The following is a 144,179-nucleotide window of genomic DNA, read 5'->3' on the forward strand; positions in this document are numbered from 1 at the left end:
TCCATTTGCTGTCACTTTTACCTCAGTAAACAGAGCGCTAATGCTAATCAAAAGAGAGAGGCGAAGATTAAAACAGTTCTTTTTTTGTTGAAACAACTGCGAAGAAAAAACAACCACCAAAGACTTTGACAGATTGATTGATCATGGTTTGAGACCGTTGAGACGGCAAAGAAAAGGAAGTTTGTCAAAAGTGACCTTTCTTTTGGTTTGAGTACCTATTAGCGATTGAGATTCTGAGTGGTCGGTTTCAATGGCTGTCTTTGAGATATTTCGCATTGACTGGTACGTGTTCTTTAAGAGATTAGAAAAGATGTGCGCTCCATTTTGTTTCATTACCTGGCTTTCGACAAATTGTGAAACTGATAAAGATCTTTATTCCAAACACTGGGTGACACAGACGGCTCTGTTTGCGTCTGTATGTCCACACACAGCAACAGATGAATGACCTTTCTCACAAACAAACAGGATCCTTGACCTGCTTGGTAAACCGGGTTTAAAAGTGGCTTTTTTATGGTTTTCTTATCTATTCCAGTCCACCCCCTCTAGAGCCGCCGAACACACTTCATTACTGAGCGCTCGCATGCCAACAGTGGTGGGTACGTTGAGCCCTATAGTCAGCATGAATACATCCATTGATAACAAAACACAGGCGGATCTTGTTCAAAGCGCCCTGCCGCAAAGAAAAAGACTAACGGCACACATGTTTGGCAGTGGGTCCTTCAAGTGTGGTATGAAAAAAGTATTTTACTGCTAGCTTTGGCTTCTGTCGCAAATAGCGTGCACTGTTTCCCACTTCGTGCTTTGGGTCAAGATAAGTGCGGAGAGAGGGCGTGCTCGTTTCACGCAAGGACGCAACAGTCTAATTCTGACAAATTGGGAGATTTGTCTTTCGCCCTTCAGACACATATTCCTTTTGGACTGTGTTGTTTTTAATTTAGTAGTTTCACGATGCATGGACTTCATAAAATAACACATCAGGATAGCAATAACAGCGAGAGTTGTTTGTGAGATCCTCTTCCCCATCTCTCCATTGATGTGTCTACACGGTATGAGATGTTTAAGTTGGTTTGTGTGTTGGGATTCTGCAGTCGCTAAGCTTCTTAAAGGTGTGTGTTGGTTCTTGGTTGTATCTCTTGTCGGAGGGAGTGTGTCAGCGCTTTAATATTCCAGGGTAATTCTCCTCAAATATCTCCTCTCGTACCTTCCACTCAGCCAACCACCGAAATCTTATTAACGGTAAATTCGGTCACGTCTATTCTCCCGTTTATTTCTTTCCATCTTCCCCTTCTCCTTTTGTCCAGAAAAGAAAGAGTTTGTGCAGTGAGTATTCTCTCTCTAAATTGTTTGTTTGTGTTTGTTTACCGAGATGCGGTTGTTTAGCCGCAGATCAATTGCGCAACGTTGTGGCAACGCGTTCGTTGCATTTCCTCAGAGAGATAGCTGTGTCTCTTGCTCTCTGGTGACTCTCCGACAGATCAGCTGAATGTCAAGTGCATATTGATGTGCCGCGGTTTACCTTTAGGTCTGGAACAACCGCCGCCATGACATTTTCTCACGCAGGACTATAATTGACTTGTTAGAGTTGCTGTCAGTCACACAGGTGCTCACCTGGCGAGGTCATGTAGGGAGGTCTCCGCCATCCGTCCAGGATTATCTCGTCTGAACTTGTGGTTTGCTGTGAACATGCACACGCACACTTTCAGTTTGAATATAAATAAAACAAACCCTTCAGACGGAAACACAAACGAAGCTTTGCATCTGTTGCAGATGCAAAGCAGAAAACTACAGTGAGACAGTCCGTCCAATCAAAACTCTCCGTAGGATCAGGTACGGGGGGGCGCAAATTAAATCTGTAAATTCCCATCATTTAAAATCGGACAGATTCCCAAGCACATCCGTTTAAACTTCATGAATGATTAATGCATGAACACTTTGTAAATATGAACATCAATACCCAACACACGTGCACACGCTCTGCTTGTCAGCATGATAAAATGAGGCTTTTGAGGGCGCCCATTTTGTTTGTTTATAGCGGGGTGGATGCACTCTGTGCTCACAATGGCACAATAATGAAGGAGGCTCTTAAATTATGAAACAAAAGACAGCGTGCGTCAATTAACAGCCATCTACACACACACGCAAACAGCCTCGCCACGAGTCTTGTCAAAGAAAGGATTTGTCTGTTTGTTGACTGTGTTTACGCCTGCGTGTTATTTGGTTCATGAGCGTTACTGTTTCGTTAAGTTCGTCTTAGCAACTACAAACAAAAGAGACGCTCGATCAATCTCTCAGTGTTGATACAGTGGGTGTTGTTGCTTCGTCCACTGTGAGGGTGTGTTTGGAGGTGGTTCTGATCACTGATAAGGGAAGGTGGTCTGTTTATTTTTTTGACCCTGCTCCCTAGGTGCTCAGGGTGGGTCTCATGAAGCCCCAACATGCTTAAACCTAGAAACGCAGTACCTAGATCTTTGGGGAACGAGTCTTGGAGGCTGTGTCGAAGCTTAACATTTTTGTTATTAACTGTAATATTTAAGTGAGATTTTGTATAAAAGAGTATTACAAGAGGCATTACGGGCCCACACAAAGATTTGACCTCACTGGGATGATCTAATCCCGCACATCGCATATTAGGAAAATGTCCTGCATCTTCGGCATCAAATTAAGAAAACATGCATACATTCTTTTACCCGACCATGACCTGCTTTTTACATCATACTATTAAAGTCGGCATGAAATAAAAGTAGCAATTGTCTTTTTTGAAGAGTGAAACGACTTCTGAAATGAGAAAAACAATTTAGGGCGGGACTCGACTTCATCCACCGACAACTGACAACTGATTGGATTGTTAAAAGGTGAAAGATTTGAACGCCTGTTTGCAATCTGTCAGTCATTGCAGCCCCGCCCTCGAGCCATTCCTCGTGACCAGAAGTGAAGAGAGGTCGTTTCGAGAGGGGTAGGAGGTTAACATTTTTAATTAAAAATTACAAGTGCAAATGAATTTTTAAAAAATGATGTGCACGGATAAAAAATGTATAGTAAATACTTCACCACTGTGTAAAACAATTACAATTTTCATTTTTTATTTAATGCCGACTTTACTATTTAACAGCAACAACCTAGCTTTAACAAACGCAAAATCCAACATCTCCAATGTCAAACCAACTTGCCCTTAAAGTAAAAGCTCATTCAAAATTTCAATCAAGAAATATAAATACAGAACAGCTACAAGGTTACAATATAGAATCAAATTTTGTGGGCTTTCAGTGTGATTTTAATAAAGTAAAATATATGCTTATTAGTTTGATTTGCATAATGATAATATGCTTTTGGTTTGATATAAAGTCTGGCATCGGGGACGGGTCTGTGGGGTCTCCTAAATGTCCAGTTGATAATAAAAAAAGAAAATGTATGAATTATAAAAATAAACATGAAGATTATGAATGCAATGCACAATAATTATTACTAGAAAAAATGTTGCCAGTCCAAAAAAACTAGCTTTTGTTATATATGAAATTATATTTGTGCCTTATCTATGTTGTAGTTGAAATGAATTAAATGGCAAACTGTTAAATAACAAAAACAAAAGACAATAGAGAGACACAGTTTTATGTTACCTTTCAGTAGTGTTTCACATTGTCCCACACCTCCCCAACATAACCCATTGAGAACTTTGGCAACATCTTGAAGATGCTTAGAAACAATCTAAGCTTAATCTTAGAAACTGTGTGCATTTAATGCGCCTAGGTCTTTCTGAACAGACCTCAACAAGGTCTCAGCTGTGCCACAATCCCAAAGTCTGCAATTGGACGTCATTTAATTGAATAATAACTCATCAAATGGAAACCATTTTCAAATGTCTGTTATTACTGAAACCGAGGTGTAGCTTTCCAAGTGAGGACTATTAAATGTGCTCTTGGCAGAGCTTGGGACAGGAGCAGTACAAATGTTGAAGTCCAACATGGAATCCATAGCGCTATTTCACACTCTGATAACTCTTTTAGAAAAGTACTGGAGATGCCATTCCGCTCGGTTCTGCCCTGATGAGAGCTCAAAGAGAAAGATGGGAATAGAAAGCGGTGTTTGAGCAAGCAACCGAAAGCGTGCTTTGCCAGCCAATCTGGACGCATTAAAGCTGATGGAATAGGAAAGCCATGTGTGTTTTTGGGAATGAAGAGTGGTCCACTGTCATGTTCTTCTTGGTGGGTTCTGGCAACCACCCCCCTCCCCCCGAACTCACTTTACCGTTCCCGGTTTCAGCCCAGAGAGCTTCAGTAATTTACCGACGGCCATTTGTCTTTTGTCTGCCTTTTACAGCAGCGTTATAAAACTTGTGGTGTTGCTTCTGTCATAAAAGAATTGAGTTAGAGTGCGCAGAGGTGCTTCATTAAATCTATTGTGTCATTTTGGGAAGCTTGTTCGGACGCTGCGGTAAAAGACAAAGACGCTGTGGAATTACTGTCTGCTGTTGGTTTCCTGAGCTCATCAAGCCCTCATTCCCTCTTTCAGATAAATCAGACCTCTTTCACTCCATGTATCATCTACCTGTCAGGCTCCTCCCTCTGGGCTGCAATCTTTTCTTATGGAAAATGAGCTTTACTTTCACTTCTGGGGCAAACAATACTGCTGTTCCTGCATCTGCAGACACAGTTTGGGGGAGATAATAGGGAGGCTCAGAGATGACGTATTTTTGTATGCAAAACCCGGAAGCGAGTTAGCATTTTAGGACTTCTGGTTCCATCGCTCCAATGTCTATGGGTTTTTTGAATGGGTTTTTAGTAAATCTGCCTGTAAACAAAACCTCTGAAAATGTGCATGTTTTATTCTATGACATAAAACACACCAATAACCCGCTTGTGATTTTTTTTAAAGCCTTATTGTGTCTTAAAAACGGCGGTTGCTAACAAGTTGCTAAAAGTGACTACCTTTGGAGGGGACGTTAGACGTCATCGCGCATATAAAGCTCACAAATAATGCGAAATGGGCACAAAGCTCTTAAAACATAGATGTGGATCATTCACGGAGAAATTACTCACCAGGGAACACATTTTTAATAAAGTTTGAAAGAGTTGTCGGAGGCTTGGTGGTGGTGACGTTGATTTAGAGCGACCTTAAGTGTAGTCTGCTGATAGCATTGTGTTAGCATTTTACTTTTGCCAATTATATTTCGGCTTCAAACGTGGTGTCAACTTGTAAAGATTATTTTGATAGACAAAACATGTAATGGCTGGAATACGCTACAAGACTTTTGCTCAGATTTTTGCCCAGATTTTCAGTCTGGAGTTGTTGCAGAAAGTCTTGGCCAGTCTGCAGATTTGATCATGTGTTGTTTTCTATGCAAACGTTCAAAAAGTCTGCAAGTGTATGATGTCTAGTTTTTATTCATCTGTTCAGATTTTAAAAGTCTTGTAGTGTAATCCAGCTTTAAGTGTCATAACCCTTTGTTAAACACAGAACTTATTTTTAGCGATTTTCCAAGTCTATGAGAAAAATGCATAGGCTTTCGATCGAGGGAACCCGTGCGCCGCTTCCTTCCGGATTGGCATACAAAAACACGTCATCTCATTCTCCCTATTGTGGTCTGGTTTAGATGTGACTGCAAAAACTGGGATTGTCATTCATTTTATGATTTGCATAAGGAATTTGATTTTGGTCATTTTTTCTAAAGCTGAACATTAAAAAATCAATTGTTGGGAAGATTTAGAGGTGAACTGTTTCATTTCTGCACCACTTATTAAATAGAAGAGGATGTTCTTCTGGACCAGCGTTGTTTACGTCATCCGAAGAGGTCTATAGCTGTCTCTGCTTATTATTATAAGATGCTGTAAGAAAAAGTATCAAGTACACTTCACCTTTAACAATGATCTTCTCTGTCACACATACCAGTGCCTCAACATCACCATTACTATGGAAACCACTATTACCCCCCCCCTCCTGTACTAATAGAGGGACATCAAAGCATGTATTCAGAACCTCCCCAGGTTCCCTCCTCACCACACTGATTGTTCCTGAATCTATTCACTGAGCCCTCCGTCCACACATCAAAGATCCTTTAGCCAATAATGTGACTATTATGCTTTCTTGTAAAAGAGCACAAAAGCAATGAGGATTTAAATGGAATTATATTGGGATCGGTGTGTGTGTGTATGCGTCTCTTTATGTGAACCTGTTTGTGAAACTGTGTCTGCGAGTGTGAGTGGAATGCAAAGGCTGTATTTCTCCTTAATTCAAAAATCCTCCAAGCTTGTTTGAAGAGTGACAGGTGAATAGTTCTTGGTTGTGGGTTATGATTGTGTAAAGATTTTAGTCCCGTGTGAGCAAAGGTTGTGTGCGTGCGTGTGCGCGTGCGCGTGTGTGTGTGATATTTGATTGCATGCATGGGTTTGTGTGCAATAGGTATCAGAACCCTGGTGTAAAATTAATGTCTTTTATGGGGTATTTAGTAACCCTGGACAGTCTTGTGACAGGTATGAATGACATTCAAGATAACAAAATATTAAACCTAGTCGATTAAAAAAAAAAAAAGATAATTATAATATATATAATAATAATATAAGATAATTACAATAATAACTAACATGGTTCTGCGAAAAAAGGCCTGGCATATAATGTGTTTGCAATTCATTTGCTTGCATTTGTTTGTTTTATCTGGTTTAAATATAAAGCCATGTAATGTATACAATTTAGTGTATCTTCAGTATTTATAATCTTTTTGTAACCACTGTACTGTATGTCTTTCCTACTCCTACAGTATGTTGAGTTTTCGTTGGATATACTGGCGTGGGTGATTCTCACGAAATCTTTGTCTCAAGATGTCAATTATGATTTTGTTAAAAACACTTGCATCAACAAATTTTCTTTATATTAATTTAAAACAAGGCATGACATGTTTAAAGGCATTAAGTTGAAAACTTTTACTGACAGTTTAACACAATTTTGAACGTTATTTATAAAAAAGGCCTTAAAAATTCTCATTACCATAGCCATTTAAAACGGTCAATCCCCCACAGCATGTTTTGCTAAAAACAAGCAAAGCCGTGATGCCTAAACAAGTTTTTATTAATCATAAAAATAATAGGACATTAATGAATTATATTTTAATAGAAAATTTTACATTTAACATTTTTTAAATGCGGAAAACTACCTGTATCGGTAATGAGAATGGTAAAAGTTGTGTACACAGCGTGACAAGAGAATAAAAATGTAAAGAAATCTATTAACTTTGTTAGCCATTTGAAAGATAGTAGATGTGTTTATTCCCATAAAATCAAACTTAATGTAAATATACTTGTGTGTGTTTAAACAGGACACTACTTTTTTTCACTATTTCTTCATTTTTATTATACACAAATATTCTGTCAATCATTTTTGTCATTTTTTGTCATTTGAGAACATCTAGTAGAACATCCAATTTTTTATTTTACTCGGTTTAAATTAACATATAATGCACTCAGACAAACCAGGAAGCGTTATGGTCTGAACATTTCAGCAGAAAAAGCAATAAATACACAGCTAATTCATTTATCGTTTTGTCCAAGGAAGAGAACACCATTATCTTTATTATGATCATTTTTGTGTTACCAAATTGTACGTTTTTTAATTCAATCTTGAATACTAAAATTTGAAACGAATATAAAAACATTCAAACAAAAATTCTAAAAATGTTAGGGTAATTATAGGCCCAAACATTGCTTCATTTTGCGCAATCATATTATAACCCTCCCCAACCATGATATTTTTTCCAACCTGATCTCACTAGAATTTGTATTTACAAAATGACGTATGAATTCAAAAATGTACAATTATTAGAAAACCGCAATACCCCACCGGCCAAACATACTGTCACTGGCGCACAAGCAAATCGTACCTGAATGCACAAATGAGATCGTATGAATTCATACGAATTATAGCTTTGTTGTAAAATAGTAACGAATTCAGGTGAGATTGTATTGTTTCTTCCTTTAAACATGTAGAAGAATATTTTTCGATATTAAGTTTTATACTAAATGTCATGACATTAAATACCATGATCAGATTTTAAGTCTTAAACCAGTAATAATTGTTTTTCTTTACTTCAAATTGACTTAGATAGACTTACAGCTATCATCTCATGAGGGTGGTGGTCATGTACAATAGTGATTTTAAACCTGCAGCTCATTTCTAATTGGTTAAACTGATAGTGTTACAACTTTGCCCCTAATATCTAAGCTTCAGGCAAAACCTCCTCCCAATCTCCCCATCTGCCTCTAATAATCTACAAAGAGAAATCCGACATGCTGTCAGTGTAGAGTCAAACCCTGAATGAATGTATTTTGTTAGCTTAGCTGAGGTCAATAATCAATAGCTCTTCATTTCAGCAAGCCTATGATTTCCTCACTGCCTCACATTAATCACAGTCTATTTCAATGAGTCTTTTTACTGCAAGTATGGCAAAGCCAGAGGAAAAAACAGCAATTAATCATGTCTGATTAAAAATGTATGCTAGCGTTCAATGTTCATCTTTCCTTCAGTTTTTTTCACTTCGCTTTCTGTGAGTGCCGAACGCCCAATGTTGTGTTTTTGTGGGTATTGGGACAGAAGATTTTGATGGGTAATGGGATAAAATAAAGGAGGGGGATTCTGGGAAAGCAGCAGATGTTGACCCCCTTGTCTCGTCTTAGTTTGTCGGAGTGACGCTTCTCAATCAATTAGGTTGAGTTAATCAGTCACTCATATCAGATACTCGGTGAACCGTATCAGTGACACTTCAATGCCAAATTGAATCTGAGGGCCACGCGCTCGCACACACACAATTACCATCATTATCTCTTTTCTTCAAGCTCAGACAGACACTAACATCTATAAATCAATCCGTGAAGCACCCTTATTTTTAAAAAATCACATTTTTTATCATTAAAGTTTTTAACTTCTTTACATCTCTTAAAAGAAATACTAAATCAATTAGCGTTTCATGTTAAACCCCCTCTTCATCTTGTCCTCTTCCTGTCTTTATCCATTTTTGTGTATGCTCACAGATCATTTGCACTCATTTCAAACAATGCTGGTTAGTGATTCATCACTTTAAAGTGCTCTTTTATCATTCACAATCTTCTGTTGTCTTACTGTCAATGGAAGTCTTTCACCCCTCAATGGAGAGTTTAAGACGATGCAAAGGAACGAATACTATAGGCCTTTGGAGGCCTTTAAACACTTCTGTAATGTAATTTAAGCTCTAAACACGGTAAAGTTGACCACCCCTCACATTTTAAAGTAATGCTTTGTGTATTTTACACATCTGGACTTTCTCTTCCCAAAAAAGTAGGGTGTAAATTTTTGCGTTTGGAATGTCTCAACGTGACAGTACAAGCGAAACCCGGCACAACCAAAACAATCCTAATATGTAAAATCGGTAATTATCCAATTTATTTTCATTTCGATCCGGCTGTTAGAAGTGACACCTTGTTTGGTAATATATCTCGCTGATGAAAAGCTCGAAACAAAGAACAAGGTAAAACTCCATGTGTTTCAATTACGCTTCATTTAACTGCCTCTCATAAGACGCCCAGAAAAATGACCTAACAAGGGAAAATGCAGATGTCTGAGTTTTTGCTTTCATTACTCAAATTAATTACCCAAATGGTGACTGGCTTTGATGGCACGCGATGAACTCACAGCAGAAACGAGCTCGCTGTATCACTCGAACGCATTCAATGCATTCGAATGACGTTTCATTTATTACTCAATTGTATGATCTACTATCTGCGTTTTTACAGCATTTTCTGTGTTTACTTTTGATTAATCAATTGTTGACGATCGCGCGGCACTATACTCGGAAAATAAAGCTTTGCAAGCTCTGCCCGGGGTAATGCGGGATATATTAATCTCAAACAGTAACGCACAATCATCAATTTACCTCATTTATACTCATGACTCGGAGAATATATTACAAAAGTGCTGATATTAAAGCGCTGCCTTCTTCATTGATGTATATTGTAAAAAACTGGCTGTTAAAGGGATAGCTCCCCCAAAAATGAAAAATTCTGTCATCATTTACTCATCCTCAAGTTGTTCCAAACCAGCATAACTTTTGTTGATCTCAACACAAAGAAAGATATTTGGAAGAATGTTTGTAACAGAACAATTGTGGGGCACTATTGACTACAATAGTATGAAAGTAAATTACAATGGTAGTCAATGGTGCCCCAGAACTGTATGGTTTCCTACATTCTTCAAAATATCATCTTTTGTATTCAACAGAACAACAAAGAATATACAGGTTTGAAACAACGTAAGGTGAATACACGATGACATCATTTTCTGTTTTGGGTGAACTGTCTCTTTTTCAGCCACTTATTCCAGCCAGGATCTTTAAAATCAGGCAGATTAACCCTCTTATGTAAAGGAGCCTAAATCCTAAAATGTACCAATCAAACAATGAAGGGCCCTTGTATTTATCTATTTAACTCCAGATTGTTTTTCGCTCTAAGGTCTGCTCCAGCACTTGTGTCTGCAAGGAGAGCTTTAGCTCTGATAAGCGGGTGACTGGAGAAACACCTGAAGATGTTCTTCTCTCGCCACACTCGCTTACTTGTTTCTCCTGCTGGGTTCCCGCTGGACCATCATATTTACCATAAACAGTCAGATAACCTGAGCACAGATGGGCATGTTAGTTCCAAACGTGTCATTGAACAGATGGGAAAGTTGAGGACAACCCAGTAGTCAGTGTTACTGAGATGTTTTTCTCAGGAGAAAAACCGGAGAGCCAAGATGACCAAATTGAGGTCTTTACAGCGATCTTCGTGATTTTTTTTCATTCATGGGGGGTAGATTTGTTGTGCTATAGGGAGCGAGTAGTGTGAAGACTTCAGTGTTTGATCAGTGTACCATCACATTCCCCGGCCTGTGTGCCTGCTTAGATCCCAATCTGCCCTGCTGGATTCCAGAGACTGTCTTATCAGTGTTAGAAACCCTGACCTTTAACCCCCGGGCTTATCAATGACCAGTGTTTGAGAGCCCCACCATCACGCCTACCAGTGATTGCCATTATAGTCAATGAAGGAGCTCACCCCAGGCGTTTCAATTACAGTGTGAATATGTGTTTCATGCTTCAAAGATAGTGGTGTTTTTAAAATTGCGTAATTAAAACAAGATTAAGATGTACACAATGCGCTCCGGGGAGTTTATGCGCCCCAGGCGCTTTACCTGCTCTTTGACAACTCATTTAGGTCTTTTTAAATAAGTGCATGCACTTTATGTCAGGAGGGACGGGTATAGGTTGTTATTAAAAAAATGAAGTCACAAATCAAAGAGAAGAAAATTATGTTTACAGAATATACAGCAGGTCATTGCGAATGCCGTATCCTGAAGAGGCGGTATACTGAGAGAGAAGCTTTTGTGAAGATGATTAGAAATGACTGGATGTCATTTGTCATTTTGATGCGGCAGGTTTAGGTATCATATTGTTATTACATAAGCACGTCTCTCCGTTCCCCAGTCCGTAGTGATTTAACCAAATTCAGCCTCTTATTAGCTGAAACTGTGCTGAGATTATAAGCAATCTCTATGCAGACCGACACCCACTGGTTATGTGCTTTTGATAAAGCATAAACTTACATTTCAATGTTTAATTTCATGTCTGTGTGTTATCAATAGGCTTTCATTCTGTCTGGTGCGTAATCTGGCAATGTTTCCATCCGTCTCCTTTGGCAGACACATGCCCCCTCATGGTACAAATACGAACTGCATCAAATATTTCCAAGAGCTCCTAAATTCAAATAAAAGGAACTGTGTGGGGAATACGCAACTCCTCTAAAGTTGATTACTATTATTAATTCATTAATGATAAGTGCAGATGGATTCATAACATGAGTGTCAATGATCGCTCGCAACAACCTGGACAATGTGAGCTTCTAATGGAGTTATTTTCTCAAACCAATTAAATTCTGAACTCATTGGCAAGGTTACAACATTAGCAAGACACACAACGGACTCCAATGCCCCTCTCCGATCAGATGCTATTAAGTAGGTATTTCTTCGGACTGGTTTAAATGAATGTTAGCGTATGGAGAGACGAAAGGGCCTTGTGGGAGTTGGATGGCTTTGCGGATAATGAGAAGCACAGTTTCCTCCACCACTATTCTTCTGTATGAACCCCAGGACACCGCTTCAACCTGCAGCGATAATCACGCCGGAGGCGGCCGCAGCTGACACACAGCAGTAAATAAGGAAATAAAAGTCCGCTCCTGCAGACACCCGGGCCTAAGATCTACAGCATTCGGATTTAGGTTTACTGCGCCCGGCGCAACTTCGGTACACGGACGGCCAAATCAGAGAGGATAGATGTGATTACTTTTTTTGGGTGTTTGTGTGTGGGTGGCGCCGGCGGGTGAAATAGAGAAGCAGATATAACTCAAAGAGTCGTGTGAACATGCTTGTGTGTGTTCTGGGTAAATAGGCAAAGATCTGTTTCAGCAGAGGCGAGCTCCGTATTAAAGAGTCTCCGATGGACGGTCGATGTAATCATTTACTATTCCTATGTGGAAAAGTAAGTTCAGTTCATTGAGAAAAACAAGAGAGAGCAAATAACAATGTGGATGTGTTTGTCTGTATTAGAAGTGAATAACGCAAGGTCTCCAAGAATAAAAATCCTCACGTGGTCTGGGTAAAATGAGTGAACTTTTATTGATAGCGCTTCAGTGGGAGACCACAGACTGCATCTCATGTACCTTCCACACCGATAGCTGTGGATAGCTACGCTCCACAGTAAACAAATTCTCAGCTTCCACTTTAGTTTCACTCCAGGCCTGTATATCATCAAAAACTCTCTGCCGCACTTTGGGTGTTTGCGTCTCTTCAGTTTGACGCGGACTGCCCGTTCCAGCTGCGGTGCGCTTTTTTAGCTCCGAGGCTTTGCTTAGCAAAAGTAATTGGATCTGGGTGTTAATCTATGCAATACGTCCAGAAGTAAAAGCAGCAGTAGTAGTTGTAAACAAGCGAATGTGTCAATGTCGGCTGCTTCTTGGCAGCTCTTAAAGCAGAGTAGGTTCTGGGACAGCATCAGGGACTTTCCTCTCTCTACACGCTTAACACTTTCCCCCATGAGTGCGGATAACCCCCCTGCCACATACAGAGGCCGACTGTTGCTCCTCGTACCCGGCATAAGATGGATGATCGCAGGTCTGCTGTGGGTCGAGGTGTGTGCGGACAGCATGGGCCAGGCCTGTCAACACTTCAAAGGGGAGCTGTTATTTTGCGTCGATCCAGGACCGGCCCTCGCTACCCAAACTCTGACCTCGCCTGGGATAAGTGAACCTGCAAGACTGATCTGAGGACAGTGTAAAAGAGGGACCTTTATCAAGCATTACTGTTGACAGGCACAAGCCCCAGGTCAAATCGTCCAGCTGAAAGATGCAGTGCTTTCCAAGAGATAAGAGCACAGTGAGCTGTCAATGTCGAGCTGATCTGCGAAACATCTCATGCACTTCCAGGCGGGTATTGCGAAAGCGTGTTTCCTGTTCCCGTTTATCTGAACAGTGTGAAGAATGCGAGTGAATGTGATTCTCAGTTACCAGCTCAGACCTGGCACAACGCATGACTAATCATCTGACTTCAATAAAAGGCGACCTGAAACTGACAAAGCATCAAACAAAGAAACTTCCCGTGGTTCCCCTGCTGTCACAGTGCGGAGCGTCTGCAAGACGGTTGAAGGGAGAGAAGTTATTTTGGGCTCTGCGGGGTAATGCTGTGTCATTAAGGCCACTGTAGTTATGGGGGGAGAATGGGGCCCTCGTTGGTCTTGCTTTGGGTGGATCAGAAGAGGGTCTACGCACACGCAGCTAAGACTTTGGGTTCTTCGGATGGATATAGAAGCTTTGATGTCGAGTGGTTTGTGAGGTTTGTTCCAACCCTGTTTACATTAAACCTCCCAGTGTACCCAAAAGCCTCGATCAGGTTTTCATTGGTGAATTAAAGGATTGCTTATGTATGAGACCTAGAGGGATGCTGGTCTTTCCAAATTTGATTTCCCTTCTTTCGCAACATCCGACCACAAACTTCTGCTTTTTTGTTCTTATTTTAACTCTGAGCGATTGTGCGTGTGGATGTTGTTCAACAACGCGTCGGTCACAAGGCTGGAAAACAGACGTTTTTGTTTCTGTCAGATATTTGTTGTCAGGGAACGGCTGTATTTTTGCTCGGCGTTTGACCCCTGTACCCTTGTTGATCTCTCTTGGCTCGCTGTCAGAAACGTTTGAATTAATTCAGCTTCAGCCACACATTACCATGCGCATCGCCTTACTTAAGTCCGCCTCAACTCAGCATTTTCACTTTTATGTCTAAAGTCAACCGAAGGGCACCGAGACTGTTTCAGTTTTAAACATCAAGTCAATGGCATGTAATAGCAGCTTATAATTACTATAATCGCAACGGTTTCCTTTTGTTGTTTTTGCCCTATCTGTAATTGTTATCAACTCACCACTTTCAAGAAACTCCAGCTTGTTGTGGTTTCACACTGGACTAGCCCGTGTGTCTGTGGTCGCTTGTGTTTCTCTCCTCGCCTTTTTATAGCCTAACTGCAGGACTAAAGCGAGTGGCTCGTCTTTAATCAGAGACTGGAGAGGCGGGCCGAGGTGCTGACTGTAATGCGATAGCTGCGCCCGCGCTACACTCAGCGCTCAAACGCGGAGACGCACGGTGCCAAAGGAGCTGCGCGCAGGATCTCTATCAGAAGACTTCAATTACGGATTCGCTTCGCGGAAGATCTGAACCCAACTGTCTTTTTCTGACAGGTCGGTGGCGTTTTCCGTGCGAGACAGAGCGTGTGCGGTTGGATAGCGAGGGAAGAGCACGGTAAAACGTTTCGTGTCACTTGGATTGAAGGCGAGTGAAGCCGCGCTCACTCACTCACTCGCTCACTCACTGCTCGAGGAAATCAAGCCAGTCCCGCAGCTCTCTGAAATATGTTTTCTGTCTGAACTTTTCCGTATAAAAGAAAGTTGTTTTATTTTGTTGCACTGGCTCATTTAGGATCTGACGGACACGATGTTTCGGAGATGTTAAACATCCAAGTCTGGATTGAATTTACACATCCTAGATTTTGAAGCGTGTCCAGAAAGCAGGCGTGTCGCCAAACAGAAGAAATTGTTATCAGACTGAATATACACGAGCTAATCTCAGTGGATACATTTGAGGACGAGAACAGTTTTTAAAGGACATCAGAAGAACTTCGAGCTCTCAGCATTTGCTCTTCACGCGCTGGGTGAACATTCACCCAGGAAAGATGGATTTATTCACAAAGCTCTGTGGATCTTTATTTGTCTTGTGTTTATCGGCAGTAGTTTACGGAGCAGAAGGTAAGATTTTGTTGTTTTGTCACTTGTTTATTTTTATATATAGTTTTATAGGTTTTTTAGAATTTTATATGATACTGCCCAAGGCACAAAGACCAGATTTTTTTTAGATGAGTGACATTTGTATTACATTTTATTTAGGTTAAAGTTGTATTTAAAATATGGCAAACATCAAATAGGTCATATTTCGCCATTAAATATTAACCAAAGAAAAAAATTAAAACCAAAAAGAAACACCAAGGTTTTATCAGTTTTAAGTCAGGTTTAGGAAGGTTTTAGTCAGGTAATGGGTGAGAGCTCACAGCACAAGCATCCCCGCTGGAGAAGGCGCGCGCTCGGCATGAGCTCAGACAAACACCGCGGTTCACGCCGGACCCACATCACCCTTTATTTCTTTCCACATTTTAACCGTCTATGTAGTACACTCCTCTCTATTCATTTTTTAGGAATTTGGATATTTTCTCACAAACTGTGTGGAGTACATTACTCAGCATATTCGTCTTCATAAACCGGACTTTTATGAAATATCAGTCATTTTTTACATCTCAAATAGTTGGCTAGAGTGATAACCCTTCAGTCACTGGTGATTTCTTGTCACTTTGCTCTCGTGTCATGGTTACTTAGTCCTGACGACTGTATTTGTGCCGCCGCGGGCAGCTCAAGCACCTTCGGGGACTCTCAGTGGAAATACAGTATACAAGTATAAAGTATTTATGCCTGAAACATTACGCCTTCACGTGTATGCGTGCTTGTATTTAATATTTTAATAGTCTTTATTATGATTGATTTTTGCGCTCGTTGTGGATGTTTTTCGTCTGTTCAAGCAGATAGCTGTTTTAATGAGTTTTTAATCTGACTAATAAAGTCACCGGAAGCATCGACGAATACGCGGGCTCCCTTTTGACGAATCTTTTAATAAACTCCCGAAGATAGTATGACGTTTCCTCAGTGAACAGCACAAACGATCCAGAATTACACAGGTTAATTTAGTAAGGGGGTTTTGACACAATTATGTTTTGCACGGGACTTTTATGAATTGAATTATGCATCTGATATCTTCCCATAATCGAGTGTCTGTAAACTGTTCGTGTTGTAGATTATTTTAACAGTGACTTCGTATAATATCGTAGAAGGTTATGTTAAAAGTTTTCATAGGCTGTGTTACGCATTACAACCCTGTTTGTGAGTCAGATATTGCTAGTTTTCTTGATATTATGTTGTAACACTTTATTTTACAGTGTCCGTATAGCTGCCAGTTTTACAACATATTTACATTAGGACTCAATTGATATTACCTAAATACGTAAGAAAGGCATGTTTTAAAAGAACGCTTGCATTATTTAGTCTACTTAACGGTCACTTTGTTTTGCTAATGCTAGCGTCTTTATTAGCTTTTCTAACATGATATTCTCCAGTTCTTTTGGACTACAGTCAGGCTCATTTTATAGCCAAATGTGCATGGCTGTGTTGCCAGACACAACAGATCTGCATGTTGATCTGCACCTGATCCAAAAGGAAGATCTCCACAGGGGTCCCTCTAAAAGCCCAGCTATCTCTCCAAAACAACAACAGCGCCTTAATTACTCCAGTTAAGCGGTCTGAATCAGATGTGGATGAACAGTTTAGGACCAGAGAGAGAGGCTTAAATATCTACTGCTGGGCTAATGTCCACTGCTGAAGCGAGCTGGACTCAGCAGCTGATGAAGCACATGCTACATGATAGGAGGGCTGAAGCCTCTTATTCCAGTGTAGACAAAATGTAATAAGACAGAATGGCAGAGCTCTAAGTGTCTCGTCGCTGTGATTAAATGTCAGCTATTTATCAGCTGATGTTCACTCAATGAAAATGAGAAAGCGCATTGACTTCTGCCAGTCAGCTGAAGATATTTTCCAGCAGATGAGACGCGTGCGTGAATCTGCGCGTCTGAGCCTGAGAGAAAACGCGTCCACATGTGCCTTCTGGTACAAGTGCAGAAGAGAGCATGTTGTTGGCAAAGCTTCGGCCACCTGCGCCTGGAGGCGACGCTGCGATTGATGACATGCTTATGCAGCTGTGCAGACACACCTGACCACCTGCAGAGCCTCGCCAGCCGTCGACACGCTCCAGAGAAAGCTGCCGCTTTGAAATCTGCCCTCACACGAGTGCATTACGCGTCAGTGTCGCGATGGAGGCCGCTGCGCATCGTTGTGCAGTTCTGGGGGAATGTGTGAGCAATTCTCTCCTGGCGCTGGTTGTTTTCCGTGGCGCGCGGAGTGAATGGGATGTCTTTAAAGTTTCATAGGATCCCTGCTAAGCCCATTTGTCATGTTCGTTTTCTGCTGCTCAGTGGCCTCAAGCTTATTTTGTTCCATGCACGCATCTTTGCTTTTTTCTCCTTTTGAGCTGTTTCTCTGTGAGTAATTCTCTGTGCTTGAAGTCGGTTAGATCCTCACCTTGTGTATATGTACGTATGTGCGTGTCTGTGTGTGTAGAGTTAGATCTTGTCCGACTTCACCTTCTCTGAGCCTTTTATTCTGTTGACACAGATGAAAGACAGATGTTGAGTTTGGCAAACTCTCGTGTGGTGTGAGCGTATGGTACTCCGTGTACCACAATCCTCGGCGCTGAGGGTTTGATACCAACACCACAGTGGAGACCAGGGCGATGCATTCCGTGTCTGCTGAGTAATCATTTAAGATGTCTGTGCCCTGTTTTAAACACGCCACGTCTTCACGGTTCTGGTGAACTGTACTGGTGAAACAGCCTTGGCTCAATGCATCTCCATCACGGACCATCACTATTAAGCGGAAACAAATGAGTGACAGGCCAATTACACCACTTGCAATTATGTAATCAACTTGAATGGGATAAATAGACGGAATCACCACAAACAACGCTCATATTGTAAATCGTTGCAGTTTGTTGTCATGTCAGCTCAGTGTGTTGCACAGTTTTTCCCTTTACTGTCTCGTGTAATGGGAAATATTAGCACTCTCTCAGCAGAAAATGGGCCTGTAAATCAGCTCAAAGAAGGTCAGGTATTTGTATTCGTGCCAGCGAGCGCGCAGGCACTCGTTCACTCACTCTTGTACGGCTGGAAAAGTGCTGAAACGGTGCTATCAGGATGAAATTCAAAACAAGCAAGAATCCCATAAATAATGCAGCACCGTTCTCATTCCCCCACCCACCTGCTCAACACCATTTACAGTTACTTATAGTCCTGAAGCGAGGGGGCCGGCAGCGGGCCTGCCCACCGGCAGCATCCTCAATCTCGCAGGAAGTGAGGCGGGGAGACGTCTAGGATCTGAGGAGCAAAGAGGCGCTGGGTTGCGCGAGTTGACAAAGTGCCGACACCCAGAAGCTCTGACAGACTGAGATGTGTGGCTGTTGTTGTGTGTACTCAGCACAACAGCAAGGAAAGCTGACAGGGGCTGTGTGGAATAGTGAGTATTTGTGTGCCGAGTCCTGGGCTAAGGGAGGATGGGAGACGGTATTGATGCGCGCGACAATCAAAGCTATTGATTGCTTCGTCAAGATTTGATTTTGTCAATCGAAGGAGTTCTGTTTGTGAAAGTGGATTCAGTTTTTATTGAGCAGTGGGATGTTGTATTGTAGCGTAGAGAGAGAAAGCACAATCCTGCCGTGCCGTGAGCTCGACTTTAGACCGTTTATCATTCTTTAATCTCCCCAGGCCGATATAAAAAGTTCACAGGAAAACGCTTTTTGTGAAATCTTGCTTAATGCTGTCAACGGCACGGCTCAACAATAAGGATTTATGATGTGTACCTGACCTACCAACACAAATGATACATAAAATGATACGCTGATAAATCAACAGAATTTGCAAAACAAAAATGTATCAAACCGGAAAGCTGTTTTCAAGGTTTAAAAACACATCTTATCAATGAATGTAAGGTCATTGGAACGTATTGTTGAGCACTTTATGTAAAGCAGAAAAACTTTTCTGTTTCCCAACTGTCAATGGATGTAACTTTCATCTATATTTGCTGCACAGCAAATCACCTACAAGAATAGCAAACACAGCCACACACGCACGCACGCACGCACGCACGCACGCACGCACGCATGCACGCACGCACGCACGCACACACACACACATGTCTGGTTTATTATCTCCGTGGGGACAGTCCATAGGCGTAATGAGTTGTATACTGTACAAACTGTATATTTTATCCCCTACCCAACCCCTAAACCTAAAGATCGTAGAAAACTTTTTGCATTTTTAGATTTTCCAAATTTATCGTTCTGTACAACTTATACGCTTTTGTGCCCGTGGGGACCTCAATTTTGGTCCCCACAGTGACACGGGTCCCCATGAGTTGGTGTGCATTCAGGTTTAGGTCCCCACTAACATATAAAAACCAAGTCCACACACACACACACACACACATGTCTGGTTTACTATCTCCGTGGGAACAGTCCATAGGCGTAATGTTTTTTATACTCTACAAACTGTATATTTTATCCCCTAACCCTACCCCTAAACATCGTAGAAACCTTTTTGCATTTGTAGATTTTTTAAATATATTGTTCTATACAATTTATAAGCTTTTTTGCCCGTGGGGACCTGACACGAGTCCCCATGTGTTGGTGTGCATCCAGGTTTAGGTCCCCACCGGGATATACAAACATGTCCACACTAGTGCTGGGCGGTATGACCAAAAATGTATATAATGGTGTTTTCCAGATTTATACCGGTTTCCCGGTACATGGCGGTATTTTTTTAACCACTTTTTTTTCACTGATTGAGAGAAGAAATAGTGCTGTTGATTGACTTAAAATGCCCTTTCATACCGTCATGGTGACAGTGACAGTATCCCCTATAATAACTGCAATGTTTAGACTTCTTTAACAACTGAATAGCATGCGAAGGTAACTTGCATACATAATATTTAAGCAAATAAATAGAGAACAGGGCTCGAAATGAACTTTTTTCCATGGAAGCACTGGAGCTCCCAACTTCAAGAGTTAGGAGCATCCACCAAAAAAATAATAGTTGAAAACAAAATAGTAACAATTATACCATTAAAACAAGCATGTGATGTCTGTTGTGTTTTACATAGTCACAATGGCGTCATGATTTCCTGAAATCATATTTTTTAATCATAAAACAAAGGCTTAAATTAGATATGTGAGAGGAAAGCGATCGCATCACGCTGTCAATCCTCCTTCCTCTACTGACCCTTATTTCTCATCTTAGCATAGAGAAACAGTTCAAACTAAAAACACATCATATTATATGCTTATATTGAGCAGATAGGAGGGGAACACGATCGTTTTTTGAAAATGTTTGTTCGTGAGTATATTTAACATAACGTAATGCGAACTTACAATTGTTACACTTGTGCTGCTGTTCAGCCGCGAGGTGCGCGCTCCCATTGCGATGGGAAAGAAATATGTAACGTTACCGCACATGCGCGAGACGCACGCAAACATCCAAACGCCTCCGTTTAGCGCATGTTTATATAGAAAAATGATGATGAAGTAGTGCCGTGGCATACAAAGACGCATTCTGTGTGAATGGCCGGTCACAGTGCAACAGTGAAAAGGGACCCCACTGAAACAGTGTCACGCTGCGCCGCATTCTGCACGTAGTACACCGTACAAGACATACACCGGTAATGCGGTATATAAAAAATTCATATCATAACAAAAATACACACCGGTATTCGGTATGAACCGGAATATCGCCCAGCACTAGTCCACACACACACACACGCACGCGGTTGTGTTGTACTGCTGTGATAGCATGTGGCAGTAGACTGTAGATGGATAGACTCCTTTAGGAGCACAGACACAATAATTCATGAGGCCACCTCACACAGCAACACAACACTATTGCAGTCTCTCTCCCCCTCTCTCTCTCGGAAATAGATCTCTGCACTGTCAGACACGAAGCTTAGAGGAGGACACCTTCTAATGAGACCCATCAGCCCGTCGACCCTCCTCGCTGCACCACACACAAACACTGAGCCGACCCAAACCATACGAGAGGGCGTGATTGTTACGTTTTAGCCTGTTTTAGTGTTTTATAGTGAGTGACATGAAAACAGCCCACGGCGAACCCTTTGAATTGAGCTGCTCAGAACTAGATTTGTCGTTTGATGTGGGATTGCGTTCGTTTTCCGTGTTTAATGGTACTTGAAAACATGGTTTGTTATTATTTCCTGAAGTGGATTTTGTTTCCTATTTCTAGCTGCATAGAAGCGGAGGCCAGCTGGGTTTTAAATCCAATATAGCGGTGTACACACCTGCTATCATAATAGGTTTCCAAATGTCACCGCTTGAAATTCTGTTGCACTTCAGGCACCTTGTACCTCTCCCCTCTTTAATATTTGACAATGAATCATGTTAGAGCAGAGGTGCGTGTGGTTTCAAATGCAGCGCGCATTTGAATGCGGTGTGGACACCGAAGGTGTAAAAGGGCGCACCCGCCTTGTTTTCCGCCGGTGAGAAAGAGCGAATGAGCGAGTGTGCAATACAGATGAGTTGTAATTGTTCACAGAAAGCACCGTGGAAACCAGGCACAGACCTCAAACTGTCAATCAGAGCTTACATTTTCTCTGAACTCTTTCCCAGCGTCCCCACTGGGCTACTACGTGTGACGCTGGATCATCAACTCAGTGCATGACGGTTGCGGTGCATTTGTTGCGAATCTCAAGTAACGCCGGTACCCGTGTTGGCACACGTTGGCATTGTGGGTTTACAGTAACCAACCAAGATCAAGTCGGTTTTTTCGATGAATGTGAAATGCACCTCCTGTTCTGCGTAGTAGGCGCTGTAGGCCGTGTGATCTGAATCTTTCAGCGTCTCCGCACTTTAAACATTCATACGCCGCCTCTCCTTGAACATGTGTGCTCGGTGCGCGCTGACATCATAGCACTCTAGCAGAGGTTAACCAGCTGTGCCTTAATACTACGACGAGAGCAATAATTAATGAAAGCAATATCAATTATTTGAGCTGTGGGAGCCGAGGGCTTGTTCTGGAAGAGAACGGTAAACACAGGCAGGGGAGAGAGAAGAGAGCACTATCTGTTTGCTTATCTCTGCACAGAAAGACATCTTTGTGGCTGAACACTGGACTCCTCACAGCATTGGGCTGACCTTTCACATCATGCGGACACACTTCCTGTCAGAGAATAGTTTGACTTGTGTGATAGAGCGATTGTTGTGAAGAAAGGCCGATAGTGTTGAAGATTGTGTCCTAATGTTAGCAGATTGCTTGTCAATGATACAGTTACGCAGGGGTGTTGCAGGTAACAATGTACTTCGTCTCTGATTGGCTAGTTTGATTCATAACAAAACAATCATTTCATGTTATTGAATCACTCTGTATTGAAACGTTCGAGTGAATCACAAATGTCGTATCTCACCCTTTCACGTCATGTTTCCACAGAGCCATGTGGTGGGCAGTTGGATGCCAGTGACGCCGGGTACATCACTTCACCCGGTTACCCTCTGGAGTACCCAACCCATCAGAACTGCAGATGGGTCATCATAGCGCCCGAATCGTCCCAACGAATCGTCCTAAACTTCAATCCTCATTTTGAACTGGAGAAACTCGACTGCAGGTGAGTAATGAATCTAATATGAATTCTTAAGCGCGGCGGATGTGCACATACACTATGAACCATATGATGACAAGGTGCAAACGCAAACAAGAATATTTGCTGTGTCAGTAAATGCAGTATATCAAAGGTGAGTTATATTTCCTCATGACACTCAGTCAGCCCTCTTTTTTTTGCTGGTGGAGCTCAAAACTGATGGAAAATGAAGAAGAAAAACAAATTATTCTCTCTAATAAGGCTGTGTTTCATATACCCAGGGCAACAAGGCAATCATGTCCCTTTTTCTTTTTTTAATGAATATTTTGTATTAATTCCGCTGCTTTGCATCAGCCTTAACTGTAATGCTTTTATTCCTGAAAAGATGAAAGATGACTTGGAAAACACTGCCGAAATTTCCAGTCTCTCGCCTGCTGATTGTTGGGAGTCTTCCCATAATGCCTTGCTGAGTCTGGCTCTAGAGTCAACATTACAAACACACGCTACACTTTAATTAAATATCCAATAAACAAAGCTTTGACACACATTTCTGGGAATCATGAAAATGTGCAGGCTTAAGCTCACAGCGTGCATTTCACTGACAGCTGTGCCCATTCCTCCCCCTGTTGGACATCAGCAGAAATGCATGGAACGTGGTCGACAAATGCATGGAACGTGGCACACGGTACATGGGAACATACAGATTGTACGAGAGGAAAGTTTTGCTTTCTTTTCACAGTTTGGATGGGTTTGTTTTTGTATCCACTTTTTCGTAAAATGGGACAAAGTCAGGGGGAATTAGCAATCACAGCTGAAGACGTTGACGTTCGTGAGTCATGTTTTACAAACCCTACTCGGCAGAGCCACAAAGCCTGTCACAACCTGCCACTTCACACTCTCTCACTCTTCTCTCTAAATATTGCCCTTTGTCCTTTTGGCATTTATTAACATTTTGGATCTATTAATTATACATAGAAGTGTTTTTAAAGAGAGATTTATGGGGTGGCTTTTGACATTCCTTTGTTGATTTGGAGCATTCATTTTTCAGAAGCTCTTGTTGAAAGTCTCTTCTCCGAGCTCTTCCAGCGAGAGCGGCGGCGGAGAGAGACAGATCAAACGAGAGACGGGAAAGCTTGATATGTGTTTCATTTCAACACTTTTCTTCCTCCTCAGTGGTTTGTGCACAGGATGGGACTGTTGTTATTTTTGTCTCTTCATCTCTATCTCTCTCTCAGTTTGACTGACGGAAGATGCTGAACATCCCATTACATCACACATCCTATTGCGTGCTGCACTCCCACGGGGGATTTTTTTTGCACTTGCAATTGTAAATAAAACTCCATATTGAATCAGACACATTGCTAGATTTGCAAAGGACAAAAGTGGACAGTTTCTTTTGTTAACACAACCAGATCTGAGACTAAAAACATGACCTCTTTTTTTCACCTTCCCATCTGCTGCATAGCTGAAAATCATCAAACGTTATTATTACTTCAGCTAAAGAGAGTATGGTCAAAAAAAGTGGTCCAAAAAGTCACTGCCTTGTTTAGGGTGGTTGCCAAGGTGTCGCTATGCTGTTGCTAAGGTGCTCTAGACGGTCAAATGAGCCCACCCCTAAATGTCAGTGACTTTCTGGTGTAGACATGGAACATTGGTTCCATCTTCTAAGTCAGTCTATGGGTTTTTTAGAAAATGGTAGCACACTCTCCGCAAAATTTGAGGTATAATTCACTTCTGTAGCCTCAACCATGTGGGAGGAGTTACAAGTCAACATTTAATTCTTGGCTTAAGCTCACATGATGAAGAAAGACTTTGTATGGTCCCTGTTTCTCCTTCGCAGTGGAAGAGAAAGTAAGCTGATCATAGCTGCCTGCCGTTTCAGTTGTTTGGGGGTGAGAGCAGAATTGCATTTAAATTGAGCTGTAAGCTCTTGCCAAGTATGCTGATAAGGGTGACTTCGGCAATATGGGCTCAGCTGATCACCCCCTTGAACCTGTGCTTCCACTGGATCTCTCTCTCTCTTTCTGAAACTCTGTGACCATTTCAGACACACAGAGGTTATTTACAGCCCATGATTTCACTCTCGGTGAAGTCTACTGTTACAGTCTGATCTGTGAGCCTTACAAACATATTAAAGCCACAATATGGAATATTTGGACCGCTAGATGGCGCACTTTCGAGACGACAACAAAAGGCGAAGCTAAATGACGTTATGTAGGAGAGTGGAATTATGGGACATGTCGTTTTTACCATCCAGAGGCGTAAGGAGATCGCCCATCATGTTCACGGACGAGGTAATGAATTTATTTTATGTCATCGTAATGAATTAGCTTGCAAGAAACGTGGAATGTAATGCTACGTTAGCCCGCGACTGATATTGGACTTTGTCAATTGATTTGGTAGCGTAATGCTACACAGTTTTACGTGTTTAAAACAGTCATACAGTCGTCGTTTAAAAAGTAAATTGGAATGAACCTACAGCATTTACAAGTAACGTTAATATACTGTATTTCATAGGGTAACTGCATTCATAACTATTCAAATAATTTGTGGATGAGTATTTCGTCTACAATAAAAAAAAAGTGCTTACCTGGCTATTAAAACACATGCGAGAGCGGAGTCTCTGTCGAGTCCACGTTGGTCGCGAAGCTCTCTCCATGTAGAAAACGCCACGCCGATATTAATCCTTGTTTTATTTCTTTGTTTGTCCATAAGCCTGCTTGCCTCATTTGGCCTACGTTTACACTTTTTTGGGTTTCCTTTACTCACCAAAGAGTAATCGTGATCCATAATAACAGAACAACAGATGCTGCATCCCAGATGCTGTATAACCACTTCCGCATTTGCGTGCTGCCGTAGTTTCTACAACCGGAAACTGAGGGTAGGTGCGGAGCAGCGGATATTAAGTCACTGATATGCGACAAATACAAGGGTGACAAGGGACGGGCCATTATTTTAAATACGAATTTCTCTGGATTTGCACATTCTTGGGAACATTTGGGATAATGTAAGTACACAACTGCATGAAATATATCACACTGTGCAAGTGATTTTTGGATATTTCATAACAAAATGCTTCCATATTGTGGCTTTAATTATACAGTATGTCACTCTGTACTGTACAACACCGATTACAATTAAAACGCCTCCGCTTTATTGTTTCTTTAAGCCCTCTGGCTTGTTCCCTGCTGGTTTACTAGTGATTATTGTTTTTGTCCCTCGGCCAGGCAGGCAAATTTAGGAGTATCGAGTTATTTCGCTACCCAACACAATTCTAATTTGTTAATGTACAGTAAACATTAGTCTTTACTCAACAAGTCGTAAAATGATCTATCCATTAGCACAAACAAACACAGCAGTGTGGAGTTGTGTTTTTCCCATTAGCTTCATCAAAGAAAACACTTCTCGAGAAGACAGATGCCATGTTGAAGAGGTGTTAAAAGAAACTCTCTGAAGTGGACAGATCATGTAGCTGTGTTGCTCGGACTCGGAAAGATATAAAGAGACACAGAGGATGTTACATAGGGTAATTTTGCTGGTGCATACAGTATGTTACATCAGGCTGCTTGTTAAAGATCTAGATTTCCTTATCCTTACAGAAATTAACCATTGTTTTATTATGGTAAACTATGGTATTTGTTGTAATCCACAGTAACCCCTACGATAATGTCTCACTAGCCATGATGTTTGTAGTGAAACTATGATAACGCAAATGGTAATCAATCCAAATCAAGGTTACTACACTTAAAATACTATACTATACTATACTATATAATAAAACCATGGTTAATTTTCCTAAGAGTAACCAGCTGAGAGGTTTCAATCTGCCAAGTCTTCATATTTAGTTGAATGTCAATGATTTAAGGATTTGTATGCAATCAAATAGCATCCAATCTCCTCCAATAAATTCCACTCAAAAGTATTTATTAACAACGTTAACAGAAAAGAGATGTTATACGGTCAAAAAACTGTTTTGTTTTTAGCCGTGTCGAGCAGTTCTTTGATCGATTGATGCACTTTTTGGAGCTTCAAAAAATCAACACCCGTTCACTCCCATTCTACCGCTTGCAAGCAAAATGATACGTGGTATTATAACTCTGACTGGATTATTCTTCCAGAAGAAAACCATATTCAGTTAGGATACCTTGAAGGTGAGTAAAAGATGGGGAAATTTTGATTTGGTAGTGAAATATCCCTTTAAATTTCAAAGATACAGGAACTATTGGACATAATATTTTGCACATTATTCATTATTAAGTCCGCATCTGAATAAAAAAATAATTAATTGTGGCTCCTTAGGCTCCTAGATATCCATAGTCAACCATATTTACCAGGATAAACATTCAACCAGTTTCGCTTATGAACATCATGGTTATGCAACCAAACCGGCATAAACCAGCTTATTAGCATGAACGCTGTAGTGTAATGCTAGCCTATGCTACTCATTTATGGAATAAATAAGTTTCATAACACTGTGTTTATCTACTTGCTGTTCTTATTGAGGATGTAAACAGCATGCTATGGCCCTGTATATATTATGTTTTAGACACTTTAAGAAGATTTGTATTTGTTCTCTGGCGAACCTGAGGGTAGCTCTGTATCTTTCTACTGGACACAAACTGGCTCCATCGACAGCTTAAGCTCCATACTTAATTTATTTAACCTGAAGCAGTTTTTCTGTCAGATATGATTATGCAGCTCAGAGAAGACATCCAGGGATACCTTCCAGTCCTGACTCTGACTGACTCACTATGTTTATGTACACTCATGGCAAAAATCTGGCTGGACCTCTGGGTTTCTCCTTTAACCTTGTGAAGTTTAGTCTGCCTCTGTGCCACCACACCCATGTTCTCCAGCATTGTCTCTCTTCTTTCTTTAATTCCCACTTTTTCCGTTGCCGTCTTTTAAGACCAGCTTAGACTAGCATATGAAATCCAATAAAAGTGAATAGTGCCTGGAGCTGTCTTGTTTTTCTGTTTTATGGTGACCAGGTATGCTGGACTTTCTTCCCTTTTGTTTCCTTCTCTCTCTCCTTTCTGACCCTTTCTTACTTTCACTTCCCTTGGCCTCGTTCATTCTGTCTGATTAAAATGAGTCATCTCCCAAGGCACGGCCCATTCTCAACATTGCTTTATTCCACATTCCACCTCAGTCAGCCCTCTCTCCCATCAGACAGATGAAGTAAACAGTGTTTATAGTCCAGCCACACCGCTGCTGCAAACTCTTCCTCGACAGCATTTACAATGCTCTGCAGAGACCAAAATGTAGATAGTGCTGAATGTCAGGCAGGAATGCATAGAGGCATTGGTTTTGAACCAAATGCCAAGTGAGCTGTATCACTGTAAAAAAGCGTAATTTTACAGAATTTATACAGATTTGTCATGTATTTTTTAAAATACAGTAAAAAACGGAAAGTTACAAAAAAAATCATGCCAATGTTTAAGAAAAACAGGGAAAACATCAAATTTTACGGGGGAATGTAATTTTTACGGTTTATTTCTGGCGCCCCAGCTGCCGTAACCTGCCAGAGATTTTTTTTACAGTTTAATTTTGAAAATACGGCCAGAAACCGTGAAATTACAGAAAAGACTCAAAATTTACAAGTGAAATGGGGAAACCATGTAATTTTACAGGAAATTTTTACGGTTTATTTCTTGTGGCCCAGCTGGCAGAAAATGTATTTTTGACAGCTTTCTAAATAGGCAGCATCCCCATTGACATAAAATCTGATGGGTGACTGATTTGAAACTAACTACATAAGCAACATACAAATCGTGCATCTCACACAAAACTTCAACTCACAATAGAGGTTTCATTGGATGCACACACCTGGCCCAATTTAACTTCCGTTCTGTGTTTGATTAGTTTGTTTTATATTTTATATTTTATTGTGTATTAATTATATGAAACTAAAACTACTCAACAGTTATCGACTTATTGCGGAGGTCTACAAGAAAGTCAGGTTTGGGGCACATAACGTTTGCTTATGTTGTTGCCGCTGAAACCGTCTATGGATTTCAAAAGAATTTGGTGTTAGCATGTTGCTAAAATAAGTTTACATTATACTGTTTTACCTTTATGTGGTGCATTATTAAAGGGACAGACATTTTTAGTGCTCTGAAACCATAGTGGACTCTATAATGTGCACTTATTCTATCCCATGATGCACTGCGATTGCAAGTGTACAATTGTACACTTAATGCTACACTGTTAAAAAAACGTTTAAAACAGCAATTTGTCCAGCAGATACTCTAGGGCGGCAAAAACCTTTAAATAACAATGAAATAAATTAAAATAAACTTGACATGTTGCTCTTATTTTACACCTGACATGTAAATTTCTATTTCCGACACAGCAGTGGGGGGAATGATCATAGAAGGCAGGGTCAGTTTGTTCCTAAAAAAAATACAGTTAGGAAAGCACCTCAAAATGCTGTCTACATAGGCCATGCACTAGTTTTTGGAACAGAGCCATTAGTTCACAAAAGCGCACAGGATGAGTAGGAAAAAGACAGAAGCATACAATTTATTCTTCTGGTGCCAGAAAAAGTGATGGAATCCAGAGTGGCCCATTGCACTCTGCCTCGGCAGGTAGATGACAAGGACCAGATGCAATTCAAGAGAAGTTGATGTATTAGAGTTTACAGGCAACAGCTCAGAGCTTACACGGGAGAGAACGTTCTGCTCTCTCTGCTCTCGCTCCGGTGCGAGCGCTGTCACACCGACCACATTCTGATTCAACGGATCCCTGGCACAGCATCAAATGTGTCCCACTCCTAAAAGTTATAAATAGATTATTGTGAAATAAATGTAATAAGCTTGGTTTTATTTATCATGATATATCTGTAATGCAATCAGCAAAGCCACTCTCCTGAATGACATGGATATAGAAACCAGGCAGAGCAGGTTAAAGACACGGTTCTCTCTCTTTTTTTGCTAGTCTCTCTCTCTTTCATCCTTATCTTTTTTCTCCATCCATGCTCTTAACACTCACTTCTCCTCCCTCAGGCACAGCATTTGAATTTTTGATATTATCTAATCATCAGATTAATACACACACACACACATAAAATGCATATTCACTTATACTCCTTTCCGGGGGATTTTCACTAGAACGATATCCTCCCTAAGGTTTTCACACTGCAATCCACATTTTACATTTTTAAATTGAGGTTATTTAGAGATTATTTGACCTGCAGTGCATTACATTTTTAAATACATCAGATGGTGACCTAACAATACCAAACATATAGTCTGAATATAGTTATATTTGCGCAATTCCGTGCAAATGTCAACATTAAGATGAAATTTTTTTTTCATCATACTGATAGGTCAGATGTCAATATTTGGTGGTTTACATTCCCATGAAAAGTCTCTCTTAAACATTTTGTGTGTGTGTGTTTTTAATGCATAGTTGTCCATAGTCAGGTAAGTGAATTGTCACATTCATAACCGTCCATATTGCGCACCAATGGGCACATGAAAATTACTTTTTTTAAACTATTTTATGTTCTTTAAAGAGCCACCCCTTCTTCATTTGTTGGGTATTATTGCTTTTAGTTTGTGAATATTAATTCAAAGAAATCCTACAAAGTGTGTTGTCTCTCAAAAGCATGAGTCCTTTTTGTCACATCCATAACTCATCTATAGACTGATTTTTTTTGTTTGGACAATATCATCGGGGGTTTAGGAAATAGAAACCCACGGTTCAATAAATTGGTAATGAATACATTCCCTGAGAATTTCTATTTCAAGTTTTGATTGAAAATGTCACATCCGTAACCCTGGAATTGCAAAGACAAAGCATAGTTTGTTCATGGCGTATTCCGTTCTACTCTGTTTTGCTCATCTTCCTTAAGACTTATCAGTCAACTAGTCATTCAGGTACTACCAACACTGGTGCTCTGGTTCTGTCATCTGTAAACAGGGAGAACCGAACTGACTGACGATAGCCCGGGAACATTTTCAGCCTCTCAACTCCGGCCACATGCAGAGCTGCGATCACAGACCCTATGACACCCCACCGTCTCCATCTGGGGTGGAGACATCTGCCTTTGTTCCCGCGGTAACCTCACTGGGCACGGCAGTGATGCCACGCTAGCCCTGCGTTTACCGCCTGGCCTCGTAGCTGGTGATGATTGGCACGAGTGTCTATTTTACACAGCGGTTTCTCGCTCTGTTTCTCGCGTGGGTCTTTATCCATGATAGATTTGACAAATGAACACAACTAACCTCACAGCTAGATTTCCTCCCGAGCGAGGCGAACTGTAGAGGATGATATCATTGCTCTGTCGCTCTCCCCGGGGGTTCTTCTGATCAATGCCCGTTTTCCGCTTGTAATGAAGAATCAATGGATGGTGTGAAGGTGGACTGGACTCAGGGGGTCAGGCAGGTCTTCAACACATATAACATTCTTCTCAGAGTACAGGCATATCGCTTGACCATTACAGGCCTGCTGGGCTGACAGGGCAGGAGTCTGTATTCGGCGAACTTGGTCTGTAACGGAATACTTCAGATCTTTATCAGATTTGATAAATGACACGCTGTACTTTTGTAACTCGCATTTTGAAGGCAATAACAACCCTGTCTGTTTGCTCTTTGCCGTTTGGTTTTACGGCCGAACAAATGGGCGATCCGAGCGTGGTCTGGGAATTCTCTCAAACAAGCAGTTAATATTTTAGAGCCACTTTAAGCAGTTTAATTCATCCGCTGGGTAAGATTGCGGTTTTTATGCAAAACCAGTGATTATTTACTTTTGCTCAGAGGGTGAGAATCCCTGATGTGAATCTGCAGATGTTTATTTCTAGACTTTCGTAAGTCCTTGGATATTTGCCAGAGTATCTGTGTTGTCGAAGGAGGGGAACATTTGCATATGCTTAACTACCTTGGTCAAGTGAAACACACACACACACAAACTCAGGGCGCCAAAGCCTATGTTTATCCTAATTGGTGGTGCAAAGTAAAAGTGACTAATAGAACGGAAACAATATAAAAACAGAAGGAAATCGGTCATTTACCAAAACTTGGAGTTTACGTAGTATGACTGCGTGTCGGTGAACAATCCCAGCATTCTCACCCTAAACACATTCACCGTGGTAAAACTATTCAGTAATAAGATCCATGAAAATCGAATTACTTTTGCATCCGCAGTAAACACAAGCCAGTGTTTGTGTTGCTTTTTGTTGCCCATGTGACTGTAATGGCTCCACACAGCATGTGTTCTCAGTGATAGGTGAATGAGGTTTCTGTAGCAGGGTTTATATCTTGGTTAATTGGAGACGGTGATGAATCAGCCACTTTAACAGGCACAGAAGAAGAGACAGAAAGAAACTCAAATGAAACGTAAATGAAAAACACCTGAAAGTTAAAACTTCTATGAAAGAGAACAGTCTGTATGTGTTTGGATGTGTGAACAATGTCTGTTTTTACTGTATGCACGTGCATATCCAATGTTTATTTGTGTCTGTATGTACATGTTTGGAAAATATTGTAAAACAATGGTTACTAGAATCATTACGTGGCTGACTTAGACTTTATTTGAGATATTTTTGGCAAGTGTTCGTGTTTGGGGGGTTGAAGGCAACTGCCCGTGTCTGAGACAGTGAAATGATGTCTCTCTCACTGTCTGTCATGTTTTCATCTTTATCACAGAGTTTACTGTCATGTTGAGGGAAGAGAATGACAGACAGCGTGAGATCAGGTGATGTGTGTTAACAGACGCTCTGTGGAGGGCTGGAGACATGTTTGATTTGAGAGTGCTCGGTTCCACAGATATCCTTCACTCTTTTACGTCCATAGCCAACTGTCCAGCTCTTTTTCACAAAACTGTACATCCTGGTAATGAATCAGGATGCGTACGCTCTACGTACCTGTGTCTTTCATAGGATGACGGTATAATGCATACAGCCTATGGAACTTAACAATTTTAAAGTTAGAAAAAAAAAACAGTTTACCTCTAGAAGGAACTACCGGCGTCTGTACAATGTTAAGATGGCAGAAAGTGTACAAACTATAATCCAGCCCAAGGGCAAAAGTAATGCAATATTTTAAGGTCAGCAGCCATGAAATAAATGTGTTCCTCAGAGACCGTCACTGGAAGTAAACATCACAAATGAGAACGCTTTAATATCTCAAATGTTTCTACTAGACATGGTTGAGATTAAATGGAGATTAAATATTTTGTTTTGTGTAATATTTGTTTAAAGGGATTGTTCACCCAAAAATGAAAATTCTGTCATAATTTAGTCACCCTCAACCTGTATTTCTTTCTTCTGATTAACACAAAGAAAGATATTTAGAAGAATGTTAGCAACTGACCTTTCTGGGACATCATTGACTACCACTTTAGAAAACAATATTGCAATATTATATTATTTTTGTGTTTGTTCTGTTGAGCACAAAAGAAGATATTTTGAGGAATTTCGGAAAGCAGAACGTTCTTTGACTACCATTTGAATTTTTTTCTATCAATGATGTCGCAGAAATGTCAGTTGCTAACATTCTTCCAAATATCTTTCTTTGTGTTTAACAGAAGAAAGACATTTATACAGGTTTAAAACAACTGGAGAGTGAGTAAATCATGACATAACTTTCATTTTTGGGTGAAGTGTTCCTTTAATTTTCACAGAGTTACATAATAACGGCATTTTATCGTTTTAATTCTCAAAAACGTTTTAGCTTTCTCTGCAAATTAAACATCTTCTTTTTAGGTTTTCTTCTGAGAAAGAAACTCAAATTTGCCTCTACGAAATTACGAAATTATCCGTGCTATGCTATCCACGTTCATCTCATACAAGAGCCGTATACTTTTTATGTACGTCATCATTTTACTGAACACATTTAGGAAGAAACAAGTTGATTTTTGCTCATTTATAAACAAACTCCATTCTATGAAAGAAGCATTTTTTCTCTGGGACTACATTACGCTCAATGAATATGTCAGAACAGACAGAACATCGTCTCTCCAACTCGAGGCTCATTGATTTCTTTGTCTGCGTGTTTGTCTGGTAAGCTGCAGCAGTGTTAGAGACCATGATCCTCAGGTGCTGTCGGTTTCAGACGCTCTGAGAGTCCATAGGCTTGTTGAATGGGAGGTTAAATGAGGCACAGCATGCTGTGTGGAGTCACGCTTCGGTGTCAAGCCAGATTCTACGAGTACAGCTTCATAAAACTCAGCCTTATTAACACGACAACATTGTGCTAAGTAGCAGCGCTTTTTACATCTCTGTGCTTGCCAGCTGGACCCGGGTTTCCTTGGCTTTTATAGAGAAACTCACGTATTCAGAAGGGAGCAGATAATGCACCTTTCTTTGTATTTCTGTATGCGTTTTGGAGTTTTTAATTACTTTTCATTAAGGTCAACGTTTTAAAGTATTTAAGGGAAAAAAATCTATTTTGTACAACCAAGCAGAACGTGTTAGGTGTGTATAACTGACCTGGTTTTCTAGCTTAATTGAGATCAAACATCCCGTTGTGCATTAATCGTCTCAAGGCGGTTCATAACCCGAGAGTTAACAGGAAGAAAATCTGTATATCTACCGTGTATAATTCAAACTAAACTTCAGACTAAACTTCCAGGCAAGGCTTTGTCCTGCCAACAAAGTTTGATTTTTTTTAGACGTTTGTTGGAAGCGCTTCAAAAAGTTGATGCATTTGCCTCACTGGTGTGAAGTTTTCCTGTAGTTTACTTATCTTAGTTTTATTTGATATTGTAGGTTTCGTGTCATATAATAAAATGAAACTATCAGTGAACATAAATCGGTTCATATGTCTGTTTCCATTCAGAAGATCACAGCACACGGAGCACATCTGACTAAACATCTCTCTCTTTGGTCTTCTCGTAGGTACGACTTCATCGAGATCCGGGATGGGAACTCGGAGAGCGCCGATCTGTTGGGGAGACACTGCAGCAACATCGCGCCCCCTGCTATCATCTCCTCGGGCCCTGTTTTGCACATCAAATTTGTCTCTGACTACGCCCACCAGGGGGCAGGCTTCTCGCTACGCTATGAAATCTATAAGACAGGTAAGCCAGTGCTACCCAGCAGGATGTAATTCATCATAAACAACGCAGTGTCAAAACCTTGCCTATCTTCCTGTGTGACTTCTGTGTTCTCGGGGTTGTACAAACACGACGTTTAAAGCAAGGAGAGAGCCTGTAAAGAACAGAGACGCACGATTTCTGTGTTGATGGTATTACACATTCTCCCCTTCACACAGGAAACATGTGCCTTTATCTGCCCACCTTCAAATGTGTCAAATCCCACCTGTTTGACAAGTGTTGATTGGCTTTTGTAAATCGGAGGGAAGGTTCCCAATTGGTCAACTTGGTGTCTTTGACAGCCCAACATTTTTATTACATGTTGAAAGGTGTGGATTTGCTTTGGAGGGAAAAGCTCTGATTGCGGAGTTTAGACGCGAGACGAAGCGATTAACATTTATGACAACTTCCAAATGGCTTTTATGGATTGGTGGGAAAGGCTGTCATTGGTTATTAGTTGAATAGGACTAGGTCATTGTGATGATCTCCTTCATTGTTTTCTTCAAGATTCATTTTTTTCGACTTTAAATGAACATGTTTAGTGTATTCATTTTAGCCATGGTTAAAATACATATTCTGACATTATTTTTGCATCCTCATGTCGTTCAAAACCTGTATATGACTCTTAACACAAAAGAAGATGTTTTGAGAAATGTCTCAGTGGTTTTGTGTTTATACAATAGAAGTCAATGGGGACCAGTGTGGTTTGGTTACCAACATTCTTCAAAATATCTCTGCAGAAGAAATCAAGTCATACAGTTTTGGAATGACGCGAGGGTGAATATATGATGCAAGGTTTTTCATTTTTGGGTTAACTGTCCTTTAATGCGTCATATAATGAAACAGATTAGCGACATAAATCAAACTATCTTAAAACAGCTTTACTGTAGTTGACCTGTGGGTCATTTTGACATGCTCAGTCACAAATTCAGTCCAAGGCCAACGCTGGTGGGCAAAATAAACAATATGCAAAACCTCCCTTGTTCGTTTTTCCACCTTCTGAAAGTATTCCGGGAATGTCTCTTTAATTGGCTCCCGATATACCGTCCCCTGAGGCCGGGGGCCGGGCAGCTGGGGTTACTAACACAACACGTGTGATGCTCCTTTCTATTAGTTCGCCACACTAGTGAACTGGGATAGAGAGTTAAAGCAGCTGTCATGAAGTTGGGGGAAGTTTTTTTTCTGGGTGTAGGCCGGGGGAAAGTGACATTCAGAAACACAATAGAGAGTCTTTAATGAGTTCCACCAGGCAGATGAAAAGCTAAGCTCACTCATTAGTGTGGACAACCCAGCACTAAGAGATATCAGCGCACACTTTAGCGTGAAGAGAGCCCCCCCCACCTACCACTTCGGGGAGGAAGTGATGACATGCCACCCCACAATCCATTGAGTGTGATCTGATAGCGTGAGAGCTCCATAGCAACCTGGCTGACATAAAGCAGAGGTACAAACCGAGACGGTGATGAACGCTATCACCATGGCAAGTCGGCGAGTTTTTTAATCATAAACAAGTAATAACGATGAGACCCGTCGGCGTGTGGAAGCTCGCGGTTGCCATGACATTAACAAGATCTCATTATATTCAGAGGGTGCGTGTGAAAACGTGTGGGAGTGTGTGTGTGGATGCGTGCTGGTTGAAACACAAAGACAAAGAGATTTTTGGACGGTAATGAACTTGTGAAAGACTGTGTGCTTACATGTGCCACCGTGATTTGGTGATATATGAGGATTTGTGTCATCATAACACCTCAAGCCATCACCCACATAACCCACATGTTCATTATTACACACATGATCAGACACAATGATGGCCGGTGTTATATCTGTTATATACAGTATCTGTTATATAGAGTAGTGGCCAAAAATGAAGTCCAACTTTAGAAACGTGACATCCTCACTCTTTATCTGATATATGATGTATTCAACTTTTTCTGTGCATGTTGTGTAGTTGTGCTTGAAGTGTAAACTGAAGCTCAGCATTTCAGGAATTTTAGGATGCTTGGCAAAAAATACCAGCGACACATGCAGCAATATTACTACAAGAGAGCATCAACAAAATATTAATAATTGATAAAACTGTAGTCAATATATGCTTTATTTCCTATGAGCTTTTTGTTTATTGACAAAACACATTTTCCTGTTATGCTGCTTTTTTGCAAAGATGGTTTCGACTAAAAATCACCTTTTTCAGTTTTGTGCCATACACCTTTAAAAGCATCAAAAGCATTAAATATTAGACATTTATGCCCCCCTGACATCACTTTTGGCCACCACTGTATATTACAATGTATCAGGTATTGCTATTAACTGATATTGCTATAAAAAAATTTTGAGGATCTATTGACTATGTCTTTAGAGGTGTGTAAAGACCCTACATAATGAAGCGTTATGTTTTTATTACCTTAGAATGAGATATTTCTATCTTCATACACCGCGGGTCCCCTTACGTGGAATTCACCATGTTGTTTCAACAGTAGCCCTAAACGGACAAACCGCTCTACAGAGCGTGTTTCATAAATACGTTATCTCCTTCGGCAAAGAAGCGAAAACATGACGACATCTTAGTTCTGTGTCAGCCACCGTAGTGCTTTGAAAGGGCGGCGAGCAGTGGAGTGAGCCATTGGTTGCAATTCACAACATCACCACTAGATGCCACTAAAAACCACACACTGGACCTTTAAATGTATATAATTTGTTATTGCTGTTTGTTAATGTATTTCTTCAACATGACATTATAATGTGTGGTAACTGATCAGAACCTTTGGAGCTCATTGAAACTGAGAAATATTAAATCTGTTGTTTTCAGTGTGAATAAATGACATGAATAAAAAGCATCGCTGCATAAATTGACGATATGAGTGACAGCGATTATACATAGGGCTGTTATTACATTTTTTGTGGAACTGAATTCGTTAACTTAAAAGTTATGAGAAAATTTGTTTTTATAAATGTACAGAGGGAGAAAAAAGTCAAAACGGACTAAAATCCCATCCAGAAATTGAGTAAAAAGAAAAGAGAAAAACACAGAATAGCAACATTTCTAAAAAGAGATTGAAACAGATCCCAGAGACCCTGAATGGTGTTGTTTATTTATATTGGTGAGACTAGTGGACGTGTCCTGGCGTGGTCAGAGCAGTGTTCTTTCGCAGTGATAGAAATCTTGAGTAAATACACAGCCTAGAGGTGTGTCCGCCTTGTGCTGCACAGCCTGCTGGGAAAAGAACACTGCATCAATTCTCCACCTCCTGCTGCAAACAGGAAATCGGTATCTCGTCGCCCTTGAGCCGCCCAACCACTACCTGTGCAACTAAGCTCTGGGACCTTGAGAGCAAAATGATGTGCTGTTTCTTTTGCTGTCAGGAGCTTTGGCCGTGACTCCTATTTTGCAAAATGAATGTGCGTGTCAGCTCATGAGGATACGCCCCAAAGCAAACATTTGTTTTCATACGGTCAAAACATCACATTTTGTTATCATGAAGTTATGGCAGTCAAGTCCAGTGACATTACAGACTGCCTTCCATCTGAACCTTAGTCATAATAACCTCTTAACTTACTCAACCGTACACACATGACCCAATGATGCTGTTGCCACAGCTACAATATGAAAACTCACAGCCAATCAGATCTTTATCTGTGGAAGTCTAGAAGAGCAACAGCCAATTATACCTCAAGACTCGATTGCCCGACAGCCATAGTTGCACTAGTCTAGTAGTGAATGTGTCCCGTCTACTATCAGAGTTAAAAGCTTATGGATGGAGATAATGCCCTCTAGATATTTTGCTACGCTTGTGTGTGCACCAATTAGATCACAGCTAAACAATTATTTTATTTTTTATTTGTAATAAAAAGAGGCAAATGAGAAGTCATTCTGTCACATTTCTTATAAAATAATAAATATTGAATATAACTTATTATAAAAAATAACTTTTTAAAGAAAACCATTTTTTCATGTCATTTTTCTTGCAATTGTCACTATACTGAATATAATGCAAGCACAATTGTACTGCATTCTCATGATTTCAGTATTAAAATATTTTTTTTAATTCATGTTTTATTTATTTATTAAATTCAGTAGAAATTCTGTAGGAAACACTGAGGAGACAGTCAAAACATTTAAACTGCGAATAAATATAATCTAAAAATATAATTAAAATGAATACAAATTTAAAACCAAATGTCATTTTTGTGCACACAAACGTCAAAACATCACAGATTCATATGAACACTTCTGCTAAGCCAGAACTCTTCACAACATGTACATTATTACTCATGTGCGTTTATGGTATGAAATCATAGACATAATCATGTAAGCACACCTCCCACATACACTAAAATAATCTCTCAAGTTCACTCATCCGTGACCAACATCACTTTTCTACCCAGCAACGCTGCGTAAAAACATTCCCCCATTTCCCCTCCAGACACGAACCCAGCCACGCTCGCCAATCCAGACGCCGAGCCCCTAACACGCGACTTTCCCCTGCTGGAAGAGGGGTGGGGGAGAGTTTCCCCATTCTTCAGCATACTGCCTGTTTTTACCATGTTCACAAACATGAATTAATGAGAGGGAACGCTGATGGTGTCAGGGTCACTCATGCATACTGTACACACTGTAGCCCAGTACAGTGGGCTCTCAGCAGGGGTCCGGCATGCCGTCTGCCTGTCTGAGGTAGCGAGAGTACGAGGGGGTCAGCGCTTGACTCGTTAGCACGAAAACACGCTCAGAAATACTCGAGCGCAGAGCCAGACTGAGAATCTGGCCGTAATAAAACAGAACGTCACCACTGGGGGGTAAAGGGGGTCTGACAGCAGATTTGACCCAGTAATGTGGGTAACATGGCACACCCAGTCTGGATGCTTTCAGACATGTTTGCGTGGTATTAATATGTCGGGGACTGAGGAAAAGCTGAACGCAATGACAAAAACTGAACCATAGGAATGAAAGGAGTAGGTAGGAGTTAAAAAAAACAAATAAAGTCAATTTCAGTTAATTCACATGTCTCCTATTACTTTTATGCAAAGTCATAATTATCTCATATGAGACCAAATTAAAGGGATAAAATCATTTACTTATCGTTATGTTAGACCTGTATGACTTTTTTTCTTCTGCAGAACACAAAAGACGATATTTTAAAGAGTATTGGTGCTTCAACATTGGCCGCCATTGACATCCATCGTATGGGCACAAAACCACAGAGACATTTCTCAAAATATCTTCTTTGGTGTTCCACAGAACAAAGAGTCATATGCATGTTTTAAATAACCTGAGGGTAAATAAATGATGAGAGATTTTTCATTTTTGGGTGCACTATCCCTTTAACTGTCTACAACTGTACAGCTGTATAATTTTGTTGTATGTCACCCTAGTCTTAGTGATAGTTCACCCAAAAATGAAAATTCTGTCATCATTTACTCACCCCCTCTTGTCAACCTGCATGACTTTCTTTCTTCTGCAGAACACAAAGGAAGATATTTTGAAGAAAGTTGGTAACCAAACAGCACCCCATTCACTTCTATTGTATGGACCCAAAACCAATGCAAAGTGAAAAATATCTTCTTTTGTGTTCTGCGGAAGAAAGAAAGTCATGAAGGTTTGAAATGACAAGAGGGCGAGTGAATGATGACAGAATTTTCATTTTTGGGTGAACTATCACTTTAAAGTCCCCATGAACCGGTACATGAATTTTAAAAAGAAAATGACCCACATTGATAAGGTATTTACTATGAACGCTGTAATATTTCATGAAAAAATATTTAAAAATTTTAATTTCACTGGAACTTTAACATTAAACTCTTTGACGAGACATAAACATTGCATTTCTGTTATATTTTGGTGTCCTTCTCCAGTTAGTCATTGTTGGTGCATTAGGTGCAATTTGGGGCTGTCAGTTTGGACAGGGATAAAGATCGCTGTATCATTGTGTTACGTTGAGACGTGATGGGAATTATGCAGACATATATAATGAGTTATTTATATTGCTGCCGGAAAAAAGAAGATTTGTAAGGAAAGTACTGTATGTGTGTCTGCATGCAAGTAAGAAAACAGAATTGTAGACGTGCACATTCTGCACAAGCAGGTACTAGCTATACTTGATGGTCCGGCCGAGGGTTGAGTCTCACACATCCACACACGAGCATACACACAAAGGCCTTGAACAGATGTAGTTTGCAGTATTACTGCAGGAGAGCAGCGAGTGAAACATTAACCAGCCCAGCTGTCTCTCTGGGACCTGTCTCTCGCTGTATCAGCTGTCAGGGTGCCAGACTGGGCCAGATTTCCTGTGTGCTGCCCACATTGAGGTGTTGCATGAGCTTCAGGCCGTCTTGTCTATCATCTCCGTCCCCCTAAACATTTTTGAATAATTCAGATGTCATCACCCATATACTGTAGCTATATGATTACCTCATCTCCTAAAGATGCGATGGGCTCTGAATGACTTGTGTTTAGTTTCAGCAAAGTCACAAAAACGAAATGCGATCAAATGCTCCTCTGTTCCTCATCAGCTGATTTAATTTCTCCTGTCTTCCAGCAGATATTGAACCTGCAACCTCCTGCACTCAAAGCAAAACAAAATTACCTCCAAACCACAACATCATTCAATCTCCTTAAGGGCTCAGCTCCCTCCGGCTGAAATCCTAGAACGGCTCCTGTGCATGAGACCACATGCATGTGTTTGTGTGTCTCACGTGTTCTAGGGACAGGCCCGAACGCGTCCCAGTGGGGTCAGTGACCCGCCATTAAGGGCCTCAGAAAGTACACTGCTCAGTCTGCAACTCCAGCACTTGAAATAGATCGCTATTAATTTGGCAACGGGACTATTTATTTAAGGGTCTGACTGCTATGGAGGGAGAGGTGACTCGCATGGATTGTCTGTCACTGTGTTAGTGTTTGGGAACAGAAGTGTGTGTTTGTTTTTAATGCATAACAGGATGTTTGTATCTAAACACTGTATCGTTTTATTAACATGAGCATTTGCATTATTTTCCACTTTTTAAAGTAGGGGATGCGTTACAGTTAAACAATTAAAGACCAATGTCTAAATGATGTGTTTTATCTAAACTCTTGGAGAAATTAGTGAATGAACAATTAAAAACTTTTCTGGAAATAAACGACATCCTTTCTCCCTTTCAGTCTGGCTTTAGGAAGCAGCATAGTATGGCTACTGCTGCTATGAAAGTGTTTAGTGATATTATAAATGCTTTAGATTGTAAGTAATTTTGTTCTGCGGTTTTCCTTGACTTTTTCAAAAGCTTTTGACACAGTCGATCACAGCATTCTTTTAAAAAGACTTGCAAGTGTTGGTCTTTCAGACAATGCCAAAACATTTGCAAATTACCTTTTAGGGAGAACACGTTGTGTACTTATGAAAGATGTTGCTTCATCATTTTTACCAGTCTCAAAAGGAGTCCCCCAAGGATCTGTTCTGGGACCCATTTTATTTTCCTTGTACGTAAACAATATTTGTGATAATGTCCCAAATGCTAAGTATCATCTTTATGCGGACGACACAATTATTTATTGTTGTGCAGCATCAGCTTCACAAGCTCTTATAAATCTACAGGCAGCATTTGATATTGTACAGCTTCGTCTGTGTGAACTAAAGTTGGGGTTAAATATTGATAAAACTAAATTAATGATTTTTTCAAACTCTAAAGCCGTGCCAAGAAGTCTCCCTGAAATGATGTCCTCCCAAGGAACCAAAATTGAATGTGCTGAGAGTTATAAATATCTGGGCATTCTATTTGATAGTAAAATAAATTTTAAGTTACATATTGATAAATTACTTTCGAAACTTTTTTATTATAGAAATAGGTCTTTACTTTCTTTAAGCGTAAGGAAATATTTGGTATCCGCTACTTTTTTATCACTGCTGGATTATGGAGATTTGCTATACATGAATGCCCCTGCTCATTACCTTAAAAAACTTGATACTGTATTTCACAGTGCTTTACGTTTTATTACTGGTTGTAGTACTCAAACACATCACTGTTTTTTATATGATAAGGCAGAGTTAACGTCTTTATATATTCGTAGAAGTTTTCATTGGTATTGTTTTATTTATAAATCAATCTGCGGATTAACACCGTCTTACTTGTTTCTTAGTTTTTCAGATGGAAATTCAAGATGCAGTCTATGTTCAAACGATTCTTTACACCTTAAATTACCTCGAGTTCAAACTGAGTCTTTTTTTCTCTGAGATTTATATATAGTGCATCTTCTGCTTGGAATAATTTACAAAACATCTTAAAGCGGACTGTACTTCCGTCTTTAAATGAGTTCAAGACACTTTTAACAAATTATGTGTTTTGTTCCTTGATAATTTGTTGTTGTGAATTATGATTGTGTAAGGTCTTTTGTTGTAAATTTGTATATTTCTTATATGTAGCTGCCGTCCTGGCGAGGTCACCGTTGTAAAAGAGATTTTAATCTCAATGAGTTTTTTACCTGGTTAAATAAAGAATGAATGAATGAATTATTTATTTTAGTTTACAGTTTTAGATCGCATTGTGACTCTGAATTGAACTGAATGATATTATACTATACTACTATTCATGTTTTTTGGTAAGGATATACATACAGTATTTAAATGTATATGGGTGATTTGAGGACGCACATATTTGCTAGACACAGTTGTCACTTCCTGTCTGCTCAAGTTCCCACCACTGATCTATATAAATGACTGGATTGCGCCTAGAACGCTAAACCAACGGCAGGAGGTGAAACCACCGGAACCGATCGCGCAGCCATCTTGGTATGCCCAACTGACAGAGAGCACCATTGACTTAGTCAAAATGACGATCTAAAACAACCCGTTTTTCAGCTTATTAGGCGTGCGATACGTTTTTAGTTCACATGTGGGTTTTTTATTGTTATTTCTGATGTTTTTTCCAATGTTTATATTTGTTTTCGGCAGAATAGCGACGTATAGAAATCAATGTATAGAAGGTGAGTGTGTATTGCACACTGTTGTAATGGCACATGTAAGACATTTGCGTTGTAAGAATGTACTGTGAGACTTTAGATAAAAAACGGGGACTGGCAAGTTAGTGTTTTATCATCAATATTTGATAACTCCCTGTTAATTTAATAGAACGTTTGGGCATACCGACATGGCGGAGCGGTAGCTTCAGTGTAATGACGTCATGAGCAATCCAGTCCTTTATATAGATCAGTGGTTCCCACGCAGCTGCTCTCTAGGATCTTAAATAGTTAAAGTGTTTGAGTTATTGAAGAGTTAAGAGGCACAGATCATCGAGCGTTTGTTCTCTGATCCCCTTGTTGAGCCCACTCCACCTTTTCCAAGACCCTGTCAACAGCTTCTCTCTCTCTCTCTCTCTGTCTCTCTCGCTCTCTTACCTTCCCTCTTAATAGGATATTGTGAGATTTTATCTGCATAGGCTACCGCATGTGTGTCTACGCATTAGTATGAGCGCAGTGGCTCTGCATGTCTCTAAAGGGACTGCATTACATGTTAATGTGGCGCACGTTGTGTCAAAGGCTGGTGGCGACTCGATGTGTAGGACACGTGTGCCACGGCTGAAGGTGAAGCATGACTGTGCATGTGTTAGCATACAGAAAACACTAGACTTTTGTAATACAAAGCCAACACTTATGGCCAAGCTTCAATACAACTACACAGGTTTACTACACTGACTTAAAGTGACAGTACACCCACAAAAGAAATTCTGCCTTTATTTACCAAAGTCTCATGAAGTCATGCCACTAGGCGGCCATTTTTGCAACGCCACCGGACAGTTATTTCAGTCAAAGGAGACCAGGGGCCGGTTGCATAAACTGCTTAGAATAGTCTTACAAGTTAGTCACATCATTATTTTTTCTTCAAGACTAGTCATAACGTCTTCAAGTCAGTTCCATAAAAAGGTAAATTGCTAATTGAAATATGAAAAGTAAGACTAATTAGTCCTAACTAATTGCTTGTCTGTGAGAATAGCGGCTATGTTTATGCAACTGGCCCAAAGTCTTATTGAATGTGGATGACAGAAATCTCTAAAATAGCTGACTAAGGTCACTAAAACAACATTTTTGCAACCAAATACAACTGTAACATAAATTATGCTTCTTCAGTTTAAATTGCGCCATTTTTAGTTTAGTTTCTTGAGACAGTCTGCATGTGCAAAGAGTAACAACACTGTACAGAGTTCCCCCCCAGATACTCATCATTAGTCAATTGATTGATTGGCTCTTTTTTTTACAAAAATCGGGGCTTATGATGCTAGAGCGGCTGCATCAAGCTGTGGCATGTTGTTTGGGATTTTTTTTATTTGAACATTTGTTGCCAGAAAAGAAGAACTATGCAACACGTTATTCAATTAGCTATCTAGATTCTTGTAAGGGATGCTTTGCCCAAAAATGAAAATTCTGTCATCATTTACTCACCCTTAGATTGTTCCAAACCTGTATACATTTCTTTGTTTTGCTGAACACATAGGAAGAAACTTGGAAGAATGTCAGATCTCACCCACCATTTACTGCCATAATAGGGAAAATAAATACTATGGGAGTCAATGGGGGGTGAGATTTGACAATCTTCCAGATATCTTCCTGTGTGTTCAGCAGAACAAAGAAATGTATACAGGTTTGGAACAATCTAAGGGTGAGTAAATGATGACAGAATTTTCATTTTTGGGTGAAGTATCCCTTTAAGTTTATTTCACACAGACTTAAGGAAGGCTTAAGAAGTCACTGCTGCTTCACGAGAGCCTCACACACAGGCATTCTGCATGAAGAACCGTAAACGCTGCTGTTTTACACTCTTGTGGAAAATGAATATTGACAGCGGCTCCAGGGAAGGGAAATCACTCTAATTCAGCACTTTGCAGATGAAGGATTTTTCTGTAAAGCTTCACTTTGATGAATGCTCCCATTTTCACACACATCAATATGTTTTTCTCAGGGAGCTAACCGAGTCTGCTTCTCTGTCCGATAACGATATGAGATGCATATCCAAAATATGTGCACTTCGGGAACGTTTTGGTCAATACGAATTTCTGTCTCGTGCGAGGCTCCTCGTTGCACTGTGGAACGAATTCCCTGAACACTTTCAGCACAAAACGTGTTTTATTCACTAACCACCCACAATCCAGTTTAACCGAGCGCCGAAATAACGTCGCATATTATTTATATTAAACCATTGACAGTTCATTGTCAGTGAAATCCCTCCTGTGTGCCTAAACTGCTCTCTTTATTTTTCCTTGTTTTTTTCTCCTCAGGTTCTGACTGTTCCAGAAACTTCACCAGTCCGTCAGGGGTGATCGAGTCGCCCGGCTTTCCTGACAAATACCCCCACAATCTGGAATGCACCTTCATCATCGTCGTTCCTCCTCACATGGACGTCACGCTCACCTTTCTGACCTTCGACCTGGAAAACGACCCCCTGCAGGGCTCGGAGAGCGAGTGCAAGTACGATTGGCTGGAGGTGTGGGACGGCCTACCACAGGGTGAGTTTAGACGTTCGTAATCCCGAAGAATTCCTGGTGGATTTATGGTCCGGATTCGGACTGTGGTATTCCAAAATCCAGACCACCCGTGACTTTAAGAGGATTGCGTTTCCCGTTTCCGTGTGACCTCATTGTCTGATTTGAGATCAGTATGTCGCATGTCTGCCGTACATAATTTGGTCCCTTAATGATTTTAATCCACATAGCATTCACTGTCACACTATGGGACAGAGTCTGAGCCATCTGGTTAGTTTATCCACCAGTCCATACAGCTGTTCGCTCTTACCCTGTGACATTCGCAACCTGTCCAGTGCCCGCTGTGCTCCGGCGGTATAAAACTCAGGCGCTGATGTGCTATTACTGCGGCTGCCGTTGGAGCAATTTTAGTGCCGAGCGTTGGCAGATGAAAGCGGAGCCCAGGGCCTTGCTTTGCTTTATCTGCGGCAGGCGGGCCAAAAAACTCCCGTATTCTTCCGCACGGAGGGGTGGAGGAAAGGAAGGATGGGGTAAGAGCAGCCATGGAAACCTTTATCAGCAAAGTGAAAGTGGGGCCTGAATAACACTGCAGGAGGATTGAATGCTTGTCTGGAGTAGCGTGTTGTGCACTAGCACCCCCCCCCCAACCGAGCTGTCTTATTAATGCTTCATCCCTAACACTGCGTACAAGGGGGGGCTCTCCGCCCATCTGCTTTTAATCAGATTCATAAAAACCGTAGATACTTAAGCATACCAGTACATCAAATGTGTCTACCAATTCAAACCGACTTGATCAAGATAGTAGCTGGTAGTCTAGCTGATCAAACATCAAGACCAACATAATGTATAAAATAGAAACCATGTTTTTTGCTGGAATTCACAGCAGTGCATAAGGTAGCAAGCTTTCATGTTTACTTTTAATACCCGACTACTGTAATCGAAGATCAATCATTATTGGGAGTAAGGAAAATTAATCAATTAAATTCATTTTTCGAAAATTAACTGTATAATGGTAATTTTTTTACAGTTAGGGTTGTCACGATATCACATTTTTACTACACGGTTATTGTGAACAAAATAATTTGCGATAACAATATGATCGCAATATCTATTAAAATGAATTTAGAAAATAATAAATAATAAATATTAATACATAAAGTAATAACTTTAGTAAAATGATCAAGTGATAAAATTTAATTTAGTTTATTTTGTGTTTTCTCTTTTATTGCCCAATGAATCACTCTTAAAATATAAATATAGGTAGACTGAGAAAGAGTTTATCGTCATTTTGAGATAGTTCACCCAAAAATGAAAATTAGGTCATCATTTTACGGTTAGCAACATTCTTCAAAATATCTTCATTTGGGTTCTGTGGAAGAAGGAAAGTCATACAGGTTTGAAATGACAAGAGGGCGAGTAAATGACAGAATTTTCATTTTTGGGTAATCTTTCACTTCAAGACAAATTTTTCAATGTGCCAAACGATTTGCGATAACCTATTTGCTGTATGTGTAGTATTCACACGATATCGATAATCGGGTTTTCAACATCACGCTTTTGTCAATACCGTTATATGGTGACACTCTTAATTACAATGAGAGTGATGTTAGTGCGTTACATTAAGAATTTGTGTCGAAGGGGGCTTACTTTTGTCTTAAAGGGGTCATATGGCGCGAACACTTGTTTTTCTGTGTCTTTGGTGTGTTATAAGTTGCCCATGCATGTTTTTAATCACGTAAAATTGCAAAAATTTAAGTGTCGGAACAAAAGACGCATTCTATCTAAAAGCGAATGCTCACCCAGACCTGCCTGAAACGCCTCGTGTAACCACACCCCCACAAATCCACGTCAGTTTGTGGTATGATTTGACTAAGACCACCCAAATGTGTACGCAAGTAAGGTGGGCGACCTGTCAGTACAATTGAAAAGGAACCTGATGTTCCAAATATGGTAAGAGGCGTTACATTTCCATCACACGCTTGCAGTATTCAACCAATCACTACGCACTGGTTAACTGTCCAATCATAGAACACCTCGCTTTGTGTAACAAACGAAAACATTCGTTTTAGCCGTGTCATATGACCCCTTTAATTGCAAAATACAATTTCAAGACATAATGTCACATTTGCAAAAGCGACACAAATATACAGGATACTGTAACCACCTTGTCAGATCATCAACACTATCAAGGGCGAGAAAGAGTTATTTCAACCAACCGTTTGAGAGCACTTGCTGTATTAAAGCTCTCTCCTCTCGAAATGAGAAGAAATCGATGTGCATGATTGATACGAGGCTATTTCACCCATCCTGGACTCCGCGTGCGTGTGTGTCAGGGTAGACGATAGATTCATTACTGTGAGATAGTGGCCCCTTTACAACATTACAGCCAGACCAAACTAAATCACATACATCTGTTGACAGACAAACGCTTCAGGATTCAGAGAGCTGCTGTTGCGTAGGTTGTAAGCAAATATAAAAAACAACCATTCTCATTTTCAGAAGGGCCAGCTGGAGCAAGGTGGGGGAATGAAACCAGTTTCCGTTTCAGAAATCATTTCCCGTATCCCATCTGAGCACAGCTTTACTGATCTTCAGTACACATGCATATTGAATCCAGCAGGGCTTACGTTTGTCAGTGAAGGATTTCGTATATTAAAGCCAGACTTTGCTGTTCTGTTTCTAAGCTGTTCGATGTTATTATGTCAGAGAAAATTGTCAGGCATGTTGATTTGCTGCTTGTTAGGTGTATAATGGATGTTTTCTGTTTTTGACCGTTTGTTATATTTATGTTTTGCAGTGGGACCTCTGATTGGACGCCATTGTGGTACCAAAATCCCAGCTGAAATACAGTCGTCCACGGGTATCCTGTCTCTGTCCTTTCATACGGACATGGCCGTAGCCAAAGATGGCTTCTCCGCCCGCTACAACATGACAGTGAAGGAAGTCAGTGACAGTAAGTGCCCATTCGTATGCTTCCCAACATCACACTACTTAACTTGCATGTCTCTTCTATATCAAATTTCATGCAAATTGACAATTCTCTTTTTTCCTTAGATTTTCACTGCAGCAATCCTCTTGGCATGGAATCAGGCAAGATCAGCGATGACCAGTTCTCCGCATCGTCCACCTTCTATGATGGCCGCTGGTCTCCGAAGCAAGCTCGCCTGAACTTTGACGACAATGCATGGACGCCCAATGAGGACAGCAACAAAGAATACATCCAGGTGAGGTTATCTTGTGCTTGGTCTTTCTCAATTGTGTATTTCAATCTTATCTTCATTGCGTCCACATGAGGGGAGATTAAAGCAAGATCGTAATCGTAAAACTAAGTAGCGCACTAATTTCTTATGCTTGCTGCTTCATTTTCTGTAGCGTTTCAGATTCTGGGTGAAAACATTTAGATTTGATGCCTGGCCAGGGCTCTGGAATGAGACTCATTACTTTCAGTATTACCTTTAGTAGTCTGCCGTATTTGTGTAAGGACGCTGCTGAGTTGTGGGCTGGTGCTAAAGCTCACAGCTGTTTTGTTGTGTTAACACCTAAAATCTAGTCCTCGCTCTCAGGGTCCATGGCTCAAACATCTATCTTGACAAACAGCTGTCGTAAATGCAAACGTGCCAGAGGACCGTACTTTATCCACTGCTCTGTTGTGTGTGTTTGGATTTACTTATATTCTCTTAAAGGGACATAGCCAGAAGATGAAGATATTTAGAAAAATGTCAGTTACAAAACAACATGGGCCTCCATTGACTTAGGGTGTATGAACGCAAAACCACTGAGACAATTCTCAAAATATCTTCTTTTGCGTTTCACAGAAGAAAGAGTCGTATAGGTTTTGAACAACATGAATTAATGATAGAATTGTTATTTATTTACCGAATAATTCATGTATTTTAACAAAAATCGAGATGATGCCACAAATGCTGTTTATTGATGTTCATTTGTACGGAACCCATGAAAAATTTGTGAACACCACGTGCCATATTGTGCTCGTGTCTTCTCTTCTTCGATACAGTCTTTGTGAGTCTCTATTTCTCTTCATGTATCTTTTTTACCATTCATCAGGGTCTAATGTATTCAAGCCTCACTTCTCAGACTCGCTAGGCTGCATCATTCACTCTCTCTCTCTGTTCTCTGCGCAGGGGTTGATGATGCACAGCCCGCTCTGATGGTAACAGCTACTTGATTGATGAGGGTCCTTTCCTAGGAATAAATAGTTAGCAGCAGTCCAGGGTTTTATTGATTTTTTGTCTAGGTGTGTTTCTCTGAGGGCCTGAGCAGCTTTACAGGAGGTAGCGTGTGTGCGCGCTCGCATCTGTGTGTGAAAGTCACACCTGTCTTTCTGACAGATAACAAACGCTGCAGTTTTCCCGCTCACGTTCGGATGACATCCCGCTGAGCGGGGAGCGCCGAGGATCATGGGTAACAGCCCTCCTCGAGGACGGGAGCAGAATGCCTGATTACAGACCTTACTGCAGTCGAGGCAGGGCGACGGAAAGGCAGCTCTCATAGCGTAATCATCATCATCATCAGCATGGGGGTGCAGGGACCGAGGGAGGGTGATCATCTTTGTGGAGAGAGAGAGAGAGAGAGAGTTAAATGAAGGCGGTTAGTATAGATCAGAGCTGAGGTGATTGATTTTAAACCCCTGATAACACCTTTGCTGCCGCCCACGATCTGCAGGGAGGGGAAGTCTCATATTCCCACTGCTCGCCTCTATCCATCGTTCTGTCCGTTTCATTCCTCTCATGCTTCTCTCTCATTTTTCCTCTGCTTCCTCCCGCTTGCCCATCACTTTCTCATCGGGCCATTTACTGTATGGCGGTGTTTACTAAGTAGCGCATCACATAACTGTTGTTCATTTTTGAAGTTGAAAAGTTTTAAACTTCCTAACCAGGCGCAATGCGGTAGTTTTTCATAGGCAGGTCGTTTTTCCCGTTCAGACTGAGCAGAAAACGTGACGTTTGGTTTTTACTGTGCACTTGTGTCACATAGGTTTTGGACCAATAAGATTTCACTGTGGGCGGGGCTACTCGGTGCACCACTGCGATAAGAAAGTAGAAAAGAAATGATTGATAAAATGTTCTGTTGCTTGTAGAGGTCACGGCTGGTTACGACAAAAACTTTTCTCTTTGTTTTAGGATCTGTGGTTACAAATAAAAACACTTTATTATTTAAAAATGAAATAACAAAAACACGAAATTATTTAGTTTGTGTTAATAAAATAAAAAATATAATACATCATATAAAACAAATATAAAAAGTTAGTTTTTTATTAGGTAGTTTTTGCTGACTTGCTGGAACGTATAGAAATAATTTAAAATTGGCTTTTTTTCAAAAACATATTTTGATGAGTTGACAAACATTTTAAAAATTCAATAGTTTAAATGACCTGTAAAGCCAATTTGATTGTACTTAAAAATGTAAGGCATATATTGTTTTTTATATAGAGACTCATTGTTGGGTAAAAAGACATGCAATCTCATATATCCAATATTTCTCTTTCTGTTTAGGTGGACCTGCATTTCCTAAAGGTCGTGACGGGCATTGCCACACAGGGAGCGGTCTCCAAGGAAACCCACAAATCTTACTTTGTCACCACCTTTAAGCTGGAGGTCAGCACCAATGGAGAGGACTGGATGATCTACCGCCATGGCAAGAACCACAAGGTAGGATCACTAAAAATGACACTTTAAGAAATGTGGGCTGAGGAGAGAATCAGAGAGAGCGAGAGAGATATGGCAGTTGGCTTGTTCTCTCTCTTCTTTTATCAGAGATGTGTGAAGTTTGTCACACACATCTGTGTGTAACAGGAAGAGCTACACCTGTGAAACTCTTATCGAGCTGTTAATCAGCTTTGACAAAAGAACAGGTAAAACAACTAGTAAGATAAGTACAAAGGTGAGGAGAAGGTGCTTGCTTGTCATTTTACTTTGATCTGTTTTTAGACTATTATGGCGTCCTGTTTCGGTGGTGAGGCTGTAGTGGGTTGGTGGAGTTTTCAGTAACTGATCTGCTGGTGTCTCCATCAGGATGTTTAACTAGCCGTTTAACAAGCAAGACTTTCTTGAAAAGGTGGTTAGTTGGTTTACCCAACTAACCAGCACAATTCGGCCAACGTGGAAATCCGGATTTAAAGGGATAGTTCACCCAAAAATGAATATTATCTCATTATTCACTCACACTCATTGAATTTCATACCTGTATAAATTACTTTGGTTTGATGAACACAGAGAAAGATATTTGGAAAAATGTTAGCCATTTTTTGTTCTGGAACATCATTGAAAAAATGTATTGGTAGTCAAAAGTGCCCCAGAAGTGTTTGTTTTCCTAAATTCTTCAAAATATCTCATCTCAACAGAACACATTTATTTTCTACTGTGGTAGTGGATGATGTCCCAGAACTGAAAATTGCTAACATTCTTCCAAATATCTTTCTTTGTGTTTAACAGAACAAAGAAATGTATACAGGTTTGAAACAACTTGAGGGTGAGTAAATGATGACAATATTTGTATTTTTGGGTGAACTATCCCTTTAAGAGAGAAAGAGCTCAAATAAGCGATAAAGACCTGGGTAAAATAAATAAAAAAAACATGAATCAGCTGTCATGGGGTGACGTCCCCTGCGTGGTACACGCCTCTAATCTTTTTTATTAACAAAAGCCCTGGAAATCCTGTTTGGAGTTGATTGCGCCACGGTTACATCTAAAAGCTCTGATGTTAGTAGTATGATGCTGGAAGAAGCTGAAAAAACATAATCAGACGTCCAGATACAGTACGACCCCAGCATTCCCAACTGGCGTTAGGGTCTTTAGCCCCAGACCCCCTGCTGGAATAGAATCTAGCTTTAATCTCCCTGAAAATCTCAGAGCGCAGTTCTCCCTTAATGTACGTTGTGTATTTACAGCTCCGGCTAAGCTTTGTTAAGAAGTCTCGGGTCTGGAATGGAAGATACGCACCCTATGGGAGGCGTGACCAATCGGTGTCTATTTAGGAACTCTACTTTTTAATAATCTGCCATTTATTCAAATGCCTGGAAGAAATGTATTTGTATGTTGGCAGCTATCTAGAAATATTTTTGTGCTGGCAGCTACGAGATGCGGGATGGCTCAGCCCTGCGGATAAATTGTCTGCCTGAATGCTTATAGGCGTGGCTTTTTTAATATCACCAAATACTGTAATATAGATTAACTGGAAATAATGTGTCAGCATTTAAATAAATATCAAAATTTGCAATACAGTAAGCGGTATTGTGTGCATGCGTCATATAAACAGACAGGTTATTATTTCTAGGGCTGTGTGGTGATCTGTTAGATTGATAGCACCACATTTTGCTGTCATCAGTCTCCGATGATGGAGGTGTGTGTGTACTTGGTCCGTAGGAGACTAACAGATTAGGTGTGTGTGTGTGTGTGTGTGTGCGTGTGTTCATGTTTGTATATCCCGGTGGGGACCTAAACCTGAATACACACCAACACATGGGGACTCGTGTCACCGTGGGGACCAAAATTGAGGTCCCCATGGGCAAAAAAGCTTATAAATTGTACAGAACAATATTTTTTCAAATCTAAAAATGCAAAAAGTGTTCTATGATCGTTAGGTTTAGGGATAGGGTTAGGGATAGGGGATAGAATATACAGTTTGTACAGTATAAAAACATTACGCCTATGGACTGTCCCCACGGGGATAGTCAACCAAAGCCTGTGTGTGTGTGTGTGCGTGCGTGCGTGCGTGCGTGTGTGTGTGTGTGTGTGTGCGTGTGCGTGTGCGTGTGTGTGTGTGTGTGTGTGTGTGCGTGTCTGTAGGGATCAACAGAAAGAACTGTTGAAGAGATCCATTTAGTCTGGCGTGCCTGTGTGTGTGGTGTAGAAAGTGTGATATCAGCAGTGTTAAGGTTAATTTCTTCTTTCAGTCTGTGGTGGTTCTGGCACTTCTCTGTCAGATTACCTGCAGAACACCGTTCAGCCACAACTACATCAGGTCTGATAAGATCACACACAACCTCAGTTCAGACCAGAATGAGCTGTCTTGCTGACTACTGCCTTCAGGGAGCATTCTGACTAAAACACAACATAATGACCAACCTGGGCAGCATCACATAAATCACTTTCTTGTTTAAAAGAGATATGACTCAATATTAAAATACAGTTTAGTATCACATTTTTATTAATAGACATTTATAAACTTGGACTATTTTATTTATAGATCCCAGTATTCAGTGAAATATAAATATGTTTTTCTTTTTCCCCCACTGAGCTTAACAAAATACATGCTGATTTTGCTTCTGGGTGAACAATACAGTAAATACAATACTGCCTAATAATTTGGCCAGAATGAGGCATTTTAGGCCATGTTCACACTTGACTTCTTTTTTGAAGCTGCTAGCGTCTGGTTTACATTATAATCCGGGGAGCAAACGGTGTTTTCAAAAAAGTCCTGAGCGCTTTTTTAAATGCCAGCGCCATCGTCTTTTTCTGCAGCTCAGAGCGTCTTTTGAGGTTGAAAAAACTTCAACTTTTCTAAAAAATAAAAATAAAAAAACGCCCTACATCAAGCATCTTTTTCACAGCTAACCAATGACAGAGACCTGTCGTTTCCATAACAACATGTGTGATTGGTCGAGAAGGCTCAAGCTCGAAAAAATAAAATGGCGGCCGAAACGCATGTTGGAGCATAGTTTTGTATAAATGTAAGTTTAATTTTCACTTTCAATAACTTTTGATTGCATTTCTAGCGAGAAATTTGTATTGCAGTTTTTAAATATGTGATTGGTTATAGCAAAGACGCTCTCTGTTTATTATTCAAATAGAATACCGTTATGCTGCATATGAAACCTGTCTGTCATGCACAAATGCTATCTTTGAACATTGCCTGCTGCTATTTGTAACCACAACGCTGCTTTTTTTTACTAAAAAAGAGCCATTGTCAACTTTTTCTTGTCAAAAAAGATGTCAAATGTGAAAACGGCCTTGGCAGAAAGTATAAAAAGTGTTTTTTTAAACCAAGCCACATTACATTCTCATATTTTGTGTATCTTCTTTAGGACTTTAGGAAATAAATCATTTAATATATATTTGAAAATATGTTGAAAAATACATTGTTTATATATTACAATTTTACAGTATATTAAATAATCCATATAATAAATAATAAAATTTTCATATATAGAAAAATCTAGAAAAGCACTTGGTTTCACCATATTGGTTTCAAAAAGTATTTTAAATTCCCATTCCCATATACTTTTTGTTTCCTAAGTGCTACAGCATCCCTTGGAAACCTGTAGTTTATTGGAAACTAGTCCACACGCACACACAAAAACATGTGCATGCACACCCAGTCCCAAAACCATGTTTTCCACACACTCTCTCGCCTCCAAGAATGTATCTGATAAAGACATCAAACTAATGACAGGACGATTTATGTTGCGTTTAAAACATACTTTCAAATCGCAGTGAAGTCAGAAGGTCTCAATCCCTTTCCACTGAAGAGGAAAATGAGTGGGCCTCTCTCGCAAGGTCCCACGCCTGCTCGACAAAGCTCCTAAGCAGGCCCAACCATTGACAGAGATCATTATGAAGGTCTGGTAAATTCCTCGCTTATAACAATACCATCAAGGCACTCTTAAGGGGTTTATATAGAGAGAACATATGGTATGTGTGTTAACAGTAAGCGCGAGCATCGTCATGGGAGGTGACATGGGCTCGGATGTAAAAACAGCAGTTTGACAGCTCCGTCCATATCTGCACATTCCTGTACGTCAAATGGAGCGCGTCTATAATGGTAGACCACTGCCAGACCCCAGAAGCAATCCTCTGTAGTATGGACTGTTAAGTTTGAACTTCTTGCGATGTAGAGAATCGATGGCCGAAAAGGTTCATTGAAGCACAGGAAAGCGGTTTACAGATCTACCCACACACAAACAGAAATACAGTTATTCGATTGCGGAAGTGTAAGAGTGGCTGTCATTCACTATGACAAACGGTGGTTTCAAATGGAATATTGACACCTCCGAAGTTCAAAAAATGTATGGTTTTACAATTACTCAGATTCTAACTTCCAAGTTCACTTAAAGAGACAGTGCATCCTTTTTGCACCGATGGCATGAGCCAACATGGCTTCCAAAAATACACTTTTGAAAACGTGATCAAATTTATCACGTTATTTGTCAACGACCCAACATAATTAAAAAAATGTGTAAAAAGAAGTTACAAGAGGAAGAAATACAATGGACGCTGTCTGTGTACAAATATCATAACATTACACCTCTTCAGCTTTGCTCTTTCATTCACTAGTTGGCAATGCAGAATGTGTAGCCCTATCAGTCCATGCCACCCTCTTCGTCCTCTCTCTCTCTCTTACTCGGCCCGTACTGGCCCGCAGCCAACTGAATCCAGGCCTCTCTGTCAACGTCTTCATCTGGGGCGTGGAGGTGTGGGAGAGAGCAAGAGAAGGCCAGGGTGGGAGGGGGCGGTAATGGTTCGAGCAGAGATGTGATTGCTGACCACATTTCCCAGCGGCCCCATTGGTCGGAGTGAAAACAGTGTGGCACAAAGCCAATGCAAAGCAGCCTGAGATGGAGGGAGAGAGCGATGCACAGAATGAAAGACTGAATGCTGAAAGATGGCAGGACTGGGGAACATAGATCTGTCCTGACTGTCGCAGAACCTCTTTCATCTCTTGTGGCCCTGGCGATGCCAGAGCATCCAAGCACCTATGTGACTACAATTTCTTTCCCTCTCTCGTTCTATATGTTGGTTATATAAACAGTGGTGTGTGAATGTTACTGAGGCTGCTCGGTACTCAAATTCCAACCTTAAAGCTTTCACGTTGGGGGGTCTTTATTTTAGCAGTCTGTTCTTGTGCCGTGGACATTTGAATTATTCACTTACATTTTTTGGTACTCTCCCCCCCACCGGAACCCCTATGTAATGCCCTTTTGGTTCACCTTGTGAACGCACTGTAGTCACACACACACACTTAGGCTGACCTTTTTCTGTATTGTTAATACAACATGACAACTTCTTGATTGGCAGACTTTTTTCAAGATTTACATAATTGTTCATATTTTTGCCTTATTAAAGGGGTGGTGCAACGGTGTGTCATGCATTCTGACTTCTTTACAAAGTTAAACGTGCTGTCTTCTCATGCTTAACATGGTCGACTTGTCAAAAAACGAGTTGGGCGTATTACGTAGTATTTCTGTGCTCGATACACTCCCCCAGCGATCGTACAGGTTTCGGAAAGTTTTTTTCGAACATATAAAACTGTTTGTTCACTGCATTTGGGTGATGAATGTTATATAAACGGTGGATATAACGCTGGATTTGGAGATCGTTTGAAAGTGATATATGGAGCCGTCCCAGCGCTAAAAGATGCCGGACATGAACCGCATGCGGTGAGTGAAACTGATGTCTGTGTTTTGCTGGCAGTGAGTGCGCACGTGCTTTAGTTCAGCCTACCCCTCCCCCCCACACGCGCCGTATGCTTTCGGAAATAATCGTACAGCTTTATCTATCTTTTATAAATGTGATCAAACTAAATACTCTTCGAAGATACGAAGTATGCAATACTACTCTATAGGTACTCAAGATGAATATGAGATTGGCAGAAACCACATGTGTCAGGGCCGCTTTAAAAAAAATGTTTTTCTCGACAGACCAGTTGAACTATGGCTGCATTGTGATTTTTCAAACAATTTTGGCACACTTCAGACCTTTTGGCTTCTGTGTAAACAGCAAAAACACATGAGATTGAATTTTTTTTGTTTTACACATTTGTCTCTTGATTCAGATTTTTTATTAGTAATTTGCATCTTCATTCATACTATAAAGGGATTGAAACTGTTGCTCTACTAATACAGGCTTAAATAACATTCAAGAAGAAACACTTTCCTCACGAGTCCTATATTTATGTGGGCATAAAGTCAGAGTTTGGGAAAGACCAAGTGAACGAATGAGATAAGTGCTCACTTTCACACAGAGATAAAAAAAGAGCAGACTGTCTCTCTCTCTCTCTGTCTCTCTCTCTTTCTCGGCATCTCTGCTGGTTTCTTCTTCTGTGACAGGACTCATCTTTCTGCCTAACTCTGTTTTAGTAAATTTAATTGTTTTAGTAAATATGAGCAATAGTGTTCATTAGTGAATTCTTGACTGCTAAGGTTTGTTTATGAGGGTCAGCTTCTCAATATGCCCATTATTGGCAGATGATGTCTCTTTCTCTCAGAGTCACACGTGCAAATATTTCGCACCGCCGCACCCACACAGTTACCCTGTAGTCAGCTTCTTTTATCAGTAAATGATTCGGAGACGGAAGGACCTTCTTTACAGTTCATTTTTTAAGCAATCAAATCCAGATGGTACTTTCAATAAAAGTATTTCGGAAAGTTCCCAACATGAATACCGCACTATGAAAAAAGTCTCCATGTGGGCCTGTTCAGGCTGAATATATGTAAGTTTGTATTCAGCATCATTGCCTGAGACAGGCGACACAGACTGAGAGGCAAGGAAGAGAGAGAGAACGCGAGGGCCGTGCGAGGTGGTCTTGTATCGGTGAACGGGAAGCGGCCCGTGACAGCGGGCCTGACAGCACTTCTACTGTTTCAGCGTGTGGGAGTCTGTCATTATCAGCACCTGTGTGTCTGTCAACACAACACCAGTCAGGGGCCAATGGAGCACAGGGATGCAAAGAAAACATTAGTATGTGCTTATGTGTGTGTGTGTGTGTGAGAGAGAGAGAGAGAGAGAGAGAGAGAAAGCTGGTGCGGGTTGTAACCACAGCCCAAAAGGAACTTTTGAGATAACATTTAAATTTTTGATTTAAATCATTATCAAACTATATTTGTTATGAGTCATAAATGTTTATTTTACACTATTTCAAGTTTCTTTTTTGTTCCTTATATAGTTTTGACAGACAGATAAGGTTATTGGGACATACAGGATCAGTCTCAGCCACTCAGTAACATATTATTAATCCAACATGATTTTTGAGATTCTGTGATTTGAATATTCATGTTTTAGAAAATTTCACACCTTGTGCTGTCGAGGGTTCAGAACGTTTGGCATCTTATACCGTGTGATGTTTCTAATATTGATGGTTTCAAAGCATAAACAAACGTTACTGCGCATGCAGTGGCCCAAACTTAACTTCCGATACACATCCGCAAAGAATAGAGTCCCTGCAGATTATTTCTAATAACAACTTCAAGCAAAGGAAATAACAAGTAAATTACATTAGCTAGCAAGTTAAAAGTATGTCTAGCCAGTATTATTTTGGGTTACCAGTAGAAGAACTGTTACTTGGCTAAACCTACATGCGACAAAGTTACAGCACCCGTTCAACAAATTGTTTATTTAAAAAATGTGTGTACAATAAAATTCAACAAATAGTTTAATACAATTATTATAAAATAAAATTATGATATAAATTAATATAAACATGAGTTAAATAAAATATAAATAGTTTTTATTAGCCACTATAGCCAGACCGATAAACAAACACGGACCGGAAGTTAACTTCGGGCCAGGCGAGTGTGTCCGATAAAACCATCTGTAGAATTCATTGTAGTTCGTTGCTCGTCACCGTCATGGCTGGTGCAAACGAAAACTCGTTATGTTATGGTACATTTATCGCTGAGGTTGCATGAGTTGCAACGAATGTTTTCTTGAGAAGACTATTTGTATGTATTTAAATTGCAACCGTCACATCAGCAGTCAATGAGCAACAGTCAGAAAATTGTTCCTACTGTTCAACTTGTTGCATGTTCAAATTTAGTTACCTAAATTTAAATACACCAAGGATAATGATAAACTATACAGATATGTTTTAAAAATTTAAGAAAATAGTGAAGTCCACGGAGCAACTATAACAATAAAACATTGGCAGCCAAGTCAAATCTATTGAAATACATTTGACTAAATCTACCAAGCTGTGTGAGCTTAGAATAAATTTTATCGTCCACTAGTGTGGACGCTAATTAAGTTATCATTTTAGTAATCGCTATAGTGGTCACTCTTGGTGTGAATAGGCCTTAACGCCCTTTATTTACTTCCCAAAGATAATATTTGATGCTTGTCTGATTTTCAGCCCTTGCATGCATTTTTATCACTATTATAGACTGTTCAAGACATGAGCAAAACTGGTCCATGAGTATTTCATGTTTTTAACACAGCACAAACGTTAGAACTTATTATATATCTAGACTTATTATATATGTGAAAAACTATGAAACTAAAGCACAAAGTGCTACACCAGTGTTACGTCTTGCAAAATGGTCTATATAGTGGACTTCAAACCTCACGAGTATTTGACCCCTCCTCCCGTTATAGATTTAAAGCTGCTGTCAAAGTCCAAGACGTTATGCCATCGCTGTCATTGCTCTTACTTCCCCACTTCCTCTGTCCTAAAGGACCAGGGGGAAATCACAGTACTCAACCTCATCTCAGTCCGTTCCCTAAAGTCCCCACAGTAATTGGTATGTTCAATCCTGTCACGCCTTTTAGGGTTTTCCGCACATTTTTCTGATCATTTTGGCATCTTCTTTGGTAATACGCTGCCCTTGTGCTTGAAACTTCACCCGTAATGACCAGTGGGCCTTCTGACCCAAATCCCATGTGATAAACATCTGTTGGTTTGTTATTAAGGAATCACATTTCCCTGTTTCCTGCTGGTTTGGATTAACCCGGCTGGCCAATCAGAAGCCAGAACAGGCAGCCTCCCAGTTGATGGATAAATGAGAAGTTTAATTTGAAAGAAATGTGAGTTTTGCTTGTTTTCAGTGGTTATCAAGGTGTTGTGTGGATGCTAGTATATTGTAGAATGGTTGAAAAGAAGTTGCCCATCCCTCAATATGATATTGGTGTTTTATGGACTGCCAGGGGAAAATTGCCCCAAAACTGCCTGTTTTCTTGTGATAGCTCCTTATCACACACCACATGATTTGATGTGTTCATGTGATTCGTGTGTCGGGTTGTCACTAAATCGTGAGATTCTCCCATGCACTAAAGAGGTGATATATTACACACTGCTTGATCCTGGTCGTCTCAAACACACACACATTTGGCTCTCACATACTGTGCTGTGCTCAAGAACTTCACAGGCATAGATGGGGCAAGGTCACATACTCCATCATGAGGTTATTAAACAAAAGCAGATTTGGGTGATGCATGTGGTAACTTCCTGCTGACATCAGCTTTACTTGCTCCTTAACACATCACTCTCTCTATTTTCCCATACTCATATTTTAGGTTTTCTTTTTCTGTTTCACCTTCCGTTCCCTATTTCATTTTGCCCTTTGCCCCTACATGACTTTTAACTAACCATACATACAATGATAAATAACCACAGGTCATCAGTTCATGGTTTCCCTCGCTTTTATTTCATAATCGGGTGATTTACCAAGTGTCAAGTGGCTTGTGTCGTTTTTCTCCCTCTCATCTTTCCCCATTTTTTCATCTTTCTGGACTACATAAGCTGGGCTAGCACAAGCCTGACCTAGGCCAGCTGGCCCGGATGTCATTAGATCCAGAGACGGGTCAGGTCCTTAGGGTCCAGGCTTTGTTTCTGTGCCGTGGAGCGAAACTTGTCCTTTTCTGGTCCTTCTCCTCTTTCCTACTGTCTCATCTTCATCTCTCTGGAGAAAAAGACTCTGACATTTACTCAGATTCTGAGGAAGGAGAGATGGAGATGCTATCAAAGCTTGTCATCTTGTCTATCCTAACCATCCCAGGATGCAGTGCTGGATGCACATGACACATTTGTGTGATGGTTTGGGAGTTGTTATCTGAAATGTTATTGATCTGAGAAATGGAGTTATGTAAACAATGAATAAAACACTAGCGGTTTGCAACAGCCTCATTGTGAAAATTCACAAATATTTTCATTTTCTTATTACATACAATTGGCTCATTTGTTTCTATTTCACCCAAGAAATCTTAGAAGAAACATCTGAGACCAAGTTGATACATGAATGAAACGCACTGAGAACAGACCAACCTCTGATCTATAACAGTTTCCTCTGGAGAACGTCCCAAAAACGTGGTCACATCTGATTTTATGGGTTTACACAAGCCATTTAAGCTCTCGGAGTGACAATTGATTCTTCAAACATTCTCACACTGTCTCTTTTCTGCGGTCTCTTACTCATCCCGGAGGAAACAGCGTATCATGTTTGAATTTATGACCTAAGCCTTCGCGTCTGTGTATGCAAGGGTGTTTGTGTATTTTTCCAGCGATTAAAGGGAAAATCTCACTTGACCCCAGTTAGGAACCTCTTACTGTGTGAGAATTTGTGTTTGTTTGGGGAGTAGTTTGTTTTTGCCAAGTGAGAGCTTTTTGCCAAACCACGTCCTGAATAGTCGTAAATCTTCTTTCTCTCTTTCTCTCTACAGGTTTTTCATGCTAATGTGGACCCCTCAGAGGTGGTCCTGAACCGGATCCCCCAGCCTGTCTTAGCTCGGTTTGTCCGCATCCGACCACAGACATGGAAGAATGGAATCGCTTTGCGCTTCGAACTTTATGGCTGTCAAATCACGGGTCAGTGAAAATCTCACACCACACTTGCTCAGAGTTTGCACATGATCGTAAACATCCCTTAAAAAGCGGTTTTCATCGGGGGAACCGGAAATGGGATTAGGGGAGGCCCTGTGTAGTATAGCTTACTCATTGGGCCTAGCGGACAAATAAAAAATCACCCAGTGTCTTGTGATTTTTGCAGCAGGTCTACTTACAGTAAACATCGTAAAAAGTCAAATTTGTTCCAGTGTCAACAGTGGTTCTCAAGCTGGAGGCCGTGGCCCACTGGGGGGCCCCAAGATGGATCCAGGGGGACCACAGATTTTGTGGCATTTTATGAAATATAAATATTGATCATACATTTTATGCAGTCTAACATCAGACAAATAAGACTACCAACCAAAAGAATTGATGGTTCAGCATTGTATAACTGAATATGTTTTTGGTTTAATTAAAATTTTAAGTTTAAGATAATAAGTCTTTATTTGGGGGGGCCCAAAGTGAAACTTTGCACTGCTCACCAGAAAAACTTCTCTCTCTAATCCCAACGTTCATACACTCAGCTGTCTAACACATACCGTACGTGACAAATATTGTTCCAGACGCCCACTGTGTCCCTGTCAAGTGAACTCAGATCCGTGATTATTAGAGCTCTTTAGGGTCCTGATTGAGTTAGGCTATTTATGGAGATGGGGAGATAGCAGTCTTGTAATTCTGTTAGCGTGTCCTGCAGTGGACGAGGGAGGTGAACTGCTTTTGCGCTGATGCTATCACGCACATCACACTCCATCATTACGTTATTAAACAGTGATTCGCTCCTATTTTCGGCGACACTGAATGAGACAAATGCGCTTTTAGAGAGGGGGTCTTTTTCAGCACTGACACAAACGGCATATGAACACGCCATTGGTCCCCACATTAGATCCCAGGGGGCCCGCTACCCCTCGGGCACCCGGCCCGGAACAGGTCGCTTTCACTGAGGCATGTGGCTGCCCTTCCTGTCGTTCCGGTGAAAGAGTGATGCTCGGCCCGCGGGGTATCCGGCAGTGCCAGGGCCATAAAGATGCCCGCGAAGCCATCGATCACGGTGTGCCGTTAGCCCTAATCTGTGTTTTACTGCTTTTTGTCTCGGAGTGTGGGCGTACCTCTGGGTGTAATGTGAGAGAGAGTGTTAGGATGGGCTCGAAGCAGATGCTTAAGCTTGTTTTCTTCTTCTTTTGTTCTGTGTTTAAGCCATGAGCCAAAATCAATCTTTTATTTCTGGTTGCTTTGTGTTTGCACTGGTTGAGGTAGAGAATGACTGTTTTGGGCTGAGTGGGTTTTCTTTCAACTCTATAGAGGTGAACCCTAGCACAACCGGAACGCCAAAGTCTTCCTGTAATAAATCCCACACAAAAGCACCCACTGAGGAGGATATACACATGTCTGTGCAAACACACACAAACACACGCACACACTGTTTATTTATTATTTACTCCTAAGGCCGCTCTTATGACATAACAACATGAAACATTGATCTCTCCAGCCTTAAAATGTCAATTCCTCTTAGCTTCACCATTACTCATCTCTTGCTCTTCAGATGCTCCGTGCTCGGAGATGCAGGGAATGCTCTCTGGACTCCTGCCGGACTCCCAGATCTCAGCTTCCTCTATGAGGGACATCCATGGGGCCACAGGTGCCGCCCGACTGGTTGCCAGCCGTTCTGGGTGGTTCCCCAGTCCCACGCAGCCCGTGGCTGGGGAGGAATGGCTGCAGGTAGACCTGGGAGTCCCCAAAACTGTACGGGGTATCATCACGCAAGGGGCCCGTGGGGTGGATGGCAGTTCCAGCGCTGAGAACCGGGCCTTCGTGCGGAAGTATAAACTGTCTCATAGCTTCAATGGAAAAGACTGGAGTTACATCATTGATCCTAAGACCAGTTTGCAAAAGGTGAGGACCAAATCATTTGTAGAAACTGATTTCAGACTGGTAGATCTTGCTAGATCACTCTAAACGAGAAAAAAACCTAAAGGGTTTCTGTCATCAAAAGCTGTCATTATTTATTCACTTTCTTGATGATATTATAAGAAATATATCTGGTTTTGTGTCCATACAATTCAAGTCAATGGGTAACAACATTCTTCAAAATATCTTTTACGAAGTAAAAACATAAACATTTGGGGGCTAAACTATCCCTTTAAATATGATTTACATGGTTTATTTTCAGCAGGGAAGGATCTAATGAAGAAGTTAACAAGGGAAGAATAAAGTAAATTAGTTAATCATGCAAATTTTAAGATTGTGCTTTATTGAATAGACTCCACAAATCAACAGTTCGCCAGAATCAGATTATTAACAGACTCATTTTATTCCTTCTTTCTTAGCAACTCAGTATTTGGCTTCTAGATTCCCAATCTTCCACTCTGAAAGCCGAATTCAATTATACTGCGGGCTTTGATAACATTCCAGTGAAATCATCCACAGTTGTGTTAATTAAAACCAGAGCGGCAGAGCTCTGTCAGAGACCGAAATCTGGAGAATATCTCCGAGCCGTTCTCTTTCAATCACACAGCTCTGCTAAAGTGCTTTTGTCATCCTGCTCCTCCAGATTTTTGAGGGAAACACGCACTACGACACCCCGGAGATCCGCCGCTTCGACGAGATTGCGGCCCAGTTTATCCGGGTCTATCCGGAGAGGTGGTCCCCCGCTGGAATCGGAATGAGACTGGAGATACTGGGTTGTGACGTGCCAGGTAAGACGTTAGATGAGTTTTACAGTGCTTTTAGAGTACCGAAGAGAGTTGTTAGACGAGATCAAGGATGTCGGGTCAACTGGGGGCGTTTATGGGGTACATGTTTAAGTTGGAAATTATGAAATCGTTGCTGTCCTTTCAAAACCTCGGATGTCCAGATTTTTCAGGAGATGGAAAAAACACTGTACTTTTTAAATGATTAAATGCTGTTTTATCAAAGTTAATAAGCAATTTTTTGTACTTTTTATTGGTTAGATATTTGCAAAACCCAGTGACAAACATAAAGGGTAACTAATATTAACGATTTATGACAAAAATCACAAAATATGGAGATACAAGGTTTCAAAAGGACAATAGCGATATGTAGGTTGGAGATAATGTCGGGTTGTATACAATTTGATGAGAAAATGCTGATGTGAAGTGACAGATTTGTAGAATCCAAACTATCCATTTTTCACTGCCCAAAGCTACACAACTAGCACGACTAGCACGAAAACAGTCCTGATAGGGATAGTTCATCCAAAAAATTCTGTCATCATTTACGTACCTTCGAGTTGTTCCAAATCTGTATAAATGTATTTGTTGTGATGAACACGGAGAAAGATATTTGGAAGAATGCTTATAACCAAACAGAGCTTGCCCCCCATTGACTCCCATAGTAGTAAAAAATACAATGAGTCAAAAGTGCCCCAGAACTGTTTGCTGTCCTACATTCTTCAAAATGTCTTCTTTTGTGTTCAACAGATCAAAAAAATGACGAAGTAATTTTTCCCACTATGGGAGTCAATGGGGGGCAAGCTCTGTTTGGGTATAAGCATTCTTCCAAATATCTTTCTCTGTGTTCATCAGAACAAATCAATTTATACAGATTTTGAACAACTCGAAGGTGAGTAAATGATGTCAGAATTTTCATTTTTGGGTGAACTATCCCTTTAAACCGGTTTGTCAGTTCCATTTTACTTGGAACTGTTTTTGTCCCTGATGTCCTTGATATCCTCTCCTCCTGAATCTTTCACCTGTCACAGCCTGACGATCAGCCGAAAGGACACATGGCTGCTCCCTGTGGAACTAACCCGGGCTCCATAAAGCGTCAGGCCGTGGGGCAGTGATCGACAGGCTGTCCTCATAGCTCCGTGTCTGTGGGAGCGCCAGAGGCTAAGGAGCATTAGAGAAGCTGCTAGAAGAAGGCAGAAAAGACATTGTGGGCGGTGGCCGGGGGAAGCCTCGGGGCTGAGTGCCCAGTTTTATTAGCGTGGCAGGACTAAAGGCGAAAGAAAGGGAGATGAAGATGGAGAGCTGGCGCTCGCTTGGGGTTAGTTGGTGGCACTTTGCAGGCAGAAGATGAGATCTGGGATGAAAGCTTCATGTGTGCGAGGTTGGCACAGGTTTACGTCGCCTGTGGGCCGTAAATGAATGCGAAAGATCAAGAGAGAGTGAAATCAAGATCATCAAGCGAGATGGAAGGAATCAGAGAATGATCAAAGCAAGTGAGGAAATGAATAAGGAAACCGGACTGAGGGGTGATTTTGTTGTGTACACTGGCGGTTATGTTCGCGTGAGCTCGCGGGGGAATGCGAGGGTGTGCGATGACAGTATGGTACGGCTCTGCGGCGCACAACTGCGTGCCAGATGTTGGAAACGCATGGGGCTCAATCTACCCCACTCACTGTTGAAACTGCAGCGGCAGTTTCTAATCTCCCAAATGAATCTAATCACATACAGACCCTGGGACATACAAACCACACACAAACTTACTTTTATCATCACACACTTATATGTAAACAGATGTAGATGGTCTAGGAAAAGTGTAGCACTGTTTTTAATATCTGGGATTAACACAGCAAAAAAAAAACATTTTTAGGATTTTTTTGTGTTGTTTTCTAGAGCAAATGTCTAAAAATTCTGAAATCAAGATACACATTGAGAAGCTAAATGACCTAAGATATTAAGTCTCGTTTTCTGAAAGAAAAAAAATTATATAATATAAACGATGATGATATAGAAACTTTTTAGACATTTCTTCTAAAAAGACAAAAATAGTTAGACTAATAAGTATTAAAACAAATTTGCAGCATTACGATTGATGCCAGAAAATACACTAATAGTTTTAGGATTTTTAACAATTTTAGAGGAATACTGTTTCTAATTCTCTATTATTTTAAGGTCGTTCGTTCATTCATATGTTCTTCCTTCCTTCCTTCCTTCCTTCCTTCCTTCCTTCCTTCCTTCCTTCCTTCCTTCCTTCCTTCCTTCCTTCCTTCCTTCGTTCATTCGTTCTTCACAAAAAAAGTAATAAACAAATGCAAAATAGGTGCGTTTTTCAAACAGATTGGTAACCTAGTAACCAACAGAAACCGGAAAGCCATCATTTGTGGAAACAGACGATTAGTCACATGGATCTAATGTCATGGATTTTAAAATCTACTTCTGACTTTTTTCAGCAAAAAAATCCACTTCAAGCGAGCGTAAAAACTTTTTTGAATAGATTTTTTCAGAAATGTGGCATTTCCATCACTCGTTTCTGATGCGATACTTCAAAATGCGCAAACAGAATGATTGAAACACGACTCGTTCATTTCCTTAACATCTGTTATACACGTCTACGGTGATCACCAGCAATACTGTTCCTCTGTTTGACAATTGAAAACATACAGGACTTATGTCTGAATGAAATTGTCCTAATTCAGTCCTAATTTCTCTATAGCACGCTGCAACGAGCGTACTGTAAACCGGGGTTGTTTGCAGCTGTGCTGATAGGTCGAGTGATGCAGGGGCCGGTCATCTGTTGTTCTGGTTTTGAGGGGCCGTGGGGATTTGTGGAGAGAGAGAGACGTTAAATATTCACAGGGCTACATCAGTCTCACTTCACTGCGCTGAGATGTTTACGCCAATCAAACATCTGCTCATAGACGTTTATAGACATCTGCTGACCAAACACACGCACATCCATAAATACACATACTTGAATATAAAGACACACTTATGACAATTTATCACACAGCTCTTTGGTAAACTTCATTCTAATTGGTCAACAGCTATTTTTGTACGATGACCACCATTGTCCCCATCAAACCAATTTCCTATATAGCTGTGATCCACTTCCCATTCGAGTCCTGATCACCTGATCGTAGGAATATTTCACGAATAAAGACCAGCTAAACTGCACACCATCCCCAAGTCCAACACATCATACTTGACACAACTTTCCAACAGCAATTCCAAGGTCATGTGGCAGAGTTCCTGTCATTCTCAGCTGTGGATTTTCTTCTTCAATCCCCTCCGGAAGGAAATCTGGAGTGAGGGACACGAGAGGAGAAATAATGAATTGATGAATAAATAACACGAAGCGTGGCAGACAGACCTTGCGCGAGCGGGAGCGTGAAAGACACACAGAGGGACTTTAGATATTTCAATCAGACACCCTTGTCCATTATTCATTACTGGACTCAGCTCCGCATCAAAACGGAGGTCCCTCGACTCCGAGAGAAGAAAGCGGGAGAAGAGAAAGAGAGAGGCAGACGGAGTGGGGACAGTGACCTCTACTGGGGGCAACATGTCTCGAAATTGCAGGAGCTACAGATAAACACTTTTTTGGCAGTTAGCGCCTTTTTCATTCTCAGCCTGTTCATGTTAGTAAAGATTCAGAAACTTTAAGCATGGTTTAAGCTGATTAATCTCAGATTTGTATTACTGTACGTTAGACTTTGAGTTCACCTTGTGCACCTTTGATCCAATAAAAACTGAAGTGTAGATCTGCCCGGAGCATTTGGCCACACAGGGCACTAATGTTTATAGACAGCATAAACACACCGTACATGGGTGAACAAGTATGCCACACACCTGAGAGAGAGAGAGAGAGAGAGAGAGAGAGAGAGAGAGACAGTCGACTCAACATGTGGAACGCACACATGTGGGCGGAGCCTCTGTCTTTCACATGCACAGTGGTTTAAAACGCAATGGCTGATAAGAATTGTTTCGTTCTCTTCTCATCTCTTTTAAACTGGTTGTAATCGCTTCTCTCTGATCTCTGACCCGACCTCTCTTTTAAACCAGAGTGCCTGTGTCGTTCTCTCTCCATCTCGGTATCTTTCTGTCAGGATTGATGCATGCAGACCGAAAGACGTCAGCTCTCCTCCTCCAGTTGGAAGTTATCATCCACATGTTTCTATTTAGCGCAGCCCCTCAACCCACGCTTGCACACGGCCGCGTGTCATTCATCAAATCCTCCCTGTGTAAATATTTAGGCTGAGCTCTGCTCCTCTCTTTTCCCATACAGCATATGTCTGTCATGCCCTCCATTATGATGCATGCCAATCTTCTGTTTTTACAATTGACAGTAGAGTTTTCCTACTGTAATTCTCATGCGTACTTCACGTGCTCCTTGGTGGAAGTAACTAGCGGATTTCACGCGAATGGACATTGGCAACCCGAGTTCATTAGCATAACGATCTTTGTTTTTTAAACCTCACTTTCTTTAAAAATCACAAACCTGAGACTTTAAATGACCTTACTTCAGGTAGCACATTTGACCATTTAAAATGTTTGTGACAGATTCGCTCTCCGCCGAGCTGTTGCGCTGCTCATCTCCGTCTGAAGATTGTTTTTGGATCTCAACGCTGTTGTTTTGAAGCAGGGATCTCTGAGGACATCTGATGTGAATATGAATGCGGCGGGTTTGAATATTTCTGGGCACGCTGAGCTTCTTTCGTATCCATCACCTGGAGACGATTTGTGGGTTTAACTGAGCTCAGGAGAAAAGTCCTTATCAAGGGCCAAGCAAACAGACCCGCCTGAACTCCGAGCGCGCGTGTTTGTTTTTCACCGGCTCACAGATAACACGATAAATCTTCTGTCGTAACTCTGTATTCAAAAGACGCAGAGACAAAAGCTTTAATTAGTTCAGTGCTGCTGGAAAATGACTTTATTGTTAGTGAATTCTGGAGGCCAAAAGCCTGGAAATGTTTAATTAGGTGGCATGAATAAACGTCAACGTTTGTACAGTACGTGTGTTTGTCAAAACGTGTGTTTATGGTTTTGTTTTGCGTGGCCGTGTACTCGAACAATCAACTCTTGCACCGTCTCTCGGATCGGCTTTTGATTTGCCGTTCGCTGTTTCTAATCCGATCGGATTCCTGTTCTCTATTTGTTGGCTCCCACAATCAGCAAAACACTCATCAGGCTTTGTGTTCAAAACATCACGTCTGTTCAAGATTTCACTAAGGCACAGAGGTACTGTACTCCTGATCCGCCTGCCAGACATTTACTCCAAGGCTTTCTGTATAATTGAATATTTTTTCTGTCTTGCTAAGAAAATGCTGAGTCAGAGATTTCCAGGGTAAGGAACCGGGTTAACGCTCCGTGCTTTGGATACAGAGGTTAGAAAGACGCTAATCCTTCAGGTGAGGGAGGGTGAACACCAAACTAGCCCCTGCTTGTAAATATCTGGTCTCGCTTTGAGGCTTGGAAACATTTCATGGCCTTAATGTGTTATCAGGCTGTGGAGGAAATCTCCACGACGACACCCAGAGAGTTCTGGGATCCGGATCAGTTGACTGCGCCAATTGGCTTTGAGGCATACTGGGATTTTTGTGGAGAAATCTATTGCTATAGGTTTTGCTCGGATCCATGGGAGAAATCAGCAGCAGTATAACGAACATAAAGAAATTAGCGTCATTTTAAGATTTTTTTAATTGTTTTTTTAAGGAAAGCGTTACTTTTATGTTATAATACACATTCACAGCCAAGCCAAATATACAGGTTTTGTGTGTGATTTGTGCAAAACAAGCACACTAAATGATATCGTTTTGATTGTTGAATATTAATAAATACATTTATAGGATTGAAACATACAAGCATCTATGAAGATTTTAATCCATTGAATTAAACAGGAGCTAACAAAATGGCCGCCAAGACTTTAATTAAAGACATTTTCATTGACTAGATTCTGTCAGCTGTGTAAGTTTTTGGTGATCTTTCCTGAACAAACTGGTTTACTTTCTCAGCCAACAGGTGTATATTCAGCACTCTTTTTAAGGTGAGACTTTGAGAACTTGCGTATCCCCTAATGTAGACAAATCCCGCACAGCGCACCTTTAAAGGAACAGTTCACCCCAAAATGAAAATGATGTCTTCATTTGCTCACCCTCAAGAAAGACCTTTGGAAGAATGCTTGGAACCAAACATTTCTTGGCCACCATTGACTACCATAGTAGTTATAATTATTCTGTAAAACACAAAAGAAGATTTTTTGAAGAATGTAGGACAGCAAACCAATGTCATTTTTCCTACTATGGTAGTCAATGGAGTCCAAGAACTGTTTGGTTACAAGCATTCTTCCAAATATCATTCTCTGTGTTCATCAGAACAAAGAAATTTAGACAGATTTGGAACAACTCGAGGGTGAGAATCTTCATTTTTGGGTGAACTGTCCCTTTAAGGCAAAAGAGTGTGTGATTTTTCCAGGTAAAACGTATGTGAGGGTTAACCTCCCGCTTTAACTAAATAAAGGTAAGCGAGCTCTCAGTTCCCAAACATCCACGACTTCCTGTGAGGTTAATTGCATTTGTAAAGGGCAGAAAATTAATAGAGTTTAATGTCAGAAGCAGCCAGCTGGTGCATCTCTTTCATGTACCCACCCGCTTATAGAAATTAATAACTTATTAATATTACAGTAGGTCTCTTCTTTTCATGTTGCGCTGAAGTGTCTACATGATTAGTGTTACGCCACTCACGTATTTGCCAATTAAGCGGGGAATTGTTAAGAGTAATGACATTAATGAGTTTAAGAGCTGACAATCATTGCTCATTTACGCCTTGTTGTCTCTGAATCTTCATTGGCTCGATTCCCCGCTGAGGAACCAAGAGAGACGGAGCGGCTGATTTAACATTTTCTGTCACAACAAATTATCCGTGTAGGAGCATGGGCGTAATCGGAAAGGCTGAAAGGTCTGGTTTGTTTCATTCTGGTCAGAAACTCTCTTACAGTAGCTTCATCATCGACGAGAGAAGAAAAGGGACTTGAACTGTATCAAACTCTTTTAGAAGGGAAAATGGGGAAGAGTGGTTGACGGTCCGAATCATGTGACTCATAGGAAAATAACTGTGGCAGCAGTGGTTTCACTTTTAAAGGCATTGTGGGTAACTGGTACAGTACCAGCAGTGGTCTGAGGTGTAATGGCAGGGTGGTGAACCATTTATTCTACCCAATATTCAGTCACCCACTGAGCAGTTCTCTCTCCCTCTCTCACCGTCCAATTAGAGCGCTTCACAGTAAATCGTTTTCAGATGCCCAGAATATTTTCCAGCTGTGGTTTTGTAATATTTCTGTTATTGTAAATGTACAGTGTCTGCATGCGTACATTTTTAATTGTCTGTGGTTTGACGTTTGCAAGTGTGCCTGGTGGTTGTGGGCTCTTTTCTGGGGGACAGTTTCTGACGTATGATTGTGTGTTTGTATATACAGTTTGTGTGTGTGTGTGTGTGTGTGTGTGTGTGTGTGTGTGCGTGCGTGCGTGCGTGCGTGCGTGCGCGTGCGTGCGTGTGCTAAATCTTATGTTGTGGGGACCAAATACCAATAGTTATTCCAAGTATTACAAATTTTTGACCTTGTGGGGACACTTTTTCATCCCTGTGATACTAAATGATGTTTAAAAAAACGTTTGCTGTGAGGGTTTGGTATAAAAGTTATTTTGTCTATGCAAACATAGAAACACAACATCCATCAGCACTAACTGTGAATATTCGGTTAGAATAATGAATGAATGAGGCATTTATATAGCGCTTTTTTTTGTGTATTGCTGTACACCCAAAGAGCTTTACAATCACTTTGAGGCATAGAGGTGTCAATCGCTGTTGTTTCTAAAATGTTTTTTGTTTTTATCTTCTTTTTAGAATCTACAACCATTCCTGACACTGCCACGCCCACTCTGTTGCTTCAGGAGGAGACGAGTACCGCCCACAGAGCGCTAGGTAACCAATCACCTCACAAGCCGAATGTATAACTTCTGTGAACTAAACAGAAATGAGATATTGCCATACAATGCCAGTCGATAAATCCAATCAGATCAAAGCATATTAACATGCAAATACTTGCCTTATCTTAAAGTGATAGTTCACCCAAAAATGAAAATTCTGTCATCATCCCTCTTTTCATTTCAAACCTGTATGATGTTCTTTTTGATATTTTGAAGAAAGATTGCAACCAAACAGAGCTGGCACCCATTCACTCTATTGTATGGACACAAAACCAATGGAAGTGAATGGGTGCCAGATACCAACATGCTTCAAAATATCTTCTTTTGAGTTCTTCTGACCCTGTTGAAAAAAACAGCATATGCTTGGTTAGGTATGTTTTGATGCTGGTTTGTGCTGGTTTAAGCTGGTCACATGCTGGTTGTAGCTGGTCATGTGCTGGTCCTTATCTGGTCATGTGCTGGTTTAAGCTGGTGAGGAACCAGCACTTGACCAGCTAAAACCAGCACATGACCAGCACATGACCAGCTTAAACCAGTACATGACCAGCTACAACCAGCATGTGACCAGCTTAAACCTGCAAACCAGCATCAAAACATACCTAGCCCATCATATGCTGGTTTTTTCAACAGGGGAAGAAAGTTGAACAGGTTTGAAATGACAAGAGGGTAAGTAAATGAAGACAGAATTTTTTTTTGGGGGGGTGAACTATCCCTTTAAGTCATGAGAATCTCCATTACTGAATTCTATATTCATTCATAAATGTACATGTAAGTAAACAAATACTTTAGCATCTTACACAAACACTTTACAGTAATCTGCAGTGTAATTGAAGGCCTACTCCCTCCCTCCCAGAGCTCTAATATTACATTCCCACCCCTCCATTTGTACACACATATGTCTCGATGAATAGTGAGTCGCAGCGTGAGTGCTAACATTATGCTAACTAGCATAGCAGCGTGCGGCTGAATGGATCGTTGATGGAGGCCTGCTGACTGCTGAGGCGCAGCGCTTCATGTAGATGAGGCTGTGCTGGGTCTGTCTGCATGTTAACACAACACCAGCAACAGCAGCACGCCCAATCTGTCACATTAAAAGAGAGACGGAAAACTGTACAAATGCAATGAGACGGAAATCTGTGCACACACAGTAACACAAACACCTGTGCAAATGTAGAGACTGAGAGATGGGAATCTGTGCATGCATCAAGAATCTCTTCACATATAGATTTATACATACAGTTTAATGCACATATACATAAGGATCATGCAGGTTCGCACAAAACATTTGATATAATGACATTTTACAAATTTACAAGATCAACAGACATCAAACCATTTCACTTAGCAAAGATAAATGATTTAGTATTGAATCAATGTTAAATTGGAAAAAAGAAAGTCAATGGGGACCATTTTTTGGGGTGAACTATTCCTTTAAATCAATTACCGTTGCTATCTGAGATGTGACTGTGTGTAAGAACACATGGACATATGTATATGGATTCATGTTGTGCGTGAGAAAGCCTACAGATGGGTTTGAGGATATAGAAAATAGTTTCATCTTTATCCCCATCTCTCTCTCTCTCTCTCTCTCTCTCTCTCTAGCTCCGACCTCTTTCTCATCTCTTGGCGGCCTGTGTGACTTTGAACAAAGCATGTGTGGATGGACCCACGACTCCATGTCTGATCTGAAATGGTCTCTCTACAGTTCCTCTAGTCCTAGCTTCGACCAGACACTTGGATCTGACAGTAAGTCCAGTGAAATTGAAGATATTTCTACCAACAAATATTTGCGATAACCTCTTCAAACATTACTGAAAACAACATTTGGGGACATCGGTAATTAAAAAAAAAAAAAAACATCCACCTTAGACCCCTGCATTTCAGCCCCACGGGCCCCGACAAATTTACGCTCCTAGGGCCAGGCGTTGGGCCAGTTTTCAAGTCATATAGTTAAAACGCTTTTTCACAGTCTTATGTCCAATGGCCATGGCTCCCACTCCCCTTGCATGGCAGTATCACTTTACTATCCGGACCAAAGCAAGCTTACATTATTATGATTCGACTGTTTTGGAGTAGACCCATCAGCTTGTGATATCAGAGTAACACGAGAGCAATTAACAAAAGACGCTTTGTCCTGTTGACCGATCGTTCTGCGCAGCGCTTGATGTCCGACAAAACCAATATTTTGATTAGTTTGGAACGCGGAGACGCAGGGTAATCGTGTCGCCCGTATCCGTAGGCTATGAAGTTTTTTCTTACGGTGACAGCTAGAGCTAAAGGAGGAATTTAAGCAGACTCATGCCCGTCATGTATTTAAATCATTCAAATTGGCGCGGTTGGCGTTCTAACTTTCAGTTAATCCGCAGGTCACACGCGTGATCCATTTCACCATGATACCGCAGCAGAGAGGAAGAGGAAATACGCGTTGTAGAGTTGTTTGTTCGTTTAGGACTGCTGTACAAAACATGGCGGTGAATTCAATATATGTAGGGCCGCTCTATATGTAGATATAAACCGCTTATTCTAAGGTATTACAAACATAATGGTTCATTACGTAAGGTCTTTATACACCTCTGAAGAAATAGTTTTGTATATTATATTGCATTTCTGTCAATAGATCCTCCTAAAAACGCTGTATTGTTCCTTTAATAAAGAGACTAAATGAAATATGAATAATTTGCCATTAAAAACAACTATTTTAATGGCTGCAACAGCCATTGAGGTACAAAAAAAAAACCATGGGCTTCAGTCGGACTCGGGCTGAGAATTCTAATAATCTGTCGGACAAGGGCCGGACTAGAGCCTGAGCCTAAATTTGAGGCCCGTGCAGGGCGCTAATCCATCTCATGACTGGTGTGTAATTAATGTGATAGCTGCAATCTGGGAATAGTATCTGTCACTCTCTCTCCCTCTCATCGTCATCATTTTCTGTGGGACTTAGTTCATCCCTCCATCCCTGAGTTTACCTGACCTTTATAAAACCTGCTTGAAACAAACCGATGAGTACTTAAAAATTCTGAGCTTTCTCTCTCTCTCTCTCTCTCTCTCATGCGCACACAAACTAAGCGTACAGTTCTTCATGTCCTCTGTGTGTTCTTGGACAACTCTGCCTTGGTAGGTTGTTAAAAACAGTCTTGCTCTGTTTTCCATATGTAAGGTTTTAAAGAGAGATCCAGGAGTCAAGAGGAAAAAATTCACTCCTGTTTTAACTATTCCCAGATCAAATCTATACAATTACTCCACTTCTGTCTCACACACACTTTAGGACATGTGAAATTGTTACCATCAATAAAAACAAAATATTACGTATGCCAGATCTAGGCACCTACATTTGTGCGTTTACAGAAAAGGCACATGAATTTCACATGTTTGACATGTTTTTCGCATGTGATCACATGTATACAACATTTGTTTAACATGTGCAAAAAACGAAATGTGTGTTTTTGGTACATTTTGGTGTGAATTCCCATGTGAAACGCATAGGATAACATGTAAAAACCCATGGGATGACATGTGCAACATGTGGTGACATGTGAAGTACATGTGATCCCATGTGGAGACTAGTGTTGTCACGATACCAAATTTTTGATTTCGATACTATACCTAAGAAACGTATTTCGATACCAATACTAAATCGATACCACGCAAAAAGAACATACAGGAAGTAATTCAATAAAAAAAAGATGAAACGTAACGTAATTCTGTTATTTTATTTTTTACTCTTACAACCTACACTGTGTTCCTGCCTTGCTTTTTGAGCATGTCTTCCCCCTTATTTAAAAATAACACGTCACCACAAAGACCTACATATGAGTGTCAGGTGTCAATCTATGATACAGTCCTAAACGTGTACCTGTCTCAGTGTTTGCTGCTGTCTACTAAGGTGAAACGAGAAAATAAACAGTTTAAACTTAAATTACTCTACATAAATACTAGCTAAGACCTTAAAGCATGGTAAAATTCATTCACTTCAATACATTACATGTCACGTTTCGAGGGTGAGAGACACGGATACACGGACAGAGGACCCAAGTGCAGACAGGGTAAGGGGTAAACTAGACTTTTAATAACAATGACAAAATACAAAACAAAGACCCACATGGGGGTAAAAAAGGGGAACAAGAACAAGACTAACTAAACTGACAAGACTAGACTAATAACATATCACATGGCAACACAATAAACTAGACTCACTACACGACAGGCACTCAGGAACTCACCCACACGACAAACGCAACACAGTGCAATGACCCAACACAAGACAGAGAACACAGGGGCATTAAATAAAGGGACAAATCAAAGGGGAACAGGTGTGGGGCATGAACTAATAAACAACCAATAACGAGAGATACAAAAGGGCGGGAACACAGACAAGGACCAGAGAGAGTATCGAAGGCCGAAAGGGTCAAAAATGACTCTCTCCACACATAACAAGGGATCCTGCCATGATTCTGCCACAAGATCAAGAAAGACATGACAAGATGAGGCAGAATCACGACATTACAATTCATTAAAAACATTACACAAAGCATTCTGACATGAACTAACAATAAATCTCTTTTTACAGCATTTATTAATTTGTTTATGTAACTTAATATAAATCTAGTTGTTTATTCATATTAGTTCATTGATAAATGTTAACAAATACACCTGTTAATATTTTAAATTGATTACCCATTAGTAGTTCATGTTAGCTAACTAATTTTTAGAAATGGAGCCTAGTTGTAAAGCGTTAGCAATGCTGGTAATGTTGGCCTGTCACAAAATAAATCCCAAAGCATTATTCAGGATATTGTTATCATTCACATACCCTACCTGTCACTTTTAAAGTTCTTTAAACGGGTCGGGATGTCTGTTGGTGAAATGCTTTGCCAAGCTGATCATGTTGGCTCTTTTGGTCCGCAGATTTTGCACAGATGGACTTCGTCTGCACTTTGCCGCACGCCTCGACTCGGCTATAATGCCCCTTTGCGCATCTGCTTCACTGACAAGCCGTGAACAGACGGAATAGGCACTTGTGTTTGCCGCCATGACTTTCATTTCGTCGTCACCCCGAAATCTGCAGTGCAAATACGAGGAAAGAAAGTTGTACGCGTCCACTGACTGAAGAGAGCGCTGAGAGCACATGCGCGCGCACATACGGCTGCCGCAAATGGACGCATTTCAGGATGCGTTTTCTCGTGCGCGTCATTAAAGTACCGGCACCAAATAAATGAGAAACTGGTATCGTTTTAACAGAAGGGTATCACGGTACTTTTCTGGTACCGGTGTATCGTGCAACACTAGTGGAGACTTATACCCAATGTCGCACATGTCATCCCATGGGTTTTAACATGTTATCCCATTTCAAATGTGACCACGTGTGTTTTTTGCACATTTCGTGTGTCTTTTCTGTAAGGGATCTTTCAACATCCCTGGACAAGGTCTGCTCAATTCATCCACGTTAAGATTGTCCACTTTCCAATCTCGTCAAATGTTATAGCATCACAGATCTCACGGCTCCTTGAAAACCGCTTGGAAAATGTTCACACCCCAGTGTACGTCTCAGGAAAAGGGGTTCAGAAAGGGTTAATTCGCAGGCAGGCTCATTAACTCTAGATGTATACGGCTCCAATTAAAAACAATAATCCCAGAAGTAGCTTTTCTTTCGCTCCGGTTACCTCAAAGGAACGTCAACCTGTTCTAAGCAGTCTCAAGGCTGCTGTGAACTTTCCCTGTGAAAGGGTAATTAATTTTCTTGTATGTGTACGCAGCATCAAACAGAGGAAATTCTTTTGCATTATTTAAATGCGTAATCTGTTTAGGCCGTTCAGAAAGGAAACGCAACAACAGGCTGATCTGATTTCAGCGCTGTGTTTTCAGAGTTGGTAAATGTGTCAAAGTAGGACAGACTGAATGAAATTACGATGCCGTCTCTCTGCACATCAGTGGAAGGTGGGAGCATCCGTGTTATAGATGAGGCAGCATGGGTAATGATGATCATTTCTGGTGCCACACTGTCCAGTCAGATCACTCACAGAGACTTTCCCAGCCTCCTCCTGTCTCTGCTCCTCTCTGGTCGTCTTTTCCGCTCTTCCTCTCCTCTATCCTTTTTCAGTTTCATGTCAGAGCTTATTTTCTGCTTTCTTGTCTGTTTGAAAAGAATAAAGAAATGTACTAACATGATCAATGTCATGCTACAATATTGAGAACGTAAGTTTCCACTGACGCATTTTATTTTATTCTTCACTTACAGTATCAGTTGTTTCAAAGAATAAAAAATAAAAAAAAGCTGACCATTCTCGTTTGCGTCTTTCTCACCACAGACTTTGGAAACTTCCTGTACGTGGAGGCGGGTCTTAAATCGGAGCAGCAGCGCGCCCGGTTAGTGAGTCCGGTGGTGGGACCCGAGCGCCGTCCCGTCTGCCTGCTTTTCTACTACCAACTGCAGGGAGAGGGTCAGGACAGTCTGCGTGTGTTGCTCAGAGACGATGAACAGGAAGAGGCGCTGCTCTGGACGCTAAAAGGAGACCAGGGACCCATGTGGAGGGAGGGCCGCACCATCCTGCCTCAGTCCCCTAAAGAATATCAGGTACATAGTTAGGGTGAACAATTTCTTCGAACCTCTTATTTGCTATTATTTGCTGGCAGACCATAAAAGAAACAAAAAATCGAATTGAACTACATTGAATGAGTAACCCACTGTGACCCACTGCTTCTTGGGGCTTATTGCTTTATTAATATATTAATATATTATTATTGTATATTGTATATGTATTATTATTTGTATTCATGTCACATTGGTGTTACTGGAGCGTAAACCGAAGCTTAATTTTGAGAAGAATTGAAGTAAGCTTGGCTAAAAGATGTATCTCGGGAAAATGCCTACAAAATATTATTACGCAAGAGGATCAACAAATACTAATAATAGATCAAATTGTCAATGTATGCTTATTTCTTCCAAGCTTTTTTGTTTTTGTCCCTTTTTTATATATTTGAATAAAAACCCATAGTCCTTCATATGCTGTAGTTTGGTCTTTTGTCCAGTTTAGATAATTTAACAAAAAACAAATACCTGAGCATCACTTTGGCCACTAATGTATCTAGAGACCAGAATATCATGGACATTTGAAGTCGGGCTCACTTGACTTGAGCCAGTATCTAACCAGCTAGCAAACACCTATGACAGGCATTGCAAACCACTCAGAACTTATTAGCAACCATTTAGCAACATCCTCAGACAACCATCCACTCAATCGAGATTAAAAGTAAATTGAGTCATGTCCATGATGATAACTTACGGCCTTCGATTCCCTCTCTCTCCTCTTCCATGTGTCAGGTTGTCTTCGAGGGTTTCTTCGATCGCGGCAGTCAAGGGCATATCTGGGTCGACAACATTCATATGAGCACCAGCACAGAGCTTGAGCAGTGTACACGTAAGTTTCAACATCTCTTTTTTTTAACACTCACCCACCCACCACACCTGTCACCTGAGGATTTGGAAAAAAGAATGTTACCAAATGACACTTTCGGACCACGACACAACATTCTACCACCCAACTCTAGTCATTTAAACCCAAAATTCATCACGCGGAAACACTCTTCAAGTGTTCGACTAAAAGCTGAAAACTAGGCCACACTCGCCCTGTGGGCTCTGATCCCAATCTATGTTTCATTAGTTTCCTTCTCCGCTCCTATTTGTAAACAGAGCTTTCCAGAGCCATGGCAGGGAATAACCAGGCAGCCCGGCTTTTTTCACCGAACACAGAACAGACGTCAATGTCTAACAAAGCTTTTCGCCACAAACCCGTCACTCAAAACGCTGAACTGTGAAGGTTATTTACTGAGCAAAACAGCCTTTTCTCTAAAGACGTGTAGTTTACTTGTACTTAAAAAACAACGATCAGCAAAAATAGAACGGGTCATGTTTGACGGAATCGAGATATTGACGTGAGCTGTCGTGCATTCACTCACGTACACATTTTTGTCACACGTCCTGGTTCTGGGAGCGCTCTTATCAATTAAAGCTGTTCGGCTTCCACGCGCCAGCCCCTGTGCCGCTGCCAAATCTGTCCCCTGCTTCTCCACAGTGTTCCCTTTAAAAGCCAGTGCATTCAAAACAGTTTCTCTGGCATTGCGAGTGTGTGCAGAGCAGTTTGCCAGATGACACACGGCCCAATCCTGTTCTCCTTTATCCGCTCCTTCTTTCTCTTTCTGATGTTCCTGTCCTCTCTGTCTTTCATACTGTATGTACCTGCCTTTGGACAAGTGAGTGTCCTTATGTGAAGCAAAAGGGTTTTCTGGGGAGTTTGCTTAACATTTTAAGGCAATTGAAGCATTTTTTGTGTAAAAGCAGAATATTTTCCTATTATCTGACAGATGTCACTGCAGTAGGTGTCCTGAGAAATCACACCCACCTTTGTGAGACTTTAAAGCTGCGATCTGTAACTTCTTTGGTTAAAAATAAACAAAACTCAGTTATTGAGTGAATTATTTAAAGGAACAGTTCGCCCCTAAAATGAAAATTCTATCATTATTTACTCACCCCCGAGTTGTCCCAAATTTTTGTTCTGATGAACACAGAGAAAGATATTTGGAAGAATGCTTGTTACCAAACAGTTCTTGGCCACCGTTGACTACCCTAGTAGGAAAAATTGCAATGGTCGTCAATAGTGCCCCAAAATGGTTTGCTTTTCTACATTCTTCAAAATATCTTCTTTTGTGTTCAACAGAACAAAGAAATTTAATTATAAAGCATTTCCTACTATAGTAGTCAATGGTGGCCAAGAACTGATTGGTTACACACATTCTTCCAAATATCTTTCTCTGTTCATCAGAACAAAGAAATGTATACAGGTTTGGAACAACTTAATGATTGTTAAGTAAATGATGACAGATCTTTATTTTGGGGTGAACTGTTCGTTTAAGTACAGTAAAAACTGAGTGTGATTCACAACAGTAAGCTTGTAGTAATCATTTATTATTTGAGCTGTTTGTTCACATATTGTGAGAAAATGACAGCTTGATGATGTTAAGTAACTTGTTATGTTATGTTTATGTCATTTTATGAGGTAAAAGTCGTGGACTGCAGCTTTAAATTAAAAAAAAAAAACAAAAATTGTTTAGCTAATCAGAAAATGTAGCTGACATCTGATTTGCTGACATGGCTTTGGGGGCGGGGTTTTGTAGAATGTGTGTGGCGTAATCCTCTCACAGCACCTTTAGAAATGAATTTATCACCACTTTCTTTCATGAAATATAAATCATTCTCAATCACGTGTGTCTGACTTCCATCTGGCCTGTGGTAATTTATACGGATATATTTTGTCTGTGCCAAACTTGATTTCACTCAACTTCACTTTTTCTCTTTTCAGAACCCTTCTCAGCGTTCCCTCCTGAAATGACTGGTGAGTTTAACTGGCATATTGTCATTTCCTGTGCCAATGTTTGTGCTTCCTGCTTGTTGCCTAGCAGCTTGCATCATCTGAAGGGCTCTTTGTGTATCATTATATATTTTTAGTCGTGTTTTGCACAGCATAGGGTTCTGCCGAGTTTGTTTCCAGTCCCGCAGCCCAGGTTTATAACACAATCAGATACAAAAAAGCTGAGCTACTGCAGTGTTGTGTGTCACGCTGTGATTTTAGTGGTGTTGTTGCCTCAATGTCAAACCATTCCCATCACCTTCAGTGTCGCCACACAGATGTTTTGAGCATGGGCTGTATCACAGCATGTGTGCCGTTTCATATGGCGTCGCGTCATGCTAGCGTCAACAGATGAAGTATATATAGACTCAGTCAGCAAATTACCCCTCATATGAATACTTTGAATTGTACCACAGCAAAAAAATCACGTTTCTCATAAGGGATAGTTTACCCAAAAATATACATTATGTCATCATTTACTCACCCTCGTGTCATTCTAAACCTGTGTATGACTCTTTTCTTCTGTGGAACTCAAAAGAAGATATTTTGAGAAATGTCTGGGCGGTGTTGTGTCTACGCAATGGAAGTCAATGTTGTTCGGTTACCAACGTTCTTCAAAATATCTTCTTTTGTGTTCTGCAGCAGAAAGTCATACAGGTTGGACATGACATGAGGCTTTCATTCTTGGGTGAACTATGCCTCACACATTCCTACAAAGACTTCAGTAATCTCGCATTGGCCATATCATAAAATGTTTAAAACATTGCAATGAGAAGTGTGTCAGCATTACGCTGATGGTGTGTGTGACCTGCTGTGGATGGCTGATGTTTATTCTCGACAGCTGCATGATCGCGGCCAATAGGATGCAGCCGACTGCGGTGGAACAATCCCCCATACACCCTGTTTTAAATCATTGTAGAAAATTACATTGCGCTCGAGCGCGGTGATAAAATATTTCTTTTGTAACTAACATCCATTTTCTAACTGAAGCCGAAATTCCCATAGGTGGACTTAAAATTCCTAGATTGCGCTCATGTTGACACGGAGACGAGAGAAAGATGAGATGGAAAAGTGGGTTTATTGATCTCACAGGCGTGTGTGCGTGTGCGCGTGCGTGTGTGTGTGTCGGCTGAGCAGTTTCCATGTACTGCCGACTTGGGTTCATGGAAGACTTGGCTTGAGGCAGATGAAGCTGGCGCAGATCCATGCATGCAGGAGAAAGTAAAGAAACAGACACATATACACACACTTGTTTAATTCATATACACGACATTATCCTGCGCCCCATATGACCTTAACATTTGGTTGAGAAACGAAATTCTGCGACGACATTTAAACCGCGTTTCCGGCACACTATCCGAGCTCTTCATCACACAGCATCTGTTCACGCCCCATAAAACACGCAGCCACACTCGTAATGTGATTTATAAATCTGCCTTAAGGAGACCAAAAAGATACAGTCGCACCTATTGGCTCAAACAGAACCTGCGTAGGGGCTGTGGACAGGCAACATGCATGTGCATCTGCGTGTCTGTGTCTGTTTTGTTTGTATGCGGCACCAAATCAGAGCACAAATCATTCAAAGTAAAATCCAAGATGGCTGACGCTATGCAGTCTGCATGCCTCTCTACCCCAAGCCAACTCTTCTGTGTCTCTCCACCAGGGGAAGCCTTACCTGGCTGGAGTGACCCCACGGTTGACACCACCGTGTCCCTGCAGCCCATGCCCACCTACTGGTATTACGTAATAGCCGGGGGTGGCGCCCTTTTCCTCCTGGGCTGCGTCGCGTTGGTGATGGTGCTGTGTTGCCATCGCTACCACCTGGCGGCCAAGAAGAGCCAGCACTCGGTGTCCTACAAGAGCACGTACACGGGCACGGGACAGTACGTGGGGAACGGCCCCGGGGCGGTCGCCGGATCCGGGGTGGAGCCCATGTTAACTATAAGGCTTGAGAAAGAGGAACCCTGTTCACAGTGCTGAACGCTGACGTGTTTGCTACTGAAGTTATATTCGTAATATCCAGGCACCTTAAAGACTCGGATCAGCTCTGGATGGCGTTTGTGGTGATGCTAAACGAGATAACCGGGGATGTGAGAAGGACGTACGTAAGCACCAGAGTTGTCAAGTTTTGGGTTTCTTTAGGATACTTTTGTGGGGCTGTGAGAAAGGAGGTGGTGCAACGGGACATCCAGCCAAAATCCTGACTGGCAGGTACTCCCCGTTTCTCCGTCTCTCTTTTTCGCAGTGGGGAAACCTCTAATCTCCTGTTCAGGACCAATCCGATTGTACAGTCAAGAGAACTCGGTGCCAAATTGTGAGGAGAGCTTGAGACAAGAGCAGAGCAACGGAACTGAGGAAAACCAGGAAACTCGCATGTGTACTGGATCTCATGTGCACAACACTTGAGGCTTGATGTGTGACAGGAATATTCAAAGCATGAGTGTCAAAAAAACGTTACTCTGGGACACGTGTTTCAAATCCTCCGTTCTTGCTGGCGGAACCAGATTGTCTCTTTGTTTGAACATAATACTGTATGTGTGGAAGGGTTGGGTAATATACAGAATTTTTTAATCCGTGTACAAAGTGCTCTCCTATGAGGACTGGTCCTATCTTTTTTCTTTCTTTGAAAGCTTTAGAACAGTAAGAGACCTTTAGAGCAATGGATTCGCTCTTTATTCTTCAGGCGGATGTTTGAACGACCTGTTTGATCTCCTCCACACCATTAAATGAAACGACGGAAGCTTCTTAAAAGCATTTCGAACGCTGCCGAGAACTCATTTGAATGTCCGTCAATATGTCTATGTATAAACTTTTCTGAAAGTCATTGGAGATATGTACAGGATGTTTTTTGCATATATGCAAAGGTCACATGACCCTGCCTTAGCCAGCCTACTCTTCTGATTGGCTAACTTACACAACATTGGCCTTAAGACGCTTTAGTGGGCTAGCCGATTACTGTTCACGTTTATTATTTAATATGAAATGAATTCATCGAGTGGAGATTAATAGCGCCGCACATGCAGTTAACCGATGCACTGACTTTGCTTTATTTTTATAGTCGACTCTAAAACATTTAAGCAGGGTGTGTGTGCTTGCGTGTTGTTCCCTCAGAGATTTCGATTACACACACAGTCTTGTAAGAGAGAAAGGAAAGCTTTGTATATGTGCCAAATGTCATACGGTGCTAAACCACTTGGCTGGATGATTTTGCTGCAGGGATTGAGTCGAGCTGGCACGTTGGCCCTATACCTCCACATTTACAGCTGCAGCTCATTTCTCTGTCCACCCCCTTATAGCCTCACAAAATATACCTGCTGATGTCTTACTGAATTCATAACCAACACTTTATGATTTGATTTTAGGGGGTTTTGACATTTTATTGATAGGGGCATTTGGAGAGCAGGCGGGGGGGACTCACATCTCCATACGGTAATCCCCCCCGCAGAGTATTTGGACACTAAGTTAACACTTAAAAATGTTTAAAAGGTCATTGCATTGTACAACAAAAAAGACATTTTATTGCAAATATAGCACAAATAAGCATTATTTTTCAAGTAGAACATTTCACATAATATGTTACGTTTTAAATAACATAGAGTTGGTTTAAAGTAGAAAATGGCAAGAAAAGTGAAGTTAATTGCAGATGCCACTTTTGATATTTTCTATATAATGCCATGACATTAAGACTTTTAAGATTTTTAAATGAGGTGTACAAAAGTGTACAAAAATGTCCAAATACACTGTAACAATCCACCTATTTCAACCAAAAACTTGAGTTTAAAAGTTATCAAATTGGCTTTACTGTACACATCAATTTAATTGAAATGATAATAAACTAGGGCTGTGAAAAAGTAATGAATTACTAGTTACTAATTACATATTCAATAGTGTAATTAGATTACTGTACAAATTACTCTCTCCAAAAAGTATTTAATTACTTATTACTAATTACTTTATATCCTTCATCAACCTTGATTAGAATTGATTCAAGGATAGACATAAAATGGCTCTTTTAATTCATTAAAATAATTAATAAATAACTTCATAAATTATTCTTATTAACTGACCAAAGTATACAAATGTGAGAAGGATACATTAAAGCATACATTTTAAAGTTAGACTATAATTTTTGTCATTTCCACTATTGAATATATTACACAGTATTTAGTTCAATTACATCAAAAGTAACTGTAATTAAATTACATAAAAAATAAGAGTAATCCCTTACTTTACTTTTTCTAAGGAAAAGTAATTAAATTACAGTAGCTAATTACTTAGTAACTAGTTACACCCAACACTGCACAGTACACAGACACAGTACACAGTATATTGCGTAAACACAAACTGTTATTCTGGATGCGATTAGTCGTTTGACTACTTTTGAACTGACTTCACAATTTTAACTTAATTTTATAACTCAGTTTAATATCATTTAAATTCAAGTAACCTGTAAAGCCAATTTGATTTAACTTATATATTTAATACCGCTTTTGAACTAAAGTTTATTCCAGTATATAAGCATGTGCACTAGTCACCAGGCCATCTATAACTGAATGTGTACATGAAGGAATTCTTGCAAAAAATAATAATTTGCTTTTATCTATATTATTTGCATATGACAATCTTGCTGCACACCGTATTTTTTGTCTGAAATGTTATGTATAAAAATGTCTATAAAATATTATTTTAAAGTGTACTTCAAAACACCTTCTCTGCATACTAATTCAAAGTCTAACTCGGAGTATTAGATCCATCTCTTTCATGTCCTACTTGAAACGCAGCGACGTACCTTTGAAAAGAAAAACATGCTACGGTGTAAGATGTTCAATGTTCTCTTCTTTACTAAACAAACATAAAATAGGCACCATCGGACCTCCGGGTGGAAATTCCCCCGACCAAACATATTTTCCTTTTTACACATAAAGAGTGTGAAGCTCCATCCATTACCGAAAGCATCTGCCGGGCACACACGCGTCAGATTTTGGCTCCATCCAAAGCGAGCGAGATGAAAGGAGAAAGTAAATCCTGATATCTTGTTTTGTCCTCCATCTGGCAATAGGTGAAAATAATCCCCCATCATGGACAGCCTGCTCCTTTCTCGCCCGTTTATCTGCTCTTCACGAAAGAATGTGTGGGGAGATGGAGGGCGAGATCAAAGAAAAGCCTGCTCTAAATATAAATCTTCTCCGCAGTATCTAGGGTCTGAAGGGGTTTGTTTGAATCACAAAAGCACATGAAAGATCCCAACAGACAGCCAGAGAGACCACCTGACCTGGCAGGCCTATAGCGGAGCATTGTCTCCTCGCATCCCGCATAATCCTCAATACAATAAAGTGTGTTCAGGAATCACGGGACAGCATGCGACAGCTTTTAACGTTGAATCTAAAAGACACATCAGATGTACAGTTATCTGAACGGTTTTTATGATTTGAGTCACGTGATTTTCATTATGTCATGAACCGTCCTCTTGTTTTATGCAGAATTTGAGGATACGCAACAGATTTCTGAGTTTGTGTGGCCTACAGCTGAATGTGTAGTTGTCTTCGTTTTGAGCAGTTCGTCCTCTTTGACTTATCACGCTTGTTCTTGTTCACCTTGAGCTAGATACATTTTTCTGATCAGTCCTGGTTGTTCATTATGTCTGTATGATTAATGTATGAATTTATCTTTAACTCGGACTCATTTTTATCATTTGATTCTTCACTGTTCTCAGTGCTTTTCACCACATTTTAAGCTGAGTTGCTAATATTTCTAATTTACGGAAGCCCTGAACCGCAATGTAAGTTTGTTTTGCTGAAGACATTTTTAATTTACTTACATTCTCCTCCTGTAGCCTACACTGTAAAACTTTGCTGTAGTTTTGCAGCAGGTTTGCCAGTAACTTCCTGTAGATTTAATTTACAATTTTGTTTTAAACATAATCTTACCTAGTTCTTATATTTTCTTTCATAAAACAAGACTAAATATCTCAGGTCACTTTTCTTGTTATGTAAATGTATCGTACTTTTAAAAGTTTTAAATATTTTTACTAGAAAACAAAACAAAAAATGTCATTTTTTGCAGTGTAATGCCAGTAACGAGACCAGTCTCTTCTTGCTCAAGGGTTTTAATTTTGATTAAAGTAAAGTTTAACTCAAATTAAAAAGGTCGAGACTAATTGTTTTATTCTCTTCAAAAATATTTTTTTCTCTTTCAAAGAATTTTTGAAAAGAAAAAAAAACAATTAGGCTAGACTTAGGCTACAGGAGGGGAATGCAAGGACAATTTTTTCTTCACCCAAATCTTTTTTTTTACATTGCGGTTCAGGGCTTCTATGCTAATTAGCTAATGCACCAGATTGCATTTCATGAAGCCTGTCGTAAGCATTCTCGCTGGGGGCCTTTGCTTTTGCTGTCCCTCAAAAAATATTCATTACTAAAAGCACTCAGAGGGACGAAGAGCCCATCACTGGACTGTGATACCTGCATAAAACTTCTTTCACCCTTCTAGTGAATCAGAGTGGGCAGAAATGTTTATGTAGAGGAAAAATGCTACAGGTTGTATATTGTGTGTGTTTTGCTTACACATGAAGTCAGGAACAGATTCGAAATCCTTTGAAGAATTCAGTTTTATTATGTTGACATTATGCTTGATTTGCATCAGTATGATCGCTGATGATGTAATGGTTATGTGCACTTTTTGTGAATCCATGGCTTCACACCATCATGAATATGAGCTCTCTGTTTGATTCACGATGCAGCGTTTCAGAATGTTTAAATACAGTATAAGGTATATTTTAGCTTGAATTTCATGGTCTTGGAAATGTTGTATGGAATGTTACAATAAAGTGATATTTTTCTACAAACCGTAGTGATTTGCGCTTTTTGAGCGATGAATGATTTAACATTTTATAACATCTGCAGCTATTTGTTCTCCGGTCAAATGGTGTTTCTTCATTTTGTATTCACACAGTGTACTATGGATATTATTAGCTCTTGAGACAAAAATGCACAAGGCTGTTCTTTTTGCATTCTTTACAATTCTGTTTAATGCAACCTCCAACTCATTTTGGGCTTTGTTTGTCTTCCAAACAGAGCGAAGACCAGACGACCTTGGAAACAATCCTCTAATCTATGGCAGAGAACGAATTGGTCAAGGTAAATCTATTCTATAACCTTCAAGTGTAGACTCATAGAATGTTTTAAACAAGCATATTTTAGATTGGGCCTCCTCAAGAAAAGTACACAAATGCAAGTCCATTTTTAAATATACGTTCACGGAAAAAATTAAGAGACCTTTGAACTTTTTAATTTAATCAGCATGTATAAATGGATTGTGGCCATTTCAGTCCAGTATCTGTTGAATTTGAACAAAATCAAACCTCAGGAGTGACATAAAGTCATCTAACAGCAATGTGAACTTCTGACAGCATGACGAGACACTGTGAGAAAATGTTTACATATTACTGTTGTATTGCTTAAAAGTGAATATGAACTTGTTTTCTGTGCAGTATTTGAGGTCTAAAAAATATTCAGAGCACCTGTTTCTCCAGTTTTTATTTTCTGCAAATAAAAACAATATTTGTATTCCAAATTTAGTAAAAATATGGTAAGTAGTTCACAGATTGAAACAAAAATGATCATTTTACCTAAACACATCCCTATATATATAAATCAGTTTGAAATGGTCTCTTCGTTTTTTTCCATGGCTGTGCAGTATATAAATATAAGCTGGATTGATTCTCACAAAAGTCTGATACCGATTATGCTATAGTAGATTATAAATAAAACAAAAATCTTGTTCTCATTTGAGGTTTTCCATTCTCTGCCTGGACCACGCCCAACCCCTCACGGGAACCTCCGGTGACGCGGATCTCAGAGAAAGACAACGCCTGGCTGTACTCGCTGGATCCCATCCTGGTCACCATCATCGTCATGAGTTCCCTGGGCGTTCTGCTGGGGGCCGTGTGTGCCGGACTTCTGCTTTACTGCTCGTGCTCTTACAACAGCCTGTCCTCTCGCAGCACCACCACGCTGGAGAACTACAACTTTGAGCTGTATGACGGAATCAAGCACAAGGTCAAGATCAACCAGCAGCGCTGCTGCTCCGAGGCCTGAGAGAGGTTCCCCTTTATATCTGCTCTGTAACGGGTGCCGGCTCGATCCAAAACTGTGAATGGACCTCGCGGCGCTGGTCTGAATCTGACCGTGATTGTTGAAGGATCACCGCAGGACGTAGATTCCCTGCGGACAGCTCATTGAGCGTGGAAAATCGACACATTTCAATCTAATGACTCCCCTTTCATCAAAGACAAAAAGAAATGTATATTGTTATAGATTATAAAGAAAAAATACAATCTAATAAAGCTTAATGGACGTTAGACGAGAGAGGTACTAGGACTAGAAGGTCGCTTGTGAAGTCTCGGCCTCTATTTTGTGAACGCTGTGGCCTAGAATATTGTGGACATTCGGTTTAGTTTAGACTCTTTGTGTCTTTTTGCTGACTTGCTTAAGTTCCCATCCTATTATTGTCCTTTCCACATGCGTGAAGTGTCAAGCGCCTCATGAATGTTTTATGCTTCATACGTTCAGTCTGTTTGTAGCAGAAGGTTTTTGTTGTGACCATTAGACAACGTTCATAGAAAATCCTTTTACAGAGTAAGTTAGATCGAAGTGTTGGGATTGCGTTTTGTGTCTTTTGTTTTCAGTTTTTTGACTTAAATGCATAGCGTGAAAGACACTGTGCTGACAATTTCGAACTTATTGTATTGCAACCTATGGATTGCTTAGGAAACAGAGCCACCGAGCTAAAGAGTGTCGAGAGAGAGAGAGAGAGCATCTTCAAATTCTCCCTTTACGCTTTTCTCGATGCTGGCAGAGCGACTTTGGTGGAGGAGTTGGAAAATCCCCAAGCCACTTTCATGTACAAACAATCAAGCCTTAAGCAAAGTATTTTGGAGGAGAGCCATTTCGAAACACCAGTTCTTGGGTTCAAAGCCACTGGGGCCTCGGAGGAATCGGGCCTTACGCTTTCTTCTTTCATTTCACCTGTCTGTTTACTCCACGGTTTATTTCGGGCTGTTGAAAATGAAGGCTAACAAGACCAGGTTCGGCGTAAACCTGGGAGAGAGGTGAGAATTTCACCGCCTGAAGGTGAGAAGAACGCTAGAACAAGTGAGCGCGTGAGGGACATATGTGTAAATTTCTTTATTGTACCTCAGACTGGCCTCTCGCCCCCCTGATCCACTCTGGAGTCCTGTTGAATTGTGGGTAAGGGGAGGGTGGGCTCGTCCTATTAGGAGGTACGGAAAGCAGCCACAGACATGGAGAGGTTGTGTATTCAGTTCTGTTTTCATTGGACTCTTGTTGATTCTATTCCAAGTGCCTTGGAGCTCTGGCCTGTATTGGCTTTGCTGCAGAGCTATGATAGTATTACCTCGTCTGTCTGGGACAGGAGGCCAACACCAAAAGAGATGGACATCCCGGCACTGGTCAGATCATTCGAAAATTGTTGTTTGTAGACTTTGTACAGAAAAAAGTTCTTTTTTATTGTTATTATTATTATTATTTAATAAAGTCTGAATAATGCTTATTGTGGTTGGTCTGAAATAATTTGCCATTTATGGAGATCCAAGGGGTCTGTCTGTCTACTGAAATTGTTTTCTCTCTCTCTGTTTGTATATTGATTTTTTTCTGTCTGTCTTTTTGTCTGTCTCTGTCTATCGGTCTCTGTCAATCTATTGGAATTATTTTCTGTCTGTCTCTCTTTCTGTCTCTGTCTGTCTGTATGTAAGTCTGTCTCTTGAAATTAGTTTCTGTCTGTCTGTTTTTCTGTCTCTGTCTGTCTTTCTTTCTTTCTGTCTATCTAGCTGTTTGTCTGTGTAGCTGTCTGTCTATTGAAATTATTATCTGTCTGTCTGTCTATCTATCATTCTATCTCTGTCTGCCCGTCAGTGTGTGTGTGTCTGTCTATTGAAATTATGTTCTATCTGTCTCTCTATCTGTTTGTATGTCTATCTGTCTGTCTGTCTGTCTGTGTGTGTGTGTGTGTGTGTGTGTGTGTGTGCGTGCGTGCGTGCGTGCGTGCGTGCGTGCGTGCGTGCGTGCGTGCGTGCGTGCGTGCGCGTGTGTGTGTGTGTGTGTCTGTCTGTCTGTCTATTGAAAGTATTTTCTGTCTGTCTGTCTGTGTGTGTGTGTCTATATATGTCTCTCTGACTGTCTACTGAAATTATTTCCTGTCTGTCTATCTATCATTCTATCTCTGTCTGCCTGTCTGTCTGTCTGTCTGTCTGCCTGTCTGTCTGTCTGTCTGTCTGTCTGTGTGTGAGTGTGAGTGTGAGTGAGAGTGAGCGTGCGAGTGCGTGTGCGTGTGAGTGAGAGTGCGCGTGCGTGTGCGTGTGTGGGAAGGGTAAACCCTACGGTATGGGGACAAAATGTCCCCACAAAGATGGACATTTTGTTGTTCCCATGAGGAAACAAGCTTATAAATCATACAGAATTAACTTTTTTGAAACTCTAAGAGAGCAGACAGTTGTGTGTGACTTTTAGGGTTAGGGGGTGGGTTAGGGGTAGGGAATATGATATACAGTTTGTACAGTATAAAAACCATTGCGTCTATGGAATGTCCCTATAAAACATGGAAACCCAACATGTGTATGTGTGTGTGTGTATGCGCGTGTGTGTGCGCGTGTGTGTGCGCGTGTGTGTGAGTGCGTGCATGCGCGTCTGTCTGTCTATTGAAATTATGTTCTATCTGTCTCTCTTTCTATTTGTTTGTCTGTCTATCTGTCTGTCTATTGAAATTATTATTTGTCTGTCTCTCTATCTATCATTCTATTTGTGTGTGTGTGTGTGTGTGTGCGTGTGCGTGCGTGTGTGTGCGTGTGTCTGTGCGTGTGTGCGCGTGTGTGCGTGCATGCATGCGCGCCTGTCTGTCTATTGAAATTATTTCATGTCTGTCTGTCTGTGCATGCGTGCGTCTATATTTGTCACTCGGACTGTCTATTGAAATTATTTTCTGTTTGTCTCTATCAATCTGTCTGTCTGTCTGTCTATTTATCTATCTAGCTAGCTGTCTGTCTGTCTATCTATCTAGCAGTCTGGCTATTGAAATTATTTCCTGTCTGTCTCTCTATCTACAGTATATGTCTCTGTCTATCTGTCTGTCTGTCAATCTTTTAAAATGATTTTCTGTCTGTCTATCTATCTGTATTTCTAACTGTCTCTGTCTGTCTGTCTGTCTGTTTATCTATCTATCCACACAAAGCCCATTTTTCTTGCTTTAGCTCAACCGAGTTCCACTTCTCATCGATCCTGCTGAAAACACTCAAATAACGGTGGGGTAAATTTCACATCAAGTCCATTTCAGTCCCATTTGAGTTCAGCTCCTCTCAGGCGATCCATTGAAATCCGTTTGCAGCCTTAATTCAGCGCCTGACATCGCCGCGCAGCTGGGCTGTGGGGAGACAGCGGTGAGTTGAGCGCCACCGTTTGCAAAACACTGTCAGTTTATAGAGAGCCGTTCAGACTAGACCACACACAATCCAATCAAAGGCATGAAGTCCATACATGGAGAGAGATTCAACAATAACATTCCTCCATGACTCGGTGCCTTTCTTTAAACACATTATTGCGGTCTTGTCTCTCACTTGAAACATAAACATAGCAAATAATGAGCACAGAAGCCAAAAGCAACATGACATAAATGAGATATATTTTCTGTTGTGCATACATTCCTAACTCAAATTTTACAGCGGCTTGAGGTGGATCACAGTGTAACAGTGGTCCCCGTCTCATCTGAATCCATATTCAGGCAGATACGAGGGCACATGTTTTTGTTTTTTACCTGTTTGATGTAGGCTTTACTAAGGATCCTGACTCATAATTATTTTGTTATGGATCCTGACAGCCCGCAACCAAATAACATGATGAAACGTCAGTCATGTGGCTCGTTCAGGAATGTGCTGTCATGTGGATGCCCGCAATCCTGTCTCATTAGCAACGATGCCACTTTTGAAGGCTGCGATTCAGCATCTATCACCAAAAAGACCGTGGGGTGTAGAATTGAGCAGGGGTGTTTTCATTGATCAGGAATGTGTTTGCACACTCAGCTTTGTGGGTTCTCTGATAATATTTGACGTTTGGCTTTGTTTAGGGGGCTCTGGTTTTGATTTCTGTTGGCTTTGGGTGTGCAAGGACCCTCGGCACGTTATTGTTCCTGGGTGGGGCTGTTTATCTCTGTTTCTTGCGAACGTGCTACAATGTTTCTTAACCTTAGTCTAATCCAGCTAAAGAATTCTGAGAGTACACCACACTGTAAAAAAAGATTCCGGAAAAAACGGAAAAAAGTACTGGCAGAAAATGACCAGTACATTTTCCTTTATTTTACGGACATTTCCGTTAACGCTAAAATGTAATTTAATGCAGCGCAACATGTAAAATACAGGTAAAACGGCTGTAAAAAATTAATACGGAAAATTCCTTCATATTAAAACAGTATATTGTGCCCTATTTTTACAGATTTGATTTACAGTGCAGAGTGGGAATATCTACTGTAGAAGCTTTTGCTTATGAAGCTCAATAATGTGCAGTAAACAATAAAAACCCCATTTCGGAGATCAATGAAATACATTTCAAATCAATTGTTCAATAAAACGCCATAAAATGGAAAAAAGCACTCTTAGTAGCTCTGGACACTCTGTGGCATCTTTTCAAAAGCAAATTCATTAAAAAGGAGACGTGATGGATCACTTAACGTAAGTGGAGATTTCTGTCTGCTCTGTGTTGTTTATTCAGTATGCCTGCAATCTTTTAATGGTTTGGGGGAAAATCCTTTTTATTGATTTTTCCTGCCATATCTGTTTATTCTTGTTACATAATTTGTTCTCGTTGATTTTCATATCAGCATGTGATGTTATAACGCAAGATACTCAACAAGATCCAAACCTTTTTCAGAATCTCTGCTCACTTACAGTAAAACTAAAAGCAGTACAGCTGAGGCGGTACAATCAATGCAGTGTCTTCATGCCAAATGCCAAAAGTAAAGAATCTCTCATGGGTCTGATTCTTTAAAGATGCTGATAGGAACGAATGTGGTACCGCAGGCAGGCAGAGGGTGTGTAAAATCACAAAGAGCTTTCGGGGGCTTGTGAATTGGATTCAGATCTTCCCAGTGGCAGATGGCTGGAGACGAGAGAAAGCGTCTAGAGACCTGCAAAGAAAGGATGTATACTCTCTGTGCGTGTGAGAATGTGGCCCATGTTAAATGTTTGAGGTATTATTATTGACTTGCTTAACACTCATTTACATTTATTCATTTAGCAGACCCTTTTATCCAAAGTGACTTACAAATGAAAGAGCATTTAAAATTTTGTCAAAGAGCTTACAGTAATTGTAATTAACCAAGTCATGTTTGTAAATAAAGCTGAAGCAAGGGAAATAGATGAGTTACACCAGAGGAACAGAATAGATAAAGCATAGATGGTGGGAGAGGATGTATATATGTATATTGAATTTTCTGCTCCTCTCCTGATGCGATAAGTAGCCAATGGAGTGAGATCAGGAGGGGTGTGATGTGTGTTGCGATCATCATCACAGTAGGGTTCTGGTCCAGGAAACAAAAATGCTATTTAAAATACCTTTGATACAAATCCACCACAAACTCTGAGATTGTAAAGTAAGAGATAAAACAAAAAGCCAATCAGTTTTGCTAAATAATCCTTGATGGGTGATGCATGACCCACACAAGGTTCACAATGAGGTCCTGGACCTCTTGACTGAATTTATTTTAATGTACATCATCCTTTAGCTATATGCTTATGTAGAAACCAAACATCTTTACTATTTTAACTCTCACTTTTAACTGATATTTTTTGCTATATTTACAGTGAACAACTACACTACCCACAATCCTGACAGCTACCAAACAGCAAATTCACTGTCCACAGCTACACTGTAAAAAAACATCCGTCATTTTTTTTAATATTCCAGCAATGCCAGAAAAATACTGTAAGTTAACTTTTTGTAAAGTAACATGTCATGTTATTTTACACTCAAAATTGTATTTATTTCTTTCATTTATAATTTACCGTATTTCCAAAATACATGAAATTCTGTAACATAAATGATAGTTCCTCCAAAAAATGAATGTGAAAAAAATTCTAATTCTGTCATGGTTTACTCGCCCTCTTGTCATTTCAAACCTGTATGACTTTCTTACGCAGAACACACAAAAGAAGATATTTTGAAAAAATGTTGATAACCGAACAACAGCGGTGCCCATTCACACTGGTTTGGTGTCCATCCAGTAAAAGTGAATGGGTGCCGGCGCTGTTCGGTTGCCAACATTTATCAAAATATCTTCCTTTGTGTTCTTTAGAAGAAAGTACATTTCAGGACAGATGATGGTGATAACTGTGCATCAATTGACTACTGTATGTAGGTCACTTTAAACGGCAGATTCGAGTCTGTGTTACACAAACATAAATAAAACCAGTCACACACGACACTAAATATTTACTTTAACCGTCTCGCTCAAACAAAATCAAATCAAATCAAACTTATACATTCGTGTTACATCTTATGTCCTTTTAAGCACAAAACCAGTTGTGGCTTTAAAAGGAAATATTCCTGACTCTCTGCACACTGAATTCATCTGGGTTGGAAATTTTGATGAGCACGGGATGGACCGTGTAAACAAAGATTCCACACCTGGTTTTTACATCTTCTACTTTATCACGTTCCAGGACCAGAAAGATCCAGAATGTTTTTGAGAACGTTTAGGATACATCAAGTTTAGAGGTCTCCACTTTTATCGTATGACATCAATTGGCCGGTTTGTTTCTATTCTTAATTCCCCTATGGAATTTTAAGAGAAATCTATTGAACGAAGTAAATACTCAAATGAAACGCATCTGAGAACTCCAATATGTCTCCTGAGCTAGAGCAACCTCAGAGCAATGAAATGTTCCTCTGGGCAGACCCGAGTCCCCTCGAAGCGAGGAGACAGTTGGCGCTACTTGCCATTAAGGTTGTTTAAACGCCATAAGTGGGATGTTTGGGCCGATGAAAGCTGGTTTTAGCCTCGTCTGCCGCCGTCGAGGTATTTGGTAACAGCATGCAAATTACTGCTGAGATCAGACGGGGCTTCATACATCTCACATTTCCCTTTGTGCCACAATTATGTTTCATAGCCAAGGTGAAATTAACACCGCACGTCACATCGACTCTGTAGCTCGGCATCTCTGGGTTATTATTCCTCCAGATGTAAATGAGGAGACGTGGGGGGTGGGGTGAAGGCAGGTTAAAAATGCCCAGTCACATAACTGTCGGAAAATGAAAGTTGGCTTTTGCGGGCCGCTCGCCGTCTTGTTTCTGACACGCTCTGAAAGTCTCTGACTCACCCGCCTCCAGCAACATCAAATTACATTTCACTGAAAATCTTTCCCCGTCTCTTTCTCCACCGTGATTGTTTTGAAAATAATTATTTGGGATGTTTTGATTGTTTTATATTGTCGGTGAAAGTTTTAGGTTGGCTTGTCGTGGGAGAATGAACTTTATGAAATATGGTTATACTGTATTGATGCTGTAAAAATGCCTTCATCGATAATGATGTTATAAATCATCGTTGGTGCTTATTATCTATTCAGCAGATAATCAAATTCGCATCTCACTGGAAGAAATGACAATGTTTGTGTCCCCGTGTGTGTTTTTGTGTGTGTATTATGAGAGGACAGCGAGAGATAAAAAGGCTGCTTGTGTGTGAACTAGATGAAATTTAAGATCAGTTCTTTAATTGCGGCATCAATAACGTGTTGTTTTATTTTGTTAGTGTTACCTTGAGATTGTTGGATTGGACATCGATATCTGTTAATGTACTTTTTCCAGTGGTGGAAGAAAAGAGCTGGTTGAGTACGAATGCCTGGAAGGAAGCAGAAGGAGATTTGACTCAGCAGAGAGAAATTGCCAATTATTTCCCAAACAGAACTAGCAGAGAAATAATTGTCTTTGTACATCTATCTTAGTATGGACACTCGACACTCGTTTATATCTTCATTTAAAAAAAGATTTGCGTCCACACGAAAACGCAAAAACACGATAGGTCCTATAGAAACTGTCAAAAGCGTGCCAAAGGTGGCGATATAACCCTAACCATAAAGCCGTGTTGGCCAATCAGAAGCCTGGAATTTGACGTCAAACAAAGGAGATGGCGGCACGCATTCTAACGTCATACGCCAAATTTATAAAAATCTTCACCCTGGCAGGAGTTTTCAAAAAAGTTCGGTTTCAGTGACCAAGTACTGCGTTTGCGTGTGGACGAACGGCCAAACCGCATAGAAAAAACTGCGGTTTTGAAAATACACTTGTTCGTGTGGACAGGGCATCAAACTGGTCCTCACAAGGATTCACGAATTGCCACACAAATAAAGCGTTCTGTTTAAATAGAGACATGACTTTTAGTGTTTTAAAATAAATTTAATTTAAACACTGGAAACTGACACTTATCAATACCCTGTCACTATATCATTCATTCTAAGCATTCAGATAACTTTCAGACACAGTTGTACTTGATCTTTGCCATAGACTTCTGTTATTTATATTAAAATTATACTTATATAAAACAAAATAATGATATATCAAAATAATTTAAAGGTACAACATGTATGATTTTACCTTTAAAATATCCAAACACAACAAGCACAGTGTCATATACTTTGTTCATTTGTGTTCATTATCCCAAATGTTTCCGAAAATATTGGAATCCAGATTTTGCTATTTTAACCAGTGTAACTTCCTTCCTCATTGCATTTCTGCATTTTTTGTAATAGAAAGCATTGCAAAACAACAACGCTGCGTCCCAAATCGCATACTCAATGAGTAGGTACTCAATTTCAGTAGGTACGTACTCAACAGGGCAAAATGGGTACGTACTGTTTTCCGTGAATGGCTGTAGTATGTATGCGATCAGCCGTTGTCCGCCATATTGATGATCTTCTTCTCCTCCTTTTTAATGGCGGGGAGAAAATTACGTTTGTGGTGCATATCCGCCACCTACTGTACTGGAGTGTACATGGCCAGCCATGAACCATGTGGCGTAATAACAAGCGCAACAATTAAAATTATGAGAGACAGGTGCATTAACATCAGTAACGCTACAACTTTACATTCCATGAGTTTTCCCAGCATTTGCAACATGTTTGTAATGCCTTCACAAAGGAGACATCGGGCAGCTGCTCGACGATCTCGCCTTAGGAGAGCACTGCTGATTTTATTGTCAAGGAATATAAGTATTATTGCTTATAAATTAAGTGAACCCTAGAAATGCATTGCTAGCCCACACCTACACTTGTGCACAATATTATTGATAAGTGCTGACCAATACTTATTCATTTTTTTCCTGAAAATGATATATTGTATTAAAATAGGATACTAAATGTAATTGTATTGCCATATGCCATCTATGCATTAATACAGACTACAAAAGTGTGAATGCATACGTTTTCAGTGAATCAACGACATAATGCATGAAGTAATGTAATATGTTTTATTTACAGGAAACTATAGAATAAACATGAATAAAAAATACGTAAATTTGATGTAAGAAAATAAATGCATTTAATAATTATTAATACATATACAAGTAAACATCACATAAATCAAAGCTTTATTTCAATTTATTCTTGTAACAAATGATCCTGTATCTACAGGCGTTGATTCCCACATCCTACTGCCATCTCGCAGCTGACCACCATCGCCACCTTCGTGATGTTAACGAGTGTGCTCATCTGTCCCTGAAACAGTCAAACAAGATTCAAGTGACCGCTGTGATTTGTGCTCAATACTGCATTTAAATGTGGAGGTAGTTGCACATGTGTTAACTCGCTGTTTATTTTCCTGAATTCATCATCCTGGACAAATAAAACATATACATTATGTTTAGTTACATTACTTCCATGTATCTATGCAAGCAGTGAACAATGCTTTGTACCACATATTAACAGACGTAAGCTACATTACTGTGATATGTGTTTCATGTTGTGATGTGATCATTTGCAATACTTTATCGAGAAAATGACAGGTCACATGTTACACAGACATTAAAAAGCGTCTGTAACATGCGTATGGTTTAAATATTTGTCACGTTAAGTCTACTTCGAAGACGCATGTGTGCGTGGAGCTCCCCTTTATGCTATACATATTAAAACACTGCATTTTCACAGCAAAATCAAAAATGTACTAAACTATGTAGCATCTTACAGGTTAACTTTACGCTACAGCACTTTAACAAATGCGACTGCAACGCCAAGAGACGCGTTGTTGGCTAGTAATACTCACATTTGAAAACACCTGCCTCGCAGTTCTCAGCCATGCTCCTGTTTGAACTTATCCTGTCCCGTGGGCTCATGGGATATAGTAGTATCCCAAGTATCTGTCGCTGGGTGCTTCAGAATGTGGGCGTAACCAGTAAGCCATCCGGGAATTTCTCACCTACTCTTTTATGAATACTGAGGTTTGGGACATACTATATTGTTTTCACATACTATATAGTAGGTAAGTAGGCGGTTTCGGACGCCACAGTAGTATACACACGTCCCAATCTCGCGAGAAATAGTGCACCAGGCGTAAATTTCTCGCCTACTGTTTTATGAATACTGAGGTTTGGGACATACTACTCTTTCGCCTACTGCTTTTTGCCTACTATATAGTATGACAGTATGCGGTTTGGGACGCAGCACAAGAGTCATAAAAAATGTGTACAAATAGTAATCAAACTTTTGATTGTTTTGAACATGTTACCCCATCATTTAATTTGACAAAAAAGTGATTTAGCATTGGTGTTTTTACGCGTGGCTTATGAAATAAAATCATGTGATAAAACAATGTTTATAAAACATAATTTAATTAATTTAATTTAATTAATTCCATCATTCATATACAGTACATGACCGTTGGATTGATTTTCATCTGCAGTGGGGATGAAGATAGCTTGCATCATCACGCTCTTTGCTCTTTGTTAAAATTTTAAATATGCTACCTCTAGCAAAGAAAAAATAACATATTGTGCCTTTAATTTATACTAAAAACCTAATACAAAAAAAAGAAGTCTCACATTTCATTATTAACACAATAACTGCACAATAAAATGTTAAAACTAATGCACTGTTGTTAATGCGTTCAATGATATACTTAAAGCAGAATCACATTTGCGTTGCTTATGTAGCTTTATGTAGCTAAAACCATCAAAAACATTTCATTTTAATATGCAGTGTATACAAATGCTTTTATTTTGATTGGTTCAACAGTGCTTTAATACTGATATCCCCCAATGGCACATATCTGACCCCAGTGTTGTTGACACATGTTTACTGTTCTAAAGCCACCAGAATGGCACATTGTCTGTGTAATACACATAGAGAAAGAAGCTGTTAATGGTTCAGCAGAGTTTGGATCTTGGATACGTTTTGACCATCATCATAGTGTATGTGCGCACACCCCTCACTTTTCCCCAACTTTTAATGGGCTTATTTTAACATTCCACTGCTTCAGCATGGCCATGGGAGCACAAGAGGAAAACATTATCGTTACCCAGAGGGCGGCTTAGCCGGTTCCAGTGGGTAAAGAGGGGTATCATTACCTTTCCTTTTAACGCTCTCAGGTTCATTCAGTGGGTAAGCGCTGCGAGACATGTTTTATCAATCACAGCCTATATTGAAGACATTAGTTTAGCCCCTGCCAATGTGTGCGTGCAGGTGGTCTGTATTGCATGAGTGTTTGTGCCGGTGTGTGCTAGTTAAACATAATGACATCACACACACACCTCAGAAGCTATATTAGTGTGCACCACTGTGTGTGTGAGATGATTGTTATAGGCTCTATAATGGCATATGAGTTCTGTGGTTCGGTTTCCCCTCTTTCCATCTCTGCCTCGGTCTCTGTGGTGGTATTTCAGACAGGGAACGGAGCTCTGTAAAGTCCTATAAACTGTAAAATAACAACCCCCCCAGGAGCAGGAATTACTGACAGCCCCAGCTGCTCAACCTGAAGCCCACACACGTACAAATACGCGAACAATTACATGCATGCAGATGAATGTTTCTAGAGCAAATACTACAAACCCGTGATGTTCACCATCAAATCTGCACAAGCGAATGTGCATTACATGTGAGCCAAAAACATTTGCATACTAAGACACTTTACAAAACTGTTTGAAAAAATGTTGGTAACCGCACTATGGCGGTACCCATTGATTTGCATTGGTTTTGAGTCCATACAGTAGAAGTGAACAAGTACTGCCATTGTTCGGATACCAACATTCTTTAATATTTCTTTTTTGTGCTTGTTTTGCAGAAGAAAGTCATACAGGTCTGAAAAGGGTGAATACATTTATAACAAAATTGATAACAAAATCTTAAAGGTCCAGTGTGTAATTTCTCCAGGTGGATGCTGCACATTGGTGGTGGTTGAGGAGATTCCCCCTTCCATGTAAAAGCGCTTTGAGTGTCCAGAAAAGCGCTATATAAATGTAACGAATTATAAATTTATTATTACATTTCTCCTCAAAAAAATGTCTCCATTATAGTTTTAAAGGAGATCTCTACGACGACACAAACTGAAGTCAGATTTGACGAGTCTGCAATCAAAAGTCAATATTATTGAAAACCTCAATTTAAATTTCAAATTATTATCCAGATTATTTTACCGAATACCATTTTTTTAACACTTCACAAACATTTGAACAAAAAAACAACCAATTCAAATGTCGAATGAATATCCTTAAAAGTAAATTGTACAAGGGGACCCGCGGTGTATGTAGATAGAAATAGCTTATTCTAAGGTACTAAAAACATAACGCTTCACTGTGTAAACTCTTTATACACCTCTGAAGACCTAGCTATCAATAGATCATCCCAAAAATTACACACTGCACCTTTAAGATTTTGTTATAAATTATATATTAATTCTATGTTATATTTTTAACCATATATATTGAATATGATATAAAAACTGAAACTGGATTTTGCGAAGTGGTCTATACAATCTGCATCCATTTTTTTATTTCTCCTAAGCAATTTAAGGAGGCCCATCTGAGACTAATTTGATACTTTTGAAAACTGAAAACTCAACAATATTGTTTCTTACATAACAAAGTACTAATCCAAGAGGATTTTGCGAACAAATAATGCAAACAATAATAACAAATAATTAAAGAGTAGCCACAGGTGTAGTTCGTCACATTAACTATAAACAAGTTTGACAACCAAAAGACAACCAGATACTTTTATTCAAATGAACAATGTAACTATCGCCCAAAAACCTTCTGTCTGTGAAATGTTTTGCACTAAAATGTACTTATGAAATATACGTCCCTTACTTTTATACATTTTTTGGTGGTTTCATAATTCACAGACATTACACCTCGCACTCAACAGGCATATATTCCTGTTGATTGGCTGAAAACACCAGCTTTGCCTTTCCACAGGTGAGTTCACACACCAAACACTTATCAACAACATAGAGGCAGCTAGCGAGAGAGAGAGAGAAAGAGAGGTGTTTTCACACACACACTATAACACCTGCCCAATTTGTGCAGAGAGAGAGAGAGAGAGAGAGAGAGAGACATCACTGAGGGTAGTTAGTGTTTGTGTGGGGGGACATGCCCTCGCACCCTCTGGTAATGTGGCTTTGAAGTCTGGCGGAGACATTGTTCATTTCCTCGTCCATTAATTTCCTCCCTGTTGTTTTGAAGAGTGTGTGCTGACAGTACACACAGCCTTGGGGTGGACACACACGTTCACTCTTTTTCCACACTCACACACCGACTGTACAGTTACTGTAACCATTAACTGACATGAATGCCATGTACGCTAGCTTAAACATGATCTATAAAACAAAGGTAGCCTATTATTAAACCCCACCAGATGTGCGCAGCGATCTCCTTCCTTTCCTCTCGTGTTTTCCGGTGTGATAAAGCAGCAGGCAGTAACAGGTTGTTTTTCTACCTGAATTTGTTTTTGTTTCAGATGTTCGCTCCGCAGAGAGATCCGAGGGGATCCAATGCTAATTAAGCTCTTGGGTATTCAGTAAGGTAAGAGCAGATGCAAGCAGCTGGTCTGTGAAAGCCATCTTCAGTGGTTTAAATGGAGAGGAAAGTGATTTATCGTACAAGCTGTGTATAGAAAAACTGTAGTACAGTATAAGAACATGCAGAAATCTGGAGATCTGTTGGGCTTCTGGGATGTTGCTCAGCGTTTCTTGTTTCAACAGGACTGATACATGGTTGCTAGGGTTTCTGGATGATGTTTTGCTAGCAATTACCAACTGATTTGAGGACGTTTTTTAGGAATAGGCTATTTACAGTTATTTTTAATAATGAAAAAAATGTGTCATGCATCCAGATACTATGTAACCCCGGGGTTCCTTTGATAAAGAAATGCTGAATGATTGTTATAATGATCCTTTTCATATAAACATGATTTATTATTTCATGTGACTGAAAAAACTTCTGGATCGCCTTTGGAATAGAAAAGGTGCAGATTTGGCACATGATACATCTCACTAAGTAAATATGAAGTAAACATATAGTGAAGTTACTTGATACAATAAAAGTTTGCAGGCTTGCTTCCCAAAATTAGTGTACAGGCATATTGCTAAACTATTTTTGATATTCAATTCCATTCTGTTGTCTCAGATGTGAAACAAGCTTATCATTCGACAAAACAGGTTGCTCGGGGAATGAATGCAACATGAATAGATTTCTAATCCTTGTCTGTTATTTCTTTGCAAAAAGTGATTCAAAGAATTGTTATGGAACCGGACTCATTAAGTGGAATTTGAATAAAATCCAGAATGATTATTTCCTTATGATTTTAATCCCCTAATCACATCAGCGGTACTTGTGTGTCATTGTCACTTTTCAGTGCATTATTACTTATCTAAAAAATAGATTTATTTCCTTTTTCAAAGACAGGTGATAAAATCAGTAAAAAACCCATACTAACTTGACATTGGGGGGACATAAAGACCTGTGGGTGGTCTGTTTTGGCCTCTAAGCAACCACACTGAACACCCAAGCAAGTGCCTGCACTCTGAAAAATGTTGGGTTATTTCAACCTAGCGTTGGGTCAAAAATGGGCAAACCCAACTGTAAAATTAAATGAACCCAGAAAATGTTTATAAAGCTGATGTCCTTCTGAAATCTCGTATCTCCGTGTTTTGTGATGTTTAATTTTGTGCCATGAATCGTTATTATTAGTCACCCTTTATGTTTGCCAATGGGTTTTGCAAATATCTAACCAATAAAAAGTATTAAAAGTGCTCGTCAACATTAACAATACAGTATTTGAGTATTTTCTAAAAACAGAGAATTTGGACATCTGAGGTTTAAGAAGAAAAATATTTGACCCAACAATGGGTTAAAACAACCCAGCCTAGGTCCATTTTTGACCCAACGGTGGGTTGAAATAACCCAACATGTAGCAACATGCTTAAAAAAAACTCCTTAGCAACCACATGGCATTACTATGCCACCCGCCCAAGACATCCTATCATCATGGTGGCGAGCATTACCCAAGCAAACGCCTCTCACATTTTCTTCAGATCATGTAAAATGTACTTTACACTGTAAGGGGTTGGTAGTCACCATCTGCTGATCATAATCCTTGAGCTATTACCCAGTCAAAATCCATCCGTTACAGTTTATGCAGGTGAGACGCACTCGGCGCCCCCACTCTACAATATATTACAATCCATGGCGGAGACTTCAGCCTTCTCAAAACTCTTCGGTTACCTCTCCTGCGATTAAAGCAGGCTTTGATATATTTTTGATCCCATCCAAGCTTGTGAAGTAACTTAAGGCATTCGACTGCAAAGATCTCTGGACACTTAATTCTCATGTGCACGAGTGGCCTCAGCGTGGCTCCGTCCTGCCCGGCGACAGTAAGCAGACAGACCGTAGAGATGGATTTTATCTTGTAAATCAAACCACTCCGTTGACCCAGACAGTCAGACAAGAGGATCATACCACACAACCTGTCCGGTCATTATGAGGAACAAGAAAGAGATTAAAATCATTTGAACAACAGCAGCTGTCAAACATCAAACATCACCACATTCAAGGCAACAGAACAGAAATGAATAAGGAAATGAGTAATTATGTATTTGCATAACATTATCAGAAAGGCCTGTAAGAACCAGGGTTTATACAAAAAAACTCCAACTATTACTGCATTTCAGTCAATTGACATCAAATAGGCGGTACCCATTCACTTCTATTGTATGGACATAAAACCAGTGTTGGGCAAGTTACTCTGAAAAAGTAATTAATTACTAGTTACTAATTACATATTCAATAGTGTAATTAGATTACTGTACAAATTACTCTCTCCAAAAAGTATTTAATTACTTATTACTAATTACTTTCTATATCTTACATCAACCTTGATTTGTTAAGCGATTCAAGGATAGACATGAAACGGCTCTTTTAATTTATTCAAATAAATACTATAAAACTACATAAAGTAGTGTTATTAACTGACCAAAGTATTACAAATGTGAGAATTATACATTAAAGCACAGATTTTAAAGTTAGACTTTGAATTTTGATGTCAGTTCAACTATTTCACACACATATATTACACAAAGTATTTAGTTTAATTACATCAGAAGTAACTGTAATTAAATTACAGAAAAAGTTTAGTAATCCCTTACATTACTTTTTCAAGGGGAAAGTAATTAAATTACAGTAACTAAATACTTAGTAACTAGTTACACCCAACACTGCATAAAACCAATGCAAGTCAATGGGTACCGCCATTGTTCAGTCACCAACATTCTTCAAAATATCTTCTCTTGTAATCTGCAGAAGAAAGAAAATCTTACAGGTGGTTGAGTAAATGATGACAGAATTGTCACTTGAACTCGAGATAAAAAATCTAAACTAAACTGTAACTAGTTTACAGTCTCTGATATGGAGTGCAGGACAACATGAGCCGAATAACGTGACCAAGAGTGTCTTGTTAACTTTCCACTGAGAAGAGGAAGGGCCACCCGCAGGCAGCTCCATTAAGCTGTGGTACAACAATAGCAACACATCTAATAAACAGTGACACTTCAGTTAACATCTAAAGCCAGAGCCCTCCCTACACATACACTATAATTCAATACTAAACTAATTCCACTAATAATACTAAACTATGCATGTAAACGCAAACAACGACATCTCATTTGTCCCAGCTCTATGCACTCCATTAAATAAGCTTATTCTGCGAGGTGAATTCACTAAACAGTTTCATTAGTGCTGCATGTACTTCAGCACAAAAACTTAAAGGGACAGTACATCCAAAAAAGAAAATTCTGTCATCATTTACTCACCCTTTTGTCGTTTCAAACCTGCATGACTTTTTCTTCTGTAGAACACAAAAGAAGATATTTGGAAGAATGGTGGTAACCAAACAATGGTTATTGACTTGTATTGTACAGACACAAAACCAGTGCAGGTCAATGGGTACCGCCTTTGTTCAGTTACCAACATTCTTCAAAATATATTCTTTTGTGTTTTGCAGACGAAAGAAAGTCATACAGGTTGGAAATGACAAGAGGGTGAGTAAATGATGACGCACTTTCTATTTTTTAAAGTGAACTGTCCCACTAATGTTGCAATAACACTATGGACAAGTATTTCAGTTAAATCATTATCATTCTTTCATGCACAAACAGCTCTCTTTTCTACATTTTATTCTGTCAATTTTAATAATTTCTTTTTCATTAAACTGTGCTATTTATGTGTCATGGTTAGCATAGAGAAAGCAAAAGACTCAACAGAGATTTTAAAGAGATGTTTGTTTATTTTTATATTTCAGGATCGAGACAGCAGTAATGTATCAAAAGAATTATCAATATCAATTTGAAAAAGAGAAATTTAAGCCAACACATTCCTATATCCAGACATTTTCGTTATTAAGAAAGATCATTCAGATGCCTGGACCGCAGAGGTGAAGTGATGCTGTATAGTCCTTAATAAAGTGTGGCAGAAGAACTCAGATCTAGCTTTCAAGAACAGAATTGAGGCTGAATTTGCACCTCATTTGCAATTCCTTTAGTAAATCAGACTGCAAAACAACACGGACAGCACATTAATAGGGATGTAAATAACTAGCACTAGCGACAGACACAAATCATTCCTTGTGAATTCCTCCGTGTGTGCCTGTGCCTTTAAGAAAATCGCATTATCGTGCTACTGCTCTTCCGTTGAGCTCCTGTCGTTATAGATCAGAGAGGTCTGATATAAGACGATTGGAGCCACACTGAAATAAAATACCTAAAACACACCTAAAATACTGTCTCATTAACACACTAGCTCCAAGTGGAGACCCGTGAGAATACTGCATTATAGGAAAGGGCATTTTATTGTGATCTAGGCCTGCCCCCTCCGAGATTTCTGTCGGAGGTGAGAGAAAATAAGAGAATTGTTTTACTGCTAAAAGTGCAGTGACCTCGCTTTTGACGGGATGATGCCCATGCGGAATCTCATTCACGTCAAGTCTGGGAACACGGAGTGTGTCGCTGTTTAAAATAGACCTTTTGAATTGATTTTTCCTTTGATGGAACACTTTCCATTGCGATGTCATTCAGGTCCGAGTTTATTGTGTAAAATATATATCAGACTGACTAGTGAGGTATTAACGGAATATCATTCCCGTGAGATTTTTAGGATTTGCAGGTGGAAATATGGCACCGGGGGTGGACAGGTCTTAAGAACTAACACTCTCTACCGCCCCCACACACACACAGACTGAAAATACCAGCAGAGGATGAAAGGACGGGCATACGGCTGTGAACGATAAAGTATTCTTTCGAGCGGCCTTAATCCAGTCTAAATTGACTGATAGATAAGGGTAATGCAGCTGCGCTCCGACTGACCAAACCATTGACTGGGTGAGATACAGAAACAGGGTGTTTTAGGCCAGATGATATTCAGTTTAGCTCACTGCACTGATGCTAGTACAGGTCTTACTCAAGATTATGATGATGACAACAGTGATGTGTCAGTGATGATGAAAGTGATGACATGATATAATATGATAATGGTTTTGATGTGATAATAGTTATAATTAGGATGATCAAATGATGGTACAGTAACAATGCAAAGATGATGAAAAGTCAAGCGTATAGAGTTAGTTCTGGCAGGTCACGTGAGTCAAGCTCGCTTCAGCTAATCCTCATCTACCTATAGAACTGACGCTAACACAGCTTCTGTTTAAAATCCATTCAGCTATTAGCAGTTTATCGCATTAATCAAAAGCAAATTACCCTCCTCCATCCCCAACTCCACTTCATATTTACAATCAAGACTGGACTTTCTGATATTCCTTTTTATGAATCTCAATTATGTGTTACACATAAATGTCATTAAGAACTAATGACATCTGTTTGTTGTGTTTACCCTAAGGGGGTTATCGCTGCACTCCCAGAAGTTTTTCCCAGAACACAACCATACCGCCAATCTAAACTGTGTGCCAATTGTCAATCATTTTTTGACAATAGGGTTTCTGACTGGAATAATGTTGACAGTGGCAATGAACAGAGATGAGAATGATTACAATGGGCAGGACAATGATGATGTAACAACAATGATGGCATACAATAATGATGATCATAGTGATGACGGCAATGCTTAAGATGCGCAGCCATTTCCCAACAGGTCACATCATTCTTAGAAAAAGGCATGCATTTCTCTCTTTTTAAAACAATATTTTAAAAAGATGGAGTACTTTTAAAGTTTTAAGCTTTGCAGAAATGTATCGAAACTTTGTCATGTGCCTGTGAGAGCACATATTTCTAGTAGTCTTGTCATAAAACTCGATATGGACGTAAAGATTAGTTGCCTCCAGCCTTTCCACCCGGATCAGCGGGCAGAAATCCATGGTTATGCTCCTCATTGATCTCCAAGTTATTTGAGGGCTTCTTCTCTTCACACAGTTCATTCTTTCACTCTCTCGCTGTAATACCGTCACATCACAGTGAAACCATATCATCACGATTCAATGATCCGATATCAATCCGTGTGCCTTCCTTTCAAATTTAGACCGAGAAAATAATGACTTTTTGTATGTGCATAGGCATGCCATATTTCCCTTTTACACGTCTACTAAAATTAACATTCTTCTTTCCGATTTATTGTTTCTTCTCCATTCTCGCATGCCTCCTCTGATGGATTCGAAGAATTTCTTTGGCACGGCTGCTCCATCCCATCGCAGCACGTGCCGTTTGCTAAATCCGCACGGCGTCTGACTTATTAGCCTCTTTGGTTTCTTATGAGCTCTACATTTCACCGCAGCTCACCGTCGGAACATTTATTAAGGTCTACGCAGCACGCTGGCACCGTGTGCCACTGAGGGGGTGGAAGGATTAACAGCAATGGAGCTACAGGTCTTAATTTGAAAGCAGACCGTTTTTATGTTCCCCCAGCGTGCGTATGTGCTGCGAGTGCATGTGAGACCCCGAGGCTTCGGGCCTGTTTAGGTGTCCATTAGCGAGCACAAATCCACATGTAGCTCACTGTAATGGCAACTGACTCGTAGATTGATGACACAATGCAGTTCCTTCTTAAATATTTATATCCGCAGGCCAAAGAGGGCTGGTACGCGTCTGCGGAAAATAAAGGGAGCAAAAGAGCGAGAGAAACGATGGCAGACTTTTCTCAGGCCGGTCGGGATGGCGGGAATGATTCACCGTTCCGGCGTGTCAGTTCTTCAGCTCCGTCGCTTCCAGCATCTCCGCCCCCCTTTCTCCTCACTCCTTACATGGCGTTCCTTCTCAAAGGGATTTTAATGTTCGTGGAAGCGCTGCTATGGATGCCTGGAACAAAAGATAAAGAGTCGTGCCATTTTCACCTCCTCTTTATAATTTCAAGACTCTTGGAGAGGCCAACAGATGAACTTTTTTGAATGTTTGTTTTGTTTAGCGTGGCCAGGCTTGGAGTTCGCAAAAGGCGCGCCCTGCACATAAGGCAAGATGGAAAGCCCCAGCTGCCCTCTCTCCTCCTCTCCTCCCTGCCCTTCCCAGCCTGCCAACGCACCTGCCCCTTTCATACTGTCCGCTAACCGCCATTCTTTGCAGCTGGCCATATCAAAAAAGAATCCTGCCATTAAAACATTAAAAGCAAGGTTCCACCAAAATGCTTTGCAGTCCTGCTATGTGTCTGTCTTTGATTCGACCGACTCAACAGAACTTGTGCTGCCAGCAGACATGTTTGTGATTTTCAGGTAATTTGTTTCCCATGGAGAACTGCTGAGGTCAGTGCACATCCTTTATCAGCAGAATAATGTCCAAGAAAATGGCTTCAGTATTCTGTCTTTGTATGGCTTGTCTCCTTTAGAATGTGCCAGACTGAACATATTGCCAGAGATTATAGGCCCTCACAGGCGGCTGTTGTGATCTCAAGGTCAAGCTGGATCAAACCGAAACGTTTCATGGACTCGCAGATGGTCAGGTTGAGACTTGAGATGAATGGAAGGATTGGACTATCTACACTTCTGGAAAACTGAGGAGAGATTTGGCTCATGATGCAGCCATGTCTGTTTTCACACGTGTTGGGATCATATTAGATGTTGTAATACTCCAGGTATAGGGGAATTTAAGAGCACTGCATCCCGTTGAGATGCAAGTCAAGGAATGTGCGATTTTTCCTAAAGAAATGTTCCAATCCATTCAAACACCCCCTTGATAGTTTTGACCAAGTGACATCCTGTTTGTCAGACAATATGCAGCGAAAACACGTCACTCTCGTGGGACGCGACTAATTGTTTGGATGGTGTTCATGTGTGAAGCTCAACTTCTTGCCACGTCTGGCAGCCCTGCAAAACACTCAACTGGGACTCCGTGCAGTCGAGCTCCACAGAAAGCGTCAATGAAAAGAAGCATCCTCAAACAACTAGGTTTAGCATAACACAGATATGCTAGTTCCTCTATAGACGGTTTTAGCTGCATCAACATAAACAAACGTTATGTGGACCAAACGTAACTTTAGGTCGACTTCTGCAAAGAATCAATAACTGTTCGAGTAGTTTTAATTGAATTTAATACAGTTTGTATACAATAAAACATTCATATTGCAATAATGAATAATCCAGGCAAGAAGCGGCTCCACGTGCAGTAAAGAGTTTTTAATGAAATAAAACAAACGAACAAAACAACAGGGTACTCCACAAAAGACAAGACCGATAACACAAAACAACCTCATACAACAGACAACTGAAACACAAGGGCTTAAATACAGAGAAATTAACAAGATGACAAGACACACGTGGGGAAGACTAATAAACCAGAAAAACTACAAAGGACTACAACACATGGCACAGAACAGGAAGTAACATAAAAGTCCAAAATAACAGGGGAAACACACAACACGTATTAATTAATATAAATTAAATATAAAATAAATTGTTATATTATTACCAAAGACAGACTGGAAGTTAACTTTGGGCTAGGTGCATGCGTCTGATGAAGCCGTCTATATTACAAGCAAGCAAACAAATGACAAAATCTGAGCTAGTAATGTTTTCATCTAAAGGGATAGTTCGCACAAAAATATTTTTTTATCATGTACTCGCCCTTGTGTCATTCCAAACCTTTATGACTTTCTTCTGTGAAAAACAAAAGAAGACCATTTAAAGAACTTTGGTAAGAAAACAACATTCCATTGTATGGACACAAAACCACCAGGACATTTCTCAAAATAACTACTTTTGCGCTCCACAGAAGAAAGAGTCATACAGTATACACGTTTTGAATGACATGAATAACACCATAAATGAATAATGTCAATGTATAAATAATGACAGAATTTTTATATTGTTGCTATCCCTTTAATGCATCAAAAGTTCATGTTTTGTACAACACAGTCCCACGACAAAAACGTAATTATTTCAAGATGTGGCTCATTTTGGCTAATTTGTATGAATTTGTACGATCTCATTCGTATATTTTAGTACAATTTGGGTTGAGTTAGGGGTACTTAGCCTCAGTATTGTTTTTTTCTAGTAATCGTACATTTTTGTGCGATTCACAACATACGAAGTCATACGAATAAGCCACCTCGTAAAATAGTTACGAATTCTTGTGTTATTCATTATTTATTATTGGGTGAACCAACAGACTTATTCAACCTCTTCCACTAATGAAGGAAGGATATTATCCTGTACCGTTGAACATTGTATCCTGGAACAGATTTACAGCCTGCTACATAATAAAGACCTGCTTGCACTCATCATGTGATATTATTCTCACATGACGACACGGACCAAAAATGTCTCTCGTAGCAAAAATCTCTGCTTTCCATTTGGCAATCCATTGAGAGAAAGTTCACGGAGAGTTTACAAACGAGACAGGTCAATATACGTATCCACAGGGGACTTATCTAATTTAAAATTAATCATAGTTTTTGACTACATGCTGTGCACCTGAGGAGAAATGACATTAGAGAGATAGAGAAGAGGTTGGAGACCCGCCTTCTTCACTTCAGTCAGGTGGCTTTATTATAGAATATGGATATTGTTAAAGCTGGTTAATACCCGCCTGAGGAAAGGCAAGCAGACAGGAGAGATTTTACCGAGTCTGTCATATTACTTTTAGTCTTTTTTCATTTTTAGTGCACTTAAATCTCATTTGTGACAATGCCTGGTCTCGGCTTTTTTTATAAGTAACCCCTGCCGCGGGTGACACGGACTATTATATCACCCACAACTCATTTTGAGCATCTCAAGACAAAAAAGATCTCTCTCTTTTATTACAGTAATAACTTTGGAGGATGAATTACTGTGCGCGCCATCAAAACGCACTGTAAATATCGCTTCTGTAAAAATTCGGGATTCACATCGATTGTGTCAAATTATAAAAAAGTTGGCGTTGCACTCTTCATAAATGAGCTCTTCATAAATACATTATAAAGTCCATCAGATCTCTGCAGTGTAAAACTTTGCTGTAGTTTTTGCAGCAGGTTTGCCAGTAACTTACTGTAGATTTAATTACTACTTAATATACTTTCCAATTAGTACTGTTTTCAATTACTTTTATCAAAATTAAAACACTTTGACTTTTGAGATTCAAAATGAGCAAGAAGAGACTGGCATTAGCACAGCAACACTGCAAAAAAATGGCATTCTTCCTAAGCATTATTCTCTTGTTTTCTGTAAAAAAATATTTAAAACTTCTCAAATTACCATACATTTACATAACAAGAAAAGTGACCCAAGATATTTAGTCTTGTTTTATGATAGAAAAATATACAAACTGGGTAAGTTTATGCTTAAAACAAAATTGTACATTAAATCTACAGTAAGTTACTGGCAAACCTGCAGCGAAATTACAGCAAAGTTTTACAGTGTGTATTAGCTGTGGCACCTACTCTAAATTGTCGAATTGTCACATCAAATGACCTGCAAAAAGGCTGCAGCTTCTTTCATCTCTCTTTCTTTTAGGTAATCGACACTCAGTAACGGTTGTTATGGAAACAGAAGCTGGTAACCACTTTGTCACAGATGAAGAGTACACCAGGAAAAAGGATGGTGTGGGTAGAAGCTGTCCTTTTGTTTCACATATATCAGAGAGCACTTTTTTGACGTTTTTCCTCATGCGGTTGGGATGTATATGCGGGGAGCTCATCCTCGATCTGTGTAATGCGAGAACCCTCTGCTTACAGCAAAAGCGCTTCTCTGCTTTTTAATGGCGAATTAAAAATCGTTAGAAATTATATCACATCAAATTTGTTAACACTATGCTCAAAGAGGATGTGAGCAAGCCAAACACGGATATAAGAACTTAAAAACAATGGCAGGCGCTTGTCTCTAAAGCAACAGCATGCTGAGAACTATCTTTAACACAATAGAAGTGTCAGCGTCTAGTCATCACAACCACTGTCCTGCTGTTAGTTACATCTCATGTGTTGTTAGAACAGTAGCTGCTGCAAGTCTAAATGAAGTCTGTTTCATGCAAGGTTTTGTCGGTTTTATATTTGTTAGTGGTGCTGAGAGACATGGACATTATACAAACACCATAGGAATATCCTCTATGGACATCTAAACATAGGCCTATATTTTCTGGACTAATTAACAAACAAATAACCTAGTGGTCAGAGGTCAGATGCGTTACATCCGTTTGTTTTGTGTACCTGCTGGGAATGAGCTGGAAATCACGGACACAGTGGCTGAGCGTCTTTCCTGTGGATTGATAAAGGGCAATAGGTCTAATGCTGCGTTCCCACCAAACGCGAATGAAGCGTTAAGCGCGAGTGATTTACATGTTAGTCAATGCAAAGACGCGATAGGACATCCTGCGGCGCGAATGACGCACCGCGAAGTGACCCTTCGCTAAGCCCCGCCCTCCTTAGTTACTGTTGCTACGCCTGTCAAGCTTTCACACCTGGCAAGTGTATTACAGTATGTATGCACCGGTGTCAGACATTCCCAAGGAGATAATTAGTCATTTTTGGCGAACATGTGAAATATCTGAGAGAGCAAGACAAAAGGCACTGCAGTGTGCATTCGAGGGATATATCCACGACATAATATGCAACCCATTAGAAAATAATTTAATCAAAATTGAAGCTAAAGCCTATGAATGATAACATTCTCCCGCTTATATTTTTAGTAGCGCGCCAGGCTACATGCTCACACGTCGTGGGTCTAATCTACGCCTTGGACCTGGCAAGAGCCAGAGATGCTGAGCTGAGCCATACATCATCAACAACACAAACACATTTCCGTCTTGCCTTTAATCATCTTATTTTACGTTCAAATATATGCATTATGAACAAAGAACCGTCATTATTTCCAAGCAATGATGTGCTGAGTTAGCTAGCTAGCTAACATTAGCGTGCTCTTACCTTGGAGCAAACATAGGTGTTTTTGTTAATCCTGTCGACCTTTAGTGGGACATTCTAAAACGCTTAACGTGAAAAACGCTTAACGTACCTAAACAGCGATAAAGGAAAACCAAGTTTCTGTCAAATTTTACTTCTAATAAACACATGCTGCTGTCAAAAGAACGAGCTCTTGGTCCGCGGATAGAAGTGAATATCACGTTAAGCGTTCTCACCATAGAAGTCCATTATAAGAGAAAACAGCTTAACGTGGCTTAGACAAATTTCTGTCATTTTAGTTGTAATTAATACTTCAAAAGCCACCGTGCATTGTGTTAAAAAGTGCAGTAGGGGCCTCTTTATGCCCTGTCTGAAACCAATATTAAGAAATGAGGCTGAAAGGCAATAAAGTTGCTAACTCCTGGCTTCAGTGTTGTTACATCGAGCTGAATAGCCTGTGGAGCAAACTAGAACAAAACAGCACAAATGTTTCTAAAAGCTCTGATAAAAAGGGACAGAAATATAAATGAGATGATACAGGCGTTGTTTGGTACGATGCCACGTGGCTATTGCGTCAGTAGGCTAACTTGCGTTGCCGTTTATCCGCGGACCAAGAGCTCGTTCTTTTGACAGCAGCAAGTGTTTAGTACAAGGAAGGTTTGACATAGAATTTGGTTCCCTTTCTGTCGGTCTCTCGACGTTGTGTCGAACCGACAGAATGGGGTTTGTCTTGAGAACCTATCATCTTCTGAGTATTTAGAAAAGGCCAATGAAAATTGGCGAATGAAATTTGCATGCCGGGCTCCTCCCCGGATGTCCGGGTATAAGAGGGAAGCCGGCGTGCTCATTCATTCACCTTTTGTTCTTCAGAGCCTACGCATCTGATGAGCAGCTCCAGGTCTTCGCTGATCTTCCAGATCTTCGCTGATCTTCCAGTTCTTCGCTGGTATCCTGCTGGAATCTACGACGTGGTGCAGCGGACGGTCCCTTCCTGCAGCGACTTTCCCCTGGGCGTCTCGGCAGTTCCAGAAGTGTCTGAGCACTTTTTTTCTAAAAGAGCAAATTTCTCCAGCGTGGCATGTCCCGCTGTTCTCTTGGGTGCGACGCGCTCATTGAGGAAGGGGATGGACACGATGTCTGTCTCACGTGTTTGGGTCTCCAGCACGCTGAGGCAGCCTTCGTGGATACATCTTGCCCGCACTGCGGGAAGATGCCTATCCAGACGTTGCGGTCACGGGTGGCTGTATTCTTTATGGGTAAAGCCACCACCTCGTCTGTTACCCGATCCGTGACGGCAGTGACTACGGCCCTGCCGCCCGTTTCAGTTAACACCGGGGGTGATATGGGGATCACCGTGAACGTTAGACCGCCAGCCACAGGCTCACGGACCGTTCACGCCCCGTCACGCTTGTCTGACCATCCCTTAAGAGACGGTCCTACCCCGTCTTGTTCCTCCGCCACGTACTCGGGAGTGCGTGACGAAGATGAGATGTCGATCACAGCATCGGAGGGCGACCTCTTGGCATCCGACCCCGACGATTCCTCGGAGCTCCCTCCCCCGGGGGGACGAGCCCAGGAAGAGGCGGACGTTGAGATGTCAACCATGCTCTTCCGGGCCGCCGCGAGCATTGGGCTGCAGTGCACAGCACCGCCTTTACCCCAGCGCTCGCGGTTGGATACGTGGTACCTGGGGTCTGAGCGCGGCTCCAAGCCGCGCCCAGCGCCGGTCCCGTATTTCCCGGAGGTACATGAGGAGCTGAGTAAGACTTGGAACGCGCCCCTCACGGCTCGTTCCAGTCAGAAAGGCTCAGTCGCCCTTACTTCCCTCGATGGTGGGGCGGCCAGGGGCTATGTCGAGATCCCCCAGGTGGAGCGTGCTGTCGCGGTGCACCTATGCCCGCAGACAGCGGCCACCTGGAGGGCTCGGCCTAGACTCCCATCCAAGGCGTGTAAGTTTTCGGCATCGCTGGTGTCGAAGGCTTACATGGCTGCGGGTCAGGCCGCCTCCTCCCTCCACGCCATGGCCATCCTGCAGGTCCACCAGGCCAAGGCGTTGAAGGAGCTCCACGAGGGTAAGACCGACCCAACGGTTATGCAGGAACTCCGTACCGCCACCGATCTCGCTCTACGGGCGACTAAGGTGACGGCACGGGCCTTGGGTCGGGCGATGTCCACCATGGTGGTCCAAGAGAGGCACCTCTGGCTCAACCTTGCGCAGATGCGGGACGCTGAGAAGGTTCGCTTTCTCGACGCCCCCATCTCGCAGGGAGGGCTGTTTGGTGACACCGTTGAGGATTTCTCTCAGCAGTTCTCAACGGTGAAGAAGCAGACGGAGGCTATCAAGCACATCTTGCCCCGCCGTGACTCGGCCGTCGTCAGGCCTCCGAGATCCCGAGCGGCGTCTGCTTCCCGGCAGCCCCGGACCTCTTCGACTCCGGATCCGGCTCCAGTGCCCCCTTCTCAGGCTGCCTCCCGGAGAAGGACGTCGAAGAGGAAACCGCCTCCCCGTCAGCAGCCGTCGCGGAAGCAGAAGCGGCCCTGACGGAGAGACCCCAGGGAGATTGAGATTACCATCGGGCCCGATTCCAGCCACCACATCGCTGGATCGGATAGGGACGGTTCCTGCCCCGTCCTACCATCAGCTGGTCCCCCCGGGGGGCCAGCGCCCACTTCCTCACGAAAAGAGTTTCCTCTCTCTCTGGGTTGTCACAGCCGTTCCCACCCTCTGGTCGACGGTGGACGGCAACTCGACGTTGCGTCATGGCGAAGCGCAATGTCGAGTATAAACACTGGCCTTCAGCACTCTCAGACAGACAGTGCGTCGAGCCAGACAATCGCCAGGCAGGAAAAACAGCAGAGCCGATCTCCTCCCCGGGGGTCCTCCCTCGGCAAGGAATCCGTACTGCTAGCCATCGAACCACCCTCCGGGGGGACGATGAAGCAGATCAAACCTCTAGTCCCCCTGTCACAGTTTCTGGGTGCCTGGTCTCAGCTTCCCAGACTGTCAGGTTGGCTGAGGAAGACGATCCGTCTCGGCTACGCGATTCAGTTTGCGAAACGTCCGCCCAAGTTCCGGGGCGTCCTCTTTACCTCAGTCAGAGGCAGGGATGCCCCCGTGCTTCGGGCGGAGGTCGCCTCCCTTCTGGTGAAGGGAGCGATCGAGCCCGTCCCACTGGCCGAGATGTTCAGCGGGTTCTACAGCCCGTACTTCATTGTCCCCAAGAAAGGCGGGGGGTTGCGCCCTATCTTGGATTTGCGTGTTCTGAACAGGCACCTACACAAGCTGCCTTTCAGGATGGTCACGCAGAAGCGCATCCTGGCGTCAGTCAGGCGTCAGGACTGGTTCATGGCAATCGACCTGAAGGATGCGTACTTTCATGTCTCGATCCTCCCTCGACACCGGCCGTTCCTGCGGTTCGCGTTCGAGGGACAGGCATATCAGTACAGGGTCCTCCCCTTCGGTCTGTCCCTGTCTCCACGTGTCTTTACGAAGGTCGTGGAGGCCGCCCTTCTTCCCCTCAAGGAAGAAGGTGTGCGGGTACTCAACTATCTCGACGACTGGCTCGTCTTGGCTCACTCGCGAGATCTGTTGTGTACACACAGGGACCTGGTGCTCCGGCACCTAGATCGGTTGGGGCTACAGGTCAACTGGGAAAAGAGCAAGCTCTCCCCCGCGCAGAGCATCTCCTTTCTCGGTATGGAACTCGACTCTGTCTCCATGACAGCACGACTGACTACAGAGCGTGCCCGGTCAGTGTTACGCTGCCTGAAGGTTTTCAGGCAGCCGGCGGTCTCCCTGAAACATTTTCAGAGGCTCCTGGGGCACATGGCATCCTCGGCGGGGGTGGTCCCCCTCGGGTTGATGCACATGCGACCGCTCCAACACTGGCTACAGAGTCGGGTTCCTTGGAGAGCGTGGCACACCGGCAGCAGGCGTATGGTCATCACGTCCTTCTGTCGGCGCACCCTGACCCCTTGGTCGTCGATGGCCTTCCTACGGGAGGGGGTCCCCCTAGGGCAGGTATCAAGACACGTCGTGGTAATGACGGATGCCTCCCTTCAGGGCTGGGGTGCTGTGTGCAACGGGCACGCAGTAGCGGGCGGTAGACGGGCCCACGCCTGCGATGGCACATCAACTGCCTAGAGTTGTGGGCTGTGCTACTTGCGCTGAAGAGGTTCCAACCCTTCGTGCCGGGCAGACACGTGCTGGTCCGGTCGGACAGCACAGCTGCCGTGGCGTATATCAACCACCAGGGTGGCATTCGATCATGGCAGCTAACACGACTCGCCCGACGCCTCCTCCTGTGGAGTCAGCAGGTGATCAGCTCCCTGCGAGCCATACACATCCCGGGCGACCTGAACCAGACAGCAGACAGGCTCTCTCGTCAGTGGTCACCTCGCAGAGAGTGGCGACTCCACCCTCACAAGGTTCAGCTCAAATGGGAGCAGTTCGGTCGGGCGCAGGTGGACCTGTTTGCCTCCCCAGACTCCACCCATTGTCCGCTTTGGTACTACCTATCCGACGGTCCCCTCGGTACGGATGCCCTTGCGCACAGCTGGCCGCGGGACAAGAGGAAGTACGCCTTCCCCCCAGTGAGCCTCATTGCACAGACCCTGTGCAAGGTCAGGGAAGAGGAGCATCAAGTGCTACTAGTTGCGCCCTATTGGCCCAACCGGACTTGGTTCTCATAGCTGGTGAGCCTGACAACAACTCCCCCCTGGCCGATTCCCTTGAGGAAGGACCTCCTTTCTCAGGGGAAGGGCACGTTTTGGCATCCCAGGCCAGACCTCTGGAGCCTCCATGTCTGGCCCCTGGACGGGACGAGGAGATCCTGAGCGACCTACCCCCGGCGGTGGTAGAGACCCTCATACAGGCTAGGGCTCCGGCCACTAGGAGTCTGTATGCCTTCAAGTGGCGCATCTTCTCATCTTGGTGCTCTTCTCACGGAGAAGACCCGCAGAGATGCTCGATCAGGTACGTACTGTCCTTTCTCCAGGAGAGACTTGAGAAGAACCTCTCCCCTTCCACACTGAAAGTGTATGTTGCCGCTATAGCCGCACATCACGACCCAGTTGCTGGTACGTCTCTAGGGCAGCACGACCTGATCACCAGGTTCCTGAGGGGCGCGAAGGCCTTCGAGCCCCTAGGGGAGGCCGATCTTTCTCGCCTGTCAATAAAGACGGCCCTCCTGGTAGCGCTCGCCTCCTTCAAGAGGGTAGGGGACCTACAAGCATTCTCTGTGTCCTCGGGTTGCCTAGAATTCGGGCCTGGAGACTCTCACGTTATCCTGAGACCACGGCCCGGCTACGTGCCCAAGGTTCCCACCACTCCCTTCCGGGACCAGGTGGTGAACTTGCAGGCGCTCCCCACCGGGGAGGAAGACCCAACCCCTTCCGTGTTGTGTCCAGTACGCGCACTGCGCCTCTACTTGGACCGCACGCAGGGCTTCAGAAGCTCTGAGCAGCTCTTTGTCTGTTTTGGAGGTCAGCAGAAGGGGAGAGCTGTCTCCAAACAGAGACTGGCGCACTGGATCGTGGATGCCATATCCTTGGCATACCGGTCGCAAGATCGCCCCTGCCCCTTAGGAGTTAAGGCGCACTCCACTCGGGGTGTCGCCTCCTCGTGGGCACTGGCTCAGGGCGCCTCTCTGGCAGACATCTGCAGAGCTGCGGGTTGGGCTACGCCCAATACCTTCGCGAGGTTCTACAACCTCCGCGTTGAACCGGTGTCAGCCCGCGTCCTGCAGGGCAACAGGTAGGACCGGCAGCCGTTGGGCGTACGCCTGCGGAAGCCCTTCCCCCTTCGGGGGGAGCAGTGGCGATCCAGCCTCACTTCTTTCCCCTCGGGTAAAGAATAGGCATTCCATCCATCACTAAGCACCCTTCCAGGGGACAGGCTGGGCAGAGCAGCCCTGCCCCCTTAGGCCGGGGAACAGTTGAGTTATCTCCCACATAGCTCTAACCGGACCTAGTGCTCCAGACGTGGTAACCCCCCCTCCGTGGGCTGTTCCGTCTGATGTATCCTCATGAATGGTTCCCACCTTGGCAACCCATGACCTCCCCAGGTGGACTCCCACCTTGCGGTTAACTCCTGCAGTCCGCACATTCTTCCCATGAGTTCTCCCCTGATGGTGAGACCATGTGGTGTCTCCACTAATTCCTCCCTACGGTAGGTAGTGGCCTCTGCAGCGTTTTTCCCCCAGGGGGAATAATGCTTACCCAGTGGCCCGTACGGTGCCGGGCGGCTTCTCGCCATTTAGAGAATTAGGCCTCCGCCCGTGACGGCCGGCGTTAGGGGGCTTCCCAACTTTTTGTGGAAAGCTCTGGGTCCCCCTTCCTCTCCACTGGAAGGTCATAATTTCGCGCTAGCGTGTTCGTCTGACTCGCCCAGGCCAGTCAACGTCGCTCCGCAGAGATTGTGACGCGGCTCAGTGCTGTGGCGTTTTCCATAGGAACCCCATTCTGTCGGTTCGACACAACGTCGAGAGACCGACAGAAAGGGAACGTCTTGGTTACGGATGTAACCTCGGTTCCCTGATGGAGGGAACGAGACGTTGTGTCCCTCATGCCACAACACTGGCCGCCCACCCCAGCGGTCGGGGGAGGATGCTTTAGGCTCCTCAGACCAAAGGTGAATGAATGAGCACGCCGGCTTCCCTCTTATACCCGGACATCCGGGGAGGAGCCCGGCATGCAAATTTCATTCGCCAATTTTCATTGGCCTTTTCTAAATACTCAGAAGATGATAGGTTCTCAAGACAAACCCCCATTCTGTCGGTTCGACACAACGTCTCGTTCCCTCCATCAGGGAACCGAGGTTACATCCGTAACCAAGACGTTTTCCTTGATCGCTGTTTAGGTACGTTACGCCACGTTAAGCTGTTTCCTTATAATGGACTTCTATGGGGGAGAAAAAGCTTAACGTGATATTATTCACTTTATCCGTGGAAGAAGAGCTCGTTCTTTTGACAGCAGCAAGTGTTTAATACAAGGAAGGTTTGACGGAAATTTGGTTTTCCTTGATCGCTGTTTAGGTACGTTAAGCTACGTTAAGCGTTTTTCACGTTAAGCGTTTTAGAATGTCCCATATTTAGTTGTGAATGAGGCCTTCCACACTGCTTGATCCACGTCAGGCATTTCTCCCCTTGGGTTTTAGGTTTCGGGAAAGGAAAAAATTCCACCACCCCGTCCAAACTTTTAGGATACTGCTATCAGATTTACACAATCCATACGCACAACGCTTCGGCATGTTTCCCTCGCTCGAAAGCTTGACAGACCTCCCGTGCCTAGTTACGGTTGCTAAACCACGATTGGCCTGTGGCGGTTTTCGGGCGTGGCTTAGCGAAGGGTCAATTGAGCGTTTCGGGTGTTAGACGCCAATTTTTTTCGACAAAATCGCTGTACGATACATCTTCTTACTTTTATCGAAACAGGAAAAAAAAGGATCTTGCTTGGAAGAAAGTGAGTGAGGAGGTCGGACAATCTGGTAAATTGTAAAAAATGATCTTTACTCAATTTGAGCTATATATATATATATATATATATATATATACACGAGACTGGAGCCACCTGGCAGAAGCCCCTCCCATGACGCAAATTCGCGTCTGTTGTAAATTTCACGTGCGAATGAAGCGAGCAAACTCAAAATGTGCAAGTCGCGTTTGGTGGGAACGCATTGAAACAAAATTGGAAAAAACATAGTAATTATTGCTCAACTATTGCTGATCACATTGGAAAAAAATAGTAATTATTGCTCATATTGCTCATTATCCTGTTATATCCTCCTCATTATCCCGAATCATCCTGTTGGATAATTCTACCTCATACGGTGTCATTTACCTTACGTGCAGGGGCACATGGATTCTACGTCTGCTGAACTGCAGAAAACATGGATGATTTTTGCAGAGTTTGGATGTTCTACATGTATCAAACTCAACAGGAGTGTATTCTGCATTTTTAAATCCATGTTTAAATCCATACCACAGATTTATTTATTGTCTAAAATCTTTGTGTCACAGGAAGTGATGAAGCCTATCTCACCATATTTTAGACCAAAGGGATGGGCCTTAAACAGGTGAGTATAGCTCAGGCTCACACAGACAAATATATTTACTCTCTAAAGGCCCATTCACACTAATATTAACTATAAAAATAAAGGTTTAAAAATCATTTTAAATTTAAGAGAATAGCACTGCAACTATAACAATAATGACACAGGAAGATTTTTTTAGCTGATAAACAATAAAACCCATTCGAATTTAAGGGCTCGTGCATGGAAAATGTTAAGAATAGAAATGTTATCGTAGAAAAGTGTGGATGCTAATAGAGTATTGCGATGACATATTTTTGTATACAAAACCCGAAAGTGACTACATTCTTTGGCAGGGACGTTATACATCGTCGCGCATAAAAATCTTACAAATAATGCTACATGGACACAAACATGGATGTGGAATCATTAACAGAGTAATTACTTAGCAGAGGACACATTTTAATAAAGTTTGAAAGAGTTGTCGGAGGCTTGGTGGTGGTTACGTTGATGCCAATTAAGCGACTGTGGTGCTATCTGTTAATACACAGCAAAATCCCCAGTGTTAAAAAGGGTCAAATTAACTCTAACAGTGTTTAGATAATCCACACTTTGAGAGTCTGGATTATATATACACTGTGAGTGTTAGTTTGACTTTTTTTAACACTGACGATTTTAATGTATAGCCTAATGTTGGCTTTTAACTTCTGGAGATTGTATGTAAATGACAAATGTTTGGTTGTGTGTAATTTTTAGGAGGATCTATTGACAGAAATCCAATATAATATACATAACTATGACTTCGGAGGTGTATAAAGACCTTACATACTGAAGCGTTGTTTTTATTACCTTAGAATGAGCTATTTCTATCTACATACACCGCGGGTCACCGTACATGGAATTCACCATGTTGTTTCTACAGTAGCCCTAAACGGACAAATTGCTCTACAGAGCGCGTTTCGTAAACAAGCTATCTTCTTTCGGCAAAGAAGCGAAAACGCGATGACATCTTAGCCCTGTGTCAGATACCGTAGTGTTTTGAAAGGGAGGGGAGGGGTGGAGTGAGCCATCAGATGCAAATCGCAACCTCACTATGCCGCTATATTTCATATGCTGGATCTTTAATTTGACAGATTATCTTGGTAGACAATACGTGTAAGTATCATAAAGATTATATAGTTTTAGTTCTTGGTGTGAATGGGCCTTATATGGATGATTTAGAGTCTGTAATTTACCTGATATGCATGTCTTTTGGGCAAAGCAGAAAATCCAGAGGAAACCACATTTGTGGAGTCCGTATTTCCAGTCACTGGACCCATAATCTTTACTCTACACAGTTGTCCCTGTGTGAAAATATTCATTACCAAGACAGTAATGAAGACTGACATTCAGCTCAAAGGCCCATCTTCCACGGTTGTCACAGCAAAGTTATGGGTATTGACATATTGAAATGTGCTCCTCAAATGTCACCTTGGCTTTTAACATCGCCATCGTTTCAAAGATGTCAAAGGATAAATAAACAAATCAACTAGATGGGTAAATACGGCCGAGATAGCCCACTGCGTATTGCATTGTTATTAAGAACGGGCGGGATTCAATAGCGTCGTCATTTTGGAGGCCGGAATGACAGCGCTGAAGCGCGGGAAGGGCGCGCACACCAGCAGCAAACAGCAGCCCGTTAGTTTTATCACCATCAGCCACGCGGGTACTGCCAATCAACGTCGCTCAGGGGGATAAACTGTCACTCAAGCAGACTGACAGGAGCTGCTCGGGGTTGCCGTGGTAGCAGCTGGAGGTTCGCGACGGCCTTTAAAGGTGCAGTGTCTGTTCCTCAGAGCCCAGTGCGGTGGCGGCCAAAACCGACGAACCGGTGACACACATGAATGGACCGGCTTTTAAGAGTCAGTCCTGTGGGAAACCGCCGGCAGTTCATGTGGAAATGAAGCGTCAAGCTTCTTTTCAGCACGGCGTGTTACTTGTACTGTAAATAATTTGACCGGTTAATCTGTGAACGCGAAAAGCTCTCAATTACGAGAGGGACGCCTTGGGTTTCTGCCTGATTTCAGACCGGTAAATATTCATTTACTTTCACATTCAAATTAATAATTTACGCTCCAGTACTTTTCATTTGGGCTCTACGGGCCTATGAGTTCCAGTTCCAAAAAGTATTACGGTACCCTGGCATTCCTCAGGAAAATTAACTTGTGGTTTTACTATAAAGGTTTTAAAAGTGAAGTAGGCTATGTGGATAAACTTCCATTTGTATTACCACAGTATTATTACAAACTGTACGAATATAGTGGGACCATGGTAAATTTGTGTTTACTGCTGTTTACAAATAAAACAATAAACTATCCCTGATAGCACACATACATCTGGGAGAAGTTTTGATGGTTTGCTCGCTTGCAATACGTCTCTGCGAAGTCTCCTGTCAGACGTCATACATCTAGATGTCTGTGAGATGTTTATTTTGACGTTTATTAAGATTTAGAATGCATGTAAAACTGCCTTTTCTAAGACGTTTATCCAATGTTTTTACACAGCAGATGTTTCCCAGATCTCTAGATCTTTAGCGGACATCTTACAGACGTACCTGTGCTATATTTGGGATGGTTACTGTATGAATAATTTTCATAAAGGACGGTGTTTGTGTTTACAGGATGTCGAAAATTAGCAGGAAAAAATATAAGCATGGCGCCGTGATATTACAATTGCACTGTTGGTGGTTATTTGCATTTTATTTTAACTATCTATTTGCTGTATCCTCATTGTTGGATTTTCCCCCGTGTGGTATCATTACAGAAAGACAGGCTAATTCATAGTTCATTGTCAATCTCGCATGAAAACTATCTGTTCCTCCAGAAGAACAGATGTGTGATGAGAAAAGAACTGGTATAATGCATGAATTTCTGTGGGGGACGTGCCCCACCCATAGCTGATTAGAATTGTCGCTTCCTGCTACCCAGAATAAATCATTCATTACACCGAAACTTGCATACCAATAAACGAACACATCACAGTTGTCCTCCATCTTTTCTCTCCTGGTGCCTACAAAAGTTTTTGGCCTTAACTTTAGCGGAGTTCTGAATGGAGTCAGACGGCTCGCTTGGGATCAAACGCACACTGGTGATAAATGGGTATAGAGCTAATTTAGAGTCTTTCTTTCCACTAATTACCCGCAAGCATTCTCCTGTCTCCATCTCCTCAGAGAAGCATTCGACTCGCAAACAGTCATTATAGCCGTAATCAGTTGTTTTCCTTCTAAAAACACTCATTGTTTTAGGATGGTATGGTTATATCGGCAGATGACGTTTTTCTTTTGTCATTAAGGCAATCCTGGCACAAGTAGGGTTTTATGAATGAACGTGTACCAAGACAACGCTTGACATTTTCTTTAGCTTTAGTGTGAGCTATAGAAGACTGCAAATCTTCAAGCATGTGTAAATCTTTGGAAAGTTTCATCTGTAGACCTAGACTGCCCCCTAGTGACTCTTTACTTCTGAATAACATATGTGTAAATATCTGCTCTTACAGTATAGCTCAGATTTTTTTCAATGGACCAGTAGTGATGGAAGCTCTTAAGTATACTTAAATACTGTATATACTTCAATTTTCAAGCTGGCTTGTTATTGAGACTTTTTTCAGCATGGCCAACATTCAACCCCCAGCGCAATGGCGCAACAATCCAACACCTCCAAAGAAAATGTCTGCGTTCCCGTGAATTACCCTTTAAACAACTCTTATAAGAGTGGTTTACTTTTTATCGCCTAATGTGATCTGAGATTGGACAACCAAGCAGGCGCTTGGTTGTCCAACGCAATGACAATCCATTGCAATGACAATGGCACCGCAGATGTACGATCACAATCACGGCTGATTGGCCATTTGACTGAGATACAGTACATTTCCTCTCTTCATTCTGAGGTGCTGTGAATTGGATGCGTTAATAAGAAGAGATCTTATCTGTCTGCATACACAGCGCACAGGACAGTTCATAGACTCCTGACAGGAAGGCCCATTGTCCTCGGCAACATCACAAGATGTGATGAGATCGTATCCTCTGGCAAAGCCTATAAAGCAGACACTATAGACTTAAGTGAACTCTGAGTGAATGTCAGGAGTTTGCTCTATGTTATCTGTGACAGATCGTGACAGATCTTTTGTTAGGTAAGGAGGAGGATGTGAAGGTTGGTGTACTGTATGTGTAATAGCAGAAGGTGAGAAGAAGCATCTCTGACTGTTTTCTTCATGTGGGAAAAATGATCTTCTTGACAGACTTTCTCTTCATGCTTGTTTTGGTTAGACCACAAAGGCAGATAAAAGTAAAGGCACCAGGGCAGATGGGGAAGCTTTCAGTTTTTCTGGCTGGGCTTATTGATCATTAGGCATCATGCGGAGCTCAACATCTCAGGCTCTTTAGAGAACATTTGTTCTGAGACGGGGGAGAAGTATGGCTTTTTGCCTCTACAACCGACAAATGCTCGAGCAGGACTCCCCATTGTGATGTTCTGTCTGGACTGAGGCTGTACACACATTCATTTGTCCTGCTGTTATAAGATTACAAACACTTTATCACATCTTCATCTTCTTAAAAGAGTACTACTGCACCTTTATGTGTATAGGGACTGACCTTTATTTGGCAACAGTGTTGAACACAAAGAAAGATATTTGGATAAATGTTAGCAACTGAGATTTCTGGGGGATCATTGACTACCATAGTGGAAAAAATATTGTATATATTTAATAAGTATTTTTACTAAGTAATCGGGAAAAAATAAGTATTTTTAATAAGTATTTCTACAAACCATATCATACTTTTTACTTAATTTAAATACTTAAGTACAAGCTCAAATCTAGTACATATATGTATAGGATATACACATATATATATATATATATATACATGCATACATACATATATATATATATATATATATAGGACATACTGTATACATTATGTACTGTAAATAGTTGTAATTCCACATGTTTTGAAGTACTGTAAACCAGGGTTATTGTAGTTAACTAAACCTCAAAATACTAAAACATTTCTGTTAATTGAAGTCAAATAAACCTAAATATTATTAGAAAACTTAAATTAAACAAAAAATTTAAAGGTTGCAATTAGTATAACAATAAAATAAATCTAAAATATAAATAAATAAAATGCAAATAAAACATTAAATGACAAAATCACATCAAAATTGTTTAAAATGAAGCTAAAATGAACCTGAAATATAAAAAGGCTAATGTATAAAAAATATAAAAAGGCTATTGCAAAATATTGATGATAAAATAAATCAAATAAAGGTGGTTTATTTACATGATTACATTGTGCACAATCCAACATATTTGTTTATACTTGTGGAATAGGAAATGCCATATATTTGCTACATAAATACATTTTATGAGATATTTTTATGCGTTTGAATCCATACAGGAACATAATATAATATGTTTGTTTTACATGTATTTTCATACATCAGATTTCTGGATGGAATTGTGTTCTCTTCTCAGTTTGCTTCTACCTGCATACATGTGTCAACAGGTGCCTTTGGACAGCTGAACTCATCCCCAGAATTAAAAACAGCTCATGAAAGACTCGGCTGCACGGGTGATTTCAGATGAAGTGAGGTGTTTTGAAAATTTGAGATAATATATACTGTACAGAGACGAAGCCTAGAGAGAAATGACTCCGGAATAGATGGAGTGATTGAGATCGAATAAACCTGATCCCCTTTTGTGTCCCGCGCAGAATCGAAAATACCAATCATTTCTCTGGGTGGCTCAACTCATTCTCCCTGCCGGACTCTGTAGGATTAAATTGATTTTTACCTTTTTTTTCACCCTCGCTTCTCCTTTAAATTGCAATTTGCTGGTTCAGATGGATTACAAAAAGGAAAATCACCACTGGAGAGAGAGCGGATCCGCACTTTCCCACTAGGCATGGCAATAAGAACTGGAGCGCGCGCAACAAAGAGTGGAACGAAATGAGCTGCGTGATGGACAGCACACGCTCGCTCAGCAGGACAAAAGCCCTCATAATGACCAGCTGACAGGCAGACGGCCATTACCACACACACAAAGCCACGATAAGATAAAACAGATCTGTAACTGTCCTGTCATAGAAACCAGCCTTTTGTGGACTGGAAATGATAAGATTTATAGTCCCGCTACTCTCCACTCATCCTCGCCCTCGACACATGAACAGTTTTTTCTTTCCGCTTTTTTTCATCCCTCTTTTGTGTGGCTTTGGAAAGGCAGCTGCTATTCTTTTCTCCTTCCTCCCATATGGGAAAAGAAAAAGTAGGGATTGAAATAGTACAAAAATGCCCTTAAACTCTGCTTTTGTAAAAAAGGACAAAGCCAAAAGAAGGACTTCTGTTGTTTCTGTTGCTTATTCGTTACTGTCCAACGTAAGACTTTTTCCAATCTCCCACCTTTCAGTGCTCTTTCTTTTATCCTCTCTTTCGCTTCATCTCTGACACACTAACACTAAAACACACTTACACCACGTTAATGTGGACATTCAAATGCTGTTGGCATTTTTTATGTGTTCCAGTACAGAACACTTTAAATAAGAGAATAAAAAGCCCATCTGGAGTCACACGATCGTCCAAGAATGGCAGGCAGTTCTTGTCCATCGGCCAAAGTCTTGGCAAGGTTCCTCCACTTATGCCTTTGGGCTGCCAATGTCAACCCCTGTGGACTTTAGTCAAAACATTTTAATGGGTTACACGCATTAATAGTATTACCCATCTTTGCTTGTGTTATAAGAATATATTGATTTGATTTGTATGTTTTAGTACAATCTGTTTTCGTTCCATTGATGCTGGCCATTTGGTGTCAGAGAGGTGCTGCATTTATGGGAGCCACAGACCAGTTTACGGAGAAATACATTTCCAGACATTACATGCAAATGGTATGAAAATGCTGACTTTCTTGCATTGTATTTACTTCTCTAATTGGTGAACAGCAAGCTAGCACCGCTGAAAAGGATAATAGCAAATCAAAGTGGTGCTCTGATAGCTTGCTTTTAAACTGAGAACTAAAAACATAACATATTAGCATATTAAGTTGGAAGCTGAACAAAAACTCCCGTTCTGCAAGCTGTTTAGTTGCATTATATTCAGAAAAATAACTGGTAAAGCAAACCAGTGAAATCCTGATGTGAAGGACAGCTTTTGAAGAGTGCACATGTGTGTGATACGGACTGAGATAAGATGTTCCTAACCTGTATACATTGCTTTGTTCTGTTGAACACAAAGACATTTTGAAAAATATTAGCAACTGAGATTTCAGGGGCACCATTGACCATCATAGTAGAAAAGATTAAAATGGTTGTCAAAGGTGAACTGTTTGTTTTCCTAAATTCTGCAAAAATCTAATTTTGTGTTCAGCAGAACCAAAAATGATATATGATACAATCATTTTTTCTATGGTAGTCAATGGTGCCCCAGAAATCTCAGTTGCTAACATTTTCCAAATATGTTTTCTTTGTGAACAAGCAAACCAAGAAATGTATAAAGTGTGTGTAAAAAAATGTATATTTCTTTCACTGTCTATGTCTCTAATTTTTCTTCCATCAAACATAGGCCTACAATGATATTCAGCAGAAAAGCTTCTGTTATTAGACTGTGAGCTAGGAAACGTTTTATTAAGCTATGCAAAAAAGGCCCAGTTGATGGTTTCAAATGCACCAATCATCCGCATTGTATAGTGCAGCGTAGTAATTTTGTTTCACTTAAGCTTTAAAATGAAGTGAATTCAATTGTGTGTCAAATCGGCCAGAAAAGCTGCACAGTGACACTTGTTATTAAAGGTGTCAGCCTTCTGTAGAGCATATTGTAAGCTCTATAAAACTATCAACTATTTGTTGTTGGTTTAACATATGAATATTAGCAAAGAAAATAGGTAACTGTAAGTTAAAATGATGTTGCATATGCTGAACTAAACGCATGTTTCCTGATATTTACATTTTATATTTATGCATTAGGCAGATGCTTACCTAAAGCGACTATTTGCATTCAAGACGCACATTTTATATTCAGAATTTTACATTTTAACGCTGTTTCTTGAATTGGAATCTTTTTTCGTTTGTTCTAGTTTCACACTATCGTTCTGCCTGAGGTGTTATTTCTCACGACACTTCACAAGTTTTTTCACAAGCAATTTCTACAGTTCTTATTCTTGTATTATGTAGTTGGACTGAAGCATTCATTAAAAACGTGTTTACAGTTCATAGATGCATTAAGCTGTCTTATCCACAGGGAGGCACTGCAAACCACAGAATAGTCTTTTCACCCAAGACTTGGTCAGGGCCACAGACGTCGTTTTCTCAAATAATATTTCTGTTTGAAGTAGAATGTGTTTTGTGTATATACATGTATATGAACTTTATCTCGTTTATATTTATTATATTGAATGTTTAAACGTCAACATTGACGGTTTTTTTTGCTTTCATAAGCAGAACCTCGGTACTCACATGGTACCTGTTACTTTTCTCAGCGATGTTAAAGTTGAGCCAATAACAATTGTTACTGGTTGAGGTGCTTAAAAAGTGTATTTGTGGATTTAAATAAATATTTAGTTACTAATCCTTATAAAAACATTTACACGAGTCACGACTAAACTCTTCAGGATACAAAGAGCTGTAATAAAACAAAAACTGTTTGGAGATTTCAGTGCGCGAGCTGGTTGAGAATAGGCTGTGTGAGCCACCGAGCGCCACCCGAAGGAAAGAAAGTTTTTTGTCCTAGAAAAAAATACCAGCAACATTTGTTGTTCAAACACTACGCAATCAAGGGAGGAAAACAGCCTTCTCAGCGTTAAACGTCGTCAGCATTTTTGATTTACAGCGCGGGACAAACATTTGAGGCACATGACCGCAGGTCTACCAGTCATGTGAAAATTAACCCTATGCAAAGTTCCCTTTTAGCTCAATGCACGCACGCAGCTACTAGCACTGCCAGTAAGCGTAACTTACACGCTACAAAATAAAATCAATGCAAATTCTAGACTGCCTACAACCCGATGGTAGAATGTTTTCAGGTGATTTTTCGTGAGCTTGATAATTCACTCCAAGTCAAACAATGGCAAGCAAGTACAATAAAAAACACACGAAACAAAATACATTGGAAACTGAACGAGCATCATTTGTGTTGACTGTAGAGGTGAGCATAACCATTCTTAAAGAGAGATTGCTTAAATTCTTGTCACGTCTTTGAACTGTAAATGCATCTTTTTGTCTTTCTATTTTATATGAAACTCAGCAAAACCATAAAACAGATGGACAAGTGGAGGTGACCTCCAGGTCGGCATGGCAGGACTTCAAGAGGAAAGTGGGTCTGCTGGTGCCATACATGTGGCCCAGGGGCAGTGTGCTGCTGCAGGGTCTGGTGATGCTGTGTGTTGCACTTTTGTGCCTGGAGCGTGCCATCAATGTGTTTGTGCCTATTTACAGCAGGAATATAGGTAAGACTAGATGCACGAGACGTGAAATTCATTTCAAAATCCTTATTCATTTAATACATTCAAGAACAGTATATGTGTAATGCATTATGATCGTTTAACAGCACAAGAACTAGTAAGACAGCAAGACCTTTACGTGTGCATTATCACATGTGACCGTTAGAGGTCAGCATATTACACCATTTCCGCTGTTGCTGACGGGCAAATGCTCAACTGGTTGTCGGGATGAATAGATAAAATTTGTTTGCAGAATTGTTGTTCAGACATACAGGCAAATATGCTGAGATCTTTTATTTAGCTAATAAGTGATGCATGCAAATCATGATTTGAAGCAGTGTGAAAATAAAAAAGTAAAATTTGAATACATCTAATAATAGAGAAAGGTTCGCACGCATAGTGGTCAGAAATGCCAAGTTGTCCCGAATAAGCCTTCCTTTACTTTTGTTCTAGGAGACTATTGCAGGTAAAAAATGTTTTAACGTCAATAGAGGCATATCACGTTAGATTTTCCAAGTATGGATTTTAGTTTGGGAGGAAATTTCAATGAATCTAAACATCATGCACCATTATATGTATGTCAGTCGACCTTGCAGAACAAAATCAATTTCACCTTTTCTAACGTTGATCATGTGTTTTTTACACGTGAAATTCTTGGGCTTTTTTGTAAGGCCAGAGCTCCAGGTTCCTCAGGGTATAGTGATAGACCCATGCCTAACCGAGGTGCACCTTCTCCAGGCTGGATCAAAACCGCCTCACCCAGACGTACTGGTTACCTGACTGCAGACCTTGGAAATTTTTGGAAAATATTTTTCACGTGTAGTGAAACCAAAGGATGAGTAGGTGTGGCCAAATCTTTGACTCGAATATATATATATATATATACCTCAAACTTTTTTGTAGTAAGGCCCCCTTTGTGTAGAGTGCATTGCTTTACGGCCCCCCAAATAAAGACTTATATCTTAAACTTAAAATTTTAATTAAACCAAGAAAATATTCAGGTAAACAATGCTAAAACATCAATTCTTTTGGTTGGTGGTGTTGTTTTTCTGATGTTTGATTGCACAAAATGTATGATAAATATCTATATTTCTGAAATGCCACAAAATCTGTGGCCCCCCTGGAACCATCTTGAGGCCCCCCAGGAGGCCACGGCCCCCAGTTTGAGAACCACTGATATATACTGTATATACACAGTCATATGGTCGGTCGGATTGGCCCTCCCTTTTCAGAGTTCCCATTCCCTTGCAGGCCAGCTGGATGAGTGAGCAGCCCCTTAAACCTCTCAGTAAAGTCACAGCCCCCGGTTCACATAAGCCAAAAAGCATCAGGCTTTTACAAAAGAGACATGGGACAAAACCCAACTATGCTAAACTCTTCCATAGCTCAAGACCATGTCGACCTTCTTTCTCTGGTTCTCTCGTTCTTTTGTTTTCTTGCAACCGCATTTATGAAATTCTGAGTTTTGATTCATGTATTCGCTCCCCCTCCCATCATCCTTGTCTTTCAAGGGTACGTCATTCATTTGATCTCTTCCTGAAGTTGGCGATGTGTATGTCCGTCATCATCAGAGCAGTAACAGCTTTGCATTTGGAGGGACATGAAAGCCGCGCTGGGAGAAAAGTGAGCTTTTGTGTGGCAGAGAGAGATTGAGAGGGGTAATAGGGGAGGTCACCAACCCTGCCAGTCACGATTAGGGGGCATTAGAGGCTTTTAGCCGAGTTAACACGCTGGTACAAGGGCCTTTTTGTCCGCAGCTCCGTCCGCCCCATGCCAGGGATGAAAATCAGCTCTCTCACCATCCATTTCTACGCCCCCAGCTCAAGAAAGGGGAAGAGAGGTTTTGCTTTAGCCCTGGGCATTTTCTTTGATTGTTTGGATTTCGCTCTCTTTCGCCTTAGCCCTTTAACTTTTCAAACGGTCATGAATGTAAATGAATCGGATTGGGGATCTCTCGACTCTCAGAACAGACCCATGTGTTCACTCTTAAGATACGTTATTCTTTGACTCCTGGCTCAGGCGGTCTCCTTTAGGCTCATTTTTTGTTCCAGATTCACGTAAAAGTCAGTGAGATGGGAGAGTTTAAATTGTGGTGTAATAAAGTCCTGAAGTCATTAATGAGGAGTTTGTGTAATTGAAGGGAAGAGACACTTCTTGGACTCATAAATAGGAAATAATCTAGCGGTGTGTGTTTTATTAACCTCTTTAGACTCCTGAAGATACGATTTAAAGGGATAGTTCGCCCCCAAAATGTTTTATTTACGTATCATTTACACCATGCTTACTGTTTTTCCATGCAACACCAAACATGCTACACATGCTCCAGTGTAAAACCACTAAACATATATCTGCCTGCGAAACTTTGAAACCTAAACACACAAGTTGTTCTGTCATTCCTAATTTTTCAGTGAACCAGCTGTCTGCGATGGAGAGCTGGAGGACCCTGGCCGTCACGGTGTGTGTTTACGCACTCCTTAAGTTCTTGCAGGGTGGAGGTGTAGGTAAGTACAAGGAAAGTGTGTTTTTAAAACGCTGCATTTACGTCTGCAAACCACCACCTGTCTCCCGCCTCTCAGGTACGTCAGGTTTTGTGAGTAATCTGCGCAGTTTCCTGTGGACGTATGTCCAGCAGTACACCAGCCGCGTGGTGCAGGTCCGACTTTTCGCTCACCTGCACGCTCTCTCTCTACGCTGGCACCTGGGCCGCCGCACGGGAGACGTCCTGCGAAGCATCGACCGCGGCACCTCTTCGGTCAACAACTTGCTAAGGTGAAATTTATAGGAGATCTGTTTCAGTGATATCTCACCGGGTAGTAGGAACATTGCTGCATGTGACTGCAATAAACCAATCAAAGATCTATGCTTGTTGTAATTGTTGCTATGTTAGATAATTGACGTTTGGTTTGTGTTGCAGCTATATTGTGTTCAGCATTGTACCCACTATTGTTGACATCATCATTGCCATCATCTATTTTGTGACATACTTCCACGCCTGGTTCGGCCTCATCGTCTTCATTTGCATGGCGCTCTACCTCAGTAAGTGTAGCGCAAACGCACATTTGGTCACATGAAGGGATGTCTGTAGAATACAATGCGAATTGAAATGACTCGTCAATGATTATTCACGTCGTTAAAGCTGCAATTCATAACTTTCGGATCTATGTTGCCATCTCTCTTCGAACCAAACGGCCAGGTTACTTGACGTACTTTTCTTGACGTGGGTTGAAGTCAAATGGTTTCAAACTGGCATTTGAGAAGTCGCACCTAACCGATCGTTACAGAACAATGGCACTGATATATTTTAAGATATGTCAGTGTAAGTTGTCTTCGATCAAGATCTCTAACATTTAAGTTAGTATGGTACTAGGCTTAAAGGGACAGTTCACCCAAAAATGAAAATTCTGTCATCGTTTACTCACCCTCGGGTTGTTCCAAACCTGTATAAATGTTTTTGTTCCGATAAACACAGAGAAAGATATTTGGAAGAATGTTAGCAATTTTCGGTTCTGGGACATCATCCACGACCATAGTAGGAATAAAAATATTGTATTTTTTTGTTCTGTTGAACACAAAATGAGATATTATGCAGAATTTAGGAAAACTAATAGTTCTGGGGCACCTTTGACTACCATTTCATTTTTCCTACTATGGTTGTCAATGATGTCCCGGAACTGAAAATGACTAACATTCTTCCAAATATCTTTCTCTTTCTTCATCAGAACAAAGTACTTTATACAGGTATGAAATTACACGAGGGTGAGTAAATGATGACTGAATTTTCATTTTTGGGTGAACTATCCCTTTAAGGTCTGTCCGGGAAACCGCATCATTATTATATAGCCATATACATGTCTTTTATAATTATAAAACCTGTAACAATCTCAAAAAGAACATGTTAAATAACACTTATTTGATTTATAGAATTTGAACACGTTTTTAACACATTATGAGTCACTTTGTGTTGATTGTGTTAAATAAAAAGGACAACACAAGGTTGAGTTAAAAGTAACACAAAATATGTTGTCCTTAACCTTGTGTTGTCCTGCTGTCATGCTTTGTAACAATGAAAATAGTAAAAAGCGCTATATAAATAAAATTGAGTTGAGTTAACTAGACACAGAGATGTGTTCAGTTAAGGACAGATTGTGTTGTTGTTTTTCTAACACAATGGGTCAATGACAGATTTAGAAAGTTGACATTTCCTGTGCATGTCTGAATACTCTATATGCCAAAGTATATTAAACAGCATTTTGATCATTCTATTGTAATTATTTTTAACCTAAATGACTAAATTATAGTTGTTTTTGCATATTTAAGGGATAGTTCACCCAAACATGATAATTATATCATCATTTACCATTTACTCAACCTCAAGTTGTATCAAATCTGTATATTTTTCTTTGTTCTGTTGAACACAAAAGAAGACATTTTGAAGAATGTGGGAAACCAAACCGTTTCGGGTCACCATTAACTACAATGTATTTTCTTTTCTACTATGGTAGTCAATAGTGACCCAGAACTGTTTGGTTACAAACGTTCTTCCAAATACATTTCTTTGTGTTCAGCATAATAATAAAATATATACAGATTTGAACAACTTGAGGGTGAGTATATGATGACAGTATGTTCATTTTAGGGTAAACGGTCCCTTTAAGCTAGCATAGAAAAAAGTTCCATCCGCTTGAAACATTTGATTTATCTGAAGTTAACACTAAATTTGGCAGTTCTAGTTTATATACTGTGCTGTACTGCATCTTACATTTTCTTCAAACAAGTTCAGTGATTTCTTATCTTTCTAATGACATTTTTGGCATGTAAAATGTGTTTTTATGAATGCTATAATGTAGATTAATGACATTAGCGAGATACAAATAGCTACTCAGCAGGGGTTCCTCTGGTCCTGTTCTTCCAGAGGTTTAATTGCCTCACACCTGGTCTGTAGGAGATGTGTTTGGTGCAGCTGGACTCATTCAAGCTTTATTGGACATACAGCACAGTATATAAACTAGAACTGACGAATTTAGCGTTAACTTCGGAGAAATCAAATGGTTCAAGCTGATGTAACTTTGTTCTATGCTAGCCTAAAGGCATCGTTCACCCAAAAATGAATATGATGTCATTTTACGAGATTTAGGCTACATAGTAACCATAATAATATACGTTTGCGTGATTGATCACATTTAATTTCAGTGGTGCCCTTTCTGCCATTTTCACCTGGTATGCATCTTATGTGACCACCTAATCGGTCTCAGTCACGGTGTTTATACCCGTGTTTAGCGCTGTGATCAGATCACTCAGCGTGTATAAATACCAAATGAAAAGGAAGATCTGCTAAACATCTTTATGCAGCATGCTTTAATGTCAACTCCGGTTAGCTCCGCTTCTCGGTTATGAAGTACGGAAGCCGACAGTCAGGAACATTTGACGTCCAGCTGAATTGGACTTTGTAATCTGTTTTCAGCTCTCACCATCATCATCACTGAATGGAGGACCAAATACAGGCGGGAAATGAACACCCAGGACAACGACGCCAAGTCAAAAGCAGTGGACTCCCTTCTGAACTTCGAAACTGTAAGTGACCAAATAGCACAGCAAGCTTTCACTGGGTTTGCCTTGTAGTGTTGTTAACACTTTTTAAATATCACAAAATGTCTCCCCGTTCAGGTAAAGTACTATAATTCTGAGGGTTTTGAAGTCAGGCGCTTTGAGGATGCTATTCTGAAGTATCAGGTAATTTATCAGCACACTGAGACTTCAGAAACAGTTGACTGAGGTGATACCGAATTGTTTTTCTTTTCAGGTTGCTGAATGGAAGACCAATGCTTCTCTGGCGTTCTTAAACCAAACCCAGAATCTGATCATTGGATTGGGGTTGCTGGCTGGATCCTTGCTGTGTGCATACTATGTTACAGTGGACGAGTTTCAAGTACATGCATGATCATTTTTGTGGTTTGTGTGTTTCTTGTGTGTCAGATTTATGATTGTTGCCTGTCTAAAAAAAAAACGGGCAAGAAAACATAAACCTGCATTGAAGAGGTAGATCTCGAGATCACCTCAACATTGTGGTGGACCAGTGCTGTATTTGTAATGAGATGTTCATATAATATTTTGTTGTTGTCTTAATAGGTTGGTGACTATGTTCTCTTTGGAACCTACATTATCCAGCTCTACACTCCACTCAACTGGTTTGGTACATATTATAGGTGAGATTATAAAAGGAGGATTTGAACGTTTATTTTCAGTTGTTTATTTCTGTCTAAACTCGAGGCTTGTTCGTTGTTACAAGACATTTTCTTTTTGTTTATCCTTTGACTTACTCTTTCACTGTTTCGTTTGCACAGAATGATACAAAGCGCTTTTGTTGACATGGAGAGCATGTTTGATCTCCTAACAGAGGAGAAAGAGGTGAGTGGCCGTATAACAGCCCTGCCGGATGGGGCAGTTGTGTTCTTCAAGCGTTGGTCTTCTGCGCTTGCTCAAGTTACCCCTTCCTTTGGGAACCTTATCCACCAATTAAATCACCAACCCAGGCGGCAGTTTGCTGACACTCCCAGTTTCTTTCGATTCGATTCAAATGCTAATAACACTACTCAAACCTTTATTTGATCTTCACATTTCTTTGTTATTGGGAAAGCTGTCGCAGCTAATATGCAAACTGATGAGAAAGAGACCTTAACATTTTTGTCATGATTTTCATTTTAATACTGTCATGATTATACCTGATCATGTCATGTCTATTCTTGGTCTTGTGGCAGAGTCATGGCAAAGCCTTAGGTTTTGTGTGGAGAGAGACATTTTGGCACTTTCGGCCTTCCATATACTCTCTCTCCGGTGTCGCGTCTCTGTTCCCGCCCTCTCGTTCCTCATTAGCTTTCCATCAGTGTTTCATCCCCTACACCAGTCCCTTGTTAATTATCCTTTGTTTGTCTCCCTATAAAATGCCCTCGTGTTCATTGTCCTGTGCTCCTTCGTTGTGTATTATGGATGTGTATCCATGATGTGTATATCGGTCCTCTCATGTGCCTTCCTGTTCTTCATGCCTGTGTCCTGTTGTGAATTCCTCCGTCTAGTCTAATAAGTTTTGAGTTTAGTTTGTCTAGTGTTTGGTTAGTCTAGTGTGTAGTTAGTCTTTGTCGCTGTTTTTGTTGTTATTGCTTTGCCCCCTCGTGGGTTTTTGTTTTGTCTTCCTGTTAAATAAATACCTTTGTTAACCCCTTCACCGCTGCTGCCTAAGCTTGGGTTCTTCTTCCCCACAACAATCCTGACAAATACATTCTTCACGTTTGTCTAATATGCTGTGCACCTGTTCTAGTGAGATACTGCAATCTCATTCTAACCTCCACATAAACATGTTCGACAGGTAAAGGACAATGTGAATGCAGGAGACCTGTTGTTTACAGAGGGGAGAATTGATTTCAAGAATGTGTGCTTCAGTTACACTCCTGGGTGAGTTTTGCTAATGACAATGCTGGCTGATATTACTGATAATATCCAGTGTGTCTTGTGATGTACAGACAGTACAGTCTTCTTCTTCTTTTGAAGTTTGGCGGTTGGCAAACCAACCACTTTACGAGACTGCTGGTGAACAACCCCCCAGATGGCGGAAAGTTAGCGAAAAACAATGCGCCCGTTTAGAAAGATGATATGATTGGTCAGTTTTACTGTCACTTAAAATTAATCTCTCTCATTGATTTACTATTGTACTGTCAGCGGTAGCCTCATCGAAGGCCCCCCACGTAAGCATGCCTTAGACTTCTTGCAGCATGCGCAGACAGCGTATGACATCACAAAACTGCGACTGCTCCGTGATCTTGAATTACACTCGTGAGACTTGGAAATCTCACGTGGATAGAGTCTGCATCGATCCAGGAAGTCAAATATACATATCTAATTGGGAAAATCGGCTTTTATTGAAAATAGTATTTTTCAAGTTTTTCAATATTATTTTTTACGATAGTTTAGGTCATCACAGAGGGCCCTGAGGGTTCACTACTGTACCAGTGTCTTCTCAAGAAACGGTGGTGGCAGAAATATCTTTGGAGACTTATCCACCCCTTACATCCATTTTATAACCCCTCCATCACATATCTGAACAAAATATATCATTTTGGTAACATATTTAATGATAGAGTATTAGAAGTAGTAACGTATTATCTCTAACAATTTCCGTCTATATAAGTGTTCCGCATATGCAACTGACATAAAGGAAAAATGCTATCCAGTGAAGTGTTTTCCATGTTGACTGCTATCTTTTGCAATGTCCTAACAATAGTAAGATTTACTATTTAAAGTTTATTTATGACAATGTGTAGTAAAGTACATATATAATAATTTAGTTCTGAGTTACTTTTGAGTTTTGAGCTAGCTAATTTAATTTAATTAAATTAAATCGGGGCAGTCGTGGCCTAATGGTTAGAGAGTCGGACTCGTGACCAGAAGGTTGCCGGTTCGATTCCCAGGGCCGGCGGGTAACGACTGAGGTGCCCTTGAGCAAGGCACTTGCTCAAGGGCGCTGCAGGGATAGCTGCCCACTGCTCCGGGTGTACGTGTGTTCACCACTTGCTGTGCATGTGTTCACTACTCTCTGGATGGGTTAAATGCAGAGGTCACATTTCAGGTATGGGTCACCATATCTGACTAATAGGTCACTTTCACTTCACTTTCACTTCACTTCACTTTAATTTTACGTGGTAAAAGAGGGCAATAAAGGAGGATTGTGAAGAGTGACAGGTTATATTTGTGTCAGATCATTTCATAGCCAATATATAACTTGAATATAAAACTAAATAATAACAACTGTATAAAATAACAAATACAAAGTTTCTTTGCATATATTTTGTATTTATTGGGCTCGCAAGTGTTAAAGCGCAAATATGAAGCGGTCTATTGACTATTTTAAAAGACAGAGTGACAAATTAACAGAACGATTCATCAAATGAGGTCATTATGCAAGGTCATTATGATTACAATAAAAAAGGTGCAACCAAATTGTAAGTTGGTGTGACCAACTGAGAAAGTGGGTCGCACCAGTGCGACCAGTGGGAAAAATGAGTCTAGAGCCCTGCAGCATGACAAGACGCATGAAAACTTTGATAAAAATCAAGGTTATCACATGAATTTTTTTCGAAATGTACCTAAATACATGTAGAAATATTACGGTTGTATTGCTTAAAAGTGGATATGAACTTGTTTTCTTGGAAGTATTTAGGGTCTGAAAACATACAGAGCATCTTTTCTGCTATTTTAACCTGCTTCTCCAGTTTTCATTTTCTGAAAATAAATGCAAATAGAAACAATATTTTTATTTCAAATTTGGAAAAATTTCACAGAATTGAGCAAAAATGATAATTTTACCTAAAGACATACCTATAAATAGTACATTTTAAATTCAGAAAAACGGTCTCTGAAATGGTCTCTTATTTTTTTCCACGGCTGCACATATATAGTATATATATATCTAGATGGATGGATAAAAAATATATATATTCCCTAATAAATGTTGGTGGCCGATACATTGGTGCATCTCTAATAAATGAATTAATAAAGACTGAAAACTTCTCTCTTTTGTGACTTAATACAACAATCATCACAGTACTGTACTTGTTACGCCTAGTTTGTTTTTAACTATACTAAACAGAAAGGTGCCTTGTCTTTTTGTTATTTTGCAGTTCAGTTGAGACTGTTGCTCACTGTGAACTCTGATTTTATAGAATGTACTGTTGTGCAGGAAATACTGGAATAAACTGTATTAAGGCGTATCTGTGAATGTACATTTAAAGCCAAACGTGTTTCATAACATTGATGTGTTTGATTTGTATCTATAGGAAGGAGATTCTCAGTGATGTGTCCTTTTCAGTGATGCCCGGGCAGACAGTAGCACTGGTAGGATGAGAATA

The 144,179-nt window shown here is 40.9% G+C and overlaps 2 protein-coding genes across 4 annotated transcripts in view; both read left to right on the plus strand.

Annotated features, from left to right (window-relative positions):
• The first annotated feature begins 14,573 nt into the window (after positions 1-14,573).
• On the plus strand, positions 14,574-92,519 carry nrp2b (neuropilin 2b). Of its 3 annotated transcripts, none has more exons than XM_057335859.1 (17): positions 14,575-15,326; positions 22,721-22,895; positions 34,711-34,892; positions 46,140-46,367; positions 49,141-49,296; positions 49,398-49,567; positions 51,857-52,012; positions 62,729-62,873; positions 64,432-64,781; positions 65,440-65,584; positions 73,475-73,552; positions 75,160-75,303; positions 79,863-80,128; positions 80,876-80,972; positions 82,911-82,943; positions 90,032-90,094; positions 90,750-92,519. In XM_057335859.1, the coding sequence occupies exons 1-17, from the start codon at positions 15,254-15,256 to the stop codon at positions 91,052-91,054; spliced, it is 2,766 nt and encodes a 921-aa protein (XP_057191842.1). In that variant the 5' UTR covers positions 14,575-15,253; the 3' UTR covers positions 91,055-92,519. The 3 variants fall into 3 exon arrangements, with proteins under 3 accessions (XP_057191844.1, XP_057191842.1, XP_057191843.1); XM_057335860.1 differs by lacking the exon at positions 14,575-15,326 and adding an exon at positions 22,538-22,580; XM_057335861.1 differs by lacking the exons at positions 90,032-90,094; positions 90,750-92,519 and adding an exon at positions 84,622-89,990 and having other exon boundaries at positions 14,574-15,326.
• A 41,160-nt stretch (positions 92,520-133,679) lies between these two features.
• Positions 133,680-144,179, plus strand: part of abcb6b (ATP-binding cassette, sub-family B (MDR/TAP), member 6b) — a 48,407-nt gene continuing 37,907 nt past the window's right edge. The window contains exons 1-12 of the mRNA XM_057336129.1: positions 133,680-133,988; positions 134,088-134,289; positions 136,692-136,784; positions 136,860-137,052; positions 137,198-137,319; positions 139,745-139,854; positions 139,948-140,013; positions 140,084-140,209; positions 140,410-140,486; positions 140,625-140,688; positions 141,644-141,729; positions 144,108-144,165. Of these exons, the coding sequence (XP_057192112.1) occupies positions 133,908-133,988; positions 134,088-134,289; positions 136,692-136,784; positions 136,860-137,052; positions 137,198-137,319; positions 139,745-139,854; positions 139,948-140,013; positions 140,084-140,209; positions 140,410-140,486; positions 140,625-140,688; positions 141,644-141,729; positions 144,108-144,165 (1,278 nt within the window). The 5' untranslated portion in view covers positions 133,680-133,907. The remainder of the gene's footprint in view (positions 133,989-134,087; positions 134,290-136,691; positions 136,785-136,859; positions 137,053-137,197; positions 137,320-139,744; positions 139,855-139,947; positions 140,014-140,083; positions 140,210-140,409; positions 140,487-140,624; positions 140,689-141,643; positions 141,730-144,107; positions 144,166-144,179) is intronic.

Source organism: Triplophysa rosa, linkage group LG6, assembly GCF_024868665.1.
Source record: "Triplophysa rosa linkage group LG6, Trosa_1v2, whole genome shotgun sequence".
Lineage (NCBI taxonomy): Eukaryota > Metazoa > Chordata > Actinopteri > Cypriniformes > Nemacheilidae > Triplophysa > Triplophysa rosa.

Bases quoted from the DNA above. Each gene is read 5' to 3' on its own strand.
- nrp2b (XM_057335859.1), top strand. From the start codon at position 15,254: ATGGATTTATTCACAAAGCTCTGTGGATCTTTATTTGTCTTGTGTTTA. The intron at 75,304-79,862 runs GTAAGTCCAGTG...TTCTCACCACAG, and splicing joins CCAGACACTTGGATCTGACA to ACTTTGGAAACTTCCTGTAC. The intron at 90,095-90,749 runs GTAAATCTATTC...TTCTCATTTGAG, and splicing joins CAGAGAACGAATTGGTCAAG to GTTTTCCATTCTCTGCCTGG.